We start from the raw sequence: 144,179 nt of genomic DNA, 5'->3' as shown, positions 1-144,179 counted from the left end.
ATCAGCATCAGATTGGTTTACAGCCAGCCTGGCACGGTGCAGGCTCACAGGGCGGCTGGACTCTCACTCGTTCGCCACCAATACACAACAGCACAATCTGCGGATGACTCATTTTCATTAATGAGTTTGAGTGAAATATGACGAGAGGCCAGAGGAATAAAGTCAGCTTGGTGATACGTCCCTGCAGTCGGAGCTGAGATTTATTGTTTACAACGAGCCCTGCAAGCTCTGCCCGGGACTTCTCAGTCAGACAGAAGCCTGCAGGTTTCTGCTCTGCGGTCATTACAATGCCACAGAGAGGAAATAGCTGAGGGGAGAACAAGCTCACTGTCCTCACCGTGGATGATTAGTGAAATTTCGCTCCCTGACAACATACCGCAGTGTGAAAACAAAGAAAAGAGAGGAGACAGAGATAGAGATAGAGAGGGGACGAGACAGAGATGTGAGGAGGGACAGAGACACAGTGCGAGGTAGAGTACTACACTGCCTTATCAGACGGCTCGGACAGGACAGTCAATAAAGCAGGTATAAAGCAGTCGAGAGGAGTAGGAGAGCATGCAGTGTGTTGTACCGTTTCCCTGTCGTGTCTGTATGCACAGGACATACATGTGTGTGCCAGGGAGACACACAGTGTACACACAGTAGAAACACACTCATGACGGAGTTTCCATGTGTGCCCCGGCACCCCTGACCAGCTTAGCATGACAGAAAAAGAAGAAGAAGAAGAAGAAGAAGAAGAAGGTGTGGGGGGGGGGCGTCTCAACCTTCCTGCCCCCCTCTCCGATCAACCCCTCCCTCCCCACCCTACCCAGACTAACCCCACCTGTGAATAGTCCCCAGTACCTTGCGTTTTTTGTCCCGCGAGCGACTCCTCTTTTTGACCCTCTCCTCCTCCTTCTCTTTGCGCTCCTGCTCTGCCTGGGCTTCTAAATCCTTGTTCTTTCTGAGATGTTTGGCCGCTTGTGCCATGGTGTTGGTAGGTTGGTAGTGGGGGTACTGGGTGGTGTTGGCGCGTCCAGATCCTCCGGTGGCGGGGGTGACAACGGCGGTGCTGGGACTTCTACCTGGTGCCGGCCAACACTAGCGCTGCTGCCACTGCTGCTGCTGCTGTGTGCTCCTCTATGGCCCTGCAGAGTCTGCGAGCGTGCTCACCCTCTGCCTCCTCCTCCTCCTCCTCCTCTTCAGTAGTGCAGTCACACACACACACCGGCAGTCCTCAGCCGTCTGCTGTGGGATGCTACTGCAGCGCCGCTCTCCCTCTCTCCCTCTCTCACTCTCTTCAATCGCTCACATACACTTCCCTCGTTCAATTTTCCTGCTGCCTTTCTCTCTTGTCTCTGTGCAGAAGAAAAAAGGTAAATACTGGTGAACAAACAGGTTCTCCTTCTTATTTTACTTTCTGTGAAACTGCCTCAACCCCCCTCATCAGCACAGATTAAAGCGGGATGAACTGACAGTCAGCGGAGGAAGAGCCCGAGCAGCTTTAAATCAAAGTCAGCTCACCCTCCTCACATTGCATTGATTTTTGTTTCCTTTTCCTGTATTTAATTTCTCAGTGTCTCATGCTGTAAGCCATGCTGTGTGTCCATCTGTGGAGGATCGCGAGGCTGCACAGGGAACCCGTCATCACCACAGCCAATCACGCAATCACTCTCTCACACACACACACACACATCAGAGGAAATAAAAAAAATCTAAAACATGCATGAGGGAAAAAAATGCCTCTTACTCGTTTACTCCCCCCACCCCTCTCTGCTCCCTCCTCTCTACTGTTTAGGCGCTGCAGCAGACAGGATTGGTACCCGTGTGAGGATGTTGGTGCAGTGTGCTTGTGTATGTTAGAGCGAGGCTGTGAGCAATAAAAGGTTATTTCATGTCACTCCTGGACCACGTATCATAAAGTGTGATACAGAAACATCAAAATCATTGGTTCGTGGACTTCTTTTTCTGCTTTCCTGCATTCATTTTCTCTCTGATCCCCTGTTATAGTTTTACATGCAATAAAAGACAAAAAGATCATATAAATATACAGTTTATGTTATAGTATGAATGTCTTCTGTGTCTTCGCTCATGTACGATGTATGTGTGGGTATGTGCGCAGTGAGAAAGAGGTGCAGAGGGAGAGAGGTGCTGATGGAGCCGGCACCTGTTTACTGGCATTGCTCTGCTTCTCTCCCTCTCTCCCCCCTCTCCTCTCCCCTCCAATCCCCTCCCCTCCCCTCTCTTCTCCTCCCCCTCCCTGCAATGCTGCTGACGCAGGCAAAAAATATCCTTTAACATCTCTCTTTGCCCGGCTCACTATACATCACACATACAGTTCACATTGATACTGTAGACACACACACACACACACACACACACACACACACACACACACACACACACACACACACACACACAAGGGACAGCTGGTGAAGAGCTGCTGTTAGAGTATTTTGCAGCCACATCTTAATTTCTGTTTTTTCACCTTTATTAGTCATTTGAGAAGATCACATTGGAAAACACAACAGGCAAAAAGAACAGAAAAAAAAAACAAAAACAGGCAGGATATATTAGGGATGTTTGCAGGATTGGGTGGATTATTTTAAAATGTATTCCAATAGTTACTAATTACTTGTTACAAATGTAGCCAGTAACATAATCCAAGTATCTCAATATTAAAATAATATAATCTGATTACCTTCTATTACTTTGGGTTTATGTTAAAAATGTTTATCCTAATATTATGTTCTATGTTCGTTGTTAGGTTTACTGTTTGTCTAGATATTCCTTTCTTCGATATGCGCAAATGCATGTTTAGATTGGCAGCAGTAATTATACACATTTATGTCCTTTGCTAAGTAGCTATTCAAAACTTTACACTTAAACTTCAAGTATACTGATGGAAATTCATGATGGGGTTTGTGTTTTTACCCACAAGTCACCAGCATAACCACCTACAGTCCTAAAATATACTTCAGTGGTTGTAGTATTGAGGTTAGCTAGCCAACTGAATTTCTGTGTAGCTAATGTTAGCAATTGGTCTGTGTGGTTTATGTTTGCGAATGGTTTTGTATCCTAATTATGTAATCCTCTTACATGTAATCCATTAATCCCGAGCCTGATTATGTATGATTGGTCGACTGTACGATTAAATGTTGTGATAAACACTACTTGGCACCAGAAATACTATTAAAAAAACTATATCTTATTTAATGTATAATGCTGATTAAATGTTGTCTCTAAGATGTTATTCAGCCACTCACCACTAGGCGGGGCTGTGGTCCCAGCAGACGGCAGCAAACCCCCTCACGACACGCTTGTGGCCCGGATGAAAACCAGCAAGATGGAAAGAAGAAAGTGGGACAGATATCTTGTAAAATCAGCAAAATGAGAGTAAAGTTGTATGTGGGTTGTTTCAGACTAAACTGCCATATAACCACCAGACTGGAGCGTAACCACATTCAGCTCAGGCATGTAGATGTTAAGATTAGCTACAGACTCTGTGATCCTGCTCAGTCTGAAAAGACGTATCTATTGAGTTGCTGTCATGTTTTACAAGATAATCTGCAATGCTCATAAAGCAATAAGGCATTAAAATGATTTAAAATGTCTTTTAATACACAATATCTAACCAATGTCTAACCTTATCGATTAATAAACTGTGCCTAATGCTGACCGTTTTCTGAGTATTTCCTTAATTTTAGACTATTCAACTAGTCTAAATTAAAATTTCTGTCTGACAGAGAAATTAGTTGCTATGAACATCCTTAGATATTCTTACTACCTACCCTGTTGCCAATCGATAATTTATTGTCCTACTGTTACAGTAATCATTAGATCTTTTCAGACAATTATCAGTTGAATGACTCACGATATTGAGCCCACTTTGTGCTCTTAAGAAAATTAAATTAGGGTATTTCTAATATTCCATTGGTATCTCATGGTAAATTTAACAAAATTAAGATTGTTACCATCTTGCTGACCTATTCTACATACACTCAGTATCTGCTCCTGCTTCCATATTCCTGTGCTCATGTCTTTCTCCTTGTTTTTCCTCTGCTCTCCTGCCAAGGCTTCCCCTGATCTGATAGCAACTATTCCTCTATACTGCAGCATACTAACAAATAGGACTGGTGATATTGCCTTCTGTCTGCAATGCTACTACACAAATCACTCGCTCATGTGGCCAAGCTATGACACAAACAAACACAAATACTGACGAGCTGACAGCTCTGTGGCAAGAGATCCATCACTATATTGAACTCCTGGGGAATGTGCCTAAATGAATCACCAGCCGGGCTGACTGCACTGGTAATAAGGAGGTTTTTGCTTAGCCAACTAGATTGGTCTTGTTAAGCGACGTCCTTACTGAGCTAATGGAGGGAGCAGTTCTACAGTGGATTTTAACACAGCCAGTGGGACCACTTATAGCAGCTGGACAATCTGAGGCTGAACCTGGAGAAATTCTGGAGAAGAGGGCATCCCACACCCATCACATACTGACAAACTCACTGTCTGTCTGAAGATTTAAGCAACAAAAAAGTCAGAGAGATGTTTTAACACCCTGGTTTAATCCATCTTTGATGCAGAGACTACCCTCAAACCTGACATGACTTTCTTTGGACGCACTGACAAGAGCAACTTCTCAAAGTACTCACTAGTTGTAACAGCTTATGTGAATTGTGATGCAAGTTACTGCTTCATACTGAAATTTAACAAAATACCTAGAGTGAAGAATTGGATCAGAACATGTCCTTTGCAAAAATTCGAGTCAATGTTAGTTAATGAGATTCAGTATTGTGTATTGTGTCTCAGTCCACTGCCTACCAATAGCCACAGGTCTTTTTTTACTGTCAAAATATTCAATGTATGAATTAAGCAACTAACAGCAAATCTAGTATGTTTTTTCAGACCATCAGGGGGAATGTGAGAAATATAAAGACATCTATTATTTTGTCACTTATTCCTGTGCAGTAATCTTAGTCAGCACTCCTCCAGCAGCAGCACAGCATCTCTCCATCTCCCTTCGCATCATATGCCAGACAACAACTTTTACTATGTTTATGGGGACATTTTGTGCCCCCATTACGGTGAAATTTTGCCACAACAGGATCGAACATGTTTATTGTCCCCACCAACCATAGCAAGAAATATCAACCCTTGATGGAAACCAGTGTTTAGCTACTAAATCAATTCAAAAACTTCTGGCATTCTATGGAAAAGGATGGCAGTAGATTTTGCACATTCTGAACTTCTTCTGCTATGGTTTAATGGAGAATTAGCGCCACCAAGTGTTTAAGGTGCCTAACTTATAACATTTGCAAAATTGTAGTGGATGGAAATGCACATTAGTTTGAGTTTTCTTTAACCAGTATTCTGAAACTTAAAATTTGCAGGTAGCGCTCGCTGCAGAGCCAAATTTGACCTTGTCCAGCTTCAAATCTCTGCACCTAGTGAGCTCTAGCAAAGGCGTGTGACTGGATAGGGTTCGGGTAGAAGATTGTCCACACCAAGAACTATAACTGTAAAAATAGAGCTCTAAAATCTTTCCAACTCGAGTGAATGGAGAAGTACACGCCACAACTATAAAGCTGCGGTCTGGACGCCACCATCCACTTCAGTTAGAACGATTTTAGAACTCTGTTTTTTATAGTTATAGTTCTTGGTGTGGATGACCCTTAAGAACATCAGGGTAAGCCAATCAAATTCTCCAAATACTCCACTCCAGTTTTCTGTGCTGGCTGCATATTCCTGTAAAAAAGCCGGAACTTTGATGGCAGTGCTGCCTCCTGACAAAATTCCCACTTCCAATTGGATAATTGTGGATGACAATGATATAGCCTGTTTTGGCCATACTACATTGTGTATTTCGTTTACTGGTACCTGTCATGGACAGTAATTTCTCTGTATATTTCATTACCAATCTTGGTATATTTAACTTATTATTTATGTCATATCTACTCTGTGTAATTTTTGTTTACAAAGCCTGAAGTACAAACAGAAAGGTAATGGACATATACTATAGTAGTGGCATAAAATGAACAGAACAAGACAATTAAATCTGTAATCACAATTATTTGAACAATTAATCATCAACTACAATTTCACGATCATGCCAGCCCTGGAGGGCAGTAATACAAAGTACACCTAGACAACACACTTACACACCAGAGGATCAACCAACAAATTAGCCAACAGCTCAGTGTGTTCAAACATATCAGAAGTGAGCCAACCTGAGAGAAGAAAAACTGATCAAAAGTTTAAAATTCAATGCTGACCTTGGAAACAAAAGTTGAGAAGTCCCACCACAAGGTCCATGTAGTAGCTGTTCTAGGCTCTGTTTCACCGGTTTGCAAAATGCAAATTGATTTGCAACAAGAGATCAGTTCCTATCCTGTTTATGGCCTGGACCAGGGGCCAGCAATCTATGGCTCACATGCAGCGCTTCTGTCCCTTTCCAGTGGCTCCCTGTGGCTTTGACAAAAAATGATATGGGATTGTATAATCTTATTTTATTAACATTTAAATTCCCATTTATCATTTTTGTAGTCCTAAAGTGATTCTTACAGTCTCCAACTGTAAAAATGTGTCACTTATACACTGAATTATACATACATTACATTTTCTTCATTTCAAATGTGTGTTATAGACGTCTATGGCCCAGCACCTTTTTCTATAAATTTTACAAGTGACTAGTCTTGAGTCTCAAATACCCTTGTGGTTTTGATGTGTTTCACTAATAAAAACAAATGCAATACATGCAACCCCTTACGAGAGCCCTGTAGGACTCACCAACCTATTAGCATTACAGATCTGCACATACACAGTGCTGAGAAATTGCTTAAGTGAAACTGTCCTCTGGAGTGTCTGATGATATCACATAATCTTCATTAGCAGAAGGAGTTTCTACAATTGCCATTTCAGAATAAAATGTCTAATTTTATGAGCATTCTAAGGACTTTGATCTATGCTGGCATAAAACCGCTGTTCAGCCTTCTTCTCAGAAAAATTATTAATGTTTGAACATTTATGTTATGACAGCTGAGCAAACTTCACATCAAACAATCATATGATATCATCAACAGTTGCAGGTTCCATACAAACAATTTGTGAACAATCACAAATTATGGCCATACCATGTTTCACAAACAGCACTGTGATAAAAGCATGCACCAATGTATAAAGGAATAACATTAATGCATATTTTTTTTTAAATTTGGGAGACTGAAACGAGCACAACCACTGGAGTGGACCTTAAAACCCACATATAAGGTTATTTTCTGTGTTTCAGAGTGCACCCAGTGTATATAGACTGTCCCTGGGGTGGTCCCGCCTGGGACACAAAGGGACAGGTTGTGTGGACCTGGGGGGAGAAAGAAACACACAGCTACTGCCTGAGCTTTCTTCAGTGTGACGGCCAGCACCCGCCAGCACATTAACCGCTCCAGTGCTCCTCTAAAAACAGTGAACGGGACACGACAGTGCCACACACAGAGGAAAGACAACCTATTCAACACATGGAAACATACTGTATGTAACCTCGCTATCAAAATCCAGACCCTCTGGACAGAAACACAGACAGTCATGTTACTGTTCCAAGTGTATTCGGCAAAACACTTTGTTAAATCAACCCTGATACAGTTCATTAAAAAGGTCCACAATTTATGTACGTAGCTCTACACTAGTGAGCCTTAAATTAACACCAGTGTTGAAGTAGCTGCTCGAGATTGGTCTTGGTTTTGAGACTGGTGTAAAGGTAACTTTTTGATGGTGTCAGTTTTGGTCTAAGATACAGAGGACTCAATCACTAAACTGCATCGTCTGATTTATTCGTTAACAACATTATGGTTATTTGATGTAAAACCTCCTGTTTCAAATGTAACAAATAACTATTACTATTAAAATCATTTTAAATGTTTGTTATTGTTACCAGCTGTCACCCCTCCCCGCCTCCCTTCACATGCACTCCAAGTGAATGTGGGAGACGAGAGAAGAAGCCGGGGCAGTGTGGGAGGAGATGTCAGCCAAATCCTCTGTAAATTTGGCTACCTAAACACAAAGAGTTCATCTGCAAAACAGCATCCAAAAGAAAGCACACAACAGTGTGTGAATTCTGCAATGCAACCCTCACTGAAACAGCTGCAACCAAGACAAACTTTTATCAGCACTTGGAAATGAAGCATAAAGAAAAGTAAGACAAGTGTAAGTGACACTCACAAAGCTAGTGTTTGGATGTGGTCATTCGGTCAGCCATTTTTAAATCCTGAAAATGGTTTTAATTTACCCAGAATTTATTGTGTCATAGTCTTACTTAAGATAGTCAAGAACTAAACTGCTTTGTGCACCGAATAACTTTAGTCTGACTATCTGTTAAGTTTATTGTCACTACAGGTGTTAAATATTCAACACTCATTTGTCTTTTCAGAACACCAGACAATGGGATTTTAATACTACATGACTGTGTGAAATATTCTATTCAATCTAATACTTTCCTTTGTAGCATGACAATGTTCTCTGAAATGATAGATAACAGTCTATCAAAATATACTGGTTATTTAGAGAACACTGGCATTTCACCCTCAATGGAATTGCAGATGACCTTTTCTACTGTATATTCTACTGTCTCATTCAGCTTCATCAGTTGCGAAAATGTCTTTACATGTGCTGACATTTAGTAACCTTGCAAACATCTCACCACCATCCCCATTAGCCAGACTAAATGGTTGTATTGGTCTATTTTCTGTGATTTAATGTCAACTCTATCATCCACACACAAGAAAACCATTGGATATTAAAGGCATCATCTCATGCAAAACCAACACCCCTGTGGACTTACATACATAGGCAGAAATCCCAGACCTGCTCGTCTCTCACTGGTCCACCTTTAAAGCATCTTTGAGGACATTTCAGCACCGAACATTAGCAGCAAGTCTTAATTCACCTGTACATACAAACACACAAAACAAACACAAACTGTGACTAGCACCATTTTGCAGAACAAACTGCTGCATCACTTCAATGAACAAAAAACAATAAAGCTTCCCTACCTGCAAAACCCAAAAACCTGCATGAAGAGAAGTAGCTCAACAGTGCGTCACTAACGTGCGACTGTTAGCTAGCATCAATTAACAACAGCTTAGCTTACTGGCTAACCCTTCCAGCCACATTTACTAGTGCAACAGGTTAGTTTTAAAATGACTTAGCTTATGCTACCGATTTAAAATAAGATCACAATGACGATCCATTAACTGCTGAATGGGAGCTGACGCACCTTATATGCAGCAGCAGGTATGAACACCAGCTCCTTTAACTTTTTCTTCAGACTACCAAACTTGGGGACAAAAATATTCATTACTCCCAGCGTTTCTTCTCACTTGTTACCATACGAATGAGGCAAGCAAGTGAAGGGTCAGCTAACGTTAGCAAACATTTACCAGGGCCAGTTTTGAACATTTCCTGATGTTACATAATGAAAATGAAAAATGACCTTACCTTGCATGGTCAAAGCTGCATCTGCTACGATCCAAAGTGACGGTGGAAAAAAAAAAAAAAAAAAGGATGTTCAATTAACTCTGAACGTGCCTCCATGCAGGTGACCAGCAAACTTCAGAGAAATGCCTAAAAGCTGAGGGGTGGTGGGATGCACCACCAGCACTGCGAAGAAACTATAGAATGGGATCCTGACTGTCTAAGTGGGTGTTGCAGCTGCTAATTTGTCCAGACAAACTGTAGAGGTTGAGTCTAGCTGAGCAATGAAAGGCCTGGCTTTGATCTTTGTTCAGTTAAATTATGTTTTTACCTTGTGATTCAATCAAATGGTTGTAAGTATCAGTAATATTGTCATATCAAAAGTATTTCACTTCTGGACATTTAGTGGGATGATTTCCTCAAGAAAAGCACAGTAAGGAGAGAGGACACTGAAATACACTGACAATACTGAGTTTGTCATTATACTTTTCCTTTCTGGTAGATATAGGGTGCTAAAATCTCATTTGAATGCTTTTTGTTTTTAGCCAACTTTTAGGCATTTTGTTGGTGTTTCAGTCCTTGGTTGCATTTTGTTGCTTCAATTCCTTTCCCCTACAGTGAGTGTGGTTTTTAGTGTATGACATGACACATACAGCTACTTTGCAAAACATCATGGAAGCTTGTTTTTTTTTTTAGGGGACACAAAGCCAAGGATTCAATAGATGTTGATGAAAATTTAGTGTGTTTGGATTAAATTTCCTTTCCTTTCATAGTAATCAAATCTTTGAACCTTTACTTTTGTAGGCATGTCTAATAATTATTTTGCAACTTTGCTTGAACAGTAACACTCATGATACCTTGATTAATTAAGTTTGATCGGTCAGCCGTCATACCCCTTCAGTTTATGGATCAATGACCCAAAACAGTGGCTGGACATCTTAACATGTTTGATCAAATCACCAGGTAGCATTAGGCTAAATGTTGTCTGTAAATAACCAATCTGTTACTAGCCAACTGTTTGATCTGGGCTGAGATTTCATTGGAGACAACATTCATATTTACTGCTGCTGCTGTAGCCTTTGACTGTACTCCTTCAGCCTCCCACTCAAGCTAGCTTCCATCAACCGTAGTAACTGTCACCAGCATCATTTTGCTATTTGCTACACTGACAGAGACTATTCATGTATCTCGGTTGCGGAAATATCAGTGTGATCTTCAGCTAATCTTGACGTACAGTATCTTCCCGTGTTGTGTGGTCTATTTAGATTAACTCTACACCCATGTAACACTTTTCTATGAAATTCAGGATCAGTCTCAGCTTGAAACTGGTTTGCTGGAAACAGATGTTTAGTTTCCATGTCTTGAAATACCACAAACTGCAGGTCAAGAGTGTGTTGACAAGAGAGAGGTATACAGTCTTTAGACTGGACTTTGTGTCCAGTCGCTGTTGAAAGTAAATGTCAGCTTTACAGTCATTTACACCCACAGCACAGGTGAAACTCCTGGGACAATATTCTCATTTCCTGCTCTAATTTAGTCATCATCCTCATCAGGGATGGATCACATGGGCACACAGGTCGGGAGAATATTTCTCAAACAAACACTTCATTAAGTCGGAGTTAGTCATAACGACATGAAAGCTAATAATACATCTTTCTGCTCTGCATCACATCATCAGCAGCAGCAACTCGTGCACAGATTCAGCCAACTGTGGTTCTGGTTTTTACTATGCTGCCCGTGTTGAATCCCCCTCAGTATTTCAGAGAGTCTCTGGTGTGTTTGCTGGCAGAGGTCCACAGCCTACAGTGAGATACAGTATTCTGCAGGCCTGTGCCATCCTCTGCACCATCAACTGAGGCTTATATCAGAGTTATTTTAGCAGCAGTGTTAGTCACTATCAGTCAAAATGGGATGATGGGATGAACAAAAATCCTTTCTGTATTTGTGCTACTACAGTAAGGATAAACACTGTGGACTGTTTTGTGATTTCAAGTGGATCAAAGGATCATAATACTGCCCTTTTAACCACGTGAAACAGATTACGGTTGGTCGTCACAGAAGATCAATAGGAAGGCAAGGAACATTAAGCAGGGAAGAACAGAGGTCAGACAGCACCCTCTACTGATTAATACAGGACACTGCACCAAATAGAGACAGGAGCATTCGCTGCATGAGTCTACAGTCCAACATAAAGGGTTTTGTAATAACCTGATGCTGAAATGTGTTAATTTAGCAGCCTTTATTCAAACTGTGTAATAAACCAATTTACTAGCTACAGTGTTAGTGAAATATTACAGGACTAACAAACAGGACAAAGACAACATGCGAGGTATGATCGGGACTAATCCATAATAATGATTACAGCATGGATCACAGTGCCCCCCGTAGGCACCTCTTGCAGTACTGTGAGTGAGTGTCAGTGCACACACACGCATACACACACACACACACACACACACACACACAGAGCAGAGCTCAACACTGCACTGCAGCACAACTCAGAGCAACAGCACAGGACTGCACAGCTCGACAGCCAGTGGACATAATATTGATTTACAACAAGGGTGGGGCGATACAGCTGAAAAATGTATCACAATGAAAATGTTACATTTCAGTCAATATCAATAATTATTCATAATTGTTGTTCTAAAATGACTTATTTTTAATAAAGAAGATTTAACCATTTTATTCTGAGTTTACTTTGAATTTAACAACTTATTTATCAAGACACACATGGAATAGATTTTAAAAAAAAACTAACCTGTCCTTTTTTCATCATGAATTTCCTCACTGACTGCACTCATTTTTTCACTTCATGCTGCGATTGTGCATCATGAAGTGACCAACACACACATTAAATGATTGTCTGTTTGCATGTCACTCGTAGACAGGCCATTTATGAGCCAGGCGTATTCATTATGTACTTTCATGGCTTTTTGCATTTAATGCATTTAAGTGAAACTATTGAACATTTTATTGAACAATTTTCTTATTGCTATTGATGAAGTGTCTGTTGCTGTTACATATCACTATTGTTTTATTACCCAGACCGATTTACAACAGATTTTTATAAGCAATTAATCATGGAGGTTATATATAAAGCAAAGATGACAAACAGTTCAGGCTTTCAGCCTCTAAGAAATGTAGATTAATTGCTTATGTCATAATTAATGGAACATTTTTGGACTTTGGGCCAAAAAAAAAAAAAAAAACACATTATGACGATATCTTCTAGGGTCCTAGGAAATTGAGATGAGCATTTAATAAAAAATATTTTCTGACATTTCATTGACTGAACAATCAATCAAAAAATAACTGAAAGCTGAATCATGATGAACATTAATGCAATGTTCTGTTTAAACTGTCAGGCCCAGTTTGCCATGATAAGCAGGTCCACACCTTTACAGGAGCTGAGCATTATAACAACAAATATCTAATAACTGACTGATCCGATTGAGTCATTTTTAAGGAAAATTGTCCAAATTCTCTGATTTCAGCTCCTCAAATGTAAATATGCCTGTCTTTGATTTTCTTTGCAGTAAACTGAATATCTTTGGGTTGTGGACAAAACAAGACATTTGAGGATGTCATCTTGGGCTTTGGGAAACATGAATCAACATTTTTCACCATTTTACAGACCAAACATTAATTTCGACAGATTAATCAGCAATAAAAAATAGTCTTTAATCGCAGCCCTAATTGAGACCAAAAGTTGATTTTACAACAAAAAGAAATACAACATAAAATGCAAATGTAAAAAAAAGTGTATTTCTGTTTAAACTGTCAAGCCCAGTTTTTCTTGATAAGCAGGTTCACTTCTGAGCAACAAATGTCCATCAAGAATACAACACAATCCAATACAACACCACAACAAACAACAGCTCACAAACTCAGAACCATGAAGTTAAATTAACATGTCTGACAAAGAGTCAACTTAATTTTAATATAATAAGGTCACTAAACTAATGTTTTTTGAAGGTCTACTACTCAGTCATGCTATATATTCAGGTGTTCTTGTTATTGTGTACACCTCCAGTAGGTGTAAATGTCTGGTGGACATTTTGCCGTCGTCTTTCCCCTCCTGACACTTGGCTAGTGGAGCATGAAGGGAGGATAGAGCGGGTTCACTCAGAGACCTGAAATGCTCCTTTTCTCTGTGTGTGTGTGTGTGTGTGTGTGTGTGTGTGTGTGTGTGTGTGTGTGTGTGTGTGTGTCTCCTGCTCTCTGCTGGCACTGCACCAGCCGAGCGAGCACTGATTGGGAAAGCCATATGGCAGGTAACAAACCAAGGGCAGGCTTCATGTCCACACTGTGCCGTGGCTCAGGCATGCTGCCACCTCATCTAAAGGGCTCATCTGATTTGGCTCTGTATTCTAGGGAAGTATGTAGACCAGAGCTGAGTGTAAATATGCCGCGAGTGCTACTGACGCTGCACCATCACCAGCTCGCTGGTGTGAACAGCAGCTCAGAGTAGTCTCACAGCCGCAGAGTCAGCAGTGAATATCACCGTCACACCAACTGGGAATGGCTTTGGCCTCAGGCAGACTGACAATCACTGCTGTTGTACAGTGGATCTGTCAGAGCGCGGCACAGCAGTGTGTATGCAAAGCAACACTTTGTTCTCAATTGGCTCTTTAAAGGGAGCTTGTCTGGTGATTGTAACCGTTACATAACTGCCACTATCCTGTATATCACTGTAAGGGAGGGATGTGATGAGTCTGCAGCATGTCTTAATCAAAAATAGCTCAGATAGAAATCCCTCGTCTCTGTAAACCATTTTGGCGAGTCTCTGACCGCAAATAACAGAAGCTGCCATCTGTGAAGTGTGAAGTACAATAACTGCAGCTTCAACAATGCCGGAAAATTATCACTGAAAACACAGACAAAGCTCGGCTTTCCCGATTTGTATGGCTGCACCAAAGAAATAAAATACATTACTATTCATAGGAAAGTGCAGGGAATGTCAGCTTTGGTTTTGTATACCAGTAAGAAACCTGCCTTCTAGAAACTAGAGTTCCACTGGGGTTATTGTACCAAGCAAGAGTACTCAGATATCCAGGTAATTTCTAAAATGGCTCCTCTGAACATTTGTTCATGAGTACCAATAATTAATAATCAGGATTAATTGACATCTAATATATTCACTTTTAGTTTGACTAATGCACCATACAAAAGTTAAGTGTGCGGTCACAGCCTTCAGGATGAAAGAAAAATGGGGCAGGGCAGGTTAAAGAGGGTTCAATTACAGTGGGGAAGCAATGATAAAATAAAAACAATCATTCCTTTCCTTATGGCCCAAAATTATTTATTTTTTTCACGAGTTAATTACACAAAAATGGGGGGAAAAGGTCATTTAACTAGTTGAATTACAGTGGAAATGAAGCCATTACAAAATGTAGTTGAATTATTGGTTTAATGACGTGTAGTTCACTACTTCACAACACGGGATGGTAGAAAAGTAACACTGTTTAATTTATCTCTCGTGATGTCATGACAACAAACTGCAGTCAGTGATGACAAATCTCTAAAACGTGGCAGCCAAAGTAGTGACTGAATGAACAGTTAGAATATGAAGCTGTATATCCAGTTCACTTCTGCCATCTAGTGGTGTCATAGAGCACATGACAGGGTTGAGGTGCTGAGTGATGCTGTCTGGTAAACTGCTCCGTTAAGGTCAGCATGGCTGCACGTTTGTCTTCCAACCAATCAAAAGTACGTGATTCAGCTCTGTAAAGACTAAATGAGTCGAGCCTGGTGAGGTCTGAAAACCTCCAGCCACTAGGCCCCTTTATGGAATAGATAAAAGGTTGTGCTGTAAGTTTGAAGTAGGGCTGCAACTAGCGATTATTTTCAATCAATGAATGTATTGATTGTTGTGTGTTAATTAACTGATTAGTCGGTTGGTTCAGAAAATGATGAAAAATGTTATAAGTGTTTCCTACCGCCCAAGACGACGTCCTCAAATGTCTTGTTTTTTTCACAACCCAAAGATATTCAGTTTACTGTCATAGAGGAGTAAAGAATAAAAATAATTTAAATGCACAAACTAGGGATATGCTTTTTAAACTTTATCTGCCGCTGACTTACTTAATGACAATAATGTAACTTTGACAATAAATAAACACATGCAATCTAATATTCAGTTTTATGTCTCTGCATTTACATTTTTATATGCCTCCTTGTAAAGTAGGAAATAAAAACAACCTTAATGCTTCAGGATAGAGTCAGCAATCAGCAGTAATTGTGAAGTCATATTTATAAGCTACTGGGGATGGGAATCCAGAACCCAAACGAGAATGAGAAGCAGTTCCTGTATGCCTCTGAGCTTACCTGTTCTTTTTATTGATGTCGGCATGTTTTTCTGACAGTTGTACATTGCAAAACAATGATGACAAACTTGTGCATCTATGTTGCTGGAAACTTGCAAGAAAAAGGAGTCATGGTGGAGAGGAAGGAGTGTGTCAAAGATGACAACAGTGCAATTTAATGTCTCTAAAATAATCATCTATGTAAGCATGTATTTGGCACAGAAGTGCCACGTTCGTTACCAGGTAAATATTGTATTTTATAAAAGCATTAGTGACACACAGGCAGGCTTAGCAGAGTTTTTTCTTTCACTAAAAAAAAGAAAACTAAGCCTGAAAAATATTCTCTCATTTCATCCATTTTAAATGACGATAAACAGACTGTTGCTAAACAAACAGCTAACTCAAATAAAATTAATCAGGAATCAATGGAATCAAATCAATGAAGAATTGGACTGATACACAGAATCAATAATGGTGTTGTTATCAATAAAATGTGATCAATTCCCATCCCTAGTTCCAAACAAGATAGATTGGTATTTATTTGTACAAAAGGCTGCATAATTACATGAATATTATTTTAATTTTAAAATGTAAATGTCCATAGATTACACTCTAACAATCTATAACTCTTAACAAACTGTTTTGTACCTTTTCCTTAAAGATAAACTTTTTTATTGTGATGATGGTATTATACACAGTACAATTATTAGGAGCAGTGGGCCACTGTACAACACACGGGGACCACCTCGAGTCTAAGAAAACATCTTGGTATTGACCTCCTACTAACTATTTTGGTAATGAATTACTTGGTTTGAGTAATTTTTTAAGAAAAAAAAAGTTAAAATTTGATTGATTTCATCTCCTTAAATGTAAATACTTTCTGGTTTCTTTAGTCCTCTCTGACAGCAAACTAATTATTGTTTGGTTGTGGACAGAACAAGACACTTGAGGACTTCAACTTGAGTTTTTGACATTTATTGACATTTTTCATTTTCTGACATATTACAGACCAAACAACCAATTGATTAATTGAGGAAACAATCGACAGATTAATCAACTAAAAAAAAATAACTGTTAGTTACAGCCCTATACCAATTAATAATTTTTAATGGGTTAAATTCTTACAGTAATTAATCAGTTAATGATTAATTAGAACAAATATATACATCATATCACCCATTAATGGCTGAATGTTTTTTTTAATTAGGCCTTATATTATTTATATTTTGTATTTTATATATTATTTAGACTAATCAGAATCCACATAGTATGTGTGCACTGACAGTGTACCATCTTCTCTTGATGTGAGTGTATCTATGTTATTCTGTGTTGACATGGTGCAAATATTTTTAATATACTTTCACATAGTATAAGTGTTAAAAAAAAAAAAAAGGCTACGTCAATTTATTCCCACAAACATACATGAGGGGGTTTACCAGGATATTATCTATCTTGTAAGGGTCCTACGCTGAGAAAGAAATGAAAGCCTCTGGGCTAAAACATGCAAATTCATGATCATATACTGTTTGATCACAGTCAACTTAGCATTGTGGATGAACAGAACTTAACAGACGAGGCCGTGACACTGGTGTGTGTGTATATTGGTGCAGGGTTGACCTCAGTGAAGAAAAAAGGTAAAACTGACTAAGAGTGAAAGGAGCAAAGAGGGAGCATTAAGAGAAGAAAGGAAATGGAACAGGAAGTGCAGGAGGAGGAGGAGGAGGCCGGAGGCTGGTGTCAGTCCCCCTGAGTCCCATTCCCTTCCCCTCGCTCCTCCCTCCTCCTCTCATTCCTCATCTCCTCTCCTCTCCTGTCTCTTTTCCTCTGTGTATTTTTCTTCCCATGATTCCTTACACATGGCTTCCTCTGACCCCTTCATTAAAAGAATTATTCCATCCTCCTCTCAGCTCCATTCATCTTTTGCTCACAGGTGGCCGACCAACATTATAAAACACTCCCTGCTCCGTGGTCAGAGCGTTGATCTGTCACTGCAGCAAATTTCCAAAATATTCGATCCATTAAAGTAGTTACATTAAAGAAAAAATACAAGCACATCTGGCTATATTGTGTCCTGTCCCTCTGTCGACCGTTAGAGTAATTACTGGTTATCTTTTACAAGGTATAACCCGAGCCAAAACAGAGAGTGACTCCCCTCGTGACACCCAGCCAGTCCTCACTTTGTCCCAATCTGTTCCTTTAGATGTACAGCACGCCTCCTTCCACCTGTCTCCCATTCTTTCTTTCTAATCAGGCGTCCCTGCCAATCAATTTGATCACCATGACAACATTTCGCCCCCTCTCCAAACACCGGCTCCCTCCCACCCCTATAAACAAAAACAAAACAAAAACAGAAAAACAGAAGAAGCTGGATTCCGACAGCTCAGGATTGATGAGGGGGGAGTCCTGTCAGAGGCCAGAGATTAGATTAGGACTGAAGCACACAAACCACAACGCAGCTCAGAGGCAGCAGGTGCTTTTGGTTAAACCTTAATTACATGATCTCTGATTTCTCTAATTGATATGGTAATGACTATGTAATTAATGCAAAAGCAGAAATACCAGCAGCTCTCCTAATGAATGGATTTATTTGATTAGATATCCTCCTGCATATTTATGCATGCTGGTAAACAGACAGAGGACAGTGAGACATAAAACGGCAGTTTGTTGGTGGTTGTCACAGTGTTGCTGCCGCTGGCATGCTTCAACTACAACACTGCATGTGACAGAATATAACACTTGGATATGAACACAAACAAGGCTGCGTGCAACAAATCATGGAAAGAAAACTACTGTAAATAAGAGGGATTCACAATAAATATGAGGGCCGATAATGGGAAATTTGAGATCATTTTCAGGATATTTTCATTGATGATCTAGCAAACTAAACCAAACACAAATATGTTCATCTCTGTGGAAGTCTGATTTAAAAGATGTGCAGTCTATGGCTGTACCTCATCTATGGAATCATCTCTAAATGGCTAGAAATTAGGACAAACTGATCATATAATAATGCAGACACTCTGATACACTCTAATACGAACCAGGAGAAGAATATTCAAAATACTCTTCATTACTAACTACCATTTTTACATTAATATGATCTGGATATAACTTGGCCCTTTCAGATGGCAATGTTGTAACTTTTGGGAACCTCTGACAGTTTCAGCTAAAGGAAAATATGAGAATGTTAAAGCAAAGACAACACTTTTTGAGGATATTTTACTTTTTCTCTAATTTTCCATGTGTTTTCCATGACTGGAAAATTGCTCCACTGTCCATGTTGTCCATGATGCACAGAAACTCTGTTACATTATTAATTATCATTCTGATAATGAAAGATCAGCTGTGATAAATGCTCTATAAAAGCAAAAGCATATTTGTGATTTTTTTTAATGTACTTAACTTTAAAAAAAAAGAACATATGAAGAGTCAAACTGTGTGTTTGCTGCTTCTTAAAGCTCAAATGATCCTGGTGAAGAACAGTGGAGAATGAAAGGGAAAGGAAAAATGAATAATCTTTCACAGCTAGGTGGTGCTATGGGGCTGCCTCACACACAAACAGGAGCCACAGTTTGCATGATTGACAATGATCATGAACAGCACTGATGCTCCCTCTGAAACGTGAAAAAAAAGTTACCATTATAAGTAAGAAGATATTTTTTAGTTTGAAGACAACTCACATCTGTTCAAAGAAGCAATAAAAAGTTAAACAGCTACACAGACCAGGGATACTAAACTTTTACAAAATGACAGGCCAGCTAGTTAATAAACAAACATCAAACAATATTATTTATCAGACAAAACTATGAGAAATATTTTACAGAATATTTTACAGTTTAACAATAAACTTTGTGGTCTAAAATGATATCAAGGCATCAAAACAGTAAAATTTCACCACTAGTTTTAATAATTAGAGATAATTAGAAATAATAAAAAAAACACAAATATGTCAAAATGTATATAAATATTCAACTTTCTTTCAGAAACAAATGATCAAATATTCACAGAGCTAATAAATCAATCTGAATGATGTTCTGTTAACAAAAAGTTTTTTAATAAACATATATGAGACAATATATATGCTGATACCAGGGGCATCGTGAATCCACTATTCAGTATGACTTATCAAGTTTTTATTTGTAAAGATCACTGATTGTTTCATACATTTTATGTCATAACAACTGTCATCTACATTTTCAAATTCTTGAAGTTTTTTTTTTCTCCTTTGGACAAGATGGCACAAGTAGGAGGGAGTTGGAGACATAAATACTGGTAGAATCGCAGATTCTGATTTTTGATTTAATATTGAAATTGTGACACCCCTAGCTGATACTGATACAGACTGATAGAGCTGCGATAGGCCATAATTAAACTAATAATATCAGGTGAGCAATATCTTGGTCAGGCTATAGTCCTCAGATCCTGCTGTCCTACGCACAGCCTGAAAGGCCATCACACAAACATCAGCCTTTTCTGTTACCAACAGCTTAATTTATCCCAACAAGAGCCAGACCGATACGTAGGTTGGCCATTATCATCAACTATATCACCCTTTATCATTTTTGTAACAGAAAATAACTGATTGTTTTTATCTTTTTATTTAGTTTTATAGGCTGCATTGTATGTACATTACTGTACATCCTGCTACTTAATTCAGGTTTAATATATTAATAGTTTTGTTGTATGTGCTTTTTTATTTATAGTTATTTGTAATTATTAAATATACCAGTCAAAGTAGAGCAGCAACTGACTATTTTTATTGTTGACTGATCTGTTGATTACTTTCTTGATTAACTGAAAAATGTCAGAAAATGGTGAAATTCCATTTAAGAAGCTGAAATAATTTAGACTTTTTTTCTTAAAGAATTGCTCAAACCGAGTCGATCATCAAATTTGTTGCAGGGCTAAGTGAAATTTCACTGTTTTGGCTCCCTGATGTTATTTTGGACAATAAGTGTTATTGTTAAACTGTAAAATATGCTGCTTCCATTACATATCTTTCTCACACGTGTTTGAGAACCACATTTGAGTGATCATTCACAGTTAGTCGTCAAATCCCAAAGTTAAAAGACATCATCTTTGGCTTTGGGAAACAGTGATCAACGTTTTTCACCATTTCCTGACATTTTATGAACCCAAAAACTAATAGATGAATCGAGAAAATGGTTGACAGATTAATTGGTAATGAAAACAATCATTAGTTGTAGCCCTAATTCATAACTCTCCATAATACCACTGAAATTTAAAAACTAAAGCCATATCTGTCCCTCCTTTCTGGGAAAAACAGTTGATGGGCTCTGAGTTGAATATAACTGACACACACACACACACACACACACACACACACACACATTCATACACAGACACACACGGAGCCATAACTTCACTGGCAAAGGGTCAACTATGACAACTAGATGTGACCCAGCTGCAATTACTCTCTGCCTCTGCAGCACTCGCATGGAGGGAGGAGGTCAGATATTTGGAGAGAGACTCCAGTGTGACAAGTCACCTTCTGGGGATGAGAAATCATTTCTCCTGCTCGCACCAAAACGTCTTCACTGCTCGCTGACCCTAATATATGTCTTCTCCCCTTCTCTTGTCTTCTCTTCTCATGTGAGATATCTGCAGGGGTGTTTCAAGTGAAAGCACATGTGGGCCCTGACCAGGTGTGAGGAGCAGAAACCACAGGCCTCGCTCCATCTTTCACTTAAAACTACACCACCCAGACACTGCTCTGACAGCTGATCTGGACCTGTCTCTCCTGTTGAGTATATAGGTTTGCAAAAGAGAGAGAATAAATTCAAAACAGACAAGACTGACAGTTACCACACAGTTTGATATGCAGTAATGGTTCCACTGACAGGGTGAGAAAAGGATTTTCAACAGAATTAAGATCAGTTTTTTTTTAAGAAGAGTGTTTTTGATGAACCTTTAACTAAAAGATCAACAGCACTTCATCTATGCTGCACCTCATGACAAGGGGACAGTACTTGGGTTTCTCTCCCATGTGGATGTCCACTAAGGACAACAGATCTGGAGAGGAAATAATAACTTCATTTTAGTCCAGACTTCTCTGCAAAAAAATATTTACATAAATTACTGAATCCTTAAGGGGATAGTTTGGATTCTTCGAAGTGGGTTTGTGTAAGGTTCTTATCCATTATCGGTGTATTACCTATAGCAGATGGCGGTCAGCACGCACCCAGTTTGAAGAGCAGCAGGAGTCCCGGTGTAGGAAGTTCAGCGATGTACTGCTGTGTACAGGGTCAGGAGCAAAAAATATTTTAGCCACGTAAAAAAAAGTCAGTATTAGCTGAAGTCTAACCTATATTCAGAGTATTTTCACAGCTTTACTTTGCTACAAGACAGCATTTTCCAACAGGAAACCACAGTTATATAAGCCAAATATCACTCTCTCCAAACCAACCAAACTCCACAGGTAAAAGGCCCACAGTAAATAGAAAACACACTCATTTGAGTAATGCATTAGAAACATTAACTAGTTTGTTTATAGGATGATAAATCATTTCCCTAAAACCTTGGCACAAGTGGCATTAGTTTGTCTTGGTGCCAGTGCAGTATTTTATTCTTTCTAATTATTAAAGTCTAAAAATTAACTGCAGATTTTAAACTGCTTTTGAGGTGGTGCCATATGAGGTATTTATCCACAGTGTGTATTAACTACAGTACATTGCATTCAACACTCCCACAATTTGAAGAAGCAGTAGACATAGGAAGCTAAGGAATGTAATTGTTAATATTGTGCATATACTTACCACTGTATAGCCCTTTTTGACAGGAAATCAATATTAAATGACTCAAATATTGCTCTCTTTAAACCAGCGAAACTCCACAGGCAAAATTAGTAATTTTACCTTGCAAAACACAGGAGATGCTGATCTGTCGCTGCCTTGGTTAGTTTGTTTTTGTGTGACGCTGATGAATCCAATGCCTTTAAAACACAGCAGTCACACAATACAACAAGAAAACCCTAACAGATCAACACAGCCGTTGACCAGACTCCCACATTCTGTGAGATAAAATTACTGACTTCTCCTATGGCGTTTGGACAGAGAGCAATATTTGGTTTATATCACCAAGGTTTTCCATCAGGAAAGGCCTGATTGCCTGATGGCAAGGCAATCCATTGAAAATATTCTAAATATAGTGTACAAACTAATACTGTAGGTAATACACTGACTATGGATACGTATACAACACCACTTTCAAAAATCCAAACTATCCTTTTAAAGCTTGCTCGTTCCCTCAGCAGTTCACAGGGGTTATTCAGGTGTTATTTCTTAGAGTCAAATAATTGCCTCAATTACTTCTATCAGTTAAATAATAATTAGAGTTATAGAAGACAGAATACTGCAGTGGCATCAAGGCAAACTAACTTCAGTTGTTGGAAAAAAGTGTGTAGAAAGTTGATGTTAATGAAACGTGACTCAAAATGGTTTTTGATGTTCACTCGCTGCCTTAGCTGTGGTAGTGAGACGCCAAAAGTCGTGAAAATATCAGTCAAAACCACCATGAAGCACTATTTCTTTAGTGAACATTTAGGCGACTCTATGGCTCGCAGAGACAGACAGACAGACAGGGAGACAAAGACACAGGAGAGGAGCTAATATCATTAATGAACGGTGGAGCAGCTAGTTGGTTAACTAACTAACTTAGCTCTGAATAATGTGTTTCTTGCGGGGCCACTCAGGCCACGGTTGATGGATGGCCTTACAGAAGCCGGGTCAATTAGCCGGGCTGGGTTTCCCTCCGTGTCTGCTGCACACAGCAGCGCCACAGCTCCCACCTCTGTCACACTGCGTGGCTGTAATTAATCACCAGCGTGGGGCCTTCTCACCTCACACCAACAGCCAATACATCCACACTACTCTAATCTGGATAATTGTCAATATTGTACCGAGAGGACGGCAGACAGCGTCACATAAAAAGTCTTTTCTGTACCGACAAAACAGAAATTTCTGTCTGCAGACCGCTTAGTTTATATGAACAAGACAGACCAAGAAATGAAACCATAAGAGACAGGCCAAAATATAAATGACCAGTTGTGTGCCTCAGACTGACTTTACTTCATATTCATATTTGTGCGACACACAATTAAAGGGACAGTTCACCCCAAAATCTTTTCTCTCTCTCTCTCTTTTTTTTTGTCCTCCGGCCTGTAGTTGCCTGTAGATCCATGGTTTCCATCCTTTTTCCTTTAGGGGCCTAATTTCTATCATTGAGTAAACAGACAAGCCCTGACTACGTAAAATATTGTATGTGTATTTCATAGTATATTCATTGCATAACAATAATAGTACAGAACAACTGGTAAACTATTGAATCAGCCAAATACTAAACACAATAACTGAAGGATGTTTGCGTGAAACAAACGATTTTGATTAATTGTCTGTCTGTTTTATATGTTTTTGGGGTTTTTTTTTAACAATCATACAATACCCCTTTTTCTTTTCCTTGGATTATCTTGAGTAATCAGGTCATAACTTCTGGAAAGAGACATTGCTGTTGAGTTTTTCGAATGTATGTTTTTGCACTACTGGTTCCATTACATTAGAGAGAAGGCAGACACCTCTACGGCCATTATCTCCAAAACTCTGCAACTCACACCAAAACAATCTAGATCGATAAATAACACCAACCTCAACACCAAAAACCAGAACACAGGTTTTATCACACTAAAATCTATTTACAGGTTTTTTAAAACAAGACTTACAACAGACAACAATCATATCTGAGGTGAGATGTGCATAATGTTTTCTAATGCTGTCAGTGGTTTGTTTAATGTACACATGCATGCAGTAATAAAACCACCCAAAAATTAAAATTATGATCAGAAACACACTACATAGAGAATTTTCTTTTTTTACATGTAGGACTTATGGCCCTTTAAAGGACCAGTGTATATGATTTACTGGCATCTAGCTGTGAGTTTGCAGACTGCAAACACCTCACTCGTCTCACTCTCCCCTTCCATGCAGGAAAACCCATTGTGGCCACTAAAACTCAATGCAAAAAGCAAATGGCCGCATCATGTGCCAGGCTCTGGTTTGTCTTTTCTGGGCTACTTTAAAAACATGATGGTGCAACATGGCATCCTCCATGGAAGAGGACCCACACACCCTCGGTAGATATAGAGGATTAACACTATATGTTAAATTATGTTTAAAAACACACAACATCCCAAATTTTTACCTGTAATTTACAACTATATTAATTCACAGAAAATCCATGATAAAAATTGATAAATACTATATATTTCATATTGTATAACTTGTTAGCTTTGAAGAAGTTCTCAATGAAAGATCAGAAATATATCACACCATCATAGTGCATGACTTTTTAAATTTCTCTTGGAAGCATCATCAGATACACATCTCACCTCATGAAGCTGTTACTCTGCAGCTCTCTCTCTCAAACACACATACACACACACACACAGAAGTACACATCAGAGCACAGATTGAGAGGCAGGGACAGAGACGTCACTCTGTGTTCACAGAACACACTCCTGTGGTGTGGACAAAAGCAGCAGGCTGACAGATGAGGTTTGTGTCTGGGGGCAGGAGGAGGGGGGGTATGTGTTGCTGCTGCTGCTGCTGCTGTACTGCTGAGTGTGTGTTTGTGTGTGTGCATGTAGTGTGTTGTGCTTATGCATATGTGCATGCATGCATGTCTGAGCATGTGTGTGCACCTATATGTGTATGTGTGTATATATATATATGTATGTGTGTGTGTGTGTGTTTTGTTGGGGGTGGGGGGTGGTCTCCTGGGGCAGCTCTGTGTCTGTCCCATCTGCCACCCCACTCTACTGACACCCAGGGGACTGGCAGAGAGGGTGGGGGGATTCATTTTGGAGAAAGGAATCGGGGTCCAGTGGTCTAATGGGCAACAATGCAGGTTTTACTGACGGGCCAGAGGCAAAGGACACCGGCTGGGTGTGTGTGAAGCCAATCTACCAATCTATCTGACAAAACAGTGGGCCACCCCTGTCAAGCTTGGCCTCGGTGTGCCTAATAAGGCACGCACACCCCTGAAATTATGCCTCAAATGAGAGAGGGGTGCACTGTATTTTACACACACACACAGACGCTCCATACACCCGGGGCTAATGTCAGCCTAATGCATGGCCATGCTGTGGCCAGAGGGCTAATTGGGTATATAAACACAAACACATCCCTTGAGAGGCGAGAGGGGAAGGGTGTATTTTGTGCTATATGCTCCCTGTATTGTTAGGAAGACAATACTGTAATTTAAACATGGAGGCTCATCAGCACTTCAGCTGTATGGATAATGAAAGATGACATGGTGTTTGCTCTCATGTAACCAGCAGCGAGATGCTCTTTTGAAGATGTGCGTACAGTGTGATGTGGAACGACTTGGTGGCAGGTGGCATCTCATCCTGTCTTTATCCAAACTGTGATCAGAAGACGGTAAATGGCGCCGCCGCAGCAGCACCAACAACAACAACAACAACACAGTCATGTGGAAGGGAAGCATATGGCTCTTGCACCACTGGGCAGAAGGAGCACTCAGCAAGATGAATGCTGAGGTGCTGGCAACAAAGCTGACTTTAACTTGTCAAATTAACAACATATCAAAAGAGAGAGATGAGGAGGAGGAGGAGGAGGAGGAGGAAGAGGCAGCAGCCTGAGCTTTTTTGACAAGTGCCACTTGATCGTGACAAAGACAGCACGGAGAGAAACTTGCTGCTGAGGTCAGATCACAGATCACAGCAGCTGTTTGACGTCCACATTTCTCTCACTGTCACTGAGCTCAGTACCAGGGTTTGAAAATGTATTCTGATACAGTTACCAATTACCCGTTAAAAATGTAGTCAGAAGCCAAATCCAAGTATATGTATATATTACTTGATTACTTTCTGTTACTTTTTGGAAGTGAATGTAACAGAAAGTAATGTTTAATGTTTGTTGTAGGTTTATTAATTGCTTGTCCAGATATTCCCTCCTTTGTTATATGCAAATGAATATTTAGATTTATTATGAATCTTTAAATATCCTTAAATGTACTACTATGCTATTCACACTCAAACTTCAAGTAAGCTTATATTGACAGGTTAATTAGCAAACTGGATATCTAATGTTAGTGGTTGGTCTGTGTACCTAACATTAATAGTAACTAAGTTAGTGGTGTATTACATAAACCTAGATAGAGTATTGCCACCCGGCCTTGAGGCCAAGTTTACTCAGTGGCTATTCACAGTATTTTGTGGCGAAAATTCTTCTGTGGCCCAAAGAGCCTTTTCCCCATAAGCCACTAAGAGACACCTGTAATACTAATAACATGAAACTTTGAACTACAAACAAGCTCAATTTTGACTCTTTCTATAATGAATTTTTGATCTGTGGAGTTCTTATATTAGTAAAACTTTCCAGGAGTTAAGAAAAGCCATCTCTTTTCTGATTTAAAGACAAAATAATGTTGAAATTTCCACCCGGTGAAACATTTTTTTCACTAGAGGGTATGATAATGAAATGACTGGAAGATTAACTGGTTTCACTACGGCCATAGTGGTTTTGTTAGACTCTGAGGGACTGAGATGTGAGCACACTATGCATGGTAGTTTATCATTCTTTATTTTAAGTCTATTTTAAAATTGCAATCCTGCTAATAATCCACATTTTTACTGAATGCATCCACAATCTGATAACGTCTTTTTCCCTGTAACTGTAATGGAATACAGTTACCTTTATTGTATCCTAATTACATAGTTGTATTACGTGTAATCCATTACTCCCAAAGCCTGCTGAGTACACTGTCTGTCCATACATGCATCATACAAACACACATGCAGACATACATCCACTGGGTACTACCCTGCCCCCTCACTGCTTTGAGCGCTATGTTAATGAAACAGTTGCTGTTTCCTGGCATAACATTAATTACCCGATCAAAATAGAGTGGGTAATTAACTGCCCTTCTTTACCAGTGCTAATTACATTAGCAGAGAAGGGCCATTTCAGGGGAGCAAAAAGAGAGGAGAGAGAGAAAGATGGGATGAAGCGGTACCAAACAAAGACTTAGCGAAGGCACATGCCTGGGCGTGTGTGTGTGTGTGTGTGTGTGTGTGTGTGTGTGTGTGTGTGTGTGTGTGTGTGTGTGTGTGTGTGTGTTTTAAGAGACAGAGAGGAGGAGGCCACGTTGGAGGGAGACTCATGTGGTTCTCACTCAGGGCCCCCAGAGGCTTGGTCCTCAGAGAAAAGCAGGCTTATTGAAGAGGAGAGAGATGAGGGGGGGTGTTGTTGTTTATCTTGACATGCTCTACTCAGTCTTTAACGCTCGCATCACAATTAAGATGCTGCGGCTCATCAGCTATGTATACAAAACAGTGTAGCGGGCTGCACGAGCACACAGGTGATGGGCACAGTCAAAAATAGATCCAGAGATGTGGAGCCTGGAAGCAAAATCCTAATGTCCAGGAAATTGACAGATAATGTAATGTGTGTGCGTGTGTGTGTCTGTGTGTTAATACTTCCAAAGGTTAGATCATATTACTTTAAAATGTAGTTAGTAGGACTGCAATTAATGATTATTTTCTTTATGGATGAATCTGATGATTACTATATATTAATCATTGAGTCAATTATATAAAATGTAGAGAATAAAAAGCTTATCACAGTTTCCCAGAGCCAAAACTGGTGCCTTCATATTGCATCTTTTGTCCAACCAACAGTCCAGAACCTAAAGACTATGATATAAAACAAATAAACTTTTCAAGTCCAAATAAACTTGATATTAACTCAGTTGCACTTTATAGTTTATTGAACTCTGTTCAGCACATTCATTCAATTCATCATTTCAAGTCAAAAGACTTAAAGTTAGAAGAACTCATATTTAAAAGTTTTGAAGTGTTCTGAAATTAAATATTATAAATATAAAGTTTAATTAACAAATGTAACTTGAATATTGATGTTAAGTTACTGAGAAAAAAAAGGTGATTCCAAAAATCTTGTATAATTAAAGGCCATGTGAAGGACTTTTCTCTTGTATTGCAAGAAGAGCACTCACTTAAATTGTTCACCTTCCATTTCAGTGTAAATTGAACAGAATAAACTCCATTATCTGTAAATCATCATTAAAAAATAAAAGTCACAATAAACAAAAATGATAACCTAAGAGAAGCAACTTATGTCAAAGGGGCTTTTAATGAGTTAATAGAGCAGTTATTTATTATGTTAGTTATCATGAAATTTTTTTTCAAAAATTTGCCATGTTTTAAGGATGTAATAAAAGATGTAACCAAGTAATCTGTGACAATGTAACACACAGTGTTACACAATTTAAAATTTAATCTGATTTGATTGTAGTTACTTATTTTTTCATATTTCATATCTTATTTTTCATAATCAATTAATCTTTAGATCTTTTCATGATTAATTGTTTATAAATTGTCAATAGAAATAGAGAAAATTGCTCATCACAGATTTCAAGAGACCAAAGTGACATCTTGAAATTGTTTTCAGACTCTTGCTTGGACAAAAAAACAAAGATTCTTCATTTGCTATCAGAAATGATAAGCAGAAAATCCTCACATTCAAGAATCTTGACTCAGCAAATGTTTGATGTTTTTGCTTGGAAAATGACTCAACTCAACTAATTTTCTTTGGACTGACTAATAAATTAATCAACTAATCACTGCAGCTCTACTCTCATTACACAATCCCAATTATATGCAATAAATTACTATCCGACACTGTTAATGCAATGCAAGAACTGAAACAACTTAAACCAACATCAGTGACGTTTTTTCTCCTTTTGTTTTATTTGGAGCACAAAATATAATTACACCTTGAGATATACAAATCACATTTGCACCATTTGTTGTACCGTTTCAAAGAAAGATGGCTTCAAAAAACATAATATTAAATTGCTAATAATTTTTAAATAAATAAAATTAACCAAACTCTAAAAAAAAAAAAAAAAAAAAAAATTTGCAAAATGTCATCTACTCTTTGTGTTTGCTTGTTTTCACATCCTGAGAATGAAGTCTGTGTTTGTGTTGTGATGACAAAAATCAATGAGTAAGAACAGCATGACATGGATCCATGAACACCAAATACGCCCCGTCGTTCTTTTCTTCTGAGCAGTTTGTGCTTTCATTTACTGTTACTGCATAGAGACTAGAGACCTGTGCTGGGTTGAGACATTTCAAATGAAGCTGTAAAATGTATAAGTTATAATCATATAAATTCAAATTTGTGGAATGAAATAATATCAGGGCATTTGGTGTGACAAAGCATGCATTCATTATAAGTGAAATTAAAAAAGATAAGGCTAACTAACATTTTTTCCTTTACACAAGGACAATAACCTTCTTTAGAACTTGAAAACTGGGGTTGTTTTATTCCAAAAAAGTGTGTTTGAGTTGATTTCTCCACCAACAAAAGTCAATTCCCTGTGATTATTTAGCAAATTAATTAGCAATCGTTGAGATAACTTCATTTCAGTGACAGCTGGAAAAGGACCACTTTATAAAAACACGTTTATATTATTCCCTAAACTAACTATAATAAGTTAAATTGCTTGTTCTTAAATAAATCAATATATGAATTCCTTTAGTAATAACCCTTGAGACAAAGAGTTCTCCCATGTAAAACCGTAGAGATCAGAACAAAAAATAAAGGGTCTATTTTTCTGGAATGTAAATTGTCTTCAAAAAGTCTACTACAAAAAAAGCTCTCGCTAACTCACAGACAGTGTACACACATGCCATTTAAGGTGTCCATCATACACAGACAAAATAGCACCCTGCAACATTATATCAGAGTTTTCCGTCATCCAACAACGTTCAGTGCGTCCCGTACGTCTCTGGCCAAGGTTTGGGCAGGTGTTGGAAGAACCAGATACTGCATGTGATAGTAGGCCAGAGGTAAATACAGATGCTTTTGAAGCTTCAGGTGAAATTAGGACCAGTTTTCCTTTTGTTTTCCTTTCAAAACTGCAGACAATTCATGGTCCGGTCGGATGCATTATCTGTCTGTAGGTATGGGTCTGTGCCTCCGGAGTAGATGACTGGTCTTTGGACATTTTCATACCCCGTTCTGCTCATCCTCGTGGATGAAAAAGGGCTAAGAAATGGGGCTCAGGAAGGAAAGTTAAACACGGTCGCTACTGATCAATTTTCCATTCTCTCTGCCCTCTTAATGCCAAAAGAGGGGCTAAGTGAAGCAGTGGTCTGGGGCAGATTGGGGTGGGTGCTTTGCTACATCGGGGGAACAACCAGGCCCGTCATCGCTGGAGAGAAAAAAATATACAAAATCTATGATTCTAATCAATCAGGTCTTGCATTATTTGAACATCCAGCAACTTTTCTTTCTCTTGTTCTTGTTCAGTCAAAGCTTTCGAGTGGTTAGTACAGGGGGAGGTTAGACTGCATTCGTGAGTTCAGACAGGGGGGTCAGATAGTGAGTTGGATGGCTACCTCTGAAGCTGTTCCCCCCTGAGGCGGGGCAGGCAGGGGAGGGGGAGCCCTGGGGTCTGAGGACGGGAGCAAAAGCACTCTTCTGTTTAGCAGCAGACGGGAAGGAGGAGAAAGGCAAGAGAGATGATGAGGAGCTGGAGCTTCCTGGTATGGTGGGGCTGGAGGGCATTACTGTGGAGGAGAGAAGGCAACAATAAGTCTCAAGTGTGAATGTCATGTCTCAGATATGTGAGGTTAAAGGAATAGTTCTGACTTTCTGAAGGGGAGTTGTATGAGGTACTTATCAATAGAGCCAAATATCACTCTCTCCAAACCAACCAAACTCCACTGGTAAAATCAGTAACTTTACATCTCAGAACATAGGAGTTGCTGGTCAAATGCTGCCTTGATCTGTTTGTTTGCGTTATTCTGTGACTTTTGTGTTTTAAAAGGTTGGTTTGGATTTACCAAAGACACTCAATAAAACAGACCAGCAACCCCTGTGTTCTGCAAGGTAAAATTAGTGTTTGGTCAAGCAAGACAGTACGATATTTGTCTTCTGTATCTGCAGTTTCCCATTGGAAAAAGCTGTCTGACAGCAAAGTAAAACAGTTAAAATATTCTAAATATACTGTCCACCATCACCATCTTCTGTAGGTGTTATACTACTCTAGACTATCAGTAAGTGTCTCTTATGATCCCACTTCAGATAATCACGACCAACCCTTTACTCACCACTCAAATGTATAGACAATTATAAGGTCTTACTGTAGGGCGAGCCTGTGGGGGAGGCACTGCTGAAGCCAGGAGAGCCAGGTACTCCTAGACTGGTCATGGGAACTGTGCCATAGCCTCCGGTCATCCCTCCGCTGCCCCCGTAGCTTGACTGCTGAGGAGTGGAGGCTGATGGGTAACCCCTTGGAGACAAACTGCTGGAATTTCGAATATAACCTGTAGGAAAAATGGAAAGGTTGGGTCAGTTCTAAGCCTCAATTGTAGGAAAAAAATCTTAAAGAGACAGTTCAGGTTGTATGAGGTGTAGGAGGCACATTGCATATTCCCAGATATCGTATATAGTACTTATGTTTTTATCTTATTTATTTTGTATTTTATTTTTATTTGATTTTTTATTACATTTCTCCTTGCATTGCTACTTTTTGTGCTGCAGTGTCAAATCAAATTTCCCCTTATCTTTCTCTTTTTCATCTTGTCTTGTCTTGTCTTGTCTTGTCTTGTCTTACATAGTTAATGTACAGCTGTGGACAGGGTCAGCAGCAAAGTATATTTTAGCTACTTAAAAAGGTCCCCAAAAAAATCAATACCAGTTCAAGTGTGTACTATATTTTGAGTATTTTCACTGCTTTACCCTGCCATCAGTCAGCCTTTTCCAACAGAAAACTGATGTTATATTATTAAATCTCTTCCCAACACCAGACTCCTTTCACAAAAAAGTAATTTTACTCTGCAGAGGATGGTTAGTTTGGATCCATAGAAGTCACCCAATAACACAACTAATCGATCCACTCCTGTGTTCTCCAGCATAAAAATATTTTGCCAAAGAAGTCCGGTTGGTTTGGAGAGAGCGATATTTGGCTTATATAACAGCAGTTACCTATCAGAAAAGGCTGTCTAATGTCAAGGTTAAGTGGAAGATATTCAAAATATAGCGCACACTTAAACTGCTTCTCCAAACTACAGGCGTGTCGACCGTCATCTACAGTCAGTAATTCAACCCCATTTCAAAAAAACCTGAACTTTCCCTTTAAGTAGTGAATGATTTATGTGTCATTCTGCTCACCTTGGCTGCTCTGTCCAGGTTCCCCGATACTGACGCCTAACTGAGAAGGATATGATCCCAGGCCCATGACGCTGCCGTGGGCCGGTGAGCTGGGCAGCGCCTGCAGCTGGCTGTGAGGACGAGGAACACTGTAGAGCGCCTCAGCAATGTCGGCCGCACGCTTCAGCAGCATGTCCTGCAGAATATACAGTGACACAGAAATTAGCAATGGCACCCAGTGATTTTAGGTTGTCAAGATGTTCCCTGTGTCAACTCACATATCTACAGCCTGATGTTAAACAGGTAAGCATGAAAAAATCCCAAAAGCTGAGTATGTCTGAGCTACCGTATGTCCAATTAGTCCACTCTGTTAAGACGTTGAAGCTTCCTGACACACTGACACTGAGAAACTTATCAAACAGTCCCTGCTCAGAGCCGTATTATCATGCAATCATAGTTCTTTTTTTTTTTCAAATCTCTTCAAGTTTATTACTGAAGTAAATAGTAAACTAGCAGCTGCATTGCAAAGTACAGGAGGAAGGAGGAACTAATGATGTGCTTGGAAAATGGTCAGTGGTAACTGACAGTATACACAATTAATATTTAAAGGGCAAAAATATACAAAATCAGTGCTGTAGTCTTTTAAATATCTGCGTGTTCTGTGTATACAAACGTGTCATTTTAAAGCACTTGGGATATTATGCCAAAGCTGCTGCAGTTTACCTGATTACTGTGTGGATTTCCATACAGAGCCTCCACTAGATCTGCCGCTCTCTTCAGGAGGATCTCCTGCAAAGACCAGAATTCATTGCATGAAAATCTTGATAAGAGCACAGCATGCACAGTGCAAAGTTAGGTCTTTTATTTAGAAGTCTCTAACCTTGGCTAGTTTCTCTGGGTCCCCAGGATGTCGAGGAATGACCTTCTGAAGACGCTGGAAACCGTAGTCTATAGTTGGCTCATTTAGGGCTGAAATTAAATGAAAAAGAAACACACATAGCACATCAAATATTGGTTAAAGTTAATTAAAATCTCATATTCATATTAAAAAAGTGCAGACAGTGTTGTGTTAATACCTGTGTAGATGAAGCGTCCAGGTGCTCCCTTGCAGAACTGTTTAGATTTATATGACAGTGTGACCTCCACGACCCCAGGGATGTGTCGAGGAGGCGTCTGGACACGAATAGCATGCGGCGTGATCAGCTGAGGAACAGGACAGAAAATAGCCACAAAACATGCACTGTAAATATTTAGGCTAACACAATACTGCAGAAAAGATTAATTTGTGTAGACTGCCCATAAATCATCTAAATAATGAGACAAGCCATATGCTATATATATCATTTCAAAAATACGCCTCAGACTCCACCGTCATTAGTGAGATGTTTTGGAGACAATTCCTACCTCACTCCACACCAGCATGCTGCCAAACACCACCTGCAGCCCGTCAAAGAAGTTCTCGCCAATGACGATGACCATGGCCCCGCCGGTGGTCCAGCCCTCACTGGGGCTGATGGCTTTGATACACGGTGTGGCTGCACAAGCGAGCACAGAAGAGTTACTTTGAGGGTTTTGATGCAGGATGTACCAATGTACCGAATGAAAGAAGAGCAGATATTTTAAATCCGTTTCAGGAAGAATGTGTTGAGAATGCTCTTCAGTTAAGAGTTGTTTTTTCAGGAGGAAGTGTTCAAACCAAAACTGAAAGGCTAAAATCTAATGTTACTGTTAATGTTCATGATTAATAAATGCTGTCCTTCTGGCTTTTATCCATCACACCACAATTTGCATGAAAATATGGAATCGGATAGGGAAAGATCCATAATAAGATGTGTTTCATAAAGTTACATGACCTGAAAGTAATGTAATCATATACAACAGTAATAAAAATAAAGTGTACATAGAGGACTGACTAGATAAGTCAAAATGCCTCACCAAAAATCAGTGGCTCAACAAAGAAAAGCTACAGAGATAACAAGAAAATGAGAGGAACAGAGAGGCAAGGGACAAATTTCTGGCCAAAAAAAGTGTGCAGTGAAGCTGCATATATAATAAATAAAACCACAGGTTAACCTTTAGGTAACACTGGCAAGTTCACATAACTAGTTTAACTAATTTGGAAAATTTTGTCCCACTGTCCACAATTCCTAAGGGCCAGCCCGTGCATAGACAGTCACAGTGGTGGTATTCAGATCCTTTAAAGCTAACTTCCATATTTCATAGAGTTTGGAGCCCTGTGGATAAAAGGAGGAGAGTTTCCTTCACCATACCCACAAAATGTAATGTCAATAATAAAAATTCTGCTTTTTTTTAACTGGCTAACATACGACTCACTATAACTTTGCCAGGGAAAATGTTAACACAGGCTTGGTTCATCTGATTTCACAGAGAATTCGACCAGATGGCAGGTATTAAAAATAACTATACAGAAATAACCAATTGTCCCGGTCATGGTCTCGTTAACTTATCTGCAACATATACATAATGTATTAGAAGTAGAAATACTAACATGCAGGAAAATGGCTCCAAGTGAGAGTTGTGTTATTATCGGATTATAAGTATTGATAAATAAATGTGTAAAGGGGTATATTAATGTTGAAGTTGACTAGTGTGCATTTGAACTACCTTATATACTACATGTACATAGTTACTTTCCACCACTGCATGGGCAAAAATACTATGTTTCTTGGTTTAGAGTTAGTGGCAGTATATTGCTCCCACTCCAGAAAAGGAAAAATGGATCAGTATCACATTATAATGTGAAAAGTTTATTGTTATAAAAATATATTTTCACATTATTATGGCATACAAACTTATCAGTTTATGGCAAAAAACTTTTCTCGGTATAGCAATACATAATCATATTATAGCATGAAACTTTCCACATTATAACAAGTAAAAAGTACATTGTCATAAAAAAAAGTTTCTTATTTTAAAGTCATAAGTTTGCATGTTGTAATAATATGAAAATATCTTTATCTATTACATGAAATCCATAAGAGATAAATCCAACTTGCTGACTTAGAATTGGAAATGGATCTTATATTAAATGTTATTCTTCATTCTTTAAGATATGGATTTAAGGTAAGATATTATTGTCTGTGCTTTATGTGACATATTTAATTCATGCATTAATTACCTCAGTTAATGACATCAGTAGCACCACTGGTTACGTTTGATGTATCATGGTGATTATAAATGGACATTAGGCAGCTCAAGAACCTGCTGTTACACTTGGATCAATGTGCACTAAGTTTCTGAATGATGAAGTAGACATGTGATCACATAAAACAAGATAAATGAGGTGTGTGACATTGTACTCTTGTACTGTTGTAGTGTCAGAGTCTCACCGTATTCCATAGTGTTCTCCACAGACTCGCCTGGCTCCAGCCTGCGAGCTCTCCGCCCATGTTTCGAGTTGTTGTGGACGAACATGTTGTCAGACACAGCGAGGACGTGTCCATCTACGCTCACGGTACTCGACAGGACCACCTGAGAAAAAGAGAGGAAGAGGGCCAAGAGGAGATACATGAGTGTGTGTGCAGGACTTAGACAGCACGCTGCGTGTCACAGTCTCCAGTTACAACAGCAAAATCCCCAAGCAACAATTCATCCCAGCATACAGGTGATAGTAATATTTCTCAATAGGTAATGTGACATCGCTGGGATCTCCATAATATGTCTGCATTCTGGTGATGACACTGCTCATACACCCCACCATTCCTCCATCAGGTCTCCATATGGCCTCCCCGCTGCCTCTTGCCTAACTTTTTGATTCATACAGCATGCAGCTCATCGTTGTCTCCTCCTGATCCTTCAATGACACCAAACATATGGACCAAATCTCCCATTTTAGCCGGCCGTTAAAGTACTGGATGATATATAGTGGCCCTAATTTGATTTTCTGGCCTCAGCATGTGTGTGTCCCTTCCCACATCTGCCTCGCATGGACGACGCACACGTATAATTAATGAGCGGATACTTGTAGGTTTTTCTCTTTTGGATATTTATGAGTGTTGTTGATGAGATACTATTTCTGAAAGTGATAATGAGTTTGAGTTTAAGAGCTTGTTTTTGAGAGTTAAAGTGGGAAAAATTCAATTAAATAGTAAACCATAAATATTTTATTTATAATATGCATTTTTTAGAGAACCAGACAGCAAAGATAAAACTGCACTCCCTTCAGGAATAAACACATGGCAGTAATTTTGCAGGTGAAGGAACATGAGAAAGAAAAGGAGGAAAAGCACATGTGCTATAGGTGGTGCAGAGGGAGGGGAACCTAAAGGAAAATAACTGTAAATTATCGATCAAGCAGCCGACTCCTGTCCAGCTCTGATCACCTTTTAACCCACAGATGAGAGTGTTGGAGCGTCTGGGTGCTCATAACTTCTCAGCATGTGTCACGTCGCAGGAGTTAAAGCAAACATGGTGGAAGACGGAGGGAGCACGGAGGAGAAGGAAAGGGAAGGGACAGAGAAGGAGAATGCCAGACGGGGGCCGCTGGTGCTGAAAGACGGCAGAGGAAGTGAGGCGGGAGTGTCCCCTGTGACCACTTCCTGGGTCACGGAGCATGACCTCCCCCATCTGGAGCCAATCACTCAATTCTTGACAACTTCCTGAAACACCTCAACCTATTTCCTGCGCCCCAGCACCCCAACAAGCAAGTCTCCCACATATCTGACTCCTTTCGTTTGTCTTTCCGTCGCTCTGACTCCTTATTGATTTTTAACTTTCACCTCTCACTCCTTCCTCTATGTCTTCCACTGGAAAAACTTCTCCAGAGCTTCACTGTGTAAGACTTTGTGGCATTAACCAGTGGTTTTCAAACTGGAGTCCAGGGACCAGTCAGGGTCCTTGAGTGGGTTGCAGGGGGTCCCCAGCAAAAGGAGGAAGATAATATTTTTATCACATTTTTTAGAAGCTGGAACAACAAGGAATGGGGTTGGCCGCTTTGACTGACTGTAATTTACCTTGACCCAACCGTGATCACTGATTGACCATGAAAACTTTTTTGTCCTCAAACCTAAAAATAAAAAAAAATCATAGGGGATTCCTTAAAATACCCAACTGGACAAGAAATTAATTATTAAATCATTTTATTAGGATGAGTCTGCCCATCCTCATTCCTAAATCATCAAATACAAACATTTTGTCACACTCCTCATCAACTCATACAGATGTACAAGGGCCCCTTTAGTAGCTGAATGAGATACACCAGACTTTTGACATAGTATGTAGAGCAAGAAAGTGGGGTGGGGTGGATGGAAGTAAACACAGGACTTTCACCCAGAAGACTGGGGTTCATGTCCCATTTGATACCAAAACATCATTTAAAGTTCTAAGGTACACAACATTATGTGTGTCATCTGACTTTTGTCTTGCAACTTTGCTACACTTCATATCACATCACATACTTATTCCAACCAAAAACATGATCCCAACACTGTGACCGCTTCACAACATTTCCCACATGTTAAGGAATAACTACTGCATTTTTCAACCTGGAGCATATTTTCCTGTGTTTTTGTGTCTAAGTGACTAATGAGGAAAACAATTTGGTCCAATACTGAGGGAGAGCACTGCAACTGGTAGAAGCAAAAATAAGTAACAAAATCATTGAAAGTGAAAGTATGTCCACTAAAAACCTCAGCTTCAACCATCACCAACTCTGGAAATAAACCCTTCATTCAATTAAGTAGATGTGGGAATATTGTGGCTACACATCCCATTTCTACTCACCTCCCTCTTACACCTGTCCAGATATTTTCACATCTAATGCAGTGAGTCAAGGGTTTATTTAGACCAGACGTGTGAATAAAGAAGATGATGAAGATGATAAAATTTTGGTTTTGCAAAGGGAGTTTGGTGAGGAGAATAAAACAGTTGATTTAACAAAACATATTGTAGTATTGCGAGATAGCTAGGTGGATGGGGGAAGAACAGTGAGGAGGCGATGTGCATTAACTGCACCCAGATTTATTCCCTTGCAGCAGGGTGGCTAACCCGCTGGCTCTCTGAACTTGTCTTCAGGTTAGCTAATTCTCTGTTAATATGCCCTGCTTCTCTTTCCTCCAGATGCAGACAGACTGGCATATAATGTAACAACTAACACACAACCACTACTTTTTCCCTCCCTGGAACAACTACTCAGCCAACGCCCACTACGGTGGACACATCCTTCAATAAAGCCAGGGGAAAACGACACACATAAACATGCACTTATACCCAGCGTTACTGTATCTTACTCTTGAAAAATAAAAATAACAATCTGAGCCTATTGGTGGCAAAAACAAGCACTTTTAGAGGTCTTACATTGATGGTGCCAAGGAATTACATTGTAGCTTAGTTTTTGCTTCTGCCTGTTGCAGTTCTCTCTCTCAAAACTGGACCAGTGCCAACCATTTTTGTCAGCATAAATCACAAAAACATGGGAAGTTTATGTCCAGGTTGGAAAATACCAAAGTTACCCTTGTAACTTGTACATCAGTCACTGAGACGCTGAGTGGCACGACAAAGCAGCACTGGTATTTGGCAAGCTGGGATGAGAACATGTTGGATGGATGGCATGAGGGGGTTTGTTTGTTTCTGTAAAATCTTTTTTTGTATTGTATTCACTCTCACATGTCATCAACTTCCCTGTTTCCACTCGCACACATGCACTGTTTTTTTTTTTCTTTTTTTGCATTTTTTCGTACCTGAAATCTCCTCATGTCCCTCGGGTTTCCTGCAGTCTTCAGACAATTCTGGTTACATTTCAGGAAAAACTTCAAGAAAAACCTGCAAAGGTAAACAAGAGGACACGTGTTTGTACATCAGCAACTAAAGAAATCACATGAAAGAACCATGTATATGATTATCTGCTACCCTGCTAACACACTAACATTCAAAGGAGACATTCATTATTTTTCAGAGGGGCCTTGTGGTGTGCGTTTCTGTGTGTGCGTGCACATCAACGTGATTACAGCTGTGACATCAATCCCAGCTGTTTAACTTAGTATTAAAGTCAATGTTATTACACTTTAAATCAAGTGATGAGAATGTGAAGCACAGTCCAGTGAAAAGCGCTGCTGTGTTTCAAAGTAAACTGGAGACAGTGATGTATGCCAGGGGACTCAGGGGACCGTGGTATCCCGCAATGCCGTATTTGAACCCCCACATGGGACTGGAGAGGGAACGAAGTAGAGACAACTACAGAGAAAGTGAAATGAGGAGGTGGAAAGAGGAAGGTAGTGATAGAGGCACAGACGCTGGTATGGACATGAATTTTGTTTTCAAGTCTACGTGTCTCATTACGTATGTGAGAGTACTTTTGAGGGTGATAGGCTGTGGAGAAGCAGGGAGAGAAGGGTGCTGATAGCCTCTCCTACACCAAAGAAAACCTGAGAGGAAGGTGGAATAAATAGGAGAGTGAGGGAGACTACGGAGAGAGACTCCAAATCCCAGGTGTACACAGTTCGGCAACACAGCCCGCTGCCATGGCAACCGGAGCTCTGCCGCAATCCCAAAGTCCCCATGCTGAGAGGCAAAGACAGCGATGGGAAAGAGAAGGCAACAACAAGAACACATTCCATCACTGAAATACGGCGAGGAGGGAGGAGGGAGACTTGGCAAGGTGAGGCGCAGGAAAGTATAGAAAGAGGGCAGGTGCAGACGAGGCTGAGAAACAGAAATTAGGCAGAGGATGTGTGTTAAAAGAAAAGAAAAACATCCTGGAAGTGATGTGGCTGTTGGCAAATATATAGCCCTCAAACTAGACATCCACATGGCTTCACAGAGAGCACAACTCTGTCTTAGCTATGAAAAACACATCCATTAAAAGAGCAATATATAACAATTTTGCACCCAGAAAGAGTACTGGAGTCCAAATAGCGAGTTGGCGCCATAGATGTTATATTAAGGGGCTGAAATCCTATTTAATAAATGATCTATGGTTGAAAGGAGTTGCTTACTCCTGCCCCCTCCTCCACAGGAAGCTCAGGCAGGCTGCAGGAACACTGCAGGAGTGCAAGAAGAGCCCGACATTGAAACTTGACAATAACAGTGAGAACTACACTGTAGGTTTATCAGCTCTTAATAACTGTGAACTGTCTGTCAATGTAAGTTCAACCTGTTATCCTGAAAACAAAAGCCCACTTCTCTGAAAATACACTCCGGAGTTAAGTTCAGTGACTGCCTGCCTTCTGTCTGCCAGACTCCATTAACATATCGTTAAATATAAGTGTTGAAAACATCTACTCCTTCTAGATTAGATTATTAATGACTTCTTACGGCTCATAAACAGACACTAAGTCATTTAGTGAACATTCGGCATTAATTCTTACTCTGATTAATGTGAAACGTGCAAACGATTGCATGAGTTACAGGCCAGAATCGACATTTCAAAGGACACCACAGCTGTAGTATTGTTGTCATCACGGTCATTTTATGATTTATTACAGTAAATATATTACATATTTCTCCTTTAAGCAAACAACATCAGTGCAGGACAAAAAAAATCTGCAGAGGAAAGAAGGCAGCGGTTTTTGGGCTACATGGTTAGCTGCTCCGATCCCACCCACACTGTGCTCTCTGCAAATATAAGTCATCTTAATGGAGAGTCGTTGTTTGGAGAGGAACTTCATATTGGCCCCACAGCCCTGAACCCTCCCATTGAATACTAATCTCTCCCTCATTCTGTCAGCTTTTACTCGCTATTCTTCCATCACTTGCTCCAGCTTCCTCCCCTGTGAACAGGACCTGGCTCGAAACTAGCTCTCGGTTCCAACAGTGTGTCCAATATTTCTTGATTTGAGCTATTTCGTCGGAGGACAATCAATATTGTTGTTGGCAGAGGGTGATTTTAATTTATCAGCGAGTGCTCGGACCTCCAACCTCAAAGCTGCATTGTAGACCTCAAGTTTTGGGTGGAATCATGTAAAAGGGCACATCTGTACCTCTCCCACTTCCTTCTATTTTTTTTCTTCATCAGCGTCTGACTTCCTCACAACTGACATCATGACAGTATCAGTGTAAAGGGATAGTCTGGATTATTTGAAGTGGGGTTGTATGAAGCAGTTATCCAGTCTATTGCCCATAGTAGATGGCGGAAAAGCTGTTGAAGTTGTTGAACCATTGCTGTCTTGATCAATTTATTTGTTTGTGTGACTTGTGTTTTAAAAGGTTACAGTAGTTTGATTCACCAAAGTCACACAATAAGAACAAACTAACAGATCCAGGCAGTCGTACTTCAGCAAACTCCTGTGTTCTGCAAGATAAAATTACTGATTTCGTTTGGTTGGTTTGGAGAAAGTGATATTTGGCTCATATAACCATAGTTTCTCATGACAGAAGGCTGTCTGATGGCAAAATAAAGTGGTGAAAATTATAGCATACTCTTAAAATGATATTAATTTCTTCTTGGTGGATCTTCAAATAATCCAAACTATCCATTTGCACTGATTTAAAGTCACATTATGACACAGGTAAAGTTTGTTTCCTGACTATGAAAAGGTATGATTATGAAAAGTGTTTGGTTTCATTTTACTGCCTTCTCTGAGGGTCGAGCTGTATGTATGTTTTGTCATTCACAATGATTCTTAGATTATGGCTCATGTTGACAGGCTATAGTGTTCATTATTAAGGAGGTAAGTCCACACAGGGACCACTTTTTTTTTTTGTTTTAATAACCATGTCTGTGTCCTGGCTGTGGATCAGCTACAGTCCTCTCGTTGCCACTCACTTGTTGGCCACTTAACATTCATCTAACCAGCAGTCATCCTTCATTTGACTGACTGACATGATAAAACTTGCGGTGATGCCTCCGATAGTGAAATCACAACCCTAATTGAGAGGTTGTCTCCATCCATCTCTGGCTTTGTGCACTTTCTGAGGGTTCTTGACCTTGTTTGTTGACTTCTTCTCATCATTCCCTGTTTGTATGACACCAGATGCCTCACACACACACACGCACACAAACACACACATATTCACATGCATGCATGCACACTCTAATACACCGAACCCCCCCCCCACCCACCCACCCACCTTTGCCCCCCTCCCAAAAACCCATTGAGTCAACTTTTCACCCCCCTCAGTTCGGACGCACACAGCTGCAAATGCTGAAATTAAAGCGAGACATTGACGCATATATTAGCATGCATTAGCCGCTTCCCCCTGCCCACTTAACATGCAAATCTCCCAGCCCCGTCGCCTCGCACCTTCTGCCACACATTCATTTGCTGAATTATAATTAGACTAATCTTGCATAATTAATAAGAAGTCGAGGACCCTCTGTTTTTTATCCCCTCCTCTATTGTGGTTGCAAAAGTTTAATATTGCTGTTGTTTGTTTTTGTTTTGGTAATGTAATACACCCACACACCTCCCCATCCAGAGGGAAGAGATGAGGAGAACATGCAAAGAATCGGAGGTGATCCTCATGTCACAGGGAAATTGCAGAGAAAAGGCTATTTTCAAAGAAATCCACGAGCTTAAGTGTGTTTATATTTAATGTGCGACTTGTTCTTTACATTCCCAGGATGTTTTATTCTATAAAGCAGGTGATTATGTTTGTTTAAAACACTGTTAAGTGCAAATAAAGCTAATGGGAAGCACATTTCAACTTTTAAACTGTCAAATATGTCTGTAGTGATGAAGAAATTGTTTTAAATTGCAAATTACAAGCACAGACTGCATGCAAAAGGATTGTTCTCTGATTGCAGAAAAGTAATATCTTCCTGTGGTGTTAGATTACAAACAATTATGACACCAAAACGTGATGAGAGAAAACTCTTCATGTCTTTTTTTGTTCCACATTGATGACAAATTGAAGGAGTAATTGAATTTCACAGAGTTTGCTGTGGCCAGAAGTTTTATCTTCCACCACATCTACCCTCCACAGACACACTTAAAACAGGAAACACAAACAAAACATAGACCCGAGTCTTAAACCTTGGGATCATTTTCCACTGCGGCACCACAGGGAGTCTGTTTTTTCTTTTCTGTCTTCACTTCTGCATCTCAGTCAAGGCCTGCAGTCCCTTTTGTCTGCATCTGCTTCAGTTCCCAAGACTAAACACAGGCCACGCAGCGTGAGGCGACGGTCGTCCCAATGGTGACGACTTGCTCAGCTAAAACTAGTTCAGTGACCAAACCAGCAAGTCACGACACTGAAAACAATAGCGGAAGTTCAGTTTTTGTAAATATTTCACCCCTTTGCATGTGTGGAGCCTCAGTTTCATGTTTCTCCTCAGTCTACCGGGGCATCTGTTACACATAAGTGTTACACACTATGCTTTACATATGGCCTTAATCATGCAACGAGCACCTCAGCAGCTCAGGACCCCTAACAAAAATTTTCATAGGCATTCATCAGCACTAATCACTGTTGACACAAACTGCCTTTTCACATAGACATAAAACACATCGCCCTCTGTGCTCATTGTAAATGAAGGTTTAGTGGTAGAAGTGCGAGAGGCTTTAATCCAGAGTTTAAGTTAGTTAGAGAACTTTCTCCACTCGCCTCCTCGTGTATGTTTGGCTTCCAATTTTGGGTTACTGCACCAAAGATGACAAATTTATGTTTTGATATACAGGAGGGGAAATTTTTAGAGAAAGAATGAGGAGGAGGATATTGTTGTAATTTTTGTTCAGCAGACGTGGATGCCCTGCTGCTCAGACGAGGCAAAGAAGAGTAGAGGAGTGAGGACGGACACAAAAAGAGCTGCCCCTCTTCACTGTAAAAAATCATACTGAATTTTTCTCTTCACATTAACTTAACATAAATATACATGATTTTCTTGTCCAAGTTAATCAAATTTTAATCAAACACTTGAGAACTTAAGTTACAGCAAATATGACTGGATGTACTGTAAAGAGTTCAATCAATTCATTAAATTAAGTTTCTTAAGAAACACCATCAGCATATTAGCAGACCTCCCAGAATGCATTGTGTGAGAGTTAAAACTCTCCTGGGATGATTATTTTTTATTGTTTTAAGAAACATACAGTAAAAAATTGCCTCTGATACACTTTAAGGCTATAATATGTAATATTTCTGCATTTAAATTAAACACAAAAGACATATATTATATATTTTGTTGTGTACTTTCTGTACTTACATTATCCCTAATGTTTACAACAATGTTTAAACGCAGATAAATCTGTAAACTTATTCAAGGTAACCATGCATTTCTTGCTAGCTGTTGCTGGCTGCTACAACTTCTGTGGCCGATATGTTAGAGCCTGACTTAAACTTTAATATTACTTTTCCATGGTTGTTTAAAAGTGAAGATAAAAACTCCCATGAGTCCATTCTACTTTACAATGTAATCACTTCACCTTTACTGTATTGTTTTAATGTGAAAGAGAATTTACATATTGTACGTTCAAGATAAGTCATGCTTGTTGTCATTTAATAACAAATTTAATAAATGGAATAAAGTAGCTCCAACAGGAGCAGCTGCAGCTGTGAGTACTTGTGAAATGAAGAACTGACTTTTTAAACTGAGAAAATGAAAAAGAAATCAAGTTTATGCGTAATGTTTGTCAGTGTGACTGAAGAGTTGTTGGTTCAACTTAAAATCGTAAACTTTTTAAACTTATTTCTGCAGATATTTCTGTAATATAGTAAATGATGATATATTATTATGGCTAAAGCTTTCCTACAGTGTAGAAAGTAGCTCTGTTAGTTTCACCTTTACCTGCTGCAACACTGTAAAAATCATTCAGTAATTTAGTTTAATCTTTTCTCTCAAGTTTTACAAAAAAATGTATTTGTTTTGAATCATTAGTCAGTCAACTAAAAAAAAATAAGGCAGTCCAGATGCTAAGTTTTTTAAGTTAAAGCATTTTTTACAGTGTCTGGACTAACGCAGTGTTATACTTTCATGTAACTCCAACCCTCTCATAATGCTCAATAGCTAATAATTGTAAGAAATAATAAGGGGCAGAGCAATAGAGGAGCAGAGAGATGAGGAAGAGGAGAAGCAAAGACAAAGGAAGAGAGAGAGAATGTTGATGTCCTGTATTCAGGGCCATCACTCATCAGACATCCCCTCCATCACCCCCCCACCCACCCTGAAAAAACAAAACAGTGTCCTGACATCGCTGTGGTGGAGGGAAGCTGAGGGGAGGGCAGGCAGGCAGGGAGGGAGGAAAATTAGGAAACCAGATGTGAAGCATTAAAACATACTGACATGCTGAGGGCCTTCCTCTGCCACACTCACACACTGAGAGCACTAACTCATACAGCAGCAGGCCCAGATGCATGCACGTATGCATGCATATGTCACACACACACTGGCCATACAAACCACACACACTAAAACACACACACTCATGCGTGACTTCACAGAGAAATACACAAAGATAACTTATGTGCACAATCAATCATGCAGAATTATACACATTAGCAGAAATGATGCTTCAAAAACAAATGTCTAAAAGTCGTGTGTGTGTGTGTGCTGGATGATTTTTAATAAAACATGTAGCTGCAGCTCGTGGCTATGTGCTAAGATTTGAATAAACCAGTGTTGACCTATAGGAAAATCTACAGATGGGTCGTCATGCATCAGTGTATGGATATGCATCCAATTAGTATATGTACCCCGGCCGATGGATGAACGGCTCGGGGGGAGGGATGGAGGTGTTTTGTTTTCCTCCATGGGGAGAGCTGTGTTTGGGGGATGGAACGTGGTGGTGGAGGTGGAGTGGTGGGGGCTTTAGTAATAAATACCCCTGGACTCAGGTCCCCTGGCAGACTGGAAGCTAGACTGGTCACCAGGGTTAACACCCGGGGCACATGACCTTTGACACTGCTAATGGGGCACAGAAAACCCTCCACGAACTGATACCCCCTCTGTCGCATACCACCACAGGACCTTTCACACCAGCCTCCCGGTCCAACCTCCACCTCTCCACCTCCTCCTCCTCCTTAAAAATACAGGGATATCTGTGGCATCAGCTTCACTGAATGTCACACAGCCAAACTAACTCGACAGCCATCTTTTATCACATTTTTGTGACCGCTTTTATGATCAGGCATCAATAAAACAGCTGTTTTTTTAATGATTTTTACATGATTGTTACAGTTGAAGCCTCTGTCCACTATCTACTGATCAGCAAATGATTGAAGTGTTATTGAAGTAAAAGCACCAATACAACAATGTAACAATACTCCGTTACAAGTGAAAGTCCTTACTCAAGTAAAAGCACATAAGTTTTATCTGCAAAATGTACAAAGTAATGAAAGTAAAAGTACTTGTTATACATCTGAATATCTGCAATCAGTGCTGTTCAGTGGCTTTTACATGACTGCACCTTTATATATACAGACGTTCTTGGTCTGCTGCCACAATACCTGTCTTTATCACTGCCGGACAGTTCCCTATGCGTTCTCATGACTTTTTTATGCTCTCTGTACCAAATGCCTGAATAGAAACTGGAAAAAGGGTTTTGGGATATTCTGCACCCTCTGCATGGAATATGTTGCAGAACTCAAATAATTAATCTTGCTGAATGCTTTTAAAGTGAAAATATTAGAAGCATTCCTCCTAATTTGCTGGTTAACGATGCCTAGAAATTTCTCTTTATGAAATGTGAGTTTTCAATACTTGTTTAAGTTTTATGTCACCCTTTGTTTTCTGTCTTTAACTTTGTGTTCTGAGTGTTTTTGCTCTACCTTTAAAATGATATTATTAATCTCAAAGGGACCCTCCAGGTTAAATAAAGGTTAAATTTAATAAAAACAGATGCATTTTTTAAAATAATGTTAGATATTATAAGAAATATATATATGTTTTTATGTAAAAATTATCATCCTTAGTACACAATAGTAACGAGTGCCTGCAGCAGTAATGTCAATAAAAAGCACAATATTTTCCCCTGAAATGTAGTATAATATTTACATAGTGGCAGAAAGTGGAAATGCTCAAAGTACCTCAAAATTGTACTTAAAGGTACAGATTTGTCCAAACTGTTAATAAATGCACCAGAAAGATAGATGATTGTTGCGTCTCATTCCCAGGACATCAAATACTGATGTTTGAGTTGGTAAAATGTCCTGACCACAGCAAAATAATAAGAAAATAAGGAAAAACACACAGAGGGCAGGGTCTCTGCAGACACAGACACCACCGCACACATAAATGATTGGAGGGGATTTATGAGTCTATACATACAAGTTCCAACTTTATTATGTCATCTCTGCCAAAGTTTTATATGCTGGTACTTTGTTTACTATTTTATTTGAACTTTTGTCAAATAAACTAAACTAAACTTAAAGTTGAAAAGTCCGACTTAGTTTACTAAATAGAACAAGAATCGGTTTTTTTTACATTCCTCCAAGTAAGTGATTGGAAAAAGTATCAGCTAAAATAACTGTACTGTAACTAGAAAATCCAAAAGCCGTCTTACTGATCAGTGGATAGAGAATCAGTAAGTGAATGGACTCCAGGTATTCTCTCTAGCAGACAGCCAGCACATGGAGGAGCTCAGCTCTTCTTTATAAATGTTGCCTGCTGGATCGGCAGTGCCCTTCTTGGCCTCTTCTTCTCCGCTGCCTCCCAGGCTGGCTTCACCCCCGCAACCCTCCACCCCGCCTCTAAACTTGAGAACTGTGACAAAGCTAAACATTTAAACCACTAGCACTGATTTATAGAGCTTGGTAGTGCTGTAAAACCTTCAAGGCTTGCCACCGCAAAAGTGAGTGAGACACGGCGGAGCTGAGAGCAAGAAAGTGGAATGATGGGAAGGGTACACAAGAGGCACTCGAGTGTTTCAATGAGGTTTCTCCTGGGTGCTAAAGTGTTTTACTGCATAACCTCTCGCTGCTGGCTGCTAAATGTGCATTTCGACGATTTAAAATGAATTAATGTTTCAGTCTCCTGAGCCAAGCAAAAAGCAGAGATTGCATACAAAGCTCAGCCACATGGGAGCGCGGTCAGCCTGCCAAATAGACGGATATGGATATATTCAGAGTCTGGAGAACATGAATTCACAACCAGGACAGGGAATAGAAGTCCCATCAGTGGCCTCACCTCTCCCAGCATGCTCGGCGTGTCCTGAGGGACAAGGATTCAAAATATACTTTCGACTGTCAAATGGAGACAGCTGAATAGATTTCAAACATACCAGAAGGTCATCTGCAAAACCCCACCACTAATCTTGCTTCGCCAATACTCTTTCAATCAATCACACACTAATCAGATCTACCAATGTATCAAAGCTCAACCCAAACCTTTCCAAGAGAAGAACAATGAATCCGGGATGGATGCCACTGAGAGGAAAGAGAAGCAACAACAGAAGGAGAAGAGATGTCTTCTTAATTAGCCAGTAATGATAAGATCTGACAAACAACATCTGTTTCCAGAAAGAGAGAGAAGGGTGGAGGAGGAGGAGGAGGAGGAGGAGGAGGGGGGAGGAAGAGAGGAGAGGGCGGGAGGGATGGAGGGATAGAGAGAAGCAGCTGAGAAACCTGTGAAGCCTAGACAACAGGGACCTGCTTGTAAGAAAGTAAAAGGGGGGAGCGCAGGGGATGTGTAAGGGAGGGAGCGCTGTGTAGCGTGACACAATAGAAGAAGAACGGAGGATGTGGAAGTGTAACAGAAAGTGAGAGAAAGACAGAAAGGGGAGAGAAATCTGACAAGGTTGAGGGAGTCGAGGAGCCAGGACGAGTGTATGACAGACAGAGAGAGGAAAACAGATCAAAATGAGAGAAAGAGGAGGGAGATAGACAGACAGACGCAGGGAGAAGGTGAGCTGGATAATGGTGCTGCAGGGGAGAGAAGAAGAAGAGGGAACGAACGTGTGAAGAGACGGGAATGGAATCACTCAGAGGTCCAGGCCGGCTGTAATTTACTGTCCGTGGCTAATACACAGCAAATGTGTGGAGCCGAGGACCGCGAGAGGAGAAGGGGAGCCGGGTGATGGGGGGGCTGCAGGGAGGGCACGCTGACTGTTGGGGCTCTCAGCATGCCTGCTGGGAGCCTGTCAGCAGTCACATCACCCCCTGCCCTCAGCCCTGACAGATTCATCAGAGCCATTACACACACACACACACACACACACACACACACACACACACACAGTGACGCACACACATATGTATGCATCCAAAATAATATGTTGACTCTGCAACAGTTAAAGGCATAATTTGGGTTATTTGAAGTGGGGTTGTATGAGGAATTTATTGATAGTTAGTGTAGCAGCGAAGCAGAGAAAAGTACCAGCGCAAAAGCTAAGCAATGCACTGCTGTGGACACGGTCAGCAACAAAAGGTATTTCAGCTGCTTAAAAAAGGTCCACTCCAAACAATCTGTCAGTTTAAGTGTACACAATATTTAGAATACTTTCACCACTTTACTTTGGCCACTGACCTTTATTTAAGTGGCCAAAATACTCTTTGCTTCTGAGCCCATCCAGTAAGGATGAACCCAGATCTGAATACTTTATCTGAGAGGGCACAAATAATGCAACGGAAACAGCTTAATATTAAAATGTTATAATATGTTATGCATGTATAATATTCTAGTTTTGTGAACTGCCACTTAAAATCATTCTAATCAACTGAATTTGTTACTTGTTTGTTACCTTTACTGTACAAAATCTTTCAATTTATATATATATATATATATCAGTTTCTTATTGCTGAGTGTGCCCCATTTAAAGGTGAGGTGGTGGGGAGGCAGTTCATAAAACTTCATTTGGTTAAAAATAAAAATATAAAAAGAGAGAGAGAGAGATAGTTCAAAAGTTGAAAGTTGAAAAGTATAGTATTAAGATGTTGAAATACATTTCATAATTCATTATATGTCAATATTAAATCATCCTGAAGGCACAACAATATAATTGCCAATGAATATATAATTTAGAAAATAAAACATTTTCCCTCTTTAATATGACTTCCAGTATAAATCACACCCACATCTGGTCTTCTAACCACAGTGACTATCGATAAGTACCTAATACAACCTCACTTCAAATGATCCAAACTATCCCTTTAAATTGCTGTTGCTCTTTTCCTTTAACTTTTCTTTTTCCTTCATGATGAGAAAACCACAACATCTGTTGGATTAACGATTCAGCCAGCGAAACACAAAAGAGCCAGCCATGATTACTGCTCTAACTTTATATACTGAAACTCAGTACACAAGCCTGCACTCCATGCCACATTCTTTTATTTACCCTGTGTAATTAAAGTGCCACTATTGTTATCAACTTTATTGTATGAAAACTGTATCGCCACAATATCCTCAGCTGCTTTTTCCACGTCCCACAGGAGGAATAACTATTGCCTGGAGCATGAGCCAACAGAGATACTTAATCAAATTCTATTTAAGAAATAGCGCAGATGTGTAAATATTAGTGTTAGGAAATGTTTTCAGAAAGTGAAAGGGTGGAGATTTTTCAGAGAAATCTAACTCCTCAGAGACATAAAGTCCGTCCAGATTCCAGATAAAGAGACAAACAAACAAACAAGGTGGCTGGAGCGGGGCCGGCCAAGCACCAGGGGGCATTGTTAAGTCATTAGTGAAATTTAAGACCTTAACAGAGAAGGATGGCTGCTCCCCATTATACACACAACACACACACACACACACACGCACGCACATACACAGTGATGGAAAAAATACCTATACATACATATCTACATATGTTTCACTTGAGTAGAAGTAGAAATACCATATGAATACTCAAGTTACAGACAAAAGTCCTGAATTATGACTCCTGATTATGCAGAATCGCTTCTTCAACAGTGTTCTATTATTATAGACGAGGGGAAAAAAGTGTTTTTGAGTGTAAAGAAGTAAACATTGGATAGGATTAGGGTTTACAAAAAAGCCTGCGATATTTTTAAGAAAAAGTAAGCGCAGTTCCAATTGTATAAATCAGTTTTATGTTTGTTTTTTGAGTTCCTCTTTGAGTCGCTGTGATCTACACTGTGGCTTTGTTTTATTGTTTTTACTCCTGTTCCTTGGATTTTATTTCATTTTTCTCTCTTCTTTTGTTTTTGGAAAGCACTTTAAAACCTTGTTAAGAAAAACGCTATATAAATTTAGTTTATTATATTATTATATATATGATCAACCTATATGCTAAAACAGTTAATTATCAAAAGGCTGGTTGGGATGGGGGCAGTTGTAACAGTTCATCAAAATGATGATGGTTTCGGCATTGTGTGCATGGAATACTTTGCAAATTCAAGGCAAAAAGAAGTGTGGGTCAAGTGTGTACGTTGTCAGGTCTGGGCCCACAAAGCCTGCAGTCCAGGGGCAGCTATCTGCCTTTACCAAAACCATGACAGTGACTGAACCCTTACGTGGCACACACACAGACAGTCCACACATGTAAAGTCTTTTTGTCACTTTAAATAGTTGACTTTATTTTTCATTTTTCAATAAAGTTCTTTCACAAATTGGATAGTGTGGATCTTAAATTGCTAAATTAACTCATAGTGTTACATCTTTCTCCAGCTAGTGTTAAAACTCATCCCATAAGTGGGGTAGGTTGTAACAACGACACAACGGATTGTGTAGCAGATGTCCAGGTTTGTAGCAGACAAATACGGGTATCATGAATCAAAGTTTGAGACCTCGAGCACTGAATTACCGACCCCAGTTTCCCCTACTCAAGTAAATGTACTCAGTTACTTTCCGACACCCCACAGGCACACACCCTCACAGCTCCACCCACAGCAGCAACATCCAGCCAAAGAAAACAGCCCTTGTTCCTAAATACCACTGCAACTGGTCTCTGACTGCACACCCACCCACACATATTCACACACAAGATCCTGATTACACTGATACAAGATCTCCTTACCAAATAAATGGCAAACGCAGGAATTTCACATGAAAAATAAACCCACAGACAAGCAGCGAACGTCACACACACACACACAAACACACACAGAGTGCTCATTTGCTTGCGATCTGAAGTACCTCTAAATCACTCTAATCTGCCCCCTTCTGATCCTCTGAGTGCCCCTACTTAATCTCTACACCACCCAACCAAAGGTGAACCCTATTAGTGGCCAGACAAATGGTTGGGTTTGCCCCAGCTACTCTGCGAGAGTGAGGCCTTTCAGGGTGCCATTCAGCTGCAACTCAAAACTTCTAATCCACCCCCCTCGTCCACCACCCGATCCTCTCCGCATCCCACCCACTCTAAAAGTCCCCCTGCTGTTCCTCCACATTAGCCCATTGGTAGTCCATTCCCATTTCCTGTCAAAACATTTCTCTGTTTCCGACTGCCCCCTCTGTAGGCTCTCTAAAAGAAAACAAACCAGGCCTACTCTTCATGTCAGGGTTCAAGCCTCAACAGCTAACACAGGCCGGAGCAGAGCAAAGGTGACCAAACACAAACTCGGCTCATAACCTACCACTCATTATACACTTCCTGTGCACACTGGATGCTGAGAGCTTATAGACACTTCCTATCTTCAGTCTTGACTTATCTTACTGCATCCTCTGGTTAGATTTAGGCAAGAAAACTATGTGGTTAGGTTTAGGACAAAAATTAGTTGGGTATGTTCAGGAAAAACTCAAGGTTTATGGTTAAAATTGACCCTTTAACATCATTAGAAAGTCTGTCAAACAATCACACAGACACAATGTTGAGGCAACAAGAACTGGCCAATCACAGTTCAGTAATAGTAGCCAATCACAAACTATAATTACCATGGTTACCAAGTTAGGAGGTGTCTGTGATATGGCCCTGGGATCTTCCCGGTTCACATGAAACCAGATCGCAGAAAGGTCCCTGAACTCATTTTCACCAGTCTAACTCTGAGAGACTGAGGCTCTCACTGTTTGAAGCTCTACCTGTCAGTGAGTTTGATATTCTAGACATTGCATCGTCTCTCCCTGTCTGTCTTTGTGTCATTCTCTCCCTTGCATCGCCCCAAGGGAGGAGCCATCCCCACGGTCCTGTGCCAGCTGCTCAGTGGTCCAGCCTGTGTGCCGCTCCGCTGTGTGAGGCGGTGTGCACTGGAGCCTCAGGGCCCTGTCGCCACGCTGCCTGGCCCCCAGCCTGAGGGGCTCACTGACAGGGGGTCTGGAGGGACTGGACAGTGCTGTAGCCCACCAGGGAGAGACCTGTGACAGCGGACTGGAGGGACCAGTGTGTCTGACTTTGTCTCCGTGCATGTATGCACTGTATGTGTGACAGACAGGTAATTTATGCATTTTAATAACAGCACAAGTGTGATGTTTTGATTGTGAGTTGACCTGATCAGCCAGTGGAACAAAATATAATAACTTTGACGTTTACTGGTGCTGATACTGGTTTTTATTAAAGTTGGGGTAGGAAGTTTATTATTGGCGTCATTGAGCAAAATCTTCATAATAACCTTTTAGTGTAATGTAATTCAGGTGCTCTGAGAGAAAACTAGACCTCTGTCCTTCCTCTTGGCTCTGTTTTCAGGTTTTAGAAAATCTAGCCCGTTATGGTAGACTTTGACCAATCAGAGGCCAGTAAGCTAGTTAAGTTGTTGAGTCTCAGATACACTTAGGGTTGGTGGAGAGTCAATATTTGTTGACCGGGGAACCAGGGAGCCTCAATATTCAACTGTCTTTCTCCAAAATTGCTTTCTGCACCATTAAAGTCATTAAAACTATATACTGGGATATAGCAAACATAGTTTGCAAAGTATATTAAATTTGAGGTTACCATAGCAACATATTTCATGCTTTAGTAACACTTTCGAACAATTGGTGTAACACCATAAAGTAAAGTGACTGTATGCAAATGTAAAATGGATTGCCCTGGATGAATAAAGACACTACATGTAGGGATTGATACCCTCTCCTAATGGAGCACATTACCCCCAGTCTACAGCTGTGTCTCCTAAAGTCCAATCCCAAATACAGCAATCTATGGTTACAATGAAGTCTTATAACAAAATTACCTGGAGACACACTGGCTAACAGGCCTGGTGAAGCTGGCTGGGCCAGTCCCATCCTCAGTGGATAAAATAAATACAGAGACAACCACAATATATCTACAAAACTAGGACTTGAAATCAAAGGTGTTCCCAACAGGACAAACTACATGTAGTATCCTTTAATGCAGTGCTTCTCAAATGCAGATACTTGTACCGCTATGGGTATTTGGAAGTACTGCAGGGCATACATTTTTTTTTAATTGTTAATTTTAAAAAATCATAAGCCACCCATAATTCTTTAAATGACTATACTATAACTGCAAATTTAAAAGTTCAATTAAACTACACTTTATATTCAGTATTTCTATTTTCAGTCCAGTCGTTAACAGTCAAAAACTGTCAAAAGCCATAAAACCTTACAGAAGAAATGAGCAAAAAACCACAATCAATGTGAAAACAGTGAAATCAGAGCCCAGAAAATGCCATCAGTATCAGGAAGAAACTGTTTTAATGAGATTAACCTCAACAAGCTGACACTACTGGAACAGAGCTTTATTGTACTGCCCTTTTTTTTTTACTTCCAAAAATGTGTTGTGCAAGTCAGGAGGTACTTGGCTGAAAACATATTTCAACGGGGTTACTTTACTGAAAAAAGTTTGAGTTCTGGAAATGTCACAATGAATCATTATATACACATCAAACTAGTGGCAGATTATTTTGAAACTATGTTCAATGAGAATACAATGCTCTCTCTATAAATGCTCATATATCCAGTTTAATGAAATTGTGTTTTGTGCATGTGCTATTTATCTATGTTTCTATTATGCCAAAAACATACAGTGTATATTTATATGGGTTGCGTATTTCAATGCATTTCTGAAAGGTCACAGCTTTCTTTTCTAGCCAAATAAGAGCTTATTGAGAATGCAATATTTCAGCGTATGTGTTTGTCAGGCATCAAATTCACAATATGAAACAACAACGTCTTCACACAGGAGCCAAAGGTGGAAGCAGCACTGACAAAAAATAACAAACATTAAAGGGAAAAAAAACATAACCTAAAACCATTTCTTCTCTGATAAAGTGTCAAAACATTCTTTGAAATGTGAAATGCTACTAAAATGGGATCATAGATTAGGTGTTACTCCTCTAACTAGCCAACTCTTCCCATCATAGAGACGCCACAGATTTAACAAGTGATCCATCACCAGCAGCAATAACCATAACTGAAGATGAGTGTCAGTTTGCAACAACTTTGTCAACATCATCTGCAGCTCCTTCTGCAGCCAAATGGACAAGAACAATGCACCTCCTCCACATCCTCCATAAGCCGGATGATAGAGGAGGAGAGCAATCCACAACAGACCATTGTGCACTCTTTTTTTTTTCCAGTGACTTCTCACATTAAGTCCTCCTTACTGATGGTTTGTCCCGCCCCAACATCCTGTTTCAGACTAAAATACTTCAAACCAGGAGAAAAATGAGAAACTCAAATCCATTTCACAGGATTCTCATTACTTCTTGGCTTCAAGATGGCAAAGTTCATGCCAATCACATCGCTGATTTTCACCTCTTAAAAGACTTTCAGACAAATCATCTTTAAAAAACCATGACAGAGAAGGTAACGGCAGTGCAGGTACAGCATGCCAGTGTAAACAGAGAAAGCTACACTATCACTGAACAGCCACAGAAAAGTCTTACACTGGGAGTATGAGAAACAATCTCCTAAAATGACATTGTTGTCTCACACATAAAACTCTCGAGCGTATATATGATGACCTAACAGGGCGACTTGGCGGCAGTGCATGAGTATGCATCTGGGAGAGGGGAAGAATTCGACCCCTGACACAGTCCAACAAATGTTGCTGCATTTATTCTTTGGCTGATAGTTTAATGTTCTTTTCCCAAAGACTCGCAGCCTGTATTTTCTTTTCGGTTAGAGCTGAAGAAGGAGGAGGCCGCTGTTCCCCACCATCAGAAACGATCTGCTCTGCTGTAAGAAGAACAGATAGTGAAATCAGCCCTACAGAAGCACAGAGGGAAGTGGCCCGCAACGTCATATTCTGTTATTTTTTAAAATGAGTTTGAGACAGGCAGGCACAAGCAGGTGGATGAACTAACAGATGGTCGGACTGGCTCTGTGAGACACCACACGGGTTGAGAGCAGACATTTACATACAGCAACAAATGATATCTGAATAGTTTATTGTCAAACTGTCCAGACAGTGTTAATCCGTAAAGAACTATAAAAAAAAAAAAAAACATCCACACATTTACGGCGCCGCAGAAATGAGACTCTGTGTGCATGTGTGTCTGTATGTTACCACACTCTAAGACAGGCCTGTTCAAATGGAGGCACATGGGCCAAATTCGGCCCTTTAACAACCCCAGTCCGGCCCTTTTTCATTCTTGAGAGTTTGAGAGGGTTTTAACTGATAATATTAAAAAAAAAAAAATTAAAATATTAAACATTATTGGAGAAATCACATCAGCCAAGTCACTGGTTATGTCTGTTGTTCCAATTGTGAAAAAATAAAAAGGAGCATCATTTTACACATTTAAATTCTTAATTTTACAGGTGAGGCATATGTCATTTGGCACTTTACTTTTTTTCAAATCTGGCCCTTGTAAAAAGTAACCTGAAACCTGGTGTAAGATGCCTTTTTACAGGAAAAGTAGGTTTGAGAATTATTATCAGCATAAGGAATTAACAAATAATAGTTGCAATAACAAACAACTAATCAACCAGGGAATTTTGTAATTGAGCTGAAACTAAAGCTATCTACTCCACATCGATCAGGACAAAACACAAAAAACAAAACAAAACCTGCACCGACTAGTTGAAAACGAAGCTGTGGTACATGCACATAACTAGAACCAGGACCACAAACAGATCAATACAACCCACAACCTATAAGATTAAGAGTAATGGATTCCTCTTAGAGCCAAGCATCTGAAGTCAAGCCATCGCCGGGGACAACTAATCATTGTTCAAATAGTAAAATGATCAACTTTAACTGTTTAAAAGAAAAAGAAATCATAAAAAACTACAGTGCAGGTGGTGATTTTGTTCTTTAAGTCAGTGTAGAAATCCATGCCTGACATGCATGAATATGTGCAAGCCTTTGTGAGCTCATTTTGAATCTAGGGGAGGGAAGAGCCATATTGACAAGATTGGAAAATTCCTATTGATTATTCTTCTTTTCTCTGAGCGCAGGCTTGTTAAAAAAGACCCCTCTTGGAAACACGATCAATTAGTGAGATAGTGCTTGCCATTGATCACCCCCCCACCACCACCTCCATGGATCCCTCCACACACTCCTTATGACCGGTTATTGATCTCAGCTTTCCTTAGCCAAATATAAAAGCACGCACTCACACTGAGCAGCGCTGACCCCTCCCACCCGAACCACACCGTCTAATACTAATACTGACATCTGCTTGTCTCCATTGTAAACCTGTGGTTCGCTCATAAATACAGAGGCCAGCTTTGGCCCAGAACCAATATAGTTTCTCACAGGTCAGAGGTCAGCATGGCAATAATCCCACCATTAACAGATCTGCTGGGGTTAATACTGAGAACTTCTCAGAGTAGACGACCTTTACGGAGTGAAAGCAACAAAAGGTTCGTGAAAAATACCAGAATTATACAGAAGGCTGATTATATTTTTTATTTGTTGATTATTGCAGCAACGTTCTCAGTTTCATGAGGTGAAACCAGCAAATTTTTTTTTTTTTTTGCTTAAGGGCTTAAGGTAACAGTCCACCCCAAAATCAAAAGTAACTCCAAATATAAAACAAGCAAAATATGGCATACTTTGTGTTTGATAAGTTAACTTTTAAAGTGCATATATCTGTCTCAGGGCATCAGTGTAAACCTATTAATAATAATAGCCTCCCAAATTTTATAATCTAAACATGGTTAGTCAAGACAATCCACAGACTTTGTTGTGAGCAGTTTTCATGTAGTCATGTTTCATAATTTTATAATAATGGCAATCCAGCTGCCAGAAGTTTACTGTAATGACAAAGGGACATTTGTTGCAGTGGTAGGCCATCACTTCTGTAAAGAGACACTGCTTTTGAGTTTTTCAAATGTATTTTTGGTGCTTTGAGCACCAAAAGCAGAGTGTTTAGTTTTATATTTATTCAATTTGTTACTGTTGTGTATATTTTATTTTTTGTTGTGATCGGGACTTCAATGCTTTTTTTGTTGTTGTTCTTGTTGGGGTTTTTTTTGAGTACCACAAACTTCCACCTTGTTCCATTGTATTGGAGAGAAGGCAGACATTTCTACAGCCAATATGTCAAAAACTTTGCAACTCACACCAAAACAATTTAGATGGATAAAAAGCACTACAGGTCACTGACCCTTTAATAAATGACTTACACAACCAATTGTGTATCAAAATTTGCATCAATGAATTCTCAGTGTTTCAGCACTAATTGGAAAAAAATAGCCACACAGTATAAAAATATTATAGCTAAAAAAATAGAATTCCAAAATTGTGGAAACACTGACTGTATCAGTGTGAGGAGTTAGTGAAGATTTATGATGATGACCCCCACAGGAATCATTCTATCTATCTGTCTATTGATCAGTCATCTAACCAATCACTACACAAGCCAGTCCATCAGTCAACGATAAAGACACTCTCCAAACATAGATGTCACATCAGGGCTGAGAGCATCGCAGTTCACCAATGTTAAGATGAGACAATTGTAAAACTATTATACCCAGCAGGCAGCGGGGCATTAGATAATTCTCTCCCATAGGCAACTTAAGAGTCATCTCTTTGTCAACGACTGCCCTTGCCCTCTTCATCCCCTCGGTCCCTCCACCCCTCCATCCCTACACCCCTCCCCACGGATCAGCTGTGATCTCCTCTCTCCCCTTTCACTCAAATCAGGATTAGGGAGAAGAAGAGGAGGTGGAAGAGGTGGAAGGGGAGGGTGCAGCAGCAGCAGCAGGAGGAGAGGGGGGAGAGAAAACTGAAACAATATGGAAAGGAGATTAGAAAAGAGGGGGTTTGGGCCGTTTGGGGAATTGCAAACTCCCTTGTGCTTGGGTAGGTGTCCTAATGACACCGCCTAATTATGGCAAAATTAGACAGGCTAAAGGGAGGGAGGAGGGGTGGTGGTGGAGATGGTAATGTGAGGGGAAAAGAAGAAGAGGAGCGAGGGAATTAAGCAATAGGGAGCGAAGAAGAAGAAGTAAGTGCACAGTAGGAGAGGAGAGGGGTGTGCAGAAGTACAGATATGAGGCGAGGCAGGAAGGCAGGGAGGCTGAGAGTGGGAGAAAAAAAGAGGAAGAGGAGGAAGAAAAAGGGTGCAAAGCAAAGCAGTGGCTGGGCGATAGGAGCGAGTGGGCCCCAGCACGCTGCATGTTAATTGGAGAACAGGTGTTGGGGCTGGGAGCAGGAGGCTGATTACTGGAGCCACAGAAACAGACCGTCTCACACACACACGCACACACACACACACACACACACACACACACATGCACATAGGCTGCACACACACACATACACACACATGAATAATTTAAGACCCAAGCAGTGACTAGGAAAAAGGTCAAAGCAAGGGTCACAAAGACACATACACAACTGCACATATACATCCATATACAGTACATACATAAATAAACATGCAAGGATCCGCACACAAACATGAACATATACACAAACACAAACAGTGTACACACTTAAACATAAAGGTGCTAAAAAGAACTACAAATGGTTCTTCAGCTTGTCCCCATAGGAGAATGTTTTTTTGTTCCTGGTAGAACCTTTTATAAAGGTTCCACTTTGAACTGTTGTGAAGAGTTCAAATTAGAATCCAACATAAAGGGTGACACCCAGAACCATCTGTGAAAGGTTTCACCCCCCAGTGAGAGGTTCTAAAGGAGAACCAATCTATGATGCAATGGTTCCACCCAGAACCATCTCTGGGGGTTCCATCTAGAATGTGTCCACTGCTGAAGGGTCCTAAAAAACATCCAGGGGATTTTATACCCTTTTATATTCTGAGGGTTTCATCTAGAACCTACCCAGAGGGTTCAACTGAGAACCTTTTTATATTCCAAGGCTTTCTTCTGGAATCCACTCAGGAGGTTCTACCAAGAAACCTTATATATTATAGTATTCTATGGCGCAATGGTTCCACCCAGAACCCTCTCTGGGAGTTCTATCTACCTATCTAGAATCTTTCCATCTTCTAAGGGTGCTAACAAAAAACCCATGTCGGCTGTTCAACCAAGAAACCTTTTATATTCCAAGGGTTTATCTAGAACATATTAAGGGGGTTCTACCAAAATAATATATGTATATATACATATATATATTCCAGAGGTTTCATTTAGAACCCACCCAGGGGGCACTGCTGAAAATCATTTTACATTCCAAGGGTTTTATCTCAGAAGTAGAGTTCTGGGAAGAACCCTTTTTTTTTAAGAGTGTATACATGCTTTGAAGATACACACAACACACTGTCAATCTTTTTACTGTTTCACTCAAGTGAGAAAGTGCACATAAGGTGGGATAAAAGGGCATAGGGCCACGCTAAAATCCCATTGGCTTATCAGAAATTAACTGGCTGCTAATAGGCTGCTCCCTGAGGAGAGGGATTTCGCAGGACAGTCAGGAGGGAGAAGCCCCCATCAGGACGGGATATGCCCAGTGTGATTAGAGAGTACAGTAGGTCAATGATTCCATTTAAATCAGTCCTCACACTGGCCTGCACACACACAGTCACAAAGAGATATAGATCGCTCTCTCCTCACCCAGTGACTCACAAACAAATTTGGAGGAGGTTTAGCCATGTTAGGAGGAAGTCTAAAAGGGTTGCGGAGGGAGTGATGTGCTACAGTAAATGAGAAAAGCAGCTGCTCCAAGGTATTCTGGGAAAATTCTAAAAGACAACAGCTCGATTTTTCCGTTATATGAAAACTATCTTCAGCAGAGATCCTTTGAGACACACTGTCAACAGCCAGCCAGCTTGAACTGAGGAGGGGAAAGAAAAGGGTCCTTGACGTATATGAAGTGAGTGTTTTCTAGACAGACTATTTGAGGGAAGCAGAGGAGGAAGAAGAGGGAGGGCGAGGAGATGAAGGTTGAGTCTATGACATCACAGAGAAAGTATTTCACATGCGGTCTGCTTATGAGCATTCATCACAGTGGTTAATGCTGGGCAGACAGAGCGAGACCTCCAAAAATCCCTCGGACGTGAAGGCCCTCACACATGCTGATTACGGTGGTGGTCATCCTCCTTTAAGGCTGATAACTGGCTGTCAGGGTGAACATTTACTACATATGTGAGCCTGTCTGGTGGTATGAGAGATCTGCATGCTTCTGATAAAGGAAATCTACGCTCTTGGCAGGTTTCAGGTGCAATGGCGGCTGTTAAACGTAATGAGTGACCAAACTGTAACAGATTCCAGCAGGCTGACGATAGATCAACAGATAAACAGAGAGCTGAGGAAACACATGGGAGACAGACACGGACACAGATACTCTCTACTGTACTGTAAATTACAGCCTGCTCGCATTGATGTAGGGCAGCCGCAATAACCACAATTCTGTAATACCATACTATAGAGAGGCCAAGTCTTGCCGCTTCTGGTGGACCAGCAATGCGCCCTAATTTCGTAAAACCCATGAGCAGTGGTCAATGGTGAGAGACAAATATTTATTTGATCCCATTTGAATTGTACTACAAATAACACATATGTTCTGCAATTTAAAATCTAATTTTACAAGTCAAGAAAGTCTCAGTATAAGACTGTTCAGATATGTAATTAGAAAGATTGTTTTATGTGAGCGGCGCTATGACTTCCTCCCTCCAAAACCTACAATGCTTGTGTGTTTTGGTACTGGAATGTAGTCAGATGGGCAATGATTCTTTCTAATTCTTCACTTGAAAAATTGTCTTTTTAATTAACAAACATCATATGTGAAATTCATGGCACAATCTAAACAGGGTAAAAAAAAAATTTAACTACCGTTCATATTATTTCGAAGTTAGGTTCCATGGGGCACACAAGAGAAGGGACCGCATGAGATGGTAAGCAATGAAAACAACTGCAATGTTAATATTTGTCTTTTTCACGAAGCCCTAGGTCCTTCTTGTTTTACACTTTTGATGAATGAATCAATTCTACCTCAGTGATACAAGCTCAGAATTAGCTGTCCGTAACCTGATTTCAAACATGGAGGCTGTACATTTTTCCATGCCATTATACTGTTTATTTTGTCAGTTAGTCAGTCTCAATTTAATACCAATGCCTCTATATGACCTATGTAAGTTATCGAGACTATTCACGAGTAGATTGTCTGTTTGTGATGAAATCACATGAAACTAGAATATGTTTAAATTTTCTCAGGCAAAGTTATGGTGAGCTGTACATTAGCCAATTAAAAGGAAGCAGGAGTAAATTTTATTTTGGGCGTTATGAAAGTTCCTTGTAGTGCTTTAACCTATTGAACTTGGCATTAGCGTGTTAAGTGGCTAATGTAGCTATTACCGCAGGCTGACGCGTTATTGGACAAGTGTTGCAATAACAGGGGGATCAAAAATCAATAAAATATGAATAGTAGATGCTTGCATGTTAAGGGGCTGATGTGGCTACTACCACAGGCTGATGCATTATAGGTCTAATGTTCTAATATTGAGGGGCAGTCGAGAGAAACTGTGTGAATGTTAAGCCTTATTTGAAGCCAACTAAATAATGAAAGTAGTAAGTTCTGTCAATGTTCTTCCATGTTGCTTTTTGTTTATTTTGCAGCAATTTACTTGATAGACATGGCTTGAAGGTAATGATATAACTGTGTGTAACAAATGGTCAAACTGCAGAAATTAAGTTGAAATGTGGTGTAACTATGACTAGTACCCTTGCTAGCTGCTCGCTGAGACCATAAATTGTCCACTGGGCGTTACTGCACCAAATTATTTCATTTTTCATAAATTAAGTAATTACCATTTATCATAAGTAAAGTAATAAGAAAAAACAAACCAAAGAATACAGCACATTGCAGGGGAAATTCTCTAACTGTGACAGCTCTACATAGAGGCAGTGTAAACTTCTTCTATGAACCCTTAGCCTTGTGTTGGAAAAATCAATATATGCACATAATATTTACATGTGAAAACACACACAAATATTAACACTAATGTAGAAATATATCCAGCCTACACGTTATGACAGAGGCTTCTTCTCTGCTGAATAGCTACACTTGTTACTTGGCTGTAAATGCAACAGCAGACTGTTGAAATCTCAGCACAAGAGCCCTCACCTCTCTCTCTTTCTTCATGAGTATGTAGGTGCATATTATATACAAAGAAAGGGCAGCCATTTAGTATGAAGAGGTGCTTGTTTGAGGTGGTGGACACAGAGTGGGACGTGGTTTGATCTCATTACCTGTCAATGATGACTGGGTCAGAGGGCGTCTCGTTTCGGTTGCCACAACTTTTCTTCTCACAGCAGCGACTGAGTGGGCAGTTAAAGAGACAGAAAAGAGGAAAAAGTCAGTGGTGGAAAGGAGAAAAAAAAAAAACAAATTAAACAGGAGGAGCCATCATTTGTCTGGCCTATGCACATCCACAGGCCCAGACTACTCTGCCCCGCGGTCGGCCAAGATCCAGGAGCACACAAAGGAGGCATGAGAGGGGAGGGGAAGAAGAGACAAAAGAATAAAAGAGGAAGAAAAGGTACAACAACACACCCTACAAACAGTGAGAGACCATTCAGAAGTGAAAAGCCAGCCAGGCAATCTGTCACATTGATTTCGAAATCAAACTCAACCCCCACGCAGCCTCATTGCACACACACATACACACACCGTCCCACAACATCCTACCATTCGTCAGCAGTCCTGTCCGAGGAGCCTGCTGGCCACCCCCCTCCCCAAAGTCCCCTTCACTGCATAACAAAAGTGCCCCCACCCCTAACCATCTGCCACCCCTACACCTCGCCTCACCCCTCTCGTGTCCCAGCTTGGCCCTGCCCTGCCCCCCTCCGCCCCCCTGTCAGACGGCCTCACTCCCCAGCTGTGACGCTTGCCCTCTGCCTCTTCGGCTCTGTTATTAGCCAGCTGTGAGTCACATTCGGGCATCTGCTGGCTACACAATGGCAAACCCCACTCTGTCTTAGCCCCTCTCCCCACGTCCCAGCCCCCTGTCCTTCCACCCTGCTGCCCCTCGAATCCTGGGTCACTGCCCCACTTCCAGACCACTCTCCTCAGCTCCGTCTTCATCCATAACCCCCAGTTCATTTTCTTTATATGCCAAATAATAAACAAAATTCTGTGTTCCCTAAGTCATGACTGGACTTTTAAAGTGATAGTTCAGATTATTTGATGTGATTTTAGGAGGTATTTATCGACAGTTAGTGTGTTACCTGCAGTAGATGGCAGACAGCACTCCCCCAATTTGACAGCATCAACATGTATTTTAGCCTTTTAATAAAGGTGCATCTAAAATCAATGTCAGTTTCAGTGTATGCTATAATTACAGTATTTTGACAGCTTCACTTTGCTGTCAGACATCCTTTTCTGAGATGAAAAATGTCACTCTCTCCAAATCAACCAAACTCCATAAACGAAATCAGTCATTTTACCTCACAGATCAGGAGTTGCTTGTCTACTGCTGCTTTGATCAGTTTGTTAGTTTGTGTTATTGTGCTACTTTGGTGAATCCGAATTACCCTTTTAAAACACTGAAAGCACACACTAACACAAACTAACTAACAGATGGAGACAGTTGTAGACCAGCAACTCCCATTTTCTGAGGTAAAATTACTGATTTCTCCCATGGGGTTTAATTGGTTTGAAGAGAGTGATATTTGGCTTGTATAGCCATGATCTCCCGTTGGAAAAAGCTGTATGATGGCAAAGTAAAGTGGTGAAAATATTGTAAATATAATATACACACAGAGTGGCTACAACACCACAAGCAGCAGTTCATTGTAGACCTGCAACTAATGATTATTTTCATCATCAATTAACCTGTCAAGTATTTTCTTGATTCAGTGATTAATTGTTTGGTCTATAAAAGATCAGAAAATAGTGAAAATGTCAATTTGTCCACAACCCAAAGATATTCAGTTTAAGTTTTTCATAAAGGAATAAAGAAACCAGAAAATAATCCCATTTTAAGAAATCAGAGAATTAAAATGGACATTAAATTAGTTGATAATTAATTTAATAATTGATTCATAATTGATTAATCGATTAATCATTGTAACTCTTGTTCATTGCTTCTCCAAACTAATAAAGTACACAGACTATCAATAAGTACCTCTTATAACCCCACATCAAAAGATCCGAACTACCCCTTTAACTTTCTCTGCTTTTATAACAACTCTCTGATGCTGAAAATGTACCACCACATTTTGTCTTCACATGCTGACAAAGTTCAAACATGATGTCTTGGCTAAACAGAGGAGCTGGAGTTACATTTCGTTGAGGGAAAGGAAGACTGTTTCCCTAACGTGTGTCTGCTGCTGTCAGCTGTGGTCTGGCTGCAAAACTCCAAACCAGACAGAGGAGAGGGGAGCTCCAGCAGGAAACAGGAGCTGGCCAGTGACATGCTGCGTTACAGCAGAAATCAGCGGGGGGTTACCACTGTAACAAGCATGATGACAGACAAGCTAGACTTACAGTTCAACCACAGTCTAGTTTTCAAAAAAGTTGAGCCCCAAGCGACGTCCCAAAACCACATTTCAAGCTGGCTGAGACAAAGCAGAGTGAAGGAGAGTAATGGATATTTGGATTTCATCCCTGCGGGTGAAAGCTTGAATGAGCAAATGTGTGTTTTTGTGTGTGTGTAAGAAGACTCACCTGCACATAACCTCGTGTGTGAGCAGAACTCTGCACATTTCTGGATTCTTGTTTTGTCCCTCGTATGAGATTGGCTGAGAGGAGGAAATGAGGAGCAATGGGACAGATTTAGTTTCATGCAGTTATCAATTATACTCTTACTGACATTGCTGAGGGTTAAATCCCCTTTAAGAAGACTTAAAGGGATCATTCAGAGTTTTTGAAACAGTTGTATGAAGTACTTATCCATAATCATTACATTACCTAGATGGTGGATTGGAGAGGCAGCAGAAGTACCAGTGCAGGAAGGTAACAAAGCAACAAAATGTATTTTAGTCACATCAAAAAAAACAAAACAGTATCACTTAATGTGTTTGCTATATTCAGAATGTTTTCACCAGTTTATTTTGCCTTCAGACAGCCTTTTCTGACAGAGTTAATGTGTGACTTCTGTGAGTCCAAACTAACCTGTTAAAGCACTTAAGTCACACAATAACAAAAACAAAATAAATGATCGAGGCAGCAGTAGACCAACAACTCAAGTGTTCTGCTCGCTAAAATTACTGATTTTTAAAACGGTGGTTTCCTGTCAGAAAAGGCTGTCTGACAGCAAGGTAAAGCAGTTGAAATATTCTAAATAGAGTGTAGATTTAAACTGCTGGCCATGTCACAGCAGACAATTTCATCTGGGGCTTCTGGGGCTTCCTACACCAATACTCCAGCTGTTTTTCTAAACTGGGAGTGTGCCAAATAGAAGCTACTATAGTTAATATACCGATTATGGATAAGTACCTTCAAACTATCCCATTAACAACAGTTTACCAACCTGTTTAGTGACGGAGTCAATAAGTCGTGCGTAAAGATCCTGCTCTGTACGAACTCCTGCAAAAAGGAAACAAAATAATGCTTTACGACTCAATTTAGGAGATTTTGGGATGATTTTAGAAAGTGAAACCAAAGAAACCGATTGTATGCTCCATTTCCCTGCTAGAAACAGACTTTTTTTTATTGTGTAGACAACCTCTACATCACTGGACAATAGTCAATGAAAGCTGATTTAGTTGTCTCTAATTGAAAAATACTACATAACCATAAATGAAGCAACTTAAACCACTAAACCCATGCTAACCAGTTGATAAAAAGCATGCAGTGCTGAGGATTCTCAAAATAAAATGGAAAGATTTATGACAATCTTTTTTTATCTGAAACTCTGAACAAGCTTTCAGAAAAAAAGCATTGAACTCTGTCCAGCCAACATGGAGGAATAAGATTGGCATGCAGTTCATACTTTTCTCTCTGATGGTTTCTGGGGGGATTGGGAGTTATTTGATGTTTGATGATTATTAGTCATGTTCGGCTTTGAGGCCAGAATTTACAGCCCCATTCTCACGATTTGTCAAGCTTTTCTTTTTTTTGGTTAACCTCTGATTTATTCCCTGAAGTTTACTTGACTGACAGGAGATTAGAGTCATATGCCAACAGGTAAAATAGTCCCTGATCGGTTTGTTTAGGGGGTTTAATGTCTTTTTAACATTGTTTCTCACTTCTGTGTAATCAGTTGTGAGATTTCCTGAAACACCTGAACCTCTGGATGCTTCAAAAACTGCGCTGTAAATCACAGAAGATAGGAAAAAACGACATGTAATGAATTGCTTCTTGAGAGAAGAGCGCATTACCCGAGGATTTTTTTTAGAGACTTTGGAGAGTATTGCTTTTAAAATGTGTTCCTCTCATCAAAGTCTCGATTGAGATGCCTTTGATATCGCTTGGGGGAAGGGGATGAGAGGAGGGGATGTAGAGGAAGTGCTTTTGGTGTGCTTGTACGTACATGTGTGTGTGTGTGTGTGTGTGTGTGTGTGCGTGTGTGTATGGAGGGTGTACGAGGGGGTTGCTCTGGAACATGTCTTTTATCTTCTCTCCCATGGGTGCCACTGCGATGGCAGAGCAGGGGCAGCGGTGGCTCATGGGAACCGAATTTCTCTGTGTATCCCCGGATCTGATGTGGAAGCACCATGGGGGGTTGGAGGAGTTGGAGGGGGATGAGGAGCAGGCGAGGTGGAGGTGGGGGGGGGGGGGGGGGGGGGTAGTTGGGGTGGAGTGGGGTGGCAACATGTACCTCATTTCCCCACACACGGGCCCAGAAGTGGCTCCTTGCAGAGCTGAGCACTGAATTGTACAAACCCGGTGATTAGACGATGAGCGGGAGGTAATTTATGAGCTCAGAAAGGAGAGGCGAGGTGAGGCAGGGGAAGATGTGGAGGAAGATTAGTTAAGTGGAAAGGTGTGTGTCATGTTAGCACGCTGGTGTTGCCAGCGACCTTTTTCAACTCCTGTTACACACAGGCCTGAGCGTCAGCGTCTGAATGATCAAATTAGACACAGCAGAGGGCAAAGAATCAACCTTTCATCTGTGAGCTCATGTCTGACCCACCATTAGGGCTGAGCATCATTTATAAAATTATGATACCAATACCAATACCAGTACCCTTAAAGTGATACTGATACCAATATAATCTCTTGTTTAATACTTTTACTCTATTTACTCTCAACTCCTTTAGTCTAGCTATAAATAGCAACAAAATAGCTGTAATCAACAGGTTGCAGTGTGTGAATGCATTAAGTCTGTATTTGGGTCAACAAATAAATAAAATACTATGGAAGAAAGTCTGCAAATTTAAGATTTATGTCTGCAGTAACTAATATGTGTATATTGTTTTACTGATGAGAGGAAATTAAAACAAAGAGGTGGCCTGTTAACTCAGTCTAAATGAGTTTATTTCTCATCTAGTATTTAACATGTGTATATGATTTCAGTAACACACATCAAGATGATATGATGCAGATGATGCAGAAATGGCAATAAAATGGTCAGGAATGTTCATGTCAGTGTTAATTATTATTTTCAGTTTCCAGTCAGTTTGGTTAGATTTAGGCAACAAAACTAACTTGGTCAGATTTACAAAATGATCATGGTTTGTATATGCCATGCGGGTGTAAATAACCGCATTAGCTATTTACACTCTGGGTACAAATAGCATTGCTGGTTATGGACACCTGGGTCCTTTATTCTGCCATGCTAGACCATATACACCCAGGTGTAAATAGTCACATTGACTATTCTACCCTAGGTGCAAATAGCATTTACATCATTTTTAACAGATGCCACAGGTGTGTAGTAGGGCTGTCACAATTTACCGGTATTAACAATGACTTTGATACTTAAAAAAATTTAATATTGATGTCTGATTAATAATACACATATGGTAATATAGTGCACATGTTTCAGGGCCTCTTAAACATACTGTATGTTCTTAAATAATTTGTGTCTTTATAGTGTAATTGCACTTTTTGTTTGTTTTTGCACAGTTATGGTTACAGACTCTTTTTCCATCTCCCTACACTTGTATTTTTAGTGTAATTCATTTGCCAAAAAAGAGACAAAATAAATAAATACAGTAAATTTGACAGATAGTTGGGGGTTTTTTTTAGATTTTCTTTAGATAACACCATGATACTAATGATGTGAAAATGTGATATTGTGACAACACTACACTGTAAATCATTTTAAGCTGTTTCAACTTAAAAATCTAAGCTCTCTGACTGCCATAAAAATTAGTGTTAGAGTATTAAGTGAACATCAGAAAACATTCAAGTTCAAGTTCAATAAGCTTATGATCAATTAACTTTGGGGTAGGAAATGATACTAACCTTAATCATGGTTAGCATTGTTTTCATTATTATGGAAAGACACAGCCATGATTTGAACATGTATTAAAGACACAAAACAAGTTTCCATCAGGTAAATTTCCTACAAACAGAGGGGTCTGAAGAAGAAGAAAAACATTTGTATGCTGAGAAGTCTGCTAAATGACAAAGTTTCTTTAGAAACTTAATTTAACAAGTTGAATGAACTCACAGTGGTACATTAATTGGACTCAAAAAGCTTCACGTCAGAATTTGTGCTTAGTTCTGAAGTGGTCTGAAAATAAAAATCAGAGATATTTAATTGCTTTTACTTGACAATATTAAATCTTATATATTTACGTAAAGTTAACAAGAAAAGATTTGTTGATTCCCCTAAATTCTTGTGTGATTTATTACATTTCAACAGGCACTATAGCCATACTTTTGAACTTTTTGATGGTATTGTGGCTCACTGAACAGCCAACTCCATCAAACTTGACTTGGTTTCACCACACCAGGACTGTACAGTTGGCTGCTGCAGTAGTGAGCCGATCACACATCTCACTTAATCAAAGAATGCTTGTGGTAATTGGCTGAAAGCAAACCCATACAAATAGTCTTGGGTGCAGATCCCAGGGGAGACTGAGGGGACGTGTCCACCCCAATTTCTAAAAATCATGAAGTTGCCCCTCCCTTATAAATTATGTAATTGAAAAAGTATATGTAATAGAAGCCAACTCCCCTTTTAAAATAATTCTCACATAAACACAACACTTTCTGTAGGTCCTGTTTATGCCCCCCCCCCCCCCATTAATCCTGCTCTGTGCTATGAAGTGCACAAGTCACTTTCCTGTGAAATGTTAATGACGTGTACCGATTGTGCCTGTAGATTGTAATGAATAAGAAAAAAGTCTTAATCATGGTGTAACTTAAATGTTTTATACTGTGAAAAAATATACTTTTACTATAAAATACCTGTTTTAGAATGGAGTTTGGTATGTACATGAAAGACCACTAAAAACAAGGGGTATTTTACTGTTAATAATTCACATAAATTGACCTGACATACCTTCTAATAATGAACATTGTAAAGAGCATTAAGTCACATAGGAAGTGGAGCTAAATTTCACCCTGGTCCCCCCTAATTTGTAATGACATCAGTCCTTTTTTTCTAGATCCGGGTACAAAAAGAAGTGAATGCAGGTACCATTTGAGTGGAAAAGTTTTGATACTACTTGGTACTCAGTTATGTCGAGTGCCAATACCAAGGCCTACTCACCATTGCTGTAGAGGAGCTGTAGCTTGTAGTGAGTGCCGTTGTTGGTCTTTTCTCCCGTCTGCTCCTTGGAAAAAGACAAGACACACAGACAAATGCAGGGCATGCAGTTATAAGCACATTTGGGGCACAGATAAGTACAGCTGAGCATCAGTGAGTCTCAACTAATCCTGCAGCCCGAGCAGCATTGAGATCAGAGGGTTGTGGGCTCAAAGCCCACGCGGGACCTTTCGTTGTGCTCAAGAGCTGAGCGCTTAACCTTGAGTCGGATGTTCTTTGTAGAGGTTGAACTATCATGTCTGATTTCAAACTCTTAAAACCTTACAATCGAACGCAGCGGTCCTCCCTGCAATGAGGCAGCACAGGCATGGTTATATGTGCATGTGTGTGTGTGTAGAAAGTGTGTGGAAAGTAGTGTATGTGAGACTGAGCAGCAGTCGACCTTGACAGAAAAACTTCCTTTCCGCTATCCTCTCCTTCCCCCCAGGCTCTCCACTATAGCCTCTCACTTCTTCACTTCTCCTACCCCCTCCCCACCACCATTTCTCTATCTCTTGTTCCTTCTCTTTCTTTCTCCTCCTCTACCTCTACTGGTCTTTCTAAGTGGTCTCAAAGGAATCCTCTCTGGTCCAATAACCCAGGAGGCTGGCATCACAGAGACGAGGAGTAGAGAGAGCTGGAGAGGATGGGAAGGTAGAGAAACTGGGAAAAGGAGACAGTTGTAAAGAAGAAGCAGGAGAAGAAGTAGAGGGAAATTAAGATGCATGAAGATAAGTTGGAAAGTAAAAGTTAATATCAAAAGTGAGATTGAGACTTAACATCAGGAGATAGATGGATGCCTGGCTTCATAAGTTTTGTAAATATACACAGAGGAACATTTATTTCGCCATGCCATCGCTCTACCTCTGCATAATTACAAAGCAAAAACAGATGCCAGGGTAACCATGCAGAAAATGAACTCCTCCACAGCCGTCATATTACTCTACACTGGCCTGTGTGGTGCAAAGGGGAGCGCACTGACAGCTTTCAGTCCTGGCATTAGTACCGCCGCCGTCCTCTCCCTCCCACCATGAAATTCATAGCAAAACTATGTTTGAACTGCAGTCGACAAGACGGTGTCCTCTTGTCTTTCTCACAGGGGAGAGCTGCTGTTGCCGGTTTTGGAGATTCTCGCTCCCCCCTCGCCACCACAAGGCAAAAACATCCATCAACACTGGGCATAAGGCTCCCACTCTCCCCTAGTCTCTTTCTAACTCTGTCTCCTTCCTTATTTTGGTCTTCTCGTCCAACCTGAGGAATCCAGCTCCCCCCCACAGCAGTATTTAGAGATATGGTAGGGTGGGGGGTGCATGAAGGAAAAGAGACTTTGATGATTAGTTCACTGTATAACTTAACAGGAGCAAGCATAATTTGCATTTTAAAAAGTAGTGATGTCCTCCTAATGAGGCAAGCTGCTAATTAGTCATTAGATATTCTTTTTCAATCCCACATCATCAGCTCATTGAGGGTAAAGCTTGTGTAAACATGTAGCCGTCAGCTGTTCGATATGCTTGGCTTTACTGGGGATGGGGAAGATCAAGTTGAGCACCTGGTTACAGCTGAAATACTGTATATTACTGATACATTCTGCTGCTGCTGCTGTTGTTATTTACAGTTTTTTTAGTTATTTACTTCAGATTTATAGTTTGTAGTGTCATAAATTACCCCTGAAAGAACTCTAAAGACAAAAACTGTCCAGGGAAGTGATGGCAACCTCAAATAAAGCATTCAGAAACACTCTCACACCTTGTCAAGCTCCACGAAGTCGACAAACGCGGTCCTCTCCACCTCCACAGGTTGGCCGTGTCTGTCATAGAGCGCCAGGACAAAGTGGAAGAAGTTGGACTTGCGGAGATTCGAGGGCGGTTGCTTCTCAAAATGAGCTCTTGACAAAGCAACTCCACTGAGGATACAACAGGAAGAGACAGTCAGCTCAAGCCTGATATTAAAGACATTCACATTGTGTTTAATAAACTGATTTATACGGACAAACATAAAGCTTATTTTTAATTAAATTCCAACAATGTATATAATCCACTAGTGGTTGAAAATATTTTTAACAGAAATCTAAATAAAACAAATACTTAACATCTGACACTTTCTCTGTTTACAGTGAATCATTAATGTAAAATTAATCTCAAATATGTTTGATTTACTGCCACAGTTATTTAAATATCAAAACAATTTTAAAGGCATTTCATTTCTTATTGGTTACAAAGTTTTTTATTCTCCAGTGGTTAAGGCCAACAGTATATCTGTACAATAATTACCAATAAATTCCAAAAAAAACAAACAAAAATATAATTTATATATTTTTTGTTTTTTCCATAACTTGAAGACCCTTTTAGATACATAGAATAAATTAACATGGACTGGAAAATTACACAAAAACCAAAACAAAAAGGAAAAACAGGAAAAACAAAACTTGCTGAAACTATATGTTTTAGCTTGAAAACTAAAAAGTCACCAATAGAATCAACACTTTGATGGAACATCTTGGTTAAAAACATCAAAACGGGTTTCTGACTGTTGTATTTAAATAAGTTAAAGATTTAGGCATTTAGTCCCTCAAGGGAGACTCTGTGTCTTTTATCTCAAATCAGCCCAGAAAAGGTGAATAAATCTGCACAACAGAGCTGCCTGTACAGTCTTATTGTAAAAGAAGTGAGCCATTTGATATATTTTCAGACAACTCAAACGTGAGAAGAGACAGCGTTTATTTTAAGAAAAAAAAGGTCCGAGAATAAAAATTGACAAAACTCTTGAGTTTTGAGTTTTCTTTTAATTATTTAGAAAATACGACAAGGAAATTTAGAATGAGCCTATATTTTTAGTAATTAATAATTAATTAATTGAATACTCCATTAAAAAACGCAATAAACTACGAAAAGATCCGTTTTTGTATCATTCACTACCGTAATTGCTATTTGTATCATCTATTAAGAGAGCAGATGTATCATACGAATTAACTTGTTGCCCTTTTCCCAGATAACGCTACTGCTTTTATGATTTTTTTTCTAAACTTTGGACACAATCAGTTCGGAACGTGAGAAAGCAGATGTGCGTTTGTTGGTAAAGAAAATAAAAATGATGAAGAGGATAGTTGAACATCTGGGAGAAAACAGTCTGGGACAATTAGGCTAGAAGAATGATTTAACAAGAGAAAATCTGTTACTTCTGTTAATGAAAAATCATAAATGTAAACTGTGCGACCGGTGAGAATAAAAAGTGTTTCAGCTCCCAGATGACGGAAAACATCAGCTAAAACAGCTGCTCTGTGGAAAAAATATATATTCAGCTTCGGTTCTGAGATATGATTTCATATTTAATTCTGCAAATAACTTTAAATATGTAAGTTGAATTTCTGCACAAGAGTAAATTCTCTGATCAAACGCTCCTTGTGTGTGACTTTATATTTAAGTTCTGATTATTTATTTTACATTTTGGCAACATAGGCCTGCTTTTCTTTGTTGCACACTTTCTTTTTATTACTTTAAAATAATAATAATAATAATAATAATAATAATAATAATAATAATAATAATAATTATAATAATGACAAGTATTCTTGTCATGTTTTGCAACAAGTAGTTCGCAGCTCTTTTATTTTCTTATAGTAAATATTCACACATTATAAACTGTGTTGTGCTCATGCTGATCGTTAAAATAATAAATTCTGTCACATCGCTAACGAGCCTGAGCGCAGCTGCTGGAGAGAGCCAGTGAGTGATGATAATGTCAATACATCAGCTGGGTTTGTACTGTACCTTTGCGCCGCTACGTTCGCATCCACGACCCCGACATTGCGCACCCATGACCGGACTGGATCCATCTCCTCTCCAAGACTTCTCTCTTTTAATCCGCTCACTTCTCGTATCAGATGCTCCTGGATCCCGAACATTTAAGCCCTGTCTTGGTCGTTTCGGTGCACTTTTTTGAACTTAAGAAAAAAAGAACTGAGTTGGAGAGCTTTAAGCACTTTGGCAAACAACAGAAGGTCCACCCCAAGGTGCTGCGCTCCTCCAGAGCGCCGCAAGAAACACTGAGCTTTCACAGACGCTTTTAGAGACAAACGACCCAGCGCTTCTGCGATGTTTCAGTCAAAATCCACTCACTCTCTCTTTCAAGGTTGCAGAGACGATGATAGCAGATTTATTCCCCCACTAATTGCGAGCATAGTCCAAGCGCAAAATCTCCAGCGTCAGTTCGAGCGCAAACGATCACCTGCTCTCTCGGTGGTCTCAACTCCTCACACAGTTCACAGCGAGTCCGTCTCACAATATTCTGTAAAATAATGTGTGTGAGGGAAAAGTCTTCCTTTGTCAGGAGGCCGGATCGGATCAGAACAGTTGATCCGAGGGCCGGGAAGCTCGCAGTGAACCGCTGTCTTGAAGCATGAATGAGACCCTCTGCCGGGATAGAGCGTGGAGGAGGGGCCTTAGTGCCATATGGGGGACCGATTGTTGAAATGGATGCTCTCATTGGTGTAAAGTGCATCCGTTGTTTGGACTTCTGCCAGATTCAGCATCCAACCAGTGACTCTTTACAAACTTTACACACATAAAGTTCAACCAGGATGATAATATGGGGAAAAACAACATTTTAAGAGTGAAAATACACATAACCGTAAAGTCTTTAAGCATGCGAAATTTAAATTAAATGTCCTCTTTGTGCGTGTGCTTGGGTGGGATGGGGGGGTACTTTACAATCAATATTGCTAAACCTCAGAATTGTGGACAAACATTAACAAAATGTTTTATTTTCTTCACAAAATCTTATGTATTTATATTTTTGTTCATATGTGACTGTTTTACCAAAGCCACTTGTTAAAATGTGTGTTTAAATTCTCCTGTACTGCCCTGAATAGTCTGTACAGCAAATCCTGTTTGCGTCTATTCATTCAAGTCAGACTTTAACACAAGTGCGCTCTCGACAGGCGCGTATTCAGCAGCTCAGCCGTCTGCTCCTTTGAACGCAGTCGTGATTCCGCTGAGGAGGCATCGCATCAGTGTCAGCCGCAACAATGGCCGTCTGGTTGGTCCATCAATCTCCGCCAGCAGCGGACAGCGCTGCGCTCTGATTGGCGTTTGGACCGCTGCCTGACGGTGCCCGAAATTAGTTCTTAATCAATACAACAGACTGTCAAATAATCAAAGCCAAACCGGCCATGGAATCAGTTACAGATAACGCGATAAAACCTAATTTTGCAAATGATCTATATAGAAAAATGTGTGGATATAAAAGTAATAATTTTGGATAAAGTCTAAAGTTTATTCATTTAGATGCTGATTTGCATTTCATGACTTAAACCCTAACCCTTTAAAAGTGTAGCCATAAACGCTATATCTGCTGTTTCTGTTAGCTTTCATGCATTTTATATTAATCAAACTGTTTTAGAAATGATTTTCGCAAATGAATCTGTTTTGTGTTTAGGCCCAACAATATGAAAATATATCACGTTTTGGAGATTTTTTTTTTTGGACTAAAAATTAATTTCCGCTCTCGTTCGGCTGTCATTTGAAAAGGAAAGTTTTTTTTTTCTCCAGCCCTGGTTCCTTGCCCCTTACCGATACCATTGTCTCTGTGCGCCTGGACAATGGATGTAAATCTCCCCCCTTGGATCCCGCCTCAACCCACCATCTGCCAGCGCGGGACAAAGTCAGATGTTCCCCCAATTATGAGAGCAGTCTTGGGGAATCCTGCTGCCGAGTCTCCGCCCTGTCGCCCTGTCCCTCACACACGTCCCCTGACATGATTGACAGCTCTGCTTAACTGTGAAAAATCTATATACGATGATGACACACTTGAAGAAAATTCCTCCACTCTGCAAAAACTTCAAGACGGACGTTTGGAAATGCAGAGAGAGGCGGCGAACTCTGCAAAATGTGTTGCTTGTGTGGATTTATTGCTTTTCTGACTGTCCTTATAAATAAAAATACACGACTGATTTCAATGTTTTGCTCAAAAACTAGAATGATTTTGAAATCAAAGCTTCTAATGCTTCCTCTGCAAACTAAAAGTAACCCAAAGAATCAGTCTAAGGTCGATTTGACCTCAGACTGCATTACAAATAGTCAGGGTGTGGAATGGTTACCCATTTAATCTCATAAGTCTTAAAATTGAGCAAGAGTTAGTCTGGCACACAGTACATGATCTGAGTCATCAGATACATTTCTAGTTGTCATGTCCTTTAGGCTGATCAAACAGGTTTCTTAATAAAAGGAGAATGTTATGAAGTAAAAGTAAGCTATGAGTCATGTGTACACCTTCAGTTCCATGAACATATTCATCAATGTGTTTATTTATTTATTTCAGTAGCAAGTTTAATTTCTTTTGCCACCAAAAAGACTCTAATCACAGTAATCATTATTATGCATTAAATGGCAAGTGTATTGTTTGAAAAATATATTCCATTTAATTTTCTATTCTGTCACACTGGCAAACATTACAAAACAAATTTGATTTCCTTTTACATTTTCTCAGTTTCAAGAGTTGCTCCTTTATGTCACAATGAATGCTGGGAAGTCTATATCTGATCACATTTCTTTAGAAACTCAATTTAATGAGTTGAGTGAACTCTATACAGTGCTGTCATTACACTCATCATTAAAAGTCAAAAGAAACACTTGAAAGTTTAAGTTTGAACAAATAAAACTTGTATATTTATGTTAAGTTAAATGCACAATATGTAATTTCTGTGACAAGGGGCTTCTCATATTCAAACAAAGGCAGAAGGTGTAGTTTGATGTTTGCTTTTCAACACTGTTGCTGTCAGTGAAAGTGAAACTAATAGAACTACTTGATATACTTTCATAAAGATTATCATGATTTATATATTTTGTAATAATAGGCTAATCTGAATCTGCAAAGTAACTAGTAACTACTGTTGTCAAATAAATGCAAGCTTAGTGGAGTAAAAAGTACCATATTGTCCTCCAAAATGTAGTTGAGAAGAAGCATAAAGTTACATCAAATAGAAATGGATTACATATAACAGAGTTTGGTAATTAGAAAAAAGGGTAACTTTATCCCATTACAGTTACAGAAAAAAACCAGTTGCATTAAGTAAAAATGGGTATTATTATGGATTAGGTTTGCAATTTTAAAATTCATTTAAAAATAAATAAAAAATATAACCTACATGTGCACAACACTATACTTTAAGACAAACCAGCTAATCTTACAGTTGCCAATTCATCATCATGCCCTGTAGTAGAAAAAAAAAAGCTTCACTGGGTGGAAATTTCACCATTATTTTGTTTTTAAAACATCAAAGAAAAACAACATCACAGTACAGTTTTCCTTTTGTTGTGATGTCATTATTCAAGAACAGCAACTAATTTAAAGAAACATTTACAGGTAAAACCAACCACTTATGTTAGCTTCACAGACCAGCAGCTAACGTTAGCTATACAGCCCAAGTGCTAATGTTAGCTTTGTAGACCAGGGGTCTGCAACTTTTACTCGCACATTTCAGTTGGCAAAATATTAAAACATTTTTTTTAATTTGTGTACAGTCAACACATTTTCACAACTGGAGAATGAAGAATTACTTTAGAAGCTGCAGGTTGCAGACGCCCTGACATAGAAGAACCACCAGTGTGAGCTACATAGACAAGCAGCGAAAGTTAACTACACAGGCCAGCAGCTAATGTCAGCTCCACAGACCAATCATGATTGTTTACTGCATAGACCAACCATTAATGTTTCACAGAAAACCAGAACTACTACAGTTACTACTACTACTACTACTACTACTACTGAGAAATATTTTTGGACTCTTGGTGATGATGCTGGTGACCGGGATGATGTGTGGGTAAAAACACAAGCCCCAGAATAAGTTTAGCTGTTTGAAAAAAATGTATTAAATTGCTTAAAGTTTGAGTGTGAACAAGTGCATTTAAAAGCTATTGCTAAAACAATCATAAAATATTTTATCAGATTTATCAGTTCAGATTTATCAGTTTAATCTTATCTTATTGGGTACTGAGGTCATCCAAAAGTAACAGAAAGTAATCAAGTTACATTACTTTAATACTTGGACTTTAATTGTATAATGGAATACATTTTAAAGTAACCCTCCCAGCTGTGATGTTTAATATGAATTGTAGTCTAATCATTTGGTGTGTTTTGCAGTTTTGCATGGCCGCCCTCAGCCCCACAGGTGTGAGCATTAACCAGCACATTCAGACCTGCTGTCTTTAGACTTGCTGTCTGGATGTGTGGCTTTTCTAATTTGGTGAAGCGGAGAGCCGGGGCGAAAATGGGGGATTAGTCAAACCACAAACGTCTTTCTAATCAATTTAACCCGCTGAGACGGTCAGCCAGCCCGTGTGTTTTGGGGAGGAGGTGAGTCGGGGGTGTGTTGGGACGAGGGGGGGGATCAGTGACTGCTAAACCAAACAATGGGGTATCGTGTGCCGCTCGTCCTCTCCAGCATTCCCCTGCTCCCATGGGACACCCGGAGCCACTCTCTGTGGATGGCACTGTGTCCACGGAGGTCAGGGGGGCGTGGTGTGTGTGTGTGTGTGCGCGCGCGCGCGCGTGTGTGTGTGTGGAGACGCAGCAGCTGGTTCCCGTCCCTCCTCTTCACTGTGCAGAAAACAACAGAGCTAATGCGACCCACAACGTCTACTATCGATCGCTACATATTGCACACTCGTTTTTGTTTGCTTATTTAGGCAAAGATGCAGAGCCGCGGGGAGTGTCGGCATCCGTAGTTACAGCGGAGTGAGTGACCGCCTCCAGCCTCATTCCTAAATATCAAAAATCATCTGCTAAACTTTTGACAAACATTTGGATTCATATCAAGACCAGGCCTGTTGAATTTCTTTTGAGGAAAAAAAAATCCAATTTGATCAATTTGATTTTTTTATTGCATTTTCTTGGAAGCTGGAAGAACAAGGGAAAAAATAGAGTTGGTCATTTCGATTTATTGTAATGGATAGTGATCCCAGTTTGATTGACTATGAGGATTTTATTGTTGTCAAACCTAAAAATAATTTTAAAAATGCTCAGAGAGGATTCTTTAAAAGAATATCCCCTCAGTTTGGGCGTCTGAAGTCTAACTTGCATCTATCCTGGGGGTTCTGAAAACGTTTGGGAAGGCCTATAAATAGGGTCATTAATGGAGATAAAACTGTCACATAAGTTCAAAAGTTACTTTTGAATGTCATGGTGTTATTTTCTTCAGTTTCTAAAATGAGACTTTTTTGGTTTTCTGGTGAATTTTAATAATATCAATATAGTTTACCTATAATATCTGCTTAGCACATCATACCAAACTTTGAGTTACACTTGAGTTACACCTTTCACTTTAACTGCAGGCATTTTTACTTGATATAGCTTAAAGTGATTTAATCACTGTAAAATTAAGCTAATTGTTTGAAGTTAAAAAGTTAGTGCCCAGGCTGCCTAAAAATTTTAAGCGGACTGACTTGTCAAAGTAAGTCATTTTGTAATGATTCAAAACAAATACTTTCCTTCACCACATAAACTCCACATTCATTCAGCTTAAGATATTAAGTTGAACCAAGAAAATTAAAAACAAATTTGATTAACTTTAGTTTAAAAGTTTAAAGAGTCAGTTTTTAATTTCACACAAATAACTTTAAAAAGGAGGGTCTCAGGAGAGTTTTAACTCTCGTGCTTTAGCAACTTAATTTGATTAATTGATTGAACTCTGCACATTAATTCAACATATCATTTCAAGTCAAAAGACTAAAACGATAACTCAATAACAACTGATCAATAACAACTCATGTTTTTGAGTTCTGAGGTGTTCTGAAATCCTAGAAACTTTAGGATTAATCAATGTGAACAAATAAAATACATATTTATTTTAAGATAATGAAAAAAGATTAGTTGATTCCATTATATTCCTGTATGATTTTTACAGTGCTGTCTTTTCATTTAATTGTCCCAGTTACTCATGTTATTTATTGTTATCACACAAGCACTCAGCCCATGTGGACTTGAATACATCAAAAATACTGTTGTGAATAACACTCTATAATACCAAAAATACTATATGTAGCCTAACATTACATTCAAAACAATGAACTTTGACTTCTGTCCCGATGAAAGTCATGTCAGTGCACCAGTGGTTCTGAAACTGACCCAAATCTAAATGATCATAAAAAAATATTATTAATAACAGCCGTGGTTTTCCTGCAAGTATCTCACAAAAGTTGGGTGTTACAAGTTCTTTTGAACATTTAAAAATTAATAGTTAGGCCAAGTTGGTATGCAGTGATACTGGTGCACATTAAGTCATTTTTTATTTTTTTTGTTTTTTAACCTATGTTTATTCAGGGAAAAGTCACTGAGAGAAAGCCTCTCTTTTGCAGCGACTACTGGATTATATTCCACACAAACCTGGAAGTGGCCCAATCTGATCTGCTAGCCACTGAGCGGCTCAATTGCAGTTAAAGGCCTTGCTCACGGGGACCTCAGTGGTGGTATTGAGGGAAATTCTGCCTCAATACCACAGATTTATACCATACAGATTTATTTTCTAACCTTTAGGCCACCACTGCCCCTAGTGCTGATAACTCTTAAAAACCCTCTCCAGATATCACAACAGAGCTTATCCTGGCTTCCATGGTTTGCTTTTATCAACCGTACTATAATAGTTAAAACTGACTGGTGAACACAACATATAAGTGGACCTTTAAGTGATGAAGACTCATATTGCATCCTGGCTTGCAGCAGCACAGATGTAAATCCCACCAAAACTCAGTTCATTTGTGTATCTGTTTGTTAGATATTTTGCCTGTCCTCAAGTTGACATCTTTATGGTATAACAAATTATTTCTTCCCTTGGTTTTATGAATTTTGTCATTTCTCTAGAACTCACCAAATACTGGGGGGTGTTCTTAAATTAAGATATTGTAGATAAAACATAAATAAACACAATTTCTGAATAATCTTTGTCCTAATCTTTCTCCAAATGGTCAATTTATTTTGATTCTTTGCTTTGATTTGACTGAAACTATTACACAGTACTGCATGTGTCTACAGCAAAGATTAAACTTAGGGATTTATTTAATTTTTTTGTATCATACCAGCATAGGCATCTTAATCTGCAAATCAACAGTTCAACTTGAGAATCAGCAGTAGACAAACTGTAATTCACCTTTTACAGTTGTGCCCATGTCCCTCTCTATAAAAATTGTATGTTGGCGCCATCTACTGATTTGCTTAAGAACATCAACTGTGGTTTTCTGAGTCTGCTGATGAATGTTTTCATCTTCTGAATAGTTATTTTATGTCATCATGAATTTGATGCAGAGGCAGAGCTTTATCTGAACAACAAGAATTTATTAATGTCAAACCCGAAGTGACTCAAAGTCTTACACTTAATCTTTAGACAGACAAATGTGCGTTCCATAAATATGTTAAAAGAAAAAAAACATTTATTTAATCAATTATATGTTATTTAAAGAATCTGATAATGTTAACATTTATTTGTCAGATACAGGCTGTAAATACACTTCACAGAAAAGACAAAGACAATAAAATTATTAATTCAGTAGAAAATGTGAAAAATATTACATATCAAGACAAGTATAACTTTGTTTTCACATTGGTTTTCATTAGTTAATTTAGAGAAGAATATGTTGAATAAGCTTTGGCATTTTTTTACAGTGCAATATGAATATTCCTTCATTCAAAACAAAGTGATAAAAGAGTCAAATTATGTCAGGTTTAAAAAGACTGTGCTTTTCTATCAACAAGTTCCACTACAACAGATGCCCATTTTGAGATGCTATTTTGTCTTAAATTGCTTCAGAGAGGTCTGCTGAACATTGAGAAAGACATTTGAAAAAAGGTCAAATCAGAATAATACGGAGCATTTGTTTTGTTTTTCAAGGCAACTTACTTCTACAGATTTACTAGTTTTGAGCCCAACTCAAATGCTTAAGTCTTAAGAGTTTTACCAACTTTTATTTAAACTTAAATTGTTGAGTAAACTCATTGAAAAAAATAAAACTCATAACTGAAATCAGTTTAGAAACTTAAACGTTTTAGAGCTTTCTATCTGCAAAAACTGCAGCTTCCCCGTTTATTTGTTCACGGGCCAGTCTTGTCAAGTCCAGCATGGCAGTGATGTTTACATATGGCCTACACATGTCTGTGTTTATTACTAATGCAGTGCATGAAACAGTACTGTAAAATGGAAGGTGGAATTATCTCCTCCTATTGGTAGATTTAAAGAGAGCATATTAGACTAAGTAACAGGTCAAAACAGACTTTTTGCAGTGTTTTGAGGATGTTGTGTGTTAGCAGCTGTATCAAGTACACCCTCCTATTCAGTGAACAGCAAATGACCTGAGAAGACGCTGTCTTTGGTTAGACCATTCTGACCGTGTTTGGCCAGCAGCCATACCCGGTCGTCCTTGTTAAGCCTAATGTAAAGGCTTCCACTGGCTGTTGTCGTTCCTTTTTGCAAGGTGTTATATGAGTGCAGAATCACCTCTCCGTTACGCATCAGATCCACACTGGCAGATCTGCTTGTGATGGTACAGTAGAAAGTGAACTCATAAACACCTGCAACCTGACATGTAAAGTACCCAGTCTTAGTGTCATAGCTGGACTGCCCATTGTAGATGACATCACGGAAGAGGATGGGCTGATTAGTTTTGGGGAAGCTGTTGCCCAGTCGCACAGAGAAAGCAATTTTTTCCACGGTGCCAGGAGGTCCTGGTGGACCAGGTGGTCCTCTGGGTCCTGTGTGAAAAAGAGAGAACAATTATACCAATAGAACCTTACTATTGCAGTAATACTTTTAGTACATCAACTTAAAGGGAAACTTCGATATTTTTCAACCTGGACCCTATTTTCTCATGTTTTTGTTACACAGGCCTGTCTCTTTACTGATCCTTTCCATAATGTTGTCAGACACTCAGAATAACAATCTGAGCCTGTCAATGCCAAAATGAACACTTTCAGTGGATGTATGTTGACGTCGTGCAGTTGACTGGAGAAATTACACAGCAGCTCAGTTTTGCTTCTGCTGGCTGCAGTGCTCTTGCTCAATACTGGACCAATTTGATAAATTGTCTGTATTGGTCAGTAAGATACAAAAACATGAGAAAATAGGGGCAAGGTTGGAGAATGTCATTACCCTAATATCACACAGTTACCCAAATATTTATCGATAATCACACAGGAAGTGGTAGATTTACCTGGTTTTCCTGCATATCCAGGTGGGGATGATGGTTCTAGAGAAAATTAAAAGGAAAAATCAGCATTTTCAATAAACAGTTTTGTCACGGTTCAGCTTCAGTCAACTGTATCAAAGAAGACTTCAGATTATCAACTCACCAGCACCGTCCTTCCATGGACTGAGGTCAAAGGCAGGGATGTCCTTGCACTTGGTATAACCAGATCCTCGTGGACGGTAAAGGAAGGGTCTTTCCGGTACCTCAGTGATCCCAGTATTGTCACATATCATGCGAGCAAGTGATGTTTTCGTCAGGGAATTGCTCTGGGCCTCAGTGAAGACTCCCTTGTTCTCCCACCAGAGTCTAAAATTGGACAGTTGGGTAGCATTTAAAGTCAAGAAAAACTGAGAGTAAAGGTGCGGGTAACTCATAACTCCACATCTTTAGCAATGTAATTTCTGTAATATACCTGTCTCCACGGCGGATCCTCTCAAACTGAGTGGCAATCATGCAGGCAAACAGCGGTCCCACTCTTCCTCCACGGACTAGCGGCTCGGCCACTCCTGCCAGCCACACGTCAATGTTGTCAGGTGTTCCATAGAGATTCAGGAGTTTCCTGGCCATATCTGTGTTGTTCATCACTTCAGCCAGCTCTGTCAGGTTTTGTGGTTGTGACAGCCCGCAGAACTTTCGCCACTTATTGTAACCTAAAATTGGACACACGGTGTGACAGTGTTGCCATGTTTTAAATGTATGATGGTAATGCCTGCAAAGCAATACACAGGTATAAAGACTAAATAAATACCAGGGAGTCCATGGTCTCTTCCTCTCTGCAGGTTGAGACTTCCCAGATCCAGCGCCAACTCAGTAGAGAATTTAAACAGCCTTTCCCTCAGTTCATCAGGCATCATGTGGTTCTGCGTGTTCAACTTGGCCTGGCGACCCACCAGTCCCCTCAGGATTGGGTCCACACCACCTGACGAAATCAAGAGATAATTTAAGTTTCAAGTGTGTTCCTTATCCACTAACTAACAAGTTAGAGATCTTGGCCATACCTTCAAAGACAACCCTCCAGGGTGCGAAGAAGGCTTTGTGCAGCAATGGGCTACGGTACTTGGGGTGCTCCTTGTAATGCTCATCAAGACGAAACATGAAAGGCTGGATCATCATGTGAGCAAATCGGAAGGCAGCTGTGGCGAACACATTGGAAATGCTGGGGTCCACGTTTTCATCATAGCCAGGGTAGGTGGACAGCTGTTTTGCCATGGCTTCTGGACCAACGATGAGGGGTAAGTAGTCTCTGAAAGTGAGAACCTGAAATACAAAAAAAAAAAATTGAGTTAACTGAATCACACAAGGACCAACATGCATTCCCTCAATCATCCACACAGCTAAGCTGCTCTCTAACCTGGAAGTATCCACCCATGATCTTGCGAGCCTCCTGGTAGAGTGTCTCCCCATCCCACTGAGGATTGAGTTTAGCCAGAGCACGTGCAAGACGGTTGTGTTCACGCATGAACAGTGTGTGCAAGGAGGTCAGACCGATGTTCTCATTGGATCGTTCATCACCTTAAAAGTCACATAAAATGAGGGGAAACATGCTGTTAGGCCTTTGAATAAATCCAACACTTTTAAAAGTTGTACATGTACGGCTGGGTATTGTTGGGTAAAAAATTGTCAATACTGCTACCAGTAGAGGTACCTTGACTTTGACACCAGTCCCTGAACAATACTTTTTTTCAATACCAATTTTAAAACATCCACTTTAACAAAATTGAAATTACATTGCACATTATGGTACAAATATTTTGTCTCAACTCTTTAGTTCCTTGGCAGTTTTCCACTCAAAGCCATTTTGCAACATAAGAAATGAACCACAGCTTGAAGATTTACTTCTAAGGTATCAAAATTTGGTCTTGAATGCCACAGCTATTTTGATACAAGTTGTAGTAGTATTGAAGCAATGTTCTATATACAGCCCTATATATGTGTAGGGCTGGGTATTGTTTAAAAAATTACAGTACCAGTACCAATACCAGTACGCTTCAAGTGATGCCGCTACTAATAACTTGGTGTGTTTTCTTTTGAGCAAAAACATACAATACTGGTATTGGTAGTCAATACCTTTGTGGTATTTATGGTATTCATGCTGGTATTGTAATTTAAAAAAAAATAATACCCAGTACTAAGGTATCGTTTGACTGGAGAAGTTTCAATGCTACTTGATACAGGGTTATTTAAGTTGATCCCCTAAAGTACTGAGTACTCAACGCTATGTATGTCAAAGGTTTTGGTTGTCACTCACCAGCCAGAAAGCAGGGCACTTCCTCAGCATTGCTATCATTGGTAATGCTAGCTCGTGTAGCACACAAGTTGGCACCCATGGTGGTGAAGGGCAAGATCCCACGGCCGTTGTCGGTGTACTTTGTGTTGACCCTCAACAAGCCCTTATCTGAGGTGAGGTCCCGGAGCAGGCGAGCTTTGCTATCATCTGAACCGTACACATGGCCCGCATCAATGAAAGCTGTGAGAGTGTTCATCTGCTCACGGATAGTTTTTTGACCAAAGTTGTAGCCTGTGTTGCCAGAACCACATGCTGGTGCTGAGCGGAAGAAGGGCATGCACTTGTGTGAGCTCCTGCTAAAGCGGGGGTCTTGTCTGGGAATCTGTGTAGATGACAAGGAGCAGTTAGCATTCAGTATGTGTGTGTATGTTTGGGCTGCATTCATTGTCATTGCAATGTAATGACACTGACCTCAATGGGGAAGCAGGGTTCTGTACGGTCACAGCTCTTGTCACAGTCAATGCCATTGTTGAATGAGCGGATGACTGGAGAGTGAGGAGTGAAGGTGAGGTCATGGTCCGTGATCTGGCTGAAGATTGTCAACAGGTGAGTGAAGAGTGGGTCTTCGTCCACAGTGTTTGCTGTCTTCAGAATGTCGTTGGACACTTTCCTTACCTGTGGACAGGATAAAGACAAATGAGCACCTTGGTGAAAAGGATTTGTGTCTTTTTTCAATGATCATTTGCAGTGTAGCCAGTAAAGATGATATTCTGAAGTTTATTACCATGGGAAGCAAAAACCCGTTGACTCTGTGGGCAGGGTCCCAGGCTTTAGGGAGAGTGTTGTCATCCTGATACTCAGTAGGTTCCCAGCGAGTGAACGGTCTGTTGGAGGATCCCCAGCGAGTGTTTTTTCTAGTTGAGAAAAATAAATCAATTATTGTACTGGCATTTTACATTTATCTAATGTTTGTGACTAAGCAAAAGGAAATATAGGGGAAAGGATACAGGGACATCCCACAATAAGAGGCCCAAACCAAAGTCAAATTCAGGAACATAACTGGGATTTGATTTATTTTAAATGAAAGCCTGCTGCGCAGTTATCGACACCTTGAATATTTTCTCTCCAAGCTTGCTTTGTGAAATGAAATGAAAAGTTGCCATTTAATAGAGGCCTCACCTGTTGTTGCAGACACTGCTTGCAGTGCGATACTTATTTAAGTTGGATGTTGTTCTGCACGAAGGGAGACGTTCTTGAGCAGAGCAACCAGTCAGACGAGCAATAACGTTCAGGTCGTCCTCAGAGAGCTGATCTGATTAAACGAAGAAAAGAATACACATTTCAGCTGTAACTGATTTGCAAACTATTTGTAGGAAAAGTTTCAGAGAATCTGTAAAGGATACAAACCTGTGGCATTGATGGAGCGTTTCTGACGTCTCCCAAGTGACATTTTGAGCAGTCTCACAGCATTATCCATATAGTCAGCTGCACGCACGGCTGTACGGGATGGTCCAGCGGGCTGCTTCACCAACCGTAGGATGTCTGCAGGATTCACCACGTTCCTTTTTATACGATTAATGCTCCTGCATTGTGTGGTGAGATCAGATTTATTAATATCTTCATTCAGAATATCTTTAATAGTAATTTTATAGGTCTTTGTTGTGCCCTTTTTTCAAACGCTAAAGAATTTAAACAGCTGGTCAACAGATTTGTACACTCACTCTTGTCTGCTGTACTTATACGCCGCGTCAACATTGGCTTTTGCTGCAATCACTGCCCTTTCAATGTCACTCCTGCTGAAATGGGATTCTGAAAGCAAAAAAACATTAAAAACATAAGCTCCTACAAAGGACGTTCATATTTTGTTGATTTTGGGAGCCTCTGTGAACAATAGGTGTAGTGTTCCCAACGTAATAACCATAAAATATAATGTCAATAATAATAATAATAATAATAATAATAATAATAATAATAATAATAATAATAATAATAAAACATTTAAATAAAAATCATCTACTGCTTCTTTTTAATTGGCAAATGTACAACTCACTGTAACTTTGCCTGGGACAATATGAACACAGGCTTGTTTCATCTGATTTCACAGAGAATCTGATCTTGTGGCAGCCATTAAAACTAATAACAGCTGATCTTCTCGCAGAAAATCTTGTTTACTTATATAGGATATATTGAGGCATCAATCTTAATTTGAGACTGTTTCATAACATGTTCAAAACTACTTGTAGTAGCTTTAATTTACTTTCTGATTCACTCTTAGTACTGATGTTTTTGGTCAGTGCATCTCTGACATATATTTCTGATACAATAATTACCATGCAATTACAGCATTAAAATACATTTCTGCTCTGATAAGTTTAAAGTGGCAGTTCACCCCAAACACAAAAATACATATTTTCCTCTGGCCTGTCCATCTAGATGTTTTGGTGTGAGTTTCCAAGTATCTGCCACAGAAATGTTAGCCTTTTCTTGAATTTAACGGGACTGAAAGGCACACTTTTAATTTTCTTAAATTGTATTTTCTTGGCACTTTGAGCACCACAAGCCTAGCCGCCACTGAGTTCTGTTTTATTGGAGAGAAGGCAGACATTTCTACAGCCGGCATCTTCAAAACTCTCTCTCCAAAACAAAGTAGATGGATAAAAAAGCACTACAGCTAAGGTAAAATGAATATTTTAAACTGTCCCTTTAATACAAATATAAGAGAATAAATAGTAGTAGGGTGAGATTGTTTTAAATCAAATAATTAATGCATCTAAAATTAGTTATAAGATGACAAAGTACTCACCAGCAGTATTCACCCAGCTGAGCAAACACAGTCCTGCAGCCAGGAGGCACAGTAATCCATTCATCTCTACAAAACACGACAAATATGCTGCTGTCACAAGTCAAATATTTTACACAAATTTTTCAGAATATTCTTCTAAAACACTTAAAATTTTAACCAATTACAATTCAATATTATACATCTGCATCTGTTATGTAAAGTAGATCAACCTGAAGCACTTTTCTTCTTAATGTTCGGCAAACTTGAACTTCCAGCTGCTGTGAAGGTCGATGCTACGGATGATCTCCGCCACACTTTTAAAAGGTGACGAAGTGACGCCCATCTGACGATGACGGGACATTTGTTATCAGGCATTTTTACAGACAATTAAGTTTTTTTTTTTTCTTCTTCCTAGTTCCTCCTCCTCCTTCTCGGCATCTTACAGAAGCAATTTACGGAAAACAAAGAGATGTTGAGGACAAAATACTGTCTCTGAACGTCGGTTTTTAGATGTTTTATCTAGTCTTATCCGATTTGTTCATAGTTATAATAATAATAATAGTTAACCCAAGAGAAAAATAATCTCTCAAATAGTGCCACATTTGGCATTATAATATTTGCTGTCCTTGTTCTTTTGTAAATTCTGCATTTCTGTGAAAAAAGGATAATTCTGAAATTCGGCCCTGACATTCAGACACAAGTATTGTTTGTTTGTTTTACCAAGCCTGCATCATGTCAGGTGTATCAGAGCTGCAGCGCTGCACCGTGCAGATTATTACAACACCGCTCTTTCACAACTTATAAATTTAACTTTTGCAGGTTAAATCCTGTTATCATTTATTATTTCATTATCTCTAATTTTTCGTTTTAGCTTTTGCATGTTCACTGTTGTTCCTGACTGTTTTAATGTTTTTATATATATACATATATATATATATATATATATATATATATATATATATATATATATATATATATATATATATATATATATATTTCTTGAAATTGTTGAATGAACATTTTGTATTTCATCAAATAAAACCTAAATGATAATAATAGACTATAAGTCATCGTAATACACTGTGAAATCTTCTTTTATTCGGTTTAATTCTACGATAGCGTTTTCACCATGCTAAACAAACATCAAGTAGCTGGTCAGACAGAGTCAGGCATGTCAGGTGTCCAGAACTTCCTGGAGTGGAAACTTCAGCTGGATTTCCTGACAAGTCGTACACAATAGACTGAAACGATTGCGTGCCAACGAAAAGAAAACAAAATACCTTCCTGCATCAGAAATAAAAATAAAAATCCATCACACCTTCCCACAGGTAACAGTAGTAATATATATTATATAAGCTCTTAGGTATGTGATTTAACTCACTGTGCAATAAATTATATATAATATATATATAATTAATTATATATATAAATATATATATATATATATATACACACACACACACACACACATAGTGTGCTATTAGATATACCTATATAACGAAAAAGATTCCACACTTTCCAGACAACCAAGCAACAACCAATAATCGTCTTTTCTGTACAATAAGTGAAAACATTTAATTTACGTATTTCACACATGCCTGAAGGTTTCGGTGTAAAAGAACAGTGTTCAACTGTTGGAGGAACGTAGATCGGGCAGCACCTCACCCAACACACACACACACACACACACACACACACACACACACACACACACACACACATTGAAGTAAATCTGATTTTAATTAACAAAAAATGTGAATTTACAAAGTGCATTTTCAAACTACACTAAATGTAAAGATAAGAATCCCCATAGCCTTGTTGTGTGTGTGAATTGGTGTATCTCTGTGTACGTGAGTGAGTGAGTGAGTGAGTGAGTTGGTGCATACCTTGGTGCATGCCGTCTCACTGTGACACCCTCATGGTTTATTGGAACACTTGAATAAATCAGCGCTATGACAAATATTGGTATTAACGCCTCAGTGTGTCTGCTGTGAAAAGAAGAGCTCTCCTCTGCAATCGGAAAAACAGTCCCATGATAACAGAGCGCAAGTCTTTTTGCGCGTGAACCAAGTTTAACTGGATCGAATATTTGCGCATTAATGGGAGAGTAACTTTTTTTTTTTTATCTCGTTTGAATTGTGCCACCACCTTCACATATGATGTTTGTGAATCTAGATAATTTTACAAGTCAAGAAAGTTGCAGTTTTTCGTAAAACTTTGAGTATCATATTTGAAGATACGTAATTAGAAAGATTACGCATGACGTCACGATTTTGTCTTGTAAAATTCGAACTGACAAACATCGTGTGAATAATTTGTGGCACAGTTCAAACGGGATCAGAAAATTATCTGTCTGTCGCCACAGACCACCATTAATATTTTTTCTGAAGCCATGGGGCACACCGGAATCTTGTGGCTTAAAATTTACTTTTTGTCCATAAATTCTCTCTGAGAGATGTGAACGTCTCAGTGACTCTGTGGTTAATTGTCTTTGACAGCTTTATATAAAGTAACTACTTTAAGGTGTGTCACACACTTTTCTGCATAAAACAGCAACTATTTAAAAGTTTGTAAAAAGAACAAAACCACACATTCAGTTTCTATCATCTGCAGTGGGGGGATGTAACTAAGTACATTTACTCAAGTACTCTAAGTACAATTTTGACATCCATATTATATTACTTTATAGTTCCACTTAACTTTTTTTACTCCATTACATTTACCTGACAGGTACAGTTACTAGTTACTGACAGGGAACATTTTCCTGCACAGTGGTTACTTTTACTTTTCATACAGTTTTTGCATACTTTTATTCAAGTAAAGTTTTAAATGCAGGACTTTTACTTATAGTGAAGTATTTTCACAATGTGGTATTAGTGTTTTTACTGAACTAAATGATGTGAATACTTTATCCAGTCTGGCTAACCCTAACCCAAGCCGGAAACACGTGACCTATCCGTAACTTTGGACATCATAAAACACTTTTAACTACACATTTCAGTTATCCTGACCAATTATCCATGTCTGTCCATATTTAGTTAATATCATCTGTTTATAGTTTTTATAATCTATAATCTATTATAATCCATTCTATCTATCTTCTTTTTATATTTTCATTCTTTTTTTGCTTGATCTTTTCTACCTGTTCTTTTTCAGCTGTAGATGACATGAATTCCCCTGTTGCAGGATAAAAAAAAGTCTAATATCTTATCTTATTTTAATTAAACAGACAGCTTCACTAGTTTTCCGTCATCAAGAGTCTGCTCAAGGAGGTATTAAGTGACTTTTCTGTCTCCATCACTTGCAGATTCTCTCTTGTTGTTTGACTGGACTACACAAGGTAACCTGAACAACACCAAGTTTCACTGCTGAATCTTGTTGGCTCCCTTTTGGGAGTTTGTCACAAGTGTCACAGAGACTATGATTTCCTGTCATGATTTAAATGTGCAAACAGCAGCAGCCTCAGGTAGCAACTGGATGCAGACAGACTGTTGTGAGGCAAAGTGAATTACTGTAGTCTTAGAGTTATGTTTCATGTTGCCGCTCATGAAAAGACCCAAAATGAACACTAAGCAGACTACTTGATTACAATAAGCAAAGATTTTTTAATGAGAATTCAAATAAGACTGATTCTGTCCCAAACTTTTTGATCAATATAAGTGATTCATTGCTGTAACAGTATCATTATAAAAGGTTTCTACAGTATCAGATAGTTTACATTCATCCACCAGTCATACAAATCAAAATTTAAAGACAGGATTTCAATTAAATTAGAAGCACTCATTGCAATTATACATTACTTTCCAACACTTAATCAAAGAAATATTACAGAGTTGCAGTTTCATTTAAATTAAGAATATAGATTAACTGTATTAGGAAAATTTAAAATTATTATTATTTTTGACCAGTGTGACAAAACATTTCCTCTACACAGTAAGATGTATCTTCAGTTAAACTGCCAAAGTGAGGATTTCTACTGAAGATGCTCCTTCCATGGACTCAGGTCAAATGCAGGGATCTCCTTACATTTTATGAACTTGGACTTCTTCTGGAACAGGAAGGGATTCTTTGGTACTCGACTGATACTGGTGTTATCACAGATGATGCGAGAAAGTGACGTGCTCTTCAGGGACGCCCTCTGTGCCTTGGTGAAGACTCCCTTGTTCTCCCACCAAAGTCTGAAATGGACAGTTTTTAAATGTTTAAAAGTGCAGCAAACACGACTGTCTTAACATCTTTTGTAAATGTCAGTTATGTAATTTCAGGTCTGCCTCATGTCTGCTCACCTGTCTCCCTGGCGGATCCTCTGGAACTGAGAGGCAATCAGGCAGGCAAACAGCGGTCCGACTCTTCCTTTACCGACAAACGGCTCAGCCACCCCTCCCAGCCACACATCAATGTTCTCAGGTGTTCCGTAGTGATCTAGCAGGTTCTTGGCCAATGTATCATTTTTCAGAACTTTTCCCAGCTGTCTCTGATTGCGTGGTTGTGACAACCCACAGAACTTGCGCCATTTGTTGTAGCCTAAATAGGGGAACAGAAAAAAAAACATATAAAGATGATGTCTGATCTGCAACATCTGCAAAGGCAAAATACCACCTTCTATGACAGAAAATAAATACATCAGACCGGCAATACGTCATCCAGTCTGAGTCTGCAAAGCCACACTCCTTTCTGGGGGTAAACTCTCAGTTTCATATACTGGAAGAGATAGAAAAATGCTGCAAAGTTGCTGTGTTGCAGGTTGTAAAACAAATATATATACAAGTCCTACAGTAGTTGTTACTACTGATGGAGAGCTAACATTAACGTGAGTTTGAGGCTGCCAGAGTTCAGTCTTACAGTATAGCAGCATTAGAATTTCATCTCTAACTAAACCTCAGCCTTGCTTAGATCAACAGTTGTCTGTTTCGATAGGTTTTGTAATTTACAGACAGTTTTAAGCCTTATGGTAATTCAATATAAACACTGTTGACTGACTGATCCAATTAGAAGAGGGAAGATGACAGCTGACTGATTAACCTTAATTTATTAAAATATCACAAACACTCATGTTCAGGCAAGTTCACATGTCTATGAAACAAAGGTATGTCTAACTTGGTATGAATTCATATAAACTTGGCAAAATTGTGGAAATTTTATAAAACCTGGGTCCATTAATAAATTATGTGATCAGTTTACTAGTTTTAGTATCCTTTGTCTTTTTGCATATTGTTAGCTTGAGATGACAATATTTGTTAATATCTTGTATCATAAATGGAAAATCTCTACAAATAAAGCTTTTTAAAAAACAAAAAAAACAAAAAAAAAACTCAAAATTGTAAATCAACAAAAAATAAATAAATAAATAAATAAAATTGCATCATTGTCTATGGGATTGGCGAAGCACCTGTATGTGCTGGTCTGATGTATAGACTGATTTAATCAGAGTAATACCAGAGAGTCCATGGTCTCTTCCTCTCTGCATGTTGAGAGAGGCCAGATCCAGCGCCAACTCAGTGGAGAATTCAAACAGCCTTTCCCTCAGCTCATCAGTCATCATGTGTTCCTGCTTGTTCAGCTTGGCTCTGCGGCCCACCAGCCCCCTCACAATCGGGTCCACACCACCTGAAGAGCACAAGAGACAGGAGCAATTTAAGTTGGACTATGTAGCTTGCCAGTTAGCTAGTTACTAGTATTACTGTGTTCAGTTTCAATCTGAAAGTTCATAGCAAGTGCTGAAAAGCACAAGAAAAGTACAGAAAAATGTAGATATTTATCAACAACTGCTTGTTCTGGAGTCTCTGTCTTAAAGTGTTAATACAACTGTGATTGGTTCTCCTTTAATGTGAACACTAACAAGTTAGAGATCTTGGCCATACCTTCAAAGACGACCCTCCATGGTGTGAAGAAGGCTTTGTGCAGCAGTGGACTGGGGTATTTAGGGTGCTCCCTGTACCTCTTATCAAGACGAAACATGAAAGGCTGAACCATCAGGTGACCAAATCGGAAGGCAGCTGTAGCGAACACATTGGAGATGCTGGGGTCTACGTTTTCATCATAGCCAGGGTAGGTGGACAGCTGCTTGGCCATGACTTCTGGACCAACGATGAAGGGTAAGTAGTCTCTGAAAGTGAGAACCTGACAGACAAAAATAAAAATGCTCTAAGTAAACCATAAGAGGACCATCTATTCCCTCAATCGTAAATGCAAAACCCCTGCAATCCAAACAGCTAAGCCACTGTCCAACCTGGAGGTATCCACCCATGATCTTGCGAGCTTCCTGGTAGAGTCTCTCTCCGTTCCAGTGAGGATTGAGTTTGGCCAGAGCACGTGCAAGACGGTTGTGTTCACGCATGAACAGTGTGTGTAAAGAGGTCAGACCGATATTCTCATTGGATCGCTCGTCACCTGAGAAACAAAGCAGAGGACTGCTGTGAATACTCACAAAAGGTTGCCTTACCTGAGTTGTGCTAATAAAACATAAATAGACTCTGTTTAAAGATCCATTGAAGTAAAAGTCAATGTTTAAGTGTATTTATATTATTTTTGTATTGCTATACATCACCCATGCACAAGTACCTGGGCTGAAAACCACAAAAAAAAGTTGTTTTGTAGATATTTTTAGGTATTTTAATGGTATTTCAGAGCTTGCCTTTTTCTGGAAAGTGATTAAAAACTGCTGATGACCCATCCTGCACTTGCAGGCGTTTACTCAATTTGCATTCAATGACCTGCTTTCTCACTTGTGACACCACTGGAGCAGGGAAGGATAATACGTCTGTTCACCAGAGCAGACTGAGGTATTTCTAGGGGCCTCACCATACAAAAGCAAAACTTAATAACTTTATTCACTGATTTGGGTGAAACTGGATCCTATTCTCTGAAGAAAATATTTTCTGTTTTCCCTTCTGATGTGCTCTAGTAGCTCAGCTTCAACTCTTGGTTGTGCTCATGGCGACTTAAGAAGTGCCAGTGAAGTGTCCATGGCACCTGCTAGCACCAAACAGTGCAAAACAGTAGGGATCCTGCAAGAACTGACCGTTACTGTATGTTTCTGAGGTGATACATGCTACTGTAAATGTCAATAAGTGTCTGAGACAACCTCCTTCCTTGCTACTGTTTTACAGGAAACACATAATCAATAAGCAAGTTTCACAAGAACTTTACTTCCACTTACCAGCCAGAAAGCAGGGCACTTCCTCAACATTAACGTCATTAGTAATTCGAGCTCGTGTAGCACACATGTTGGCACTCATGGTGGTGAAGGGCAGGATCTCACGGCCGTTGTCGGTGTACTTTGTGTTGACCCTCAACAAGCCCTTATCTGAGGTGAGGTCCCGGAGCAGGCGAGCTTTGCTATCATCTGAACCATACACCTGGCCTACATCAATGAAAGCTGTGAGAGAGTTCATCTGCTCACGGATAGTTTTTTGACCAAAGTTGTAGCCTGTGTTGCCAGAACCGCAAGTAGCTGCTGAGCGGAAGAAGGGCATGCACTTGTGTGAGCTCCTGCTAAAGCGAGGGTCTTGTCTGGGAATCTGATTAGATGACAAGGAGCAGTTAGCATTCAGTATGTGTGTGTATGTTTGGGCTGCATTCATGACTTTTCTTATGTAATGGAATGACACTGACCTCAATGGGGAAGCAGGGTTCTGTACGATCACAGCTCTTGTCACAGTCAATTCCATTGTTGAATGAGCGGATGACTGGAGAGTGAGGAGTGAAGGTGAGGTCATGGTCCGTCCACTGGCCGAAGATGGTCAGCAGGTGAGTGAAGCGGTTGTCGCTCACCACATCAGAGTTTGCTGTGTGCAGAATTTGGTTGGACACGTCCCTTACCTGGGGACAAGATACAGACAAATGAGCACCTCAGTGAAAGTGGTACGAGTTAAAAAAAAAAAAATACCCTAACCTAGGCTCAGTTGTATATTGTCAGTCTTTTTTTACAACAACACGAGCTCTCAGGTGTCTTATCCTCCCTGTACATTTATTATAATTCTTTGTACTTTAGTATACAATATATAGAATAAATATGTATATATAAATGTATAGTACCAGAGGAAGTTTATGTCTGTTGACTTTCCGTTCAGGGTACCAGCCTTTGGGCTTGTCCTCTTCATCCTGGTAGTCAGGAGTACACAGGCGCTTGAGAGGCGTGTTGGAAGATCCCCAGCGCTTGTTTTTTCTAGGCAAGAAAAATATTCCTTTATTTTCTTTACCTTTGTCTTGCACATGGGTGCACCATGTACAGTATGTGTCAGTCTTTGACATTACTGCCAACATTTTTCAAAAGGAATGTTGCCAAGCCAACTCTCCACTCCCATTTGTAATTGTCAAATTAAATTTAAAGAAAGAGTCAGACAACTGGAAGGAAAGTCTTTGACAAGATTAAATTTGAACCCAGGGGCAAAACATTTTAGCAGTCAATTAGCTGTGGACATGTTTGTTTTTTACTTGTTTTTTCCCCCTAAGCTTAAATTAGCCACTTAGCAGTTGCCTCACTTGTTGTTGCAGACGCCACTTGCAGTGCGAAACCTGTTTAAATTGGGACTGGTCTCACAAGGAGGGGGACGTTGTTGGGCAGAGCAGCCTGTCAGCTCAGCAAGGACCTGCAGTGTCTCCGCAGAAATCAGATCTGATCAACAGAGGCAAAGAAGAGACACCTTAGCTGTGACTTGAAGCCACTTATATGGAAAATCCAAAGGACGTATTTTTGGATACACACCTGTGGCATTGATGGAGCGTTTCTGGCGTTTTCCCCAAGATGTCTTGATCAGTCTCACAGCATTATCCATATAGTCAGCAGCGCGCGCAACAAGACGTGTTGGCCCAACAGGCTGCTTCAGCAACCGCAGCACGTCTGAAGGATTTGCGGAGTTCCTTCTCACATGTTCAATGCTCCTGTGTTGTGTGGAGAGATCTGATTTATGAGCACTAACACCCTATTTACTCCTCATATTAAAATATGATCTATATTTAGGCACATTTTCCAGATTGTTGCATTTACACCTGCCTCAGAAATGAACACACTGCAATCCAGACTACCTCCAGATGTGGTCAGGCAGATCTGATCACATTCTGATCGCATAGCATCTACACCTTGAATGAACATACGGTTTTCCTTATCTGAATAAACTGCTGCTGCTGTAGTGTAAATGTCTTTCATACATTTGTTTTTGTAGTTGTGCAGAACTTCAGCAGGTTTGTATACTCACGTTCTTCTGGAGTACTCATAAGCTGAGTCCACTGTGGCCTTGGCTTCAATCACAGCCTTTTCAATGTCACTCCTGCTCAAATGTGGTTCTGAAGGCAAAAAACATCTTTCAGTCAGTCTGCTCTCTGCTGTCTTAGACACAATCCAGAAAACTGTCACAGTGGTTTCTTCTCTATTTTCCTCTTTTTAACATTTTCTTTAACTATACAATATTAACTCGATAATTTCAGCAAAACACTGTTTAAAGTTTAAAGTTTGAACATGCTTCTCATTCACTCTTTATTTTTATAAGAAATAGTTCAGATTACAGCGTACAAAGCTGTCATCAAAGCAAAACTGGTAACTTAAACAGTCTATCATTGTTGCAGAAGACAGTGTATAAGAGTGTGAGTGTGAGTCTTTTTCCTTTTAAGAAAGTAAAATATAAAACATTTTGCATCATTTTCACATTTTTTGCTTACTAAATAATTTTGTTCTCTCATTTCAACTTTCCATCCTGTAAATGTGTATAAAATAAACTTTTCAAAATGTGAACATCTACCATTAGTTTTAAATGTTCAGATTCACCAGCCACTAAATCATTATTTTGTGCCTGATACTAATTTCAGTTGCTCTGCTGACTGCGTGTAATTTCATTTAATAGAGATTATACTCACCAGCGTCCACATGGCTTTGCAAACACAGGTAAAGACCTGCAGCGATCACGCACAAAACCCACTTCATCTCTGAAAAACACATTGTCCTGTTGTTTACACACTGATCAAATAAACAAAACTGAATGTTAATACTGAATTTGACTGACTTTTATTTCTAATAAATACTATATACTATACTTCAAATATAATAGTGCATAGTTGCCTGGAGTCACAAGTGTGAAAAAACATTATATGAAAGTTTAAAAGTAAGCCAAGAAGCTTACCTGTAATGTCCTGCAAGTCCCAGAGTGATCCCTCAGCTGCAAGTCAGGACTTGGTGACTTTGACAGCAATTTGTCATCTGAATATATAGCAGCTTCTGTGACAGGAGACACACCTTGGCAACACCTGGGGCATCACTGTTTGAGCAAGTTCTGTAAGAAATTAACATGTTTAACAGGAAACAGCATATTTAGCACAAGATTACTGAACCCAAATGTCTTCATGTATGTCTTAATGAAGGCCCCTCAAGTACTGTGCAGTCAGCTCTTGAGTGGTTCTGCAGGGCATATTTAAAACCTTAATTGAGGCAGCTTTTATATGTGTTGCATGCTTTAGTCTCCCATTGCCATACTGTTTATACGTCTACTTCCTCATCAGTCTGTCAGCTGTGAAGCACTTTGACCCGAACTAAAATGCCATCATGTCCGTTCAGGCCTCAAATATCTCACTCAAATAAAGTTTGATGGGTTCAGTCATTATCGGTCAGTAATGTTGTTTTTATGTTGAACTTTTGTTTATTTATTTTTGCAGTTGCCACTTTCATAAAATTTAAATAAAAACTCATAAAACATGGCACTCATAATTTGACTCTACTTGTAATGTTTACAGGGTGACTTTTACTTTAATGTCTTAATACTTAATCTTTTATGTTTTTATTACATTTTTATTATCTGTTAACCATTTCTCTTTGTGTTTTCTTAGGGTTTTGTGTTCTTAGGGGTTTTTGTTGTTGTTGTTGAGTATTTTTTTTGTAAATTCTAATATTACATCTCTGTGAAGTTTTTATGTATAGATTTTGATTATGTAATCATATATTATGTAAATATTCCTTTGATTGACATCTTGTATGTCTACTTCCTCTTTAGTTTGTCACCCGTGATGCACTCTTTTTTTGGCACTGTCTTTCATTCCTTCAATTCAGTTTGGACTTTTTATACATATCTTGGACCGCAGTATAACATTTATTCTCCTATTTTAACTCAGTCAATCTTCATTTTTATTCTGCTCTTTTTAAATCCTGTTCATATGTTTCTTTGAAAAGCAATTTCAATTATTCTGCTCTTGAAAGGTCCTTTGCAGATAACCTTGGCCTGTTTTGCTTTAAACAGGATTAATGTTCGTGGCCATTTTAAAATTCACAATAACAAAGCTCACCTACAGTTCAAGTAAAAAAAAAAAAAACGTGAAACACAGCACTCAGACTTTTAGACTTGAGAAAACATATCAGCTACTGAATGAAGTCACAGCAGATTATCTCTCTGCTCTGCATGAGCTCCTCTTTATACGTTAACAGATTTCCTAAGAGGCAAAAATAGCATTTATCTGACGCAATAGACAGAAGCGATACAGCGTTTTGTTCAGGCATGTCACTTCTCTGGTTTTGTTACTTCACTGCATGATAAGCGAGTTACAGGGAAAAAACTGTCAATCCATCTATGTGCATGTCAAGAGCATAAACCTAAAATCCATCTATTTAGTCTGGCTTTCATGTAGTGTTTTGTAATCTGATGGTTTTATTATTTAGCCTACTATTTTGAAAGGTTAGAAATTTGACAGGAGTTAGTGCTAATAATATATAACAATAAATAGTTTATTTATAGCCTATAATTCACTTGCAAATTGAAACAATTAAATTGCTGTTATCTTGTCAGTGGTTTGAGTGTTATGAAAGTTGGTAATGTGGTTTTAAGTATTGACAGTGACTGGAAATGACAACAAAAGAAATAATGTTTTGCTTATGTTTCCTCATGCCATTCATACAAGTTGTCTTTACAGTTTTTTTTAATTGCTAACAAACATCAGTCAACACTGAAGTCACTTTATCAAAACTCCTCATACAGTCTACATTACCAGCATGCATCTTGACCGAACAGTTAATCTCAACCAAATATTAACATGCCCTCCACCAGCTGATCAGCTGCCCCAAGCTGAACCAAGATTTCAAACTGAAGTGGCTCCTAGCAGCCGGTTAAGAAAAGTGACAAATCAGCTGATAACAGGCATGTAAAACAGAGCAGTCAAAAAACAGAATTACTGCCTCACAGCTATGTGTCTCCACCAACCAGTCAAGTTACATTTTACATCCATGTCTGTCCAGACCCATATGAAGAGTTTGCAGGAATTTAAGTAAAGTAGTTCCTAGTTCGGCTAGTTCCCCCAGCCAGCTGGGGCGCTGGGGAGTTTTTGGCTGAGGCAGGGCCTGTCTGTGCAGAGTCTGCATGTTCTCCTCATGTGGGTTCTCTCCGGGTTCTCCAGCTTCCTCCCGCAGTCCAAAGACATGCAGCATAACAGGCTAATTGTTGACTCTAAATTGGCCTTTTTTTTCTCTTTTTTTTTTGTGTGTTTTGAGCACCACAAGCCAAGTGCCATCAAACACAACAAAAAAAATCTAAATGGATGAATAGCACTACAGGTATGCATTTTTGATTTGGGGTGAACTGTCCCTTAAAATGTGTTTTTGGCAAAATGGAAGTAATCATTATACATGTATGATTCAGGTGGATAATTTCCAGTGAGAAACGTGCTGTCTTCAGTTAGAGGTTATTTTTACGGAGGAGTACAGATGACTGACAAAGAGCTGAACATTATTATGTCACAGTGAAGTTGACCTTTGGCCTTTTGGATGTAAAATGTCATCACCTCATCATTTTATCCTCTCAGATATTTATATGAAATGTTGTCATAATTAGCATATGAATTCTTCACTTAAGGGCAAAAATGTGTATAGTGAGGTCACCGTGACCTTTGACCAGCAAAATGTAACCACTTCATCTTTTGAATCCAAGTGAACATGTGTACCAAGTTTGAAGGAATTCCCTCAAGGTGTTTTTGAGATATTGCCTTCACAAGTATGTGATGACCCAAAAACATAATGTCAAAAATTCTGAATAACAGATGTCCTTTAGCATACAATCATGAATTTGTACAAAAAATTAGGCTGATCGGTACAGAAGTATTCAAGATTAGCTGCAGATAAGCCCCAGATCCGTTGCTCTCACACACACGCGCACGCACACACACATATACACACAAATATGTACACACACCAGCAGGAAATATCCACACGAGGCAGACAGCCCTGTGTATCAGATTATCAAACTGGCAAAGTGTCTTGCCATTCCTTTGTCTGCTATGTGCACAAACTGATGTCTGACTTGACCGAAACACAGATCAAGTTACAGTTAGTTTACTTAGTAGATCCAACTAGACTGATCAGATTACCAACTCCAAGACTGAACTCTGAGGAAACTTCATTGATCACCTCAGCCAATATTCAGCTAGTTTTAGAGATATGCTGTATGTAAAAGGAGAAGGTCACTAATTACCAATACTCAAATTGCGGTAATGAAAGGTTTTTTGGAATACTTGTACATTTATGCATGTATTCTTAATCTGCCACATACTAATAATGCCATGCCCCTTGGCGTCTGATACTGAAGCACAAAATACACTTCACTGGCCAGAAATCCTTTTTTGGTTAAGTTTTGGATAAGACCACGTTTAAGGTTACAGTGACTATGTTAGGTCCTGTGACGTCACTGGAGCAACTTGCAACATGAAAATGAGACGACCAAAGTCACAAGACGCACATCATGTTATGTACCTTCCATCATTTAATAACATTTGGGACATGAATCCAGAATTTGTCTTGTGTGGGTTTACGCTGAAGGCATCTGAAAAGCCTGATGCTTTGCTTTCAGATACGAACAGGTTCTGTCTGTGTCTGTATGAGTCACCCAGGTGCGGTGGCAAATTGCCACTATTTCATAAGTTGAGAATGAAGTCAGGTTTGGTGACTGTGAATACTGAGCAGGACAGAGCAGGAGGTCTGAGTAATTCAGACAGAAGATTTGGAGAAACAGAAACTCTTTTGATTGAAGGCTACTACTGATAATGTATTAACCAGTGGTTAAAAAAAAAATAACTAATTCTCTGAGTAGTTTTTGAGAAGAATACTTGTACTTTTACTTGAAAATTTTTCAACCCCAGTACTTTTATTTGTAATTGAGTAATATTTTGGTAATATAACAGTCCTTGCACTTGAGTACAGATTTTCAGCACTCCTTTCATCACTGGCACATGTAAACCAGCTAATGTAGTGTTTGTGATTCACTCAAACTCTGAGACAATTATGGGGATCATGTGCTTGCTTGCCTGTGTATAATTAAATATGTAATTAAATGAAAAAAATGTTTATTACTATTCTGTAAAAGGATTTTTTTTTTTATGAAACAATGTGTTATTGCACTGATTTGGTTTTGGTAACATAATTTTTTTCAAACAAGCTTTGACTTGATGGGGAATCTATTTTTATATGCCTCGCTAACAAGAAACATGGGAGTGTGGGGTGTCATTTGTTGATGTACTGCTTGATTTACTCGTAAATATAACTTGGTTTTTTGATTGACACTACCTTGAGGACATGTCTGCGGGCTGGAAAGTGCAGTTTGGGCAGGAGTATGTGTGGGGTTTCCCACATTTGGCATCCACTCAGTGAAAAGAACATATGTGAGTTCATGTGAAGCTGTCGGCCATGGCACGCAAGCTTACCAGCAGCATACACGGAAAGGAATCTAATGCATGCTGTTAGGACACTCTACCCACCTCCTTTCTGTTCAGGCTAATCAACAACATTCTAGTAAAATAGAGGAACCACCAGTAATTAACAAAACCACAACCAACTTACTGTAAGTACACAGTCACATCCCAAAAAAGGACAACACAATTGTTACGCCCTGTAGTACAGTGTGCGATTACAATACATGGCAGTATAAAAATAGCCTATTTTGCAAATTTCATAAAAATACAAGCACATCACACTCACAAACTACAAGCGCATGTAAAGGAAATTTTAACATAGTTCTTGCAGTAATGTAAAATTTTATGGGGCACAATTTAGAATGCATTTTCTTAAACATGCTGTTTAAAACAATTTACTAATCCAGTGGTTCCCAACCTGGGCTCGGGACCCCTATGAGGAAAAATACCAACGTAAGCCTGTATTAATCTAAATCCACAACAATCAGAGATAACTGAATCTTTACGATGTGGATGAAATTAAAGATTAAAAAAAGCTTTGATTTTGTGGCTCTAAATGACATCTTCTCAACTTTATTACCACTTAAACTCATTGGTATTGTAGTGTTTAGAGTCACTAGGTGTACTGAACTGATAGAACAATATGAGCTAAAACACAACACAAAAAATAAATGAATACCCTGGACTGGTTAATGAATCTGTGTTGAGAAATACGGCATTAATCATTAAAATGTACAGTGAAAAAAATCCCAGCTCTCCACACTTATACCTTATAGTCAAATTTGTAACTTGATATTGGACAACATGAGTTGTTCCAGCCAACACCTACTGTGTAAAAAGGGATAATGTTGCTGTTGAATAAATCAGGGCCAAGAAGACTGAGCTAACAGATTGGTATGCATTAGATTACATTACATTCTGCCTGTGTTTACATAATAGTGTCATTTCACTTTGCATTGAGTAATTCTTGCTTGTCTGTCTGTATCCAAATATTGTAAATGACTAATCTGTACCAACTGCAGAATGCAACTGAATGGCCTCTGAAAGGCCTAAATACAAACAGCATTTAGTGTTTGTTCTGGCAAATTACATTGGTGTCCTGTTTTTTCACAATTCAGCTTAAATGCTTTTACTTATATCTGATCATTTAACACCTTATTCTGCATCAAGACTCCTCGGGTTTGGCAACCAAATGTTTACTTTACTTGTTTTAGCTCCAACGTTGCCTTTATCTTCTCCTAAATATCATGTCAGCTGTGTTAGCACCGCGTTTTGAAAATCGTATTAAACATGTCATTGCACTGCCATATTACTCTGTTGCTCGTATTGTGTTTCTGTGCATCTGTGACGCAGGTTTGTTAGTCTGGTTTATATCAATTCTCACAGGAACGATATGCATGGAAGTCTGTATGAATTTAAATCTCTCAAGGTCCACACCCATCAGACTTCACTGAACCTTTAAGCACTCCAATTCAAACAACATTTCAATCATCCTGAGCTAAAAGTAATATTTGAAATATTAAGTTTCGTTTGGGTGGAGTGCAATTCCAACCTGTTTGACATTTAAAGACATTATGTCATCCTGTGCCATCTGGGAAATGTTTGCATGTTTGTCTTTAAATATACATAAGAAATTCCTGACTTGCAAATAAAATAAGCTAAAATAAAAGCTTCTGATGAATTGTCACTTGGCTAGAAATTATATTTTGTATTTAACTTTATGTTTTTTTCCCACCCATCTTAAAGATTATTTACTTGGGAACAAATTGTGCATATTCTTGACTCTACTGTATATTTTTCACTCAGTTGGAGTTGCTAATAACAAAACTGTGTGGTTGTCTAAAACTTAACATATCTCATGACAGACAAACTCCCACTTAAAATAGCAAGAGTGTTATCTTAGGTCCTTTAAAAGCATCTATCCCTAACCTCAAATTATTTGTTATGTCATCAGGCCACCTGCTCCAGGAAGTGGTTCTTCTGGCAAATACTTTGTGTGATTAAAAAGGATGAAGGAAGCATGAGGAATGTGTGAGGAAATCAAAGATGTCAAACGGGAAAAGCCACAAGTTTACTGGGACTGCTTGGTATGTGTCCAGGATGTTTGGAGCAGGTAAAGTCAAATGGGGGTATGATATTATGACATTCAGCTAAGCTCTGATATGTATACAGGTGAACTTCAATAGTGTGGGTCAAAATGCCATAATAGGCTGTTTTATTACAACAAGGGTGATTAACATCAATTTACCAAAGGTTAAAAAGTAGAATGTCTCGCTGCAGGCAGGGTGACACACATGTCAGCAGGCTGATGCACTGGAAGAAAAATAAGAAAAATAAACAAATACCAAAACTACAAACAAAATAAATCCATTTTTACCCTAATACCAGTGCCACAGCAAACCTTAAATGATAGCACCACAAACCAACAGGTGAAGCACTGTACCAGCTGCTCCTGTGACCAATACCAGCTGCGGCACTAGAACAAGATAAAACCTTAGATTAGCAACATACTCAAACTCCTAAAACTCAATAAACACAATCCAAGTAAGCAATATGAAGTACATTGTAAACAGCAGCCAGTACTTTGCCTGTGAATTTAACAGAGCATAAATCTCAGTCTACACACATGCAAACAATGCTTGATAATAAAGAGACAGAATACAGAATAAAACACAAACTGTTTGACTTACCAAGGAAGAATGTGCGCAGTAGTGATCTTAGGAGCATGGAAGCTTACACACCTGTGCTTCATGGACCCCTTAACAACTCAGGTATAAAAACCTGCTTCTAGATAAATACATTTAAATATCTAGGTTTATTATTATTCATAGTACAACCAAGTTCAAAATTTCTATTTTATGTTGTATTGATTAATTAATTTGTGTGTGTGCGTGTGTGTGTGTGTGTACATTTCATGCTTTTCATGCCTTTCATGCAAAACATTGTAGAACTGTCTTACAACATTTTATTACAGACAGTTGATGAGCACATTTGGTAAACACACAGCCAGACAGCTCCAGAAAAGAAATGCAGTTAAACTGAACAGGACGTGGTTTTCGCGGAAGCATTTCAAATATATATTTTCCTCAGCATTTCTGAGAAATTTCTGGGTGTGACTGTTATGTAACAGTAGCCAGGAGCCCGCTGGTGATTAACAAGCAGTTGTACTGATCATCAAAACAGCAGTGAAGAACTAAATTCTAGTAAGAAAAAGTGGTGAGAAGAAATAGATCATATTCTATTCCTTCCACCATATGCGCCGATTGTATGATTTTCACATGAAAATGGGACTTTATTTGGGGGGGGCAACACATTTGCAGGTCTTTCACCTCTTTTGTCTGATATGCTGACTTCAAAATCATAATGTTATATTTCAAAAACAATATAGAAGCTTCACATTCAATGTCACATTGATTTAAGTAGATACATACTGATGTTGGATGTCTTGTTTGCAGGTTGTTAAATTTACCAAACTATTATACTGACTTCTAAAATGAGTCTGTTCCTTTCCAAAACAAATATGAAAGTTTTTAATTCATTGTGAAGCTTGACATGTTGATTTGGACACTATTACCTGACAGTTAAACTTATTTTAAAGGAAACCTTTGTGTGCATAAGTTGCAGTGCCCCAACCGTTTTGAAGGTTGAAGTATTACTTTCCAGGTCTTTAACTTTACAAGTCTAACACATTTTTTTTTGGAAAAAAATAAGAAAAACAGAAAACGTCTGTGTTCATAAATGGCAACAGTGACTGGTGGACAGGGAAGCAGAATGACTATCTTCAGATCCTGATGGGGCGTCTTTGGTCAGCTAGCCAAAGGGTTACTAGCCTCTAGTGTGCATCAGCAATCATTGAGTCCTCTAACTTCTGGATGCATCCCATTCAGCCTGTATCCCAGTGGGCTACTCATGTTATAACTACACAACATGACATGATATGTGTTTCTAGTATTCATGGCTGAAATACTAGCAACACATAATATCCAAATCATTATCAAACTTTATCTAAGATCAGTTACTTACATACATTCACGTGCAGATGTGAACCCTTCTATCTTCTTGTCCACATGGAGCCACAATAATAAACCTAAAGATTTAAATGTATTTATCTAGAAGCAGGTGTTCATGCATCTTCAGCTGCACTGAAATTGGAAAGTGAATTATTCCTGACATCTATCATGATGTATCATTTGCAACTAATCCATTTCCCCATATAAAACGAGAATGAAAGTGTTACCTCAAACAAATGTTCAAAAACTGTAGATCTGGTCTTTGAAAGATGGAGTAGAGTACAGTTTCCAGCCCCACAGAGAGGCAACAACTTCACTTTCACCCACTCCCATTAAGAAAATCCATTGCCCACCTCTGCTGTTTAGTGATCTGCCTGCCAGGAGCCACAGCTGTTGGCCACCACCGAAGTCTCCCTTGCATCCTTTAGTTGCTGGCATTCTGCCCTGCACTCTCGTGATCTAGCTCTCCAATTCATTGGCTCAACCTAAGGTGGATCCCCCTCTGTTCTTGGTCATCTTTCTTGACTTGTAGGGGCAACTACCCCTAACCAGGTGATGCTGTTGCAGATAAGAGGCAAGACGCTGGGCAGCTAAAAAGTAAAGGCACTAGGCAGTTCAGACACACTGGGTGGCTTAGAATCTCAAAGTGTGGGGTAGTTGAGAGCCGTAACTTGTGTTATTGTTGGCTGTTCTATTTAAATGAATGCATAATGTCAATGACAGGTCCCCACGAATATAATAACAGAAGTTTGCGTGTGTGAGTCTATGTTTTCTGCATGTTTGTCAAACCTTTGTGATTATTTTGGCCACTTTTGTCTCTTCTGCATTCTTCTTTCTGGTACACTGCGGGTCAAAATCTGCTAGATTTAAGTGTTTCCTCATATTTGCTCCTGCCTTCATCTTCAAGAACTTTCAAATGATTGATGAAATATTTTAATTGCTTTCACAAAATAAAACAATAATCCATTATGTGTTTGCTGGCAGAGATAAAGCTGACATTACATAGAGAAGCAGAACTTTGAGTGGTATTGTTCTCACCTTGTGAGTTTCTGTTTGTTTGTGCCACATGGCATCTATTGTGGCACACTTAGCATACCTGTACAGTAGGTGTATCTCATTCAATAATGGGCTCTCAGAATTGATGGATAGGAACATCCACATGTTGACGGCGTTGTGGCTGGTGTGATCCCATTGAAAGATGGTCTATAGTTTTGTTTTGTCCTTTTCTATCTTGTTTTTGTTTTGTTTTTCAGCATTTTTGTAAACTGATCCTGTCCAAAACCATTTTCATGTCATTTGCATATGATATTCTACTGTAAAATTTCTGGAATTTGTTCATTTTATTTTAGTTTGGTTTGCGAATTTGGGACAGCATGGGGCCTGGATCATCACCAGTGGAGGTATACTTTCTGTTTTGTGTTACAAAAAGGAAATTCTATTTAAGGCCTATTAAGAGTGTGATGAATTACCTGTCATTAACCTACTGACCTACCTACAGCTCAAACCTGACTAAGGCAACCATTAGTGAGTCATGAGAAATGGCTCCAGAATGGTTCACAAAAGAAGGAAAAGTACAAAATGTTGTGTCTATAACTTCTGTTCCCTGAAGGAGAGGAAGAAGGTAAGACACATATCAGATATCATGCCCCCACTTATTCTGCAGGTTTCATGTTTTGGACAAAATTCTGACATACAGGTTCATCCTAATAAATTGTCTACTCACTCTCATGCTGACTGAAGGTCAGGTTTTCAGGCTTAGCTTTATAGTCCACAAAACACTGGACAACAGCATTGCAAAATCTTACAATTAAGTAACAATGCTTATCCTACCAAAGGTTTTCTCATATTCACGCTAAAAGGGCTCCACTTCACCTGCCACTGTCTACTTGGCTGCCATACTGGAAATCCACCCCTCTACCAAAGGCCTCTGTAAAAATTTAAGACAATCAGGGACTAAATTAACGTCTAAAGTTTACAAAGGCTTGATACATTCTTTTCCAGATGACTAAGAAGAAATAGGTATTTGACCTTAAGGAAAACATGGATGTGGAGGAGTGGTCACAGATTTGTTCAAATGCTCATATAATTGTAAACACAAGCTCTTACAATTCATGATTCTGCATAGAACATATTAAACTCAAGCAAATCTGAATGCAATGCATTCAGAAATGTCCTTTTTGTGTTGGAGGTACAAGAGACAAAGGGGGCCCTTTCTGCATATGCTATGGTATTGTTATAAACTTACCCCATTCTGGAAAGAAATGTGTTCTGTTATTTCGTTGTTTGAGAATCAATTTAATATCCACTGCACATCTACTTGAGAACTTTAACATTTATTGCTGCAAAAAAAAGGATTTCTGTCAGCTGTAAGACCTCTTACTTCTCAAACTTTCTCAGTGGATGTCAAGATATATCCCCCTGGTTATGTATATTACAAAATAAAATGGAAGCAAGAGATATATAACAAAATATGGACATTTACATTTACACTTTATTAATAACCTGTAAAATGTTGATGTGGTCATCTGTTATTATTGAGATGCTGTATGTGGTGAAGTAGAAGTCGACTGACCTCATACTATGTATTGCTTGTGAAGTCTCTCTCCATTATTTGAAAACTCATTCTTATTTTTTATAGTTGTAATATTTATTCACAGTTTCTTTATATTCATATCTGTATCTATACTCCTAGTATTGTTTTGTTTGTCCCATTTGTCATCTCTTGCATCCCAGACACACATACACACTCTTAATAGGTTATTTGGTGACTCTATTTGCCTAATTGCCTGTAGGAGTGAATGTGAATGGTTGTTTGTCTCTGTGCCAGTCCTGAGATGAACTAGTGACTTGTCCACGGTTTACCCTGCCTCCCGCACAGTGTAAGCTGGGATATTTCTCAGGGATAAACACTTACAGATAATGAATGAAAGAAATATAGAAATGGAAAAAAGGAACTGTGGAAATTTAAATGCTACCCTACTATCTCTGAGATGGATAATACTGATGACACATGTTAGCAGCAAAGAGAAAACATGAGTAATGAATAAACACAGAGAGCTTAAACGGTGACTCATCTCTTTGAAAATCATGACTGCGCTCATCTAAAGCCACTTGTCTTTTCATTGTGACAGTAATGTGTTGACCTGGGCATACGCCCAGTGAAGCTGAGTATCGGCTTTCACGCATGCAAACAGGTAGGTAGTTGATGTTGATAATGAATACTTATACTTATCATTTAAATATCATTTTTGTTTTATTCACTTTTCCATGAGAATCGGTACTGTTCTGCTTCAAATGCATGGGTCAGAAATGCCCTTTTCTACACAACTGGCCTAGTTAACATAACTAATCCCATAAACTCAAAGTGACTTAATTGCGAGCAAAAGCGATTCATTATACATTCTGCATTAATTCATGCATTAGCTGTACAATTACAAATGTGTTTCATACTCTTATTAAAGCGTTACCCAAAACTCAAAACTGCTGTTTTATTTGTGTGAAGGTAAAATAAGCAAGAGGACAAATAAATACATCTAAACATGTTAAATTCATTTGAGAAAAACACTTCAAATGTTGATTATAATAGGACATATTTTACAACTGATTTATTGAAAGAAGGAAGAAATTTGGGAAGCACAATGCGGCTTTAACAGAAATGAGACAAGTATGATTTATTTCTTTTACTTTATTAATCATAGCATTGTTATTTCTATAGTTTTACTTTTGTTTTGGTGTCCACAGCTGCAATAATACACTGAACAATTAAGCCAGCAAACACATGGGAAAATCTAGATTTACAAAACCACATGTTATGTGTCTATGGTAACCCTGCGCTGATCAAAACACCTTTTAACATAATGCAGTGTAACAACATATAAACATAGCTCTAAATAAAGTGGTCAGTTATTTTTACAACAGCACAAGACCAAGATTGCAATACAATCTGAAGTGATCATTACCTGCATCAGAACTGGCATGAAACCCAGTTTTTATTTCATCAAATAACAAATTAAAATCAAACTGATCAGAAAAAAACACTTGAACAAGCAACAGTGTGATTTACGTTAAATGACTGAAGTCATCTTTGGGAAATTTTTATTTGATGCGTATTTTGATGTTTTAGTTTGGCCCATGTTCTATCTTTTATCATTGGGAGGCAGGGTTTATGACTTGTACTGCACCCTTCAACCAGGGGGCGACAGAGCTGCTTTGGCCTCACATTTGATGAGCTGTGATCCTGTCCACTTCAAAGATATGTCATTGGTCCACACACACAGGCATCTTGGCAATACGGCTGCAAACCAGTAGTGCAAAGAGTACTGAAAATCTGTACTCAAGTACAAGTACTGTAACATTGCTAAAATATAAATTACAAGTAAAAGTACTAGTGTTAGAAATATACTTAAGTAAAAGTACAAAGTATTTGGCACAAAAACTACTTTGAGTATTAGTTACTTTTAACCATTGATGTCACAGTCACCTCTCCAAGCTAGGCCTGCAAATTTTGTGCACCTTAACATCCTTACTCCAAATGCATGCTGCTGCAGCAGGAGGGCAAACTACCTCAACCACTGTATATTTCCTCTGCTCTGCTGCCATCTTTTGGTCCCTCCAGAAGCTGTCAGCAGCTTCAATGTGAGCTGTGGGCTTTATTTAAAAAAAAAATAACTACAAATTAATTCCAGCAAACTTTTCTGTTAAACATTCCAGCTCTGGATATGTGCAGCAGGGGTCGAACACCTAGGCGAGGCTAAATCTCAGCACATATTTAATCTAAATACAGACCCACCTAGCTGGCATACAGAGTAGCCCAGTAAAAATGGTGTAGATGTACATTTTGTCTATATTTAAGAAAAGTTCAGTTGTTTACAGATAGTGTGAGATGGGTTTACCTACTTACAGCCTATATCTAATACTACAGTTGAAGTATAACAGAAATTGTGCAACTTTACAGTGAGAGGCAAGTTAGCCACTTAAAAAGAAACAGGGAAAAAAAAATTTATGTAGATAATTTCATTTTTTATGTTATATTTTGCTCACAGGGGCCTCCTAAATTAACTAAATATGAACATTTCTTGTAGTAGCTTTAAATTGTCAAATTTGTTTGTTCATATATTTTGTATAAATATATTGTTTGCTCATAATTAATAAATAAATAAATTGCATTTATTTTTATCCCTCTATTCTTCTTTATTCTTTTCCCTGTGGTGATTTTGTTTTTCCTTGTTGCTTTTCCTTAAAGGGCCAAGCAGTCAATAAACTGGCTTTGGATGGGCCCTCCTGCCCGGGCTGAGCAGTCAGGTCCTGCATAGATGAATCCTGAAGCAGGAATGCAAGGGAAAAGCAAAAACAATAGGGAAAATAATAAGGAAATATAAAGGAATAAAAATAAATCATATTATATAAAAAAATTATATATATATTTTTACAAATACACAGAAAATACAGTTATTTATATGAGATAAATACAATAAAATACAAATTAGTTATAATACGTATAGATATTTTAAAATATCTATATATATATTTATTTAAATTAAAATTACATCACTATTGAATCCTCCTTTATGTGCAGAAACTGACTGCTCACCCTGAGCAGGAAGGCCCACCCAAAGCCATTTTATTGACAGCTTGGCCCTTGTTGGCCCTTGAAGGAATACCAAAAGCTGGAGTGAAACACAAAAACAATAAGAGCAAAAGCAGAAGGTATAATGAGAGATAAAGGGATAAAATTGAATAAGTAATATTATATTAAAATAAATACATAAAAAATAAAACGATAATATACAAATTAAATGCAATAAATAAATCTATATGTTTAAAACCATATAAAGAAATAAACTGAAAAAAAGAAATTATAATTATTATTTCATATTTTGTTATTTGTCTTTATATTTTCACATTTATTTTCTGTCACAGATTTGTCCCTTTTTTTTATGGCACACCTATGACTCCACACTCTTAAAGCACTGACGGATAAAGGTCGCTTCACCGCGCATGCGCACTGCAGCTGCCGTTCTGATTGGCTGCGACGATCACGCTGTATTTCCGATGCGACCCAGGCAACAGCGCTGATGTTATTGTAGACAGAAATGATTTGCGCTTCATATCGTTTTGCGCTTCCTCACATCATGTCAGCCTCTCCTGTCATCCTGCTGGTCGTCGCGGTGTCTCTGTGGCCCTGTGGTAAGACGGAGAGTTTTTACTTCATCACTGTCACCTGACTGGTCGCCATTAACTCCGCTGTCAAAGATCATATTTTCATGGTGGGATTTAGGCCTATGAGAATTTAAAATCAGTGCAAAAAAGGGTGCAGCTGTAATGTGACTGATGCTGAAATGCTTAATATGTTTTTCTCTTTGTCTTTCTTTTTCCATTTCTCCTCCAATCACTGCCTGAATCATCTCTCTGTCCGTGTGGGGCATTTAAGGACACGCCAGGTTCATCATAGACCCGTTGTCACTCATTAAACACAAACCTCTGGTAAGCCTGACTTAATTTAATATATTATCACTGTTATGCGTTATAAAACGACACACTCACATACCAACTACACTTATACTCACCAAACTGCAACACAAAAATGTTGATCTCAGTCACATCCTCTTTTTGCACATGTATGTGTGGTTAAAATATTAGAAAGTATAAAATAGTAAAGCAGCAGTGCTCCTCCTTCAAATGTCTAGTCAGACTCAATGTTCTGCTTGTATCTCTTACGGAAAGATTTTGCTGGGTAAGACCTATACATTTATTAATTAGAGGTAATGTTTTCTGCAACACATTTCCTTACATTAACTCTTATAGTATGCACACAGTGAGCTTTCAAATCTGCATATTAAAAGAATTACAAACTGTGTTGAGGCTTGTTCAGGCTTATTATCTCACTGTTTTCTCCTTATTAGACTCTGGACATGTGTTCTGAATGCAGCCAGATCGTTCAGCTGTCTGCCAACATGATTTCCAGCCGAGATACTAAGGTGAGGATGTTGGTGACACTTTTTTTTAATTTTCACTCCACTTTACTCTATTGACCTCATGTGCTGGGTGTGTGGCGTCAGGACGCTGAAACGTTTGTCAATCTATTTCGCTTGTGCTCAGTTTCTATTGATAAATTGTGTAGGAAAATAACCCCTGAAGAATGGAATGGGCCCTTGCTAATGATTTAGATTGCCACCTCCAGCTATGGTTACAGAACTCCTATTAAATTAAAAATGGTGCCATTTGCTATATATGCTCTTGAAAAGGCAAACCCATCTCAGTCAGAGTTGTAATGTTTGTTTGTTTGTTTTTTTGTAAAATAGTCAGAAACAATCTATGACAAAATAGGTCGCAATTTATTTTATAGTACACTAAGAATGTTACAAGCTGTACTTTATCACATAAGACAATGAATAAATATGAATAAATAAATGAATAATTTCTCATTTTCTTTTGTTATATGCAGATATGCAGTGATGATTTCTGGGTAATATATATGTTGATCGTGTTCATTGTAAAGTCTTTGATCACGATACGATATAATACGCAGTAGCTAGTATAAGCACAAAATCTGACAAGCTGAGCACATCTGCAAACCAGGCGAGCAGTAATGTCTGACGAACATAAAAGCAGCAGTAAGAAAAGACAAAAGAGAAAACAACGGGGACTGGGAACTAGTGTGCACTAGGGTCCATTGAAACTACCTTACACACTGTACTCAGTACAGTACAACATGAACAACACACTAACCACTGTTCTTTGCAGGAGACTGTGTATGAAACCTTGCACGCTCTGTGCAAACGCCTCCCTAAAGAACAGGCATCAGAGTGTGATTCACAGGTGAAGACGTATCTGCCAAAGGTTCTGCAGCAAACACCTGGTCACCTGGTGAGTTTAGCATCTAATTAGCCTTCTTTAATGAAACACTTTGGCCTTCAATGTTCACCTTTAATGCAAGATAATATATTTTATGTAGAAACCAGCAGAAACCTGTATGGTTTTTGGACTTTGTGCTGCCCACAAGGAAGAGAAACCGCTGAAACTTCCACACCATGTCACCAATGAAGAAGACATGTCCAGCTCTACAGTCAGCACTGCAAACAACGCCCCTGTTAGTATGAGAAAGCAGAAGTGATTGTTAAAATGAAAGTTTCATTTTCATACTGTACTATAAATGATGAGCTGATCCTCCCTCCAGGAGCTGTTCAACCCAGCCTGCACGCTGTGTCTGCTGATCATCAAGAAACTGGAGAACCTGTTGCCTACAAATAAGACTGAGGTGACACTTTTTTATATTATTTTGTGTTACTACAGGCACATATCCTTCACCATAAATCACATCGAGCCTGTTCAGACCTGGTGTTAACATGTGACCTGGGTGATCTGAACATAAGCGGACAGCTCTGAGTACGTCAGTTCACACCTGGTATTTCACTGCATCTCTAGATGCGTCTTAGGTGAGCGCATGTGATCAGATTTCACTTCCTGCTCTGTATTCAAATACACACATGGGCTATTTTGTCTATTAAAAATGTCCATTCATTTCCATTTGGCCATTCGGTAAAGATATGTGACTATTCAATTCTTTTTTTTAGTTCAACGCCACACTAAACTTTTATATCAGGCCACACAGCACCGCTGGGAATTTAGAATTGAAATAAACACAAGATGCCTGCTTTTACATCTTATGACTGTGGAAATCTGGTGTTTTCACATCACAGCTGATGAAGAAAGGCATTATTGACAGAGTCATAGAAAGTCAAAGTGTACCCAGTCTGCTTTTCACAATAACACAATGTTTTCTCCAAGAAAAGAAACAACTTAATGAATTGCATTTAATGCAGAATTTACAAGAAGGCACAATGATTAAGAATTTGCCATAGACATTTCACCTAGCCGCTCTATATGCAAATAAACACATTTGAAAGAATTGCATTGCATTTGCATTGTTAATTTTAATCCGCTGCCCAACAGAAGTAAACACAACCTGGCTGCACCTCTGTGACAGAGAAATCTCTCAGACTTACTCCAATGAGGCTCCAATGTGTTCCTCCATGTCTGCTAAAAGTTTCTTTTTTCTTTTTGTGGTCCTTCAGTGTAATTTCTTTTTCTTTTCTTCTTTGTTCTGAGTTTAACGTCACCTGTCAAATGTCAGTGGCTCATTGCTTTGTGGTTCGCACACAATGCTTCATTCTGCTGGCCTTACAAGGATTTATTGCTGTGTTTCCATGTGCTAATTGCAAATTTCCTGGCACGCGCATCCAATTTAAGATCAAACGTAATTCATCAACACACTCAGATGGGCAACAACAGATTTGGCTGTCAGCATACGTTTCATGAATCCACATAGGATTTTTGTATTTTCTTCTTACTGCTATGTTTAAGAACAAATATAAGAGAAAAGTTAGAAAACATTCATGCATGAGGCCCATTGTTTTTTCCACAAAGAGAGAAAGTACTTAATATTTGCCAAATTTGCAAGAAGGCCGAAATAAATAAGACATAGTTTCACAAAATTTATAAAGTTTCTCCTCACTCAATAACTCTCAAAGAGCACAATTTTTCACTGCAATATTGTTACTAGTGTTTTCACAAACATCCACTGAAAGTAAGAAAGCCCAAACACATGATTTGCATTACAGTGAACAAAATGATGTACTCACAGGATGTCAGCTGAGTAGCGGACCTTCGATGTGACCCAGGACACACTGCGTTCACACTGCTTAAACATGTTGAAACATGCTGTAACATGCAGTCCAGGCCGTCTCTGAATGTGGCCTGAGTGATCAGATCTCAAATGCATCCTGGGTGCACTGTCACCTGTACTTAGAGCTGTACACTTCTGATCAGATCGCCCAAGACGCATGTTAATACCAGGTCTGAACAGTGCCATCATGCACACTTCACTATCTTCTCTTTGTTTCCCTGCAGGAAGCGTTGATGAAGCTCATGGGAGAGGTCTGCGATCTCATCCCAAAGAGCTATAAAGATGAATGCGATGATTTCATTGCCAAATACGGCACCGAGATAGTCGAATTCCTCTTATCCTCCGCTGCTCCTCACACAATATGTGCTCTTCTGCACCTCTGCTGGTTCAAGGAGCAGACTGTTCCAGGTCAGTCACATTTTTATAGTGAATACATTTGGGTATAATTTGCTTATTGGTTTGAGCTGAACCTCACACTGCCACCACCATGTTAACACTCTACCCAGAGATGTTCCTCCCCTCGGATTGCGAGTCGTGCCGTACGCTGGCTGTGCTGAGCCGACTCCACCTGGGTCCCAACTCCACTGAACCTCAGACCTCCTCTTTCCTCCAGTCTGTGTGTGTCCATCACCCCAATGCTGTCCCCAAGGTCTGACCCCCAGCTCAGATCGCTCACTGCTCCCAACTAACGAAATCCTTCACAAATCATTTTAGAATACAAAAGAAAATGTACAAAATCAAAAAACTGTCAGTAACTCTGATGCTCTTTTCAGTGTGAGGCTTTCACCAGAATCTATGGCTCTCGTCTGCTGAAGGTTTTGGGAAACCAGATGGAGGGTCCACATGCTTGTGAAGTAAGAAAAAGCTCTTTTAAAAACACTCACATGCATGTGTACAATTACGTATCTCATGACTGAGAGCAATCCATCCGAGTATTTTGCTCCTGTGTCATGCCGCCACTACTTTTCTGCTCTAATTTGACTGGTGGCCAATAAAAATTCCCCGGCCTTTGCCAGTTCAAATGCATAAAAAATAGAAAAGACAGTGGGGCATAGAGCCGCTTTAGGGGTGGTGTGGATGACCAGGGGAAAATATGGAGTGAAAATGAGTTGAATGATTTATGGAGGTGAAATAAACAAAGAAGAATTTACTGATGCTATCATGCTGACCATTATTTCACTAAAATTGAACTTGGATCCTTTTTCAATAGTTGCTTCCCCAATTGTTGAAAAAAAAATGGAACGTTTTTCAATTCCTGAATGGGGGTATGCCAAAAAAAAGCCACTGGTATAAATGATTGATGCCACGGTTCCACTTCCTTCCACTGTATAAAACTGAAGCCAAACTATCTTGGGTACATTCACTGCTGTCTTGCTCTGGTTACATCATTTGGAGCCAGAGTGTGTGTATTAGTGAGCAGCACTGGAGCCACGCTTAAGAGTTCCCGCCCACACATCTGAACGACTCAATCACGAGCAGAGCTCAGCTGTTAATCATGGCATGAAAACCCCTTTTATTACATCAAATAATTATTACAACCCAAACTGAACAGGAAAATAAACACTTCAACCATCATCAGTGTGATAACAACTACATAAAATGACAGGTAAATTTGGGTCAAATATATTTGACTTGTAATTTGATGTTTTAGTTTGGCTCCTGTCACATCTATTAACACTGGGGCGGCAGGATTTATGACCTATCCTGCAGCCAGCCACCAGGGGGCGATTGAGACAATATGGCTTCACTTTTGGGGAGCTCTCATGTTTTCCATTTCTATGTGTGTCAGCAGTGGTGGACAGTAACTAGTGCATTTACTTGAGTACTGTACTTAAGTACATTTTTTGAGTATCTGTACTTTACTTGAGTATTTGTTTTCTTGGAAACTTGGACTTTCACTCCACTACATTTTAAAGACAAATATTGGACTTTTCACTCCACTACATTTCTATGAAGGTTGTTGTTACTTGGTACTTTTCGACTAAGCACAGCTTTGAAGTCAGCTGTTGCTGTTTTTTCTTTTCTAAAACATAATTGGTCACACACAGTGTTCCTCACAGAAGTAAAACCAATCACAGTAGCTCCTCTCAACTGGGACTGATGTAAAAGCAGAAATACGTCATCCAGGTGCTCTCTGTAACAAGAACAAGCAAGCTGTTCCTCTTTCATTCAAACAAAACAGGAGAAAGACAAAATTAAATCTCAAGATGTTATTGTGATTAGAAAAAGAAATAATTCCAGGTAGGCTTTTAATAGTGGATTGTTTTTATCAGGTGAAAAATACCACATAATTAATGTAGACAATAGCTGTCCTTTTTGTTTTGTGTAGCAGAGTGGTTCTACAAGCAGGTCCGTGCACCATTAGATGGTTTCAGAGAGTTACAAGCTTCTGTAAATGCATCGTGAAAATAACACAGCAATGTATTGATATTAGAAAATGTAATTTGTACTTTTGAATACTTAAAGTGTTTTTTAAGAAAATGTACTTTTGAATACTTAATTATTTTGAAAAACAGGTACTCTAGTACTTTAACTAAAGTCAAATTTTGACTGAGCAACTTTCACTTGTAGTTGAGTAATATTTGACCAGGAGTATCTGTACTTTGACTGAGGTTGAGTACTTTGTCTACCACTGTGTATCAGTGGTATTAATCAACGAGCCAGAGCTGAAATTGGCACACTGACTGACATGAATCTCTTATGCCATTCAAACCTCAGTTGATCTACTGACACACTTTACAATCAGTATGATGTGTCATTGTCCACGCAGCACTGATCATGAACAGTGTAGCCAGTTGAATAAAAGCGATCTGTCCCATTTGTCTTGCAGAGAGCTGATCTGTGTGTGGCCTCACAGAAGTTGGAGCCGCTGGGGAAGAATCGTTGTACATGGGGACCGAGCTACTGGTGCAAAGACATTCAAACTGCTCAGAAGTGTGGCGTAAGTGAAGTATAACACAACATTTTTCAATAAACCATCTTTAGCTATTGGCAGTAATGGCCACACAAATTATCACATCCTGAGAAGGATATCTCACAATCTGATCCCGGCTTTACTCATTTACAGGAATCGATAAACTCCTGCCCACTTTAAGAGCTGTTCTTCCTCTTATTTTGAGTCCACTGAGTCCTGTGGAAGCCTATTTCTGCCAATGTGATGGAAAACATCCTGTTTTCCTGTCCAGTCATAATAATGAAAAACTTTCTCAAAATAATGACTTAGTAGCTCAAAAAAGTGACTTGGTTTTGCAAGATACAAAACTTTGTCAAGACAGTTTTTCTAGTTTATTTTGAGATACCAACTCATTATTTTGAGAAATCTTCTCATTATGTTGACATACTAAGTCATTGCCTTCAGTTAAATAATTATTTTAAGAAAGTTTCTTATGACTTACAAGATCTGCTTTTTTTTATCAATCAAATTGGCAGAAATAGGCCTCCATAATTTCCAGCTTATCTTTGCAGATTCTAGGCCATTTGTTTACTGCTTTTAACCTGCTTTACATTACTAGAGATTCAACTTTGTCATTGCACAGAATACAAGTATTAAAACAACAAAATGCAGTTATGTTGAAAATAATTTCAACATGTTTCACATCCCTTTTCTGTGTTTTTATTTTCAGAACCTGGCCTTCTGTGAGAAATACATGTGGAAGGAGTGAACCAAACTGCCAGCAGCTCTGCAAATATCTGCACACAAAGAACTACTTTTTTTTTTTTTTACGAATGTATTATTGCACTGATCTTCTCTTACAGTTTTATAAATGTAATGCACTGATCAACTTTCTTTTTCTTTTTGGGGGAAATTAGCCATCTCATAGGGTCTTTCAGTCAATCAGCCATAAATATCCATCATAAATAGTCCAATTTGCCTGAAGTGTCACAAGACTGAGGCTGGGATTCAGTCTGAAATAACAGTTTCTGTAGTGGTTAACAGTTATGTGAAGTGTTATTCAGTATATCGGTGTATGTAAGTTATAATGAGTGTGAAAAATGGCAAAAACCGTCCATGATTACATTAAGATCAGCTCTCAGTGTGTATTAAAGACTATTTGGACAACTGGTTTCTCAATAAAGCTGCAGAGATGCTTCTTCTGTTACCTTGTTGATGTTCCATGATCCCTGATACAAATAAGCCAATGTACATGACAAACTCCTGAAACTAAATTAAATTCAAAGGCTTGTCATCAAAATTCAACATCCAGACAGAGACATGTATCCTGGAGCTTGTTTATTTAGAAACTTCCACATAGTAAAAAGGTAAAACAGTGAAAAAAAATTACATTTATTTTTTGTGGCTATAAAGAAAAAGTTCTGATGTTCTCTTGCCACTCTCACTCTATATTCTGTTATTTTAAATCACTTAAATACACAGTTCATGTTCGAAATGGTGGCAACACTTCTGGCCATTCACACTGAGGAAAATCCTGCCTCACTTACACCCCTGTGTGGTTGTTTGTGTCATCGCCACTCTCTTGCCTCTTCCAGATCTAGGAGAGAAAAAGGAAAGGATTCACAAAATGAGCACTGTGCAAATCTAAAACATTGCAACATCACAACTCATTGTTAGGCAATCTGATATGCAATAAGATTCAGCTGATACAGGTTTTTGAAAAGCTGCTGACAGTCACTTAATACTTTAATAATTTAGACCTACTAATTCTGTGTCATTAACTTTGACCATTTTTAACCAAGAACCTAGAAGGGATTTGATCTGGCACTAAGTTTTAGTTCAAGTTTAAGTTTTAGGGAGCAGAGCACCTGAAATCACTAAAAATCACCACTGAAACTCCAATTTAATTAAATTCTCATAAGCAGCACTTCAGGGAGGCACGACGTGGTTCTGCATGACACTAAGAAAAAACTTTTTATATTGCTGTTTTTAGAAATAGCTTTACAAAAAACTTTTTTGTACTTATGATTAAAAAGAAACCTTAATGTTGTGAAAATTAAAAGTACCCCCAACCAGCATAAATCCTATATGAAGATGTAGAATACAGCGCTGCAGCATTAGTGTCAATTTGTAAAAGAAAATCCCTGATACTGACAGTATTTTGTTGAGTCTGTGTTTGCTCCATTTTTCACTTTTTTCCTGTTTTTGGCTGCTATGTTTCAACCCTGATACCAAAACAGGCTTCCCACCCACAGTGAAGGCGCATTCATTGCCTTCTTCTTCTGTGAAGTCTTATGACAGTTGGCAGTTTTTCAGCACTTAATGACTGCATTGAATATAGAAATACTGAACATAAAATATGGTTTAATTAAACTAAATTTACATGTTTTATTCAACTTATTATAGTATCATTGTTTTAGGAATTATGCATGGCTGATACTTTTTAAATGAACATTTTTTAAAAATCTCATGGACCCCTGCAGTACTTAAAGGTATAGTTCACCCAAAAATGAAAATGCAGTCAATTTCACTGTTTTCCTGTGAAACTCCAGCAGTGTTTTCTGGACTAAAAACTATGGTGAGTAGATAATGACTGAATTTTCATTTTTGGGTGAACTATACCTTTAAGAAATCTCCTATGGGCACTTGTACCTCTATTTGAGAGAGGCTGCCCTCAGTAATCTGTGTCATAATAAGAACCTGCAACTGCCTGTTATAATGTAGATTTCCGTATGAAAATCTCATTCGAGCATGCTGTGAATGCCATCAGATGAAAAGTGATGAATTTTTTATGTCATCTATGTTGCACAAGAAGAGCATGGAGCCAAGGTTCTGCAACATTTACATGTTCCAACATTCACAGGATGAGTGGGAGGACTCGCCTGGATGTAGGCCTCTGACAGTGTGATCATCTGAGGAAGAATGTCCGTCACCTGCAGGTCCTGCATCTCATACCACTTCCCAGTTCCCTGATGAAACACAAAGACAGATTATGACTCATTTGAACCAATAATAACATTGTGTTTGTCAAAACATACCGTAGTTAATTTGTTCAGGTTATTTGTAGTAATGTCGCCAGAAATCAGGAAAAATTCAGAAATATCTGGATGCAGCTTACATGATGTAGAACATGTATTCTGTATGCTCCCTCTGTAGGTTTCCCATCATGCACTACATTAGCGACAAGGTCATAAGTTGTGTTCTTCTCTGTAGCTTGAGCTTCTTCTGTCAAGTACTCACGGAGGTCTACGTTCCTGTTGAGACAACATGAACAAGGGCATATTTAAACTAAGGACAAAAAACACAGTGACATCACTTCTCATGAGAGTTACATGATACAATAATAATGATTCATTACTATTATCGACATGCATTTCATGGTTCTATCAGGCACGTTGATCCAGGCTACAGTGCATGGACAACCCTTACGTGATAGGGAAGTTGACAATCGTGGGGTTCTTTTCCACAAAGAAGTTGTTCTTGGTGAATCTTTTGATGCAAAAGACGAGGTACGGAGGCAGTTTGGTCAGCTGGAACCTTTTGAGAAAATTCTCTTTGTAGGTTTTGTATTCCTGAGTGTAAATGAGACAAGAAAATGTGCACAGATATTTTCTCAATTTTAAAAAATATGGCAATACATTGGTATAGTAATAACGCATTTTGTTTTAAGTGCGACTATGTGAAAATGCAATTATTATAAGTAACTTTCCCCAATTTTCTATTATTTTGCCCATTTTATCAAAGACAAGAAGATGTGAATGATCGGGTACCTTCTCTGTGCTGCCATTGAACTTGCCCAGGATGTTGAAGAGCGGGACCTGCGGGATTATAAGCTGTTCCTTCTCATCCTTGTACAGTGGAGCTGTTGGGAGGTCAAGGGTCAGAAACAGGAAGGTGGACTCAGACATCTGCTCCTGGTACTCCTCTGTAACAAGCAATGCCTCTTTCTCCTCCGGTGGCTGGAAATTTAAAAAAAAAAAAAAAAACCTAAATACCATAACCAGAGAAAGTCTTCAGTGACATATATTAACTAATGTGCTATAAAATCTGCTTTTTTAAAAATATTTTTGTAAGTCTATCTGAAAGACAGCTTGCAGATAGATTTTTTAAATGCATCAATATCTATAAAACTCTTTGATCAGGCAATTTTAACATTATTTCTGAATAAACATGAGCTACTACTTTTGTACAATTATTCATATTTTAGATGTTAATGATTTCATAACTCAAGTGGTAACTCACTAAATCTGGGTGTGGAAGTTTCTTGGAGAAGATCCGCATTGAGCCTTGAAATGCTTTTGTAATGATTGCTATTAGGGCACAATGACAAATGAGAACAGAGGTTCATTTACATTTTTCTACCAATCAAAAACATATTAAACATTTTATATTCCCAAAATGTTAACTCTTAACTAAATCCAACCTCAGAAAAAATGGAAATTTCTATAATATTTGATATAAAAGTGTATGCAAGTTTTTCTTTAGCTTTACCATAATGTGACAAATGCCCATCTGAATATCACATTAAAGAATTAATTGGCATATTATGACTCAACAATTAAGCATCATACCCCTTTGACTCTCCTCCTACTCACATGGTTTTTTCTTTGTGCCTCCAAGAGCACCATGCAAAGCATTTAAGAACCACGTCATGAAATCCACAGCATCTCCTGCAGAACAGAAAACAATCAGCACCACAACCTCATCTCCACAAGGCAGTGTGTGTTAAAAGCCTACTTGATATCTGTAGTATGTACAGTAGTATAGTATAGTACTATAGTTGCTGGCAACTAAAGCGTTACCTTGCTTGGTAATTTGGAAGTTCTTCTTGCTGCACAGCACCACAGCCTGCAGCATCTCATGGGGAGACACATGGGCCTTGAAGTTTCTTGGATTCCAAAGTTTGCGCATCAGCTCACCAAACCTCTGCACCAAGAGGAACATGATGTCCCCCGGTGGCCTGCGGATGCCCCTGTAGTTTTCCTCCTCCAGGAAGTAGTTTCGCAAAGGTGGAACATTGGAAAAAGCCTGGGAAGAAAGGGTAAACATTAAATGGTTGAGATTCTATTTAAAAGTTTATGCTCAAGTCTGTTAAGGTCTACATTGCCAGCTATTCATACCTGTAACACCACATTAGCATAGTCGTTGGCTTTGATGTTGTTGAGCCCCACAATGCCTGGCAGGTAGGTTGTACCATCGTAGGCTCGGTACAGTTTACCCTGCTTGTCCAACCCTGCAATGTGCTGCTTGGTGAAAGTTGGCTTCAACACATACTGTAGAGAAAATTAGGAAGTGTCAACAAATTACAAACACAGACGTACAGGTTGTACACAACAGTATTTTTGATTCAGCACCTCAATACTGACTATGTGATATATCCATTGTCAAGTTTATTTATTCATATAGCATTAAAACAAAAATGGAGTTGACAAAAGTGCTGCACAAATTAAAATTACAACAAGAAAAATTAGTTGTAAAAAGATGCAATTACAAGAAATATATGACCCATGGTGCTTTCAAACAATATTTAACTCATGCTATGAGTGCATGATGTGGTCTCAGATGAAAAAAATCCTGAATATTCTAAGACTTGACTATGGCCAAGATCAGATGATGTTCAAGCTATATCCTTGTCTAACAACAACACTTAGTCATTATGTCCACATTACTGAGAAATATTTATCAAAAATCTCTTCTCTTTTGAAAGAACCAATAGTCATCCCTTCATAACAATTACAGCAAAATTTACTTAAAGAAGTCATTGTCCGGTAAAATGGCCCTATCAGTGTTTTACTATTATATATAATGATTCGGGATTATTACTACTGCTGCTGCAATAATGTGTGTGTTGCCTTTTACTGCTGTAGATGTTTAAGGGTGTGCTACATGTAACAACTTTATATGAGGTTGGGAAGTTTAATCTACAGTAATGTATCATATTCTATGAAGTCATCATATGTTTGAATATTTGAAAATATAGACACATATAGTAGAATAGCCTGACAATGACTAGATACTATTCATAAGCCATATTGTCCAGCTCTACTGACATGACATGAGCCGGTGACATTATTTTTTCCACTTACTGTGATGTCTTCTAATGAAGAGTCAATGATCTCATAGTTGTCTGGCAGACAGTAAAACTTGAGTGTGTGCAGATTCAGGAACACATGATGGGTAAACTGCACACTGTGAGTGTAAGCATGGGACTTCAGACCTCTACCTACAAGCAAGAAGACGTGAGTACATCAGTCCAAGTACAACGACGTTTGATTATTGGTCAAATGTCAGATAATTCACCTACCTTGAAAGTATTTCCCACAGATAAGGCAGGCATAGACGTTGATGTGGGAAAGAGAGATGGAGCAGAGCTTCTCAAAGTCAAAGTCCAGCACACTCCTGGTGGATAAACAGAAAGAAAACCTGGAATCAGCTGCAGAACTGACTATCATTTATCACAAACAGTAGCTATACGACTTTATCTTGCCTGTTTATAGTGTCCAGGTAAGGACAGTGACGGCTTCTCCGGTCTTCTACTACACGTCCTCGGCCTACTTTGGCTGCCACTGCAACATGAAGTTGAACAAAATAAGAGATCAGCTACATTTTGTCCAATTAGTTGAACGTAAACTAGCTAAGCATGCTAACTAAGCTAACTAGCGCTTTGGTTGTAGGGTATGATGAACTGGTTACACAGAGTAAATTGGAAGCACGGTGCATTTGTTTTTGCCAGTTGAAACTACACAGTAATAGTACTTGTTGACCCGCCTGTGTATGACTGGACAGACCCCCGACCAAAATCGAACGCACTTTCATCTGAAATCTTCTAACATTAGCCAGCTAGCTATCGGCTAACCAAAAGTAGCACAGACGTTAGAGGCATATATGAACTCACCCCTGTCTTCGTTGTCATCATCGTCCACCTCCTCTCTTTCTCTCTTCAGAGAAACCATCACAGCAGATAGCTTACGAGCTTAATGTCAAAACAACGAAGACTGTGTAACTTTATTTGGATGAGATGAATGGGTCAAGCACCGTGCGCGTCGAAACTCGCGGTGGTTGTACGTCGCGACTAGCTACAACAAAGCCTTACCCGGAGTTTGACGTTAGTTAGCTTCTCAATGCCATAACCAATGTGATACTTTACCGATTTTGTGATAGCATAACTTGGTATTTTATTTTATATAACGTAATTTTGTGCTATTGTCTGTTTTTGTTTTATTGGCTGTCTTTTTTTTTTTTTTTTTAAAAGTGCATTTTAGCTATTCATTGTAAACTCCGGGAGTGTTTTAGTTGGCCAACAATTTAACCATTAGCTAGCATGTAGCTTTTTGTCAGTTGTCAATGGATCTGACCGAGACTTGTTGCAATCATTAGCCCACAAATACTGTCACCGTATTGGACCTGTTTGTTGAAATGGATATTATAAGAGATGACGAAGTGCATGAGCTGAAATACAAACCAGGCGGCCGTTTGGATATGAGCCACGGCTTCCTGCACCATATCCGGAGGAACCAGATTGCTAGGTGATTTCCTCAACTACCTATGGCTAACGTTGGTAGCTAGCATGCTAGCTAGCTACTCTGTTCACAACGTCTAGTTAGAGCTGTAGTCACACATTTTAATAAAAGTTAATCTGATAGTGAATGAAGTTTCGCTGCTTGGGCAGATAGTGATTAATATACATTATTTTACGCTTAAAGTAAAAAATATAAGGAAAAATCGCACAGGCCTGTTGGCAAGAGCTATTCTTGGTTTAGATCACTGGAGACAAAACAAGATTTAGCTAGTTAGCTTAGCTGGTTACTACAAAAATAAGTTACAAGTTTGTTTCAGTGTCGTTATGGGGTCAATCAGCGTAGATTATTGTAATCATATATAGCATTTTTGTAAACTACTGGCTGGTGATTGATTGTGTCAGACATTGCTGGCAAAACGTGTGTGTGTGTGTGTGTATATATATATATATATATATATATATATACGAAGACCATAATACATTAATATATCCCCCTTGTTGCAAACCTCATTCCCCTTCTTCATATTAAAGAGAGTGTAAGGAAATTGTTGATACGGTTGTTTAGTCGAATGGCTCTGAAATATCAGTAGCCTAACTGCTGTGTATTCATAAATGTGTTATCTATGGTGCTGAAGTGGCAGAATTTGTAAATGGGCCTTTCCTTTGAGTCCTACCTATTTGTCAGATTCTTCTCAGATCTATAATATTCTCCAAACTATACAGCTTATATGGTGGGTTACTTAAAATCATGAGGGTGCTCCCATGGGGCCATCCACCTGTTAAAAATTAACAAATTCCTTACTGCATCTGTGGCATATTGTACATTTCCAAGTTTGTTTGGCAAATTGTGTGCATTTTACTTAACTAATATGAACAAAATGCACATCATTTAGTAATTTTTAATTTTATTTGAGCAATTGTTGCTGTTTAAATGAACAGAATAATAAAATAACAAGGCTCTGGCTCAAAACAGCTGCTCTTGTCCACCTGTCCTTGTTCAACAAACGGTGCTGACAAACAAAACAGTGTCGAATGGTTTGCAGTTGGTGAGATTTCCAGACTAACAAGTCAAACCAAACCAAATCTTGAGAAAGCCTGTGAGCTATGGAGAAATTGTACACAACAAATATATTGTCAGTCGACTCTGTAATGAGTAATGGATTATGAAGTGATTATTAAATTAATTGCCATTATTATTTATTATTTTTTAAGTAAAAAACTTCCCAAAAAAATTTCACTTTCTTTAAATGTCAGTATTTTCAGGCTTCTTTACTCTACTTTAAAGACAAAACAAGACATTTGAGGATGTCATCTGAAACACTGCTAAACATTTCTCAGCACTCTCTGACATTTTATAGACCAGACAACTAATCGATTAATTGAGAAGACAATTGACAGATTAATTTACAGTGAAAATAATCATTGTGTGCAGCCCTATTTTTCTGTTAGTTAATCTTGAATCAGTTAGATTCTTAGTGGTGATTAATGAGTGATCATTGACATACTTATTCAAAGCAATAACAAAGTGTTGATTTCTTGTTTCCTAAAGAGATGACTATGATAAGGAGGTGAAACAAGCCAAAGAGCTTCAGCGGCGGAGGCACACCACAACCCCTAGACGACCTCGTCGACCCGATATCCAAGTCTACCATCCTCGACGCAGACGTAAGTTGCCTGCCCTTTATTGCTTGGCCCACAGTAAATCTGCTAAATCCACTGAAGAATATTCATGTATGTGCCCTCATTTTCCAGATGGATCTGAGCCGGGGGCCGGTGCTGAGGCTGAAGAGTGGAATGAGAGCGGGTCGAGCACAGAGACAGAGACCCACGGAACTGAACTCTTCTGGCTTGACTATCAGGCGGATTCTGGTTCCATTACTTCCTTCCTAGTGCACAAGGTTAATGCACCATCCCTTTGACTGATATTTCTGGCTCATTGATCTATTTTACCTTGCTTTCATCTTGGTTCCTCATGTTTCTTTCTTTTTCTAAAGGAGGATGATCCTGAGAAGGTGGTGCAACGAGTCGCAGAGAAGAACATCCTGGATTCAGCCATGAGGGCAGCTCTAGAGGCCCGAATTCGAAAAGAAATGGACAAAAGACGAGACAAACGTTGAGAGATATTTTCAAACAGTATATTATGATGACGGAGGGGCTACAGGTCGAGAGGACCAATACTTCATTTGCAGTTGTGTTCTCCTCTGAAGCATTAACACTGTTGACAGTGTCGTGGGCATAATGAGGACTCTGGGATCAGATACAGTGACTGTCAGCAGAGACATGATGACCCACAGTCAGAGCCGTCTTCTGTATTTAAAGGAGAAGAAACAGCACTTATCGTAAACACTACAGTTGGGAGTTAACTGTCAGATTCATGTTTACTACATTTTACTCACCCTGAACTGTTACCTCATACCCTGACTCGTAACTGTGGGGGCACTTCAAGTTGACTGGACCTCTAAAACTATGTTGTTGCTGTCTGACAGTTAAATCCAGAAAGGAGAAGGTACTCTTTGAAAGAGAGCACTGTTAACCCTCCTCCTCTGTTGAACATGTCCTGTACATCTTGTGTTTACAGAGATCTAGTTTTTCTAAACAAGATTTATACTTTTTTTTTTTGGTAAAAAAAAAAATGCTGTGAACAGACCATTGGTCTATCAGCGATCTTATGTTTAGAAATGTGAGAATTTAGTTTTGTTTCTGTTTGAGTTGCTGAGTTAAGTGGTTGGAGCCATGATGATGTGTTTGTGTGTGGCAACTGTGTTTCATTGTTTTCAGTATTCTAATTTATTTTGGGTTGTTGAAATACTTTTATTTTTGATACTGTAATATTTTTTGAGGAAACAACTCTTTACGTATAAAATGACATTACATAAAAGCCATTTATTATTGTCCAAATGTGTCTGGATTTGCACTTTTGGAATTGAACAGCCATCGAATGTGAATGTTTTTTTTTCTTAGTGTCTTGATGTGGTGTAAAAATCTGTAGGGGATAAAAAAAAGCAGATCAACACTTTCCAACTTTGATGACTTCTATCCTGAAATATTTATGGCTGGGACTACATAATATTGACATACAGCTAAACACTGTATGGAATTCAGTTGAGTGATAGAGGATAATATAGAACTTAATCCTGAAGGAAATTCTCGTACCAAAGACCGCTCCAAAATCAAAGTAACAGAATAGAAACAACAGCATATTAAATATAAAGTGAAATATAGAATCTAAATTATATCATGAGTAAATGCAAAAACAGTGCCTAATAACAACAACAGAAGTAAGATCAGTTAAGTAAAAATGTAAACAAAATAGAAAAAGTGATCTTGGCATTTAAAGTGCAACCCCAATTCCAAAAGAGTTTGGATGTGTAAAACAAGTGATTTGCAAGAACTTGTTGACTTGTTTTCAGCTGAATACAGTGCAAAGGCAAAATATTTAATATTGAAATGGATAAACTTTGTTTTTTGGAAATATACTCTCATTTTGAATTTAATGCTTGCAAAATGTTCCAAAAAAGTTGGAAGAGGGGCAACAAGTTGCTGAATGCTCAAAAAGAAAAAAAAAAACACTGTTTGAAACATCCAGTAGGAACATGATCAGGTATAAAAAGGGCATTCTCAAAAGGCTTGGTTGTTTACAAGCAAGGATGGTGTGACATTCACTACTTTGTGAAAAACTGTGTGGGAAAAGAGCCCAACAGTTAAGAACAACATCTCTCAACACAAAACTGCAAGGAATTTAGGTATTTCACCATCTACAATCTATGATATCATTAAACAATTTAGAGAATCCAGAGAACCTGTGCATATAAGGGGCAAGGCTGAAAACAAGCATTGAATGTCCGTGACCTTTGACCCCTCAGGTGGCAATGCATTAAAAACTGCGCTTAAAACCCTCATGATTGTATAAAGGATACTACATGGGCTCGGGAACATTTTTGAAAAGTGTTGTCAGTAAACACAGTTTGTTGCTGCATCCACAAATGTTAAGACTCTACCATGGAAAGCCAAACCATCTACCATGTCAACATAAAACAGAGTCGTCTAGAGCTCATCTGAGACGGACTGACGCAAAGTGCAAAAGTATGTCTCGTCAGTCCACATTTCAGATGGTTTTTGGAAATCATGGATGTCATGTCCTCTTGGCTAAAGAGGAGAAAGACCTTCCAGATTGTTACCAACAGTACTTCAAAAGCCAGCATCTGTAACGTTGTGGCGGTGTGTGAGTGCCCATGGCATCATGGGTAACTGTCACATCTGCGAAGACCCCATTAATGCTGAAACGTACATACAAGTTTTGGAGCAACACGCTGCCATCCTGTTGTCTTTTTCAGGGATGTCCCCGACAACACCAAGATACATTCTGCAACAGTGTGGCTTCATAGTAAAAGAGTTCAGGTACTAGACTGACCTGTCTGTTGTCCAGACCTGTCTCACACTGAAAATGTGTGGTGCATTATGAAGCACAAAATACAACAACAGAGACCTGAAGAGCACCTGAAGTCGTATATCAAGCAGGAAGGGAAAATAATTTCACTTTTAAAACTGAGTGTGTTCAATTCCCAAACACTTACTGATGTTAAAAGAAAAGGTGATATAACACAGTGGTAAACCTGCTCCTGTCCAAAGTTTTTTGGGATGTGTTGTAGGTATCAAATTCAGGATGAGTGTATATTTACAAAAAAACAATAAAGTTTATCAGTTTAAACATTAAATATCTTGTCTTTGTACTTTATTCAATAGGTTGAAAAGGATTTGCAAACCATTGCACAGTATTTTAGAAATTAGGGTTGTGGTGATATTGAAAAGTAATGAAAAGTAATATTACACCTGATAATGAACATAATATTGTGCACGATATTAATAATGAAAAGCAATATTGCACGATGCTGAAAGGTGTTTCACGTGTCCATCAGCAGGTGGCAGTATGAATCAGCATTTCAGCTCTGCAGGACTGTCCCTTGTGTGTCTCAACTTCTGTTCATTCAAATGAGACTTGGTCTGTTGGTGCACGGTAACAATGTGTTCAGATTTAGAAGATAAACAGACAAACTGTCATTTTTATATACACAAGACACTGAGTCGTCACTCCAAAATGTCACATACTGAAGGTTCTTGTGTGGCTTAGAATAGTTGAGGGTCAGTATCTGTTGAACGTACAACCTTTTTTACTCAAAAGATAGAAACTGGAGAGCGAAACGCTAAATTTTCAGGGTCACTAGCGGACAACATTGGGAGGTGCTTATCTGACAATGAGCACTTCTTGGACTCTACTTTATACACAAGATAAGCAGCCTTTTGTGTCTTAAGCCAGGGTGAACTCTCACACAACAGGCCAATTTAGAGTTCAACTAACAGACATGCTACCATTCAAATTTATACCATTACAAAACAGGTTTGCTTTTTGTCTAAAACTTCATTGAACCTAATTTTTGTCATTATATCTATAATAACTGCCATACTGCATATTTACATCGTTCTTACTGCCCTGTTTACAATTTTTATCTATATTTAACCATTACACTACTTATATTCTATAGATTTGTAAATCATCTGTATATATACAAATAACTTGCTCATTGTTTTATCTATACATGCTGCTGTGCTGGTCACTATGTACACTTTGCATACAGGTGAGCACACTGCACTGTAAATGGCAGCAGGAAAATGCCTCATAGATCATAGTTCTATTCCTGTTCGTAATCATGTTTTCCTGTGCGCCAGATGTCTGTTATGTTTTAAATTTTATGTTTGCTCTTCTATATTTTATATTTTCATGCTTCTGTATTTTTATACGTCTGTGTTAGCCTGTGAGAAACAAAGTTTTGTTCCTGTGTATGCTGTAGGTGGAAATGACAAATAAACAACTTGAACTTGAACTTGTATGTCTTTGTAAAAGAGCTTCTTATGACCGTAAAAGACAGTGCAATATTCTTTGTGTGCAACTTTTATGTCTCAATATCACAAGGACTGGTCTGTTGATCGTGGTTTGTTTTCACATCTTGGCATGTTGTTTAATTTCTTTTCCTTCCTCATTTGCTGTTTGTTGACTTGTTTTTCCACCTGAAACAAACCTAGCAAGTTCAAACCAGTCAGGCATGTTCTTTATGCGCCGACTTTGAATCACGCACGGCTGACACCTACAAGATGCAAAGCAGGAGGATGGGAACGACCTTGGGACACAGAAATAAGAAAAATAGTTCTTAAGAAGGGTGATATTCCCCTTTAAAATTTAGATGCTAACAGCAGTGCAGAGGGTCGCTGTCTGTATCCTGTCAAACGGACAAATAGCAGACATATTTTTCTCATCCCTGTCCTGAAAAGTGACAACACAGTCCCACTCTCGTCCTCTGGCTGTGGAAAAAAACCAGGCTGACTTGACATTTGGACAGACAAGCTGTTGATTCACACCGTAGTCAGAGATTAATTCATTGTTTTCTTTAATGCATGAAAAAATGCAAACTTCATCCTCTGACCACATGGCGGGCCAAGTGTTATGCAAAGCCTTGTCAAGGAATCAAGGAGGAGTGGCATCTGCTGTGCTATTGGTCGAGCGCAGACACTCCTCTTTGGATTGTCGACGCCCATCTCCTGCTCACTTTTCATTCTTCAGGCAGCATGTGACCGAGGTTGTGAGGGGGGAGAAACATTCCCATGTCACCTACTCTGCTGCTCCACCACAACATTATCCCCCGTGGCACCATTTCTCAATTGGCTGAAAATTACCCAATCACAACTCACACCTTCACATCATACACACCCCTTTGTGTAGCTTTACATTAACAACATTATGTAACACTCAACCTGTGGTTTTGTAATTAAACCCCACAAAACACATGTGCAATGTTTTGAAACCAATTTACAGAGGGATCTGTAGTGACAAGCAGGCAAACTGTTATGTATTGGGCAATCTGTGAATATTGCCTAATATGTTACCTGTAATAACAGACATTTCGTAGTTATGAGTGATAAAAAATTTCCAAGGACCACCTTTCATGAGGACAGAAGGCATACATGACAATAAGGAGACAAAATAAACGGAGCTATGGCAGAATTTCACCATGTTCAATACTGTGCAGGGTGGTCTCTCCCACGTCACTTTCAAAAACCAAGCTATCTTGAGTCACTAAACGTTCAACTTGTCAACAGTGACACATTTGTCTCTACTTGATGATGTGTCGTGCTGATGTTAAATTGTAACTGGTCATTAGAATCAAGCCTTTTAGTTCTTCTTCTTTGTTTGGTGAATTATTGAGCACATTAAAATCCCCACAATCAGTCCTATACATCACTTGGTCGCTGGCATGGCACGCACACACACACACACACACAAGTGATCACATGATCCCCTCCTGCCTTACATCCAGCGGGGGTAAAAATAATCTAACCATATGGCAGCATCAAATCATTCACCAATCTGTAAATTTTTATCAGAACTCACAGTAAATGTCTGAATACACATTTAAACCCGATACTCTCAACAAACCAAGACCTCCTTGCTAATTCCATTCTCAAACCCTCTTATTCAACAGTGGATACTCAGACCACTCCAGCTTCTGACTTATCATGACTTACATCACACTGTTAGTTTTGATTTATTTATTGAGATTCTGAACTTTGAATGGTTACATAAGTAAACAAAGCTCCATTGTTTAACACAAACATACACAATATCTACTGTCCTCTCTGTTTGCACGTCTCAGTTAAGGGAGTTGTTTATAGGCTGAATGTGTATATTTACATCCTGGTCTAGAGTCTTCCTACATCATCTTGCATTGTCTTTTGAGTTCCCTCTGTTTTTACTTGATTTGTTTTGGCTTTGGTTTTGTTTGTAATAGAATCAACGTCTGCCTTCTTACTTCCGACCGTTTCTGCAAGTGGCTTTTTAATTTCTCAGTTGAATGAAGTAATCTCAAAAACAGACATTGCATAACAGATTTGGCTGGTTCGGGTATATGTAATCAGATTTACCTATGTAACCTTCATTAAAGCTACTACAAATAGTTTTTAACTGGTTATGAAACAGTCTCAATTTATGACTGATGCCTCTATATGATCTATATAAGCAAACAAGACCACACATAGGGAGATTGGCTATTTTTCTATTCTCATTCTTCAAGGCTGCCACTGGGTTGCAATCTCAATTTTTCCTGGCAAAAGATACAATGAGGAGTATGCTAGACAGTTAAAAAGAAGCAGGAGGACATTTTTATCTGGATTAATTTATTTTTGACATTATATTTTGTGGTTGTAGCAGTGGAAACACTGCTGCTTTTGTCCACAAATCATCAAAATAGAAAAGTTCCTTGTAATAGCTTTAATACAGATTGAGACTGTCATGACAATGAGGTGTCATTATTCAACACACCCAAATAAAAAGACATATACAGTGTTAAGAAATCCTTACTGACTGAACATACTGCTTACATAGGTGGTAAATTTTGATGGGTGATCCTATGTTCGAAAAAATGTTGTAAAAGAGCCCTCTTGTTGCCCCTGAGGTAAACAGGATGGTAAATGAAACATGATAAAATGCCCTGTAGAGGGCCCTTCCAGTGGATAAAACATGTTTAAGTGCCCTCATTGGTGCACTTTCAGTAAACACAACATAAGACAGTCCCCTCTGGAGTGCGCTTCCGGTGGACAAAACGCGGTAAAGTGTCCTCTAGGGTTCCTTCAGGTAGATAAAAGTAATGCAGTGTCATAGGCTGCCTTTCAAACTAGAAAATTAGTTGCCCTTACTACTGCTTGCAGTTGGTTAAATGGATTGTTGTGTGCTTTTATTACAGAGGTGTAGTAGTTGTTGTACTTTACTTTTTGTTGTACTTTCTTTCACCCCTGTCCACCTCTGAACAGAACTATACTCACCACAGAAGCAGTCTGTATTAGGTGATTAATTACAGATAGACAAATACAGTAAACACAAATGCATATATCCTTTATACACAATGTAAAAAGTACTATGAATTGCAAAAAGCTAAAATAGCGGTGTGTGGCTTTAATTTCACTTTCCTGCAAAAGTACAGTAGAGCAAGTTCCTGCAGAGATTGCATCAGCTGCTGCCACCCAATCCTCACCAGAAATCCCACTGACCTCAAGCAAACAGCTGATCTGCTTCCCTTTTCACTATGACAAAACTCTACACTGCTCAGCCTGTTAGTGTGCATTACTTACTTCCACCAAAGGTTCACTGCAACAAAGAGGTGATACTGGAGCACCAAACCAGAATTTAGCTGTGTTGTCCTGAGTGTTTGAAAAGTGGTGGAGACGTCTCTGCATATGTGGTGATGCATTTTAAGACACTGTCAACTTTGTGTTCAGTTTTTGTTAGTCAAAAAGGTGCATTTTCAGCAGAGTGCCTCTTTGAATATAACCTATGAGAAAATTAAAGGCACTTAACAATGTTTGGTCTTAACATCATGTTCTGTTTTGGTGTTGCAGTGCTTAGTTTGGTTGCAGAGCACAGGTGTGTCCTCTGTGCTTTCGATTGTGGGAAGAATTCTCTGTGTTGTTTTCTGTTATGGAGACACAACCATATAACACTATAATAAACCAGTATCAAAGCTGTATGTGTCATCAATGTAAAAGGCATATCATTATCAGCACATCATTGCATTACAAATCATACGGACTCATGCAACTCTCTGGAGGATTTATTTCCCAGTATCCTATAATTTTATCCTGGTGCGTTACAGCTGCAGCAGCCTCCATCACTGCGGTGATACTGGTATAGTGGGGAGTTAACTTGCCCATTCAAGGCTGTGGAAGTGTAACCCAACATAACCCTCCACTATCCAGAGTTAAATATAGACTCTTGACTGGGCCAATGAGGTAGAGGAAATGCACAGCTGCTGTGGTGAAACTGCAGACGAGACTTGAGGTCTGACTTTGATGACGTTACTTGAGCGTGAATGTGACTCGTAGCTTGATATACTGTAACTGTAGTGATGTACTTCGTAAAATGAGCTGGGCTGGTTTTCGGAGACAAGGAGTACTTCCAGGCATGATTTAAGGTCATGAAATGCCAGCTATTTATTCCATGAGGGAGAGATTTTAAAAGTAAACTCTAGAGGGTTTTTTTTTTCTATTTATGGTATTATATAATAAGTCTGGAGATCTGACAAAATGTGACAAAGCACACGAGGTAGGGAAGGTCCTTCATGCATATATGTATATATATTTAACACAACATTACATTTATTTAGAGTAACATAGAAAAGTAATGCACTACACTTGAAAGTAGGAAAAATATGTCGCACACTCCCATGTTCATTTCTCTTTTATTCTGATGACGCTTTTGCCCTCAGGCCTTCTTCAAGTTCAATAGTCATTGTTGATCTTGGTGTTTCAGCCCTCAGGCCCTGTACCATGTCAAGATCAACAATCACTGTTGATCTTGATACGGAAGAAGGCCTGAGGGCAGAAGCACCATCATAATAAAAGAGAAAAGAACATGGAGCCAGAGTATGTGAAACTTTTTTCCTCCTTGTATGTATGAAAAGTAAACAGATATTACAAACTTATTACAAACAAACCAGTCAAAGTGTGTTTTACATCAGTGTCTGTCAGACTCATAAAATATGTAGTGAAGGCATTTAAGTTATCACTATATTGACATGTCTGATTCCAGTGAATAACTTCCAATGAGAAACATGCCGTCTTCATTTAGAGACTGTTTCACAGATGAACACAGAGGACTGGCAGAGAGTTGAACATGTGATGTCACAGTGAAGTTAGCCTTTGACCTTCTGGATACAAAATGTCATCATTTGATCCTACAGCATATGAATACTTGAATTACAGCCAAAATATGTCACAGTGAAGTTGACCTTTCACCTTTGATTTTATAGTCAGTTCATCCTCAGGTCCAAGTGGATGTTTCTGCCAGATTTAAAGAAATTCTACCAAGGCCTTCTTTAGATATCGTGTCCACAACAACAGGATGGAAATGAGGTCACAGTGACCTTTGATCTTCCACAACTAAAATCTTATCAGTCCAAGTGAACATTTGTGTCAAATCTGAAGAAGTTCTGGTGTTCTTGAGATGTCACATTCACAAGAATGGGACTGACGGGAAGATAATCTGAAAACATAGTGCCTCCATTTACAGCTTTTACCTGTGTGAAGGGATAAAAAATAGTTTTCTACGTTTTATAGTTAAATTTGAAAAATTGACCAGTTTGACATATTGTCTTTGTGCCAGTGCTGGAACAAGGTAGCTCCAACAGCTATGATGAAAATGAAGAACTGACTTTTCAAACTGAGAAAATGTAAAAGGAAATCAACTTTGTTTGTGATGTTTGTCGGTGTGGCTGAACAGTTGTTGTTTTAATATCTTAAGCTTCTGTTTTCTTACAAGTACAACTGAATGAATATCATGTTTATTTCACTAGAAAACTACCTTAACTTGTTTTTTTCAAATTCTAACTTTTTTTTAAAATTGAATAGTTTATATTTCTAGTGTAAAATAAATGGACACTGGCTTCCATTAACTTCCTTTAATAAGAAATAAAATCAAACCTGCGTGAGCAAGTATTCATCCTATCCAACTCTTTAGAGTTGCTATGGGAGGAAAAGTCTGAAATGCAAGTACACAGGTCTGTGTAACATTTGAAGCTTATGGTGCCGTGTCCACATGTGCAGACCACAAAATCCACGCATTATTTTGTAAAATAATGCGTGGATTTTGTGGTTGGTAGGATTTGTGGGCACAGTAACAAAGCTAATTATAGTGAAAAAGCTCATTGGATGAGTTCTGCACTAAAACAGCTCCAGAAAGAAATAAACACATGGAAGCACCACAGGAAGTGAAAAATAAGGTTTTCTATCTTGAACTAACGCAGAGAAATTTGTTTAAATATAACAAATGTATTAGTTCCAGAGATGAAACAGATCACAGACATTTTTGTTCCTTTTTATATTTCCTATTCCCCATTACATTTTTCCTTTACAACAGCGCAATTATCTTTGCTAGACACTTTAAATGTCAAGACGAGGCAACAAGACAGCAATGCCCAAACTTGTTTTAGCGTATCCTGACATCTGGTTTGAATGACTAGAAATGAACTGACATTCTTGTATTCATTTCATCTGAATTCTCTTATATCATATCTATTTGTTTTAAGCTTTCTTACATCTAAACGTGTACACTATCTACACACATTATAATTTAGATTTTAGGTCTGAGGTTGTGTTATGTAATGTGTTAATTGTGCACAGTATTATCTGTGTTACACAAACCTTCACTTCTCTAGTAGCAGTATATCCTGGTCTGTGTTTGTATTACCTTAGAGGGGTTGTTTATTTTAATGTTTTACTACCAGCTATTAATATTTTAATGAAAAGTCATCAATCATTGGTTAAAATTCACTAAAGTTAACATGCTGTAGCTTCAAATCCTGTTGGACTGACATCCACAAATCACCTGAGGTTAGTAAGCTTTACATAATATCCAATGCCGTCCAAGCATGTCAGAAATGTATCTTGGGGTTAAGAAGGGGTCTAACATGTTCGTCTGAGTAAAGCTCAAGCAGCAGCATTTTGAATTAGCTGCTTGTTTTTTTCCACAATACTATGCAGTATTACCATGTGTTTATTTAACCTGTGAGTTCAGTTTTTCAGTGTCTGTACAAACTGAGACCTTCTCTAATATTTTGTTTATTTTTTATTCAAATATTTATTCATTGGTGTAATATAATGATGCAGAAAGACGTAGGACATTTGGTGTAATACAATATTACCAGCAGACATAGGACAACTGAACAGTTAGAATGTAGACATTTTAACACTACTATATACCACTTAATTATTTAATTATTTAATTTATGCTACTAAGTGTCATTTGCTCTACACTTTCTCAGTTTAGTGTCTATCTTGAGTGGCTTCTTTACCAAACGTTGCACTTTGCTCCATTTCCTGTATGGACATTTACAGTTAGTTAGATTTATTGTTTTGTTACGCTAAGAACAAAGCCTTCAAGGTCCCTTTGTGTTTAGGTTAACTTACAATACCTGCAAATGGAATCACAAAGTAAGCGATTGTGTTCTATTGTGTCTAGTCTCTCTCATTTCAAGGTTCACTCTGACGTTTGGATTTTATCCAGATAGTCTAAAGTCCACTGATGAGTCTCGGTGTTCCTGTCCTTATTGTCACCCCTGCAGTGTTTCTGTGAGATGAGAGTTTTTACTGCGACAGCCATCAATGAATAAAGTCAACCACTGTCCTCTGACATCTCATCTGCAGATAAGTTTGGTATGTAACTGACCAACAAAGTCTACAGGTAATTTTATTATTCTTTACAGACTGGAAATCATTCTGTAAAATTTAACTCTAGCCCTTTTTACAGTCATTTTAAAATTGTGTTGAGAGAAAAGCTTTGTATTCCAGAACATGTTGGTTAAACTCTGGCATCTAAATACTGTAAATTAGGAATACACAAACCACATGTTAAATCTGTTATCAACAACTGTTTGAAAAAGATTTCAATGCCATTTGTATTTGTATGTCAGCAATATCTGAAAGACAAGTAAGTAATGGGGAAAAAATAAGATGAAAATATATTTAATCATAGTGGTCATACGTGTTTTGAAAGCTGGCCATTTGGTGTGGCACAAAAAAAGGAGCTCCTCCCTTTATGCAGTGTAGTTTGCATAAGAATGATTGTTTGCTGGAAGCAGGATCTTAGCCTGTTTAATAAAAGAAACCGCTCCTACATTCTGTCCTGGTTAAATTGTATATATGAATTCTGGTCATATTTAGAGCAGTCATACTGGAAAAACAACAACATACACAGTACTGCATATTTAAAAGTGTCTGTGTCGATTTTTTTCATTTAGAAAATTGTGGCAAATAGTGGAATTAGTCGCCTTGGCTCTGGTGTCAAACAAGACTTGTTTTCATACATATAACTTTTATTTTTATTTTATTTATTTTATTATTGCAAAATATAAAAAGACATTTCTCACTCTATTGAATTGCTGGAAATACTACCCTAATTCCAAAAAAGTTGGGATGTTGTGTAAAATGTAAATAAACAGATTGCAATTATTTGCACATCTTTTTTTATTTTTATTCAGTTGAGTAGAATACAAAGACAAGATAGTTAATATTCAGACTGATACACTTTATTGTTTTGTTTTTTAAATATACAATCATTCTGAATGTGATTTCTGCAACACGTTTCAAAAAAGTTGGGACAGGGGAAACAAAAGGAAAAATTGTGGAATGTTCCAAAGAGGCGTTTTTTGAGCACTCCAGGTCCACAGGTAAACACATTAATTGGTAACAGGTGGTAGTATCATCTTTGGGTATTAAAGGGGCATCCTTGAAAAGCCCAGTCGTTCATAGAACATTTCCTGACACACAATTACATTGAATTTAGTGATCTCACAATCTAGAATCCACAACATCTGTAAAAGATTCAGATAATCCAGAGAGATTTCTGCATGTAAGGGGTAAATCCATCTGTGAATGCCTATGCCTTTGACCCCTCAGGTGGCACTGCATTAAAAACCCCTGTAATTGTATAAATGATACTATATGGGCAAAGAAACACTCTGGAAACTGCAAACACAAACAAACTGTTAATACAATTTGTTGTTTCATCTACAAATGCAAGTTAAGACTCGACCATGCAAAGCAAAAGCCTAATCAACAACATCCAAAAACGCTGCAGACTTCTCTGGGCCCTGAGCTCATCTGAGAAGGACTGACACAAAGTGGAAAAGTGTGCTGTGGTCTAACGATTTTCAACTGTTCATAGAAAAAAATCATAGAAAAAAATGCTGAAAGGTACATACAGGTTTTGGAGCAACATATGCTGCCATCCAGACCACATCTCTTTCAGAGACGTCCCTGCTTTTTTCATCAAGACAATGACAAGGCACATTCTCCATGTGTTACAACGAGGTGGCTTCATAGTAAAAGAGTTTGGGTACTAGACTGACCTGTCTGCAGTCTAGACCTGTCTCCTTTTGAAATTGCGTGATGAATTTTGATTTCTAAACTTCACCAACTGGTGTCCTCAGTTCCCAAAGGCTCATTGAGTGTGGTTTATGTATCACAGTGGTAAACATGCCTCTGTCACAACTTTGTTGGCACATGTTGCAGGCATCAAATTCAGAATCATATATTTATAAAACACAATAAAATTTATCAGTTTGAACATTAAAAGTCTTGTCTTTTTCCCTGGATGCAATTGAATACAGGTTTACACATTGCTGCATTGTATGTATTTACCTTTTACACAGCATTCCAGCTTTTTGAAAATCAGAGTTGCGACATTATAAAGAGTCAGGTCTAGACCTGCTCTATATGAAAAGTGCCCTGAGACAACCTCACAGAGTAACTGGGCAGGGGCTTGGAACACAGTTGGTCTCTATTAGTGTGTCTAGCAATATTCACTGTTGCCTCCACAAACAACACACCCTGCTGCTTGGTGTTATAGAAAGGTGGAGCTCAGCTGTTCTTCAGTGGAGACGGGGTATCAACAAGTCAAAACAAATGATGGGAACAATCCTTGAGGGCAATCTCAGCT

At 38.9% G+C, this 144,179-nt stretch overlaps 6 protein-coding genes across 9 annotated transcripts; 2 read left to right on the top strand and 4 right to left on the bottom strand.

Annotated features, from left to right (window-relative positions):
- Nucleotides 1-29,535: 29,535 nt before the first annotated feature.
- On the bottom strand, nt 29,536-76,048 carry ebf2 (EBF transcription factor 2). Of its 4 annotated transcripts, none has more exons than XM_084728875.1 (16): nt 75,418-76,048; nt 73,397-73,553; nt 71,615-71,678; nt 67,478-67,533; nt 66,673-66,746; nt 64,254-64,322; nt 39,673-39,754; nt 36,325-36,466; nt 34,379-34,509; nt 34,051-34,177; nt 33,855-33,943; nt 33,698-33,763; nt 32,996-33,170; nt 31,966-32,148; nt 31,219-31,389; nt 29,536-31,031 (listed from the first exon to the last, which is right to left on the bottom strand). In XM_084728875.1, the coding sequence occupies exons 1-16, from the start codon at nt 75,549-75,551 to the stop codon at nt 31,000-31,002; spliced, it is 1,752 nt and encodes a 583-aa protein (XP_084585001.1). In that variant the 5' UTR covers nt 75,552-76,048; the 3' UTR covers nt 29,536-30,999. The 4 variants fall into 4 exon arrangements, with proteins under 4 accessions (XP_084585001.1, XP_084585002.1, XP_084584999.1 ...); XM_084728876.1 differs by having other exon boundaries at nt 71,615-71,672; XM_084728873.1 differs by having other exon boundaries at nt 29,536-31,389.
- Nucleotides 76,049-82,951: 6,903 nt separating this feature from the next.
- Nucleotides 82,952-90,164, bottom strand: LOC146320568 (eosinophil peroxidase-like). The gene is made up of 15 exons (XM_084729144.1): nt 90,116-90,164; nt 89,907-89,972; nt 88,825-88,912; nt 88,511-88,686; nt 88,283-88,415; nt 87,888-88,017; nt 87,575-87,778; nt 87,125-87,485; nt 86,228-86,388; nt 85,875-86,133; nt 85,625-85,795; nt 85,289-85,526; nt 84,980-85,182; nt 84,841-84,876; nt 82,952-84,382 (listed from the first exon to the last, which is right to left on the bottom strand). The coding sequence occupies exons 2-15, from the start codon at nt 89,968-89,970 to the stop codon at nt 83,961-83,963; spliced, it is 2,646 nt and encodes an 881-aa protein (XP_084585270.1). The 5' UTR covers nt 89,971-89,972; nt 90,116-90,164; the 3' UTR covers nt 82,952-83,960.
- A 3,371-nt stretch (nt 90,165-93,535) lies between these two features.
- Nucleotides 93,536-99,806, bottom strand: LOC146320567 (eosinophil peroxidase-like). Its single transcript, XM_084728872.1, has 12 exons — nt 99,738-99,806; nt 99,083-99,170; nt 98,593-98,768; nt 98,370-98,502; nt 97,923-98,052; nt 97,500-97,706; nt 97,045-97,405; nt 96,115-96,275; nt 95,747-96,005; nt 95,322-95,492; nt 94,172-94,409; nt 93,536-94,063 (listed from the first exon to the last, which is right to left on the bottom strand). Exons 1-12 carry the CDS (start codon nt 99,802-99,804, stop codon nt 93,859-93,861), a joined length of 2,196 nt encoding a protein of 731 aa, XP_084584998.1. The 5' UTR covers nt 99,805-99,806; the 3' UTR covers nt 93,536-93,858.
- Nucleotides 99,807-114,562: 14,756 nt separating this feature from the next.
- On the top strand, nt 114,563-122,332 carry sftpbb (surfactant protein Bb). The gene is made up of 11 exons (XM_084728868.1): nt 114,563-114,733; nt 114,978-115,030; nt 115,450-115,524; nt 116,291-116,413; nt 116,502-116,636; nt 116,724-116,804; nt 118,457-118,640; nt 118,739-118,881; nt 119,006-119,086; nt 121,063-121,173; nt 121,856-122,332. Exons 1-11 carry the CDS (start codon nt 114,640-114,642, stop codon nt 121,892-121,894), a joined length of 1,119 nt encoding a protein of 372 aa, XP_084584994.1. The 5' UTR covers nt 114,563-114,639; the 3' UTR covers nt 121,895-122,332.
- Nucleotides 122,333-122,448: 116 nt separating this feature from the next.
- Nucleotides 122,449-128,350, bottom strand: usp39 (ubiquitin specific peptidase 39). The gene is made up of 13 exons (XM_084728871.1): nt 128,021-128,350; nt 127,613-127,691; nt 127,430-127,524; nt 127,212-127,348; nt 126,246-126,398; nt 125,928-126,153; nt 125,721-125,795; nt 125,368-125,435; nt 124,896-125,084; nt 124,555-124,697; nt 124,244-124,379; nt 124,008-124,094; nt 122,449-122,722 (listed from the first exon to the last, which is right to left on the bottom strand). Exons 1-13 carry the CDS (start codon nt 128,076-128,078, stop codon nt 122,669-122,671), a joined length of 1,500 nt encoding a protein of 499 aa, XP_084584997.1. The 5' UTR covers nt 128,079-128,350; the 3' UTR covers nt 122,449-122,668.
- Nucleotides 128,351-128,367: 17 nt separating this feature from the next.
- Nucleotides 128,368-131,578, top strand: c10h2orf68 (chromosome 10 C2orf68 homolog). Its single transcript, XM_084728869.1, has 4 exons — nt 128,368-128,651; nt 130,194-130,309; nt 130,397-130,542; nt 130,639-131,578. Exons 1-4 carry the CDS (start codon nt 128,542-128,544, stop codon nt 130,759-130,761), a joined length of 495 nt encoding a protein of 164 aa, XP_084584995.1. The 5' UTR covers nt 128,368-128,541; the 3' UTR covers nt 130,762-131,578.
- Nucleotides 131,579-144,179: the final 12,601 nt, after the last annotated feature.

The sequence above is a fragment of the Lutjanus erythropterus genome, chromosome 10, assembly GCF_056507025.1.
Source record: "Lutjanus erythropterus isolate fLutEry1 chromosome 10, fLutEry1.hap2, whole genome shotgun sequence".
Lineage (NCBI taxonomy): Eukaryota > Metazoa > Chordata > Actinopteri > Lutjaniformes > Lutjanidae > Lutjanus > Lutjanus erythropterus.
This window is presented reverse-complemented; position numbering and strand designations above follow the sequence as displayed.

Coding starts and splice junctions, on each gene's coding strand:
- LOC146320567 (XM_084728872.1), bottom strand. CDS start 99,804: ATGAAGTGGGTTTTGTGCGTGATCGCTGCAGGTCTTTACCTGTGTTTG. Junction 98,053..98,369: donor AGTGGCGTCTGCAACAACAA/GTGAGGCAACTG, acceptor TTTCTTGCCTAG/AAAAAACAAGCGCTGGGGAT. Junction 94,064..94,171: donor AGGATCCGCCAGGGAGACAG/GTGAGCAGACAT, acceptor TGTCCATTTCAG/ACTTTGGTGGGAGAACAAGG.
- usp39 (XM_084728871.1), bottom strand. CDS start 128,078: ATGGTTTCTCTGAAGAGAGAAAGAGAGGAGGTGGACGATGATGACAAC. Junction 126,154..126,245: donor ATGCTAATGTGGTGTTACAG/GTATGAATAGCT, acceptor CTTTCTTCCCAG/GCTTTTTCCAATGTTCCACC. Junction 125,085..125,367: donor AACTTCCACACCCAGATTTA/GTGAGTTACCAC, acceptor TTAAATTTCCAG/CCACCGGAGGAGAAAGAGGC.
- c10h2orf68 (XM_084728869.1), top strand. CDS start 128,542: ATGGATATTATAAGAGATGACGAAGTGCATGAGCTGAAATACAAACCA. Junction 130,310..130,396: donor CTACCATCCTCGACGCAGAC/GTAAGTTGCCTG, acceptor CTCATTTTCCAG/ATGGATCTGAGCCGGGGGCC. Junction 130,543..130,638: donor CTTCCTTCCTAGTGCACAAG/GTTAATGCACCA, acceptor CTTTTTCTAAAG/GAGGATGATCCTGAGAAGGT.
- sftpbb (XM_084728868.1), top strand. CDS start 114,640: ATGATTTGCGCTTCATATCGTTTTGCGCTTCCTCACATCATGTCAGCC. Junction 118,641..118,738: donor CAAGGAGCAGACTGTTCCAG/GTCAGTCACATT, acceptor CACTCTACCCAG/AGATGTTCCTCCCCTCGGAT. Junction 121,174..121,855: donor AAACTGCTCAGAAGTGTGGC/GTAAGTGAAGTA, acceptor TTTTATTTTCAG/AACCTGGCCTTCTGTGAGAA.
- ebf2 (XM_084728873.1), bottom strand. CDS start 75,551: ATGTTCGGGATCCAGGAGCATCTGATACGAGAAGTGAGCGGATTAAAA. Junction 73,554..75,417: donor GCGAACGTAGCGGCGCAAAG/GTACAGTACAAA, acceptor TTGTATCCTCAG/TGGAGTTGCTTTGTCAAGAG. Junction 67,534..71,614: donor ACAGCTCCTCTACAGCAATG/GTGAGTAGGCCT, acceptor TCCTTTTTGCAG/GAGTTCGTACAGAGCAGGAT.
- LOC146320568 (XM_084729144.1), bottom strand. CDS start 89,970: ATGAATGGATTACTGTGCCTCCTGGCTGCAGGACTGTGTTTGCTCAGC. Junction 86,134..86,227: donor TCATGGGTGGATACTTCCAG/GTTAGAGAGCAG, acceptor TTTGTATTTCAG/GTTCTCACTTTCAGAGACTA. Junction 85,527..85,624: donor AAGAGACCATGGACTCCCTG/GTATTTATTTAG, acceptor GTCCAATTTTAG/GTTACAATAAGTGGCGAAAG.